The sequence below is a fragment of the Thunnus maccoyii genome, chromosome 10 (genome assembly GCF_910596095.1).
Source record: "Thunnus maccoyii chromosome 10, fThuMac1.1, whole genome shotgun sequence".
In the NCBI taxonomy this organism is placed as follows: Eukaryota; Metazoa; Chordata; class Actinopteri; order Scombriformes; family Scombridae; genus Thunnus; species Thunnus maccoyii.
This window is the reverse complement of record NC_056542.1, coordinates 11,352,660-11,496,838: the sequence shown is the minus strand read 5'-3', so window position 1 is coordinate 11,496,838 and position 144,179 is coordinate 11,352,660. Positions and strand designations below refer to the sequence as shown.

Sequence of the window (144,179 nt, the reverse complement as noted above, 5' to 3'; positions counted from 1 at the left end):
ATCACCTTACATGTCTAGAAAAAGGCTACACAAATATGTGTGTTTGTGTCATTACATTGTAATATGAAAATGAGCATTCTTAAATATGCTAACTCATGATCATCACCTTCTTTTATAAGAGAAAGCAATCATAATTTGTCTTTTACATTAACGATACTCCTCTTGAGTGACTGTGGCTGTGTAAGTTCAAGGACAAAAAGCATCTCTAACTGTTCACATTCTGTAAACAGGATCCCCTGAAAAGAGTCGTATATTTGACGCTGAAAAACTAAACCAGGTGGCCAGCCTCCCCTTAATTTAAATCAAAACTAATTTTAGCATAAGTTTTGAGAGTTGAAATGATTCTGTGTCACAACTTACACAACATGTTGGCATTACAGATTTATGTCAAGGGAATTAAATCTGGTTTTACCCAAATACATGTAGTTACACTCTGATGTAGACACAGTAATGTCAAAACACTGGAAACTGTTTGCACCATTAAAGGTTCCCCATCAATCCGTGTGTTCCAGCACCTGATTCAGCTGCATATTGCTGGAAGATACAGAGAATCCCTTTATATCTAGTTACAGGATCTAACTGTCTGTATAATTGTCACAAATAGTCAGCTTTCTATTAACTCATGCTAATTTAAAACACTGCCTTTGGAAGCACATTCACAGACAGACACATACAGACCATATCAATTTCTGCTCTGCTATCCAGCTCTGTAGGCAGTGGACTGTGCTGATTGGCAGCTTCTATATATTTATTTATTTACTTCTTTAACTTGCCATCATGAGGCCTCTGGGCTCTCACCCGTGTAGTGTTCAGGACTAGGTGGTAAACCAGCTCCAAGGGCACCTTGGCTCAGTGCCACACTTCTTAACTTCTTAAACTGCACAGGCAAGTGCATAAGCCCACACACACACGGCCCACACTTCTCTTATGGCTTGGGCAGTCACTCCTAATGAATATTATTTTAACAGAAAGTTTATGAAGCAACTATTTTTGTGCCTGAGGAAAAGAGAATATTGATATTTGCAACATATTGATGACATTTGTTCACCTTTGCTTCATTTTGGGCAGTGTAGAAGTGCAGCTGCATGAAATGAAACCCTGCTCTCACCCTCTTAATTTTGACTGTTGGTTCAGAGATCCCTAGCACTGTTTATTGGAAGAGGGAAATTTATATTCTATTTTTCTGAGTTGCCGGGATGTAAAGTATATAATTCTGTAAAGAATCTACAGCCTTCAAATCTAACGTCCAAAATCCAAACACATCACAGTACTCTTTGATTAAACCAAACAGCACACATTGCAGAATGACTTACATTCCCTGCTAAACTAAGAGAAAAAGAACATTGTGTTGATATTAAAGCATTATTATCCCATTACTTCATTGAGATCCAATCTATTGTGACTTACACTATAAGCCTGTACCCATTTCCTGAGTCAGTCAGTCGTTATTAGCCCAAAGATTAGTCCAGAGCACAGTCAGTAACAGGATATTAGTGTTAACATTACAGCATGCTCTATTTAACTTTTTTGGGGGAAAAGTGAGTGACATGAGTGACTTCAAGCCTAGCTATCAGGCTGTCAAAGGGCAGAGGGCAGAGCAGCTGCAGACACCTCCAGCTGTCTGGAAACTGAAAGCCAAAGGCTGACGACACAAATGCTCAACACAGCACAGAGGAAATCAGCACATTTCATCCGAAAGGCGGCAGCAGCTGAATGGCCTGTGATAAAAGCTGTTATTGAGTCATCAGTGATTTTCAAGAACTGGTGGCAATGGTGCAAACTGATTGCATGCATTCACTATTTACATCTCATTTCCTGCTTTTTATTTCCAACAAAAAAGTCATATTTCAGAGAAAGATTTTTTTTTCATTGTAAAGTTAGATTTATATAGGAAATGCACCAATCTAAGTCACTAAGTGGGGCCGCAGCAGAAATGAGTGTTCAATCTTGTGACTGAGATGCTGCAGACTTGACTGTGACTGATGTAGTAGAATGACAAGAGGAGATGAATTATACATTTACAGTACACTATGTAGATGTGAAGTATGAATAGTAGGGCTGAATCCAACAATTATTTTTGTTACTACTAATGTAATGTTAATCAATTCATAGTTTAGCATACAAAATGTCAAAAAAACAGTGATAAATGCCTATTAGGTTCAGGGAATCCAAGGTGACATCTTCAGAAGTCTTGTTTTGCCAGCACAACAGTCCAAAACCCAGAGATATTACATTTTAAATTATACAAAACACATAAAAGCAGAAAATCCTCATCTTTTTTTTGATAATACAACTAAAACAGTTAATCAATTATCATAATATTGATAATTAATTTTGTGTCAGTTTAACTATAGTAATAATAGATATATAGATTTTGTATACTGCAATATCTACAACTGATGAAACTAGAAATAATGAATCCATCTCACCCAGAAAAATAAATACAAAAGTCATGATGCAAATAACATCAGGAAAATAAGCATCTTGCTAATTTGGACCAGTCCTGGAGTATGAAAAATATATAAATAATACATAAATATCATCCTCAAAGAATACAGCATCAAAGTCTGTGTATCTTTCAGTCACAAGGAAAATTCTGATTGAAATAGTCCTTTGTAAGTTGGAAGAAAGAATTTGAAGGGAGGGAGTCATAAAAGCACATCCACTTCCATCACTTCCTTATCTAATGCCTTCTGTTCAACTTCACACAAAACTAACTGGGGAGCAATAAGGGGCATCCTCACATAAGTATGACACTTTATTTAATTAAAATGGTCAAATATTTTAACTGGGGCATTTATTGTGGATTGTGAGGAATGCTTTAATTAAATAAACTCTCACAATCTTGTCTCAGATGCATTTTACTTCAGAAATTCAACAGAATGTGAATAACTCAGCTGCAACTTAAATTAATTTAAATGATAACCAACCATAATAATCAACAATTTTCTGTTTTTTCTGTTTTAGGGGGGTAGAGTAATGGTGATGTTAATTATAACCTCAGGGAGGGAATGACTCCATGGCACAGTTGCTCAGCTGTATTCAGCTCATATCCCTTCGACATTAGATTCATGGTAGTATGTTCACCTAAAAAGAGGCTTTTTACATTTAAACACTCACTAGCCTAGTTTTGAATTACAGAGAACAGTTAAAGGGGAATGTATCATGCACATTTCCCAGTCTATATTTGTGTTTTGGGGCTTGACCTGTATATCTTTGCATGATTAACAGTTTAAAAAACTCTTTATTCATCCTATACTGGCCCTTTATGCAGTTCTTCATTTCAGCCTCTGTCTGAAACAGACTGTTCTCTGAAACAGCTCCAGAATCTTTCTCTCTTCAAAAATTGCTTGAAGACATACCTCTTCATAGAGTACTTACCAGAGATGGGAGTAAGTCACCAATGTGCAAGTAACAAGCAAGTCTCATGTCTCAAGCAAGTCCCAAGTTACTGAGGTGACTGTGAGAATCAAGCAAGTCAAGTCGAGTCCCTGCTAAAAGTCAAGCAAGACAAGTCAAGTAATCGCTCAGATCGATCAAGTCACAAGTCAAGTCATATGAAATTCTGATGATCTATCCCAGTTTCCACATTTAAATAAGTTAAAAGACAGTGGTCATGAAAAGTTGAGTTTTATTTTCAACATTAACAAAAACTGTTGCAGCCTTTTTACAACTTATAAATCTTACTGATATTTGACATTTTGTGGCAATCAATACCAAGCCTCCTAAACGCTCCTAACGTTACACCTGTAACCATTTAGACATGTGCACGCAGCTGTGTTAGCTAGTAATGTGCCTTTATAGTTTAACTGGTTATATGGCCCTGAATCAGTCCCTGATTGTCTTTTACATTAACGATACATCTTCTCAATAATCGATTCGAAGGCAAGTCTAACATAGCTTAAACTTAACCTTAGCTTTCTGGCTAATATTTGACCAGCCAATAAGTTAGCTAAAAAGACCCAGTCATGTACCTTTCATTGTGGGTTTTGTAGTGACGGATGAAGTTGGATGTTGTGGTGGTGGTTTTGAGCTGCAGACCTTACATACCACTGTTCTCTTCTTACTACAGTCATCGACAACATAATCCTTGAATCCAAATTTGATTATTTTTGGACTAGCCCACTCCATGATAGCTGCCTTGTGTGTTGGCCTCTGATGGTCTGCCACGTCCTAGTAGGTTGCCAGGTTTGCACACATTGCACTTGAAATCACCCAGTCATGTCAAACAAAATGTAACTTTTCAATATCCTGAAAAATGCAAATATTTAATAAGAAAGGTCAAGTCCTTTTGAGTCATCTGTCTCAAATCTAAGTCAAGTCTCAAGTGATGAATACCAAGTCAAAGTCAAGTTGAGTCTTTAATCAGCAAGTCTCAAGTCCTCACATTTACAACTCCAGTCTGACTCGAGTTAAGTCATGTGACTCGAGTCCCCTATCTCTGGTACTTACTCACCTAATATTCTCTTTCCTTCTCTCTCTATCTAATCTCTATCTCTAAAGAGAAAAAAATGTCATTTGCTCTGCACTCATGAGCTACTTTATGCACCTGCAACCTTGTGGCACTTGTGTCAGGTGGAACATCAGACTGAGTGTTGCAGTACTTATTTTTGAAGGCTTCTCTTTGACCTACTATAGCTTGGATTTGTACCTCATTTGTGCGTTGCTTTGTCTCCCGTATGAATAAAAGTAAATGTTAATATAAATATATCTCACTTGGCATAAAAAAAGCATTGGGATCTCCCAGGGGGAGCTGGAGAGTGTGACTGGGCAGAAGGGCATCTTGGCTACCTGCTTGCACTCCAATCCAACCCAAATAAGTGGAATAAGATGGATGGTGTACATCAGTTAACATATTTATAAAGCAATTTTTCAGTAATTCATACACATCTCCTTTGACAGTCGATGAAAATTGTGCTGAATGTGAATTCCAAATGGCTACAACAAGGTTATTATGTATAATAATGAAGGCTTCCTCTGATGCACGTATAAACACTGTCTATATATCAAGTCATGTCTGTGCTTGCAGCATCATTGAGTGTTACAAAGCATTTATGAATTGTTTATATACCACTGATGAATCCTGAAGGCAAAGGTAAACTGTTACCCATTGTACTCCTTCATGAGCAAGTCTAATTTGTTTCTAGCATCTGTGACAGAGCATCTGCTGCTTACCAAGAACACAATTAGCAATCCATCAATCAACTCTCTATCGTACCTAACTCAGATCATGCTCTGCCAAAAAGCATGGGCATTAACAAGCAACTGTTGGCTGTCATGCCCCAAGCTGTTCTTTGGCTTTACAGTGAGGAAAACATTGAAAAATTATATTGTCAGCTTTAATCCTAAAATTGACACAACTGAATTATTACTGTTATCTCTAATCTGTTATCCTAAAGTGAAATACTACTATTTGTGCATTTGTGACGTGATATGTTCCAAAGCTACAAAAGATGAATTTGAAAACACAGAAAAGGTGGCTGTGACAAGGTGGTTTGTTTTTTAAACATTTTCTCCTGGTTAATGACTCACAACCCTACTATTAAGCAGACAAAAAAAAAGGAAATGTCAAAATGTCAGAGCTGCAGGCTATGTCAATGATGTGGCCGCAGGGTGTAAATCAGTATCACAATTATGGAGTTTTTGTTCCCCTGTTATTGCATGAGGACAAAGTTGATCACAAACAATATTTCAACATCTCAAACCATGGGAATGAGCATTTATTGCCTTGCCTACTCAACCCCTTTCTGGAAGGGGCTGAAGTATCCCAAACTACCATGTATGGAAGGCATTAAAATGGCATGGACAGGTCGCCAGTCCATAACAGGGCTGACACAGATGAACAGTATTGCAGTTTATTCTCTAATAGATCTGAACTGCAAGTTTTGGACTATGGAAGGAAACTGGTTCAAGTAAATTAATATGAAAAAAACAGATATGCTAGAGATCCAGCTCAATATCTGAGTTCTGAGCCATCCATATGATTGATTAATACTGTTATCAGTACAATTTGGAAATAATTTAGAATACAGTGCTATATACTGTTGAGTACATACTGTATGTACCTGTATAATGACACCAATAGCATAATTGAGATCTAATAGAAATAAAATAAGACTGACATTTACTGAAGGCAAAAATAAACACTGGGTAAACTAATGGTACATGAAATCTCACCTTCCAGCCTGTCAGCAACCCTGCACTACCTCTGAAATTTACATGCTGCTGTAAACCTCTTGCTACCAAGATCTCTCTGGTGGTGACAGGGCAAGGTCACATCCCTCAGTCCATGACTTCTTTGGCCTGGAGTGTGACATTCCTCCAGTATCACCATCAGGCAATCCAATGCTCCCCTAATGAACCAATTACAATCCTCTGGAGACTACCAGGCTCCTTATTTGCACCTGCTAGCATGTACATACAATAAATAGCTGTAGCATATTCTTGCTTGAATGCATAACATCGCTCTGGGGAAAGAAAGATGGATTTGCTATGACTGGGTATTATTCCTCTCGTATATCCCCTTCAAATAAGAACGTCCCTCGCTGCAACTCTTCCTACTGGGACAATCTGCAGCATGACGAAGTGCAATTATGTGCCGCATAATAGCCCGTTCTAACCCTAACCCTGTCTAAGACACGAAGGGCAAAGTAAAACCCTGCGGGACACGCTGTGACTGTGGAGAATTGGGAAGGAGAGTATGTGTGACACATTGACTGAAAAAGCCAGTGACAATAGACTAATAATGGGAGGTTACGCCTCTGCCTGACATCACCAAGAAGAGGCATCTTATTCAGGATTTCTAGCTCCACTTGTGATGAGATGCATTGAGGCATTAGGATTTGCTATGGCTGTTTCCCAGTTACATTTATATACATAACTACTGTGCCACAGGTCTTTTATGTCAGGTTGACATAAAAGACGTTTTCTAAGATCTGTATCACATTAGAGTTGGAGGGAAAAAGGGGGAAGCAGGGGCACTTAGATCTGTATAAAAAGAAAACATGATTTTGTGGTTTCATTATGTTTTGTCCTTGTGTTATTGTGTGATTGCACTTTGTTCTTCTCACTCTTTATTATTGTGTGATTACTGCAGCAAACAATCACTTTGTTCTTTGCATGTTGCCACAAGCCTCCTCTCTCTAAAAATGTAAATATATTTCCCATAGGAGTTATAGTTTTTCAGATCAAAACCTTAATTGGTAGGGAGAACGCTGTCCAGCTCTCATTGACTCCAATACAAACTGCAGGTGGTGCCTCCTGTTTCTTAAACTTACGGATTATCTCTTCTTCCAAACACTGTGTTTTGCCTTTTCAAAGGCATTAACAATCATTATCAGAGATTGAAACATCTCCTGTTAGAAACTACAGTATTTTTCCACAGGAGAAACCCAGTATTTTACACTGACACACATTTCCAACATCAGGCTGAAAACAGGAAAGGCACATTTTACATTTCACATTTTACATTTTACATGCCGCTGAAATGATAAATTGATTGTAGGAAAATGAATTAGCAACTATTTTGATAAACAATTGATTGTTTTCAGTTACCTTTAGGCAATAATTTCAAACAGTTACAGCTTCTCAATTGTGAGATTTGCTGCGTCTTTGTCTTTTGTGATAGCAAATGATGGGGATTTACACTGTTGGTCTGACAAACAAATAATATGAGGACATTACCTTGGGCTTTAGAAATTGCGATTGCCTTTTTTCTGACATTTTATAGATCAAACAATTAATTGATTAATCAAAGAAAATAATAGGCAGATTAATCAATACTAAAAAAAACAATTGTTAGCTGCAGCTCTAATATCATGAGTAGTGCCATTAAAATGAGAGATAAAAACTAAAATGCAATGGCCTGATTATTTTAAGAGGTGACAATTATTGAAGAACCCCAGACACTTCTAAAAATTCTAGTAAACAGCAATACCTGTAAAGTATATATGGTTATGGAAAAAGCAACCATATAACTCCATTAGCAACACAATTATTTTCAGACTCTCAAAAAGTGCAACAACAAACACAAGGAGAAAAATAAAAAATAAAGAAATAAAACAAAAGTTTAAGGAATGGAAAGTACATAAAAATCCCCAAACATAATGTGATTGTTTAAAATAAACAATCACAGACAGTGCAACTTGTTAGTTGAGGTAGATGAGGCAATAGAACAATATAAAAAGGAATGCTCAGCAGAAACCTATGTTTTGAATACCCCTCACCCGTTAGCTTGTAGGAAACATACTGAGCATATGGATGGAGTGTGGAGTCCATATCAGTTGTGGATATACTTTTTGAAGTTTCTATGGAAATTGGATAACCACTGGCATCCACTGTAACAGAAAAATCCATTATGTAGGAGAAAGTTGCAAACATTTCTAAGCTACCTTTCAAGCTTACAAGGTCTTTGATACCAAACATATGTTTTCATTGGAGTATTCCTTTAAGTTTTTGTAATGTCTCTTTGTCAAAAAAAGAACTTAATTAATAACAGCCTGATAGAAGCAGATCCATAAATGTACAGTTATAGCACATGTGTGCATTCAAACTTGTCACTTGGTTCACTCTTTCAACATGTAATTTTCAGGAGGAACTGTTTTAGTAGTTTACCATCATCAAGACACATGAGTATTGTCCTGATAAAGGTGAACATGTGAATGAATTTCTTAGGATAGCCTAAATGCAACGCATACATTAATCCAAACAACAGTACAAATGCATCAGCCAACCTGGGGAGACCACTCACGACAATTTCATCTTCGATTACAACAGAGACGCTCTCAGGGCTGAAGTGTGTTGCACCAGTATTGTTGCCAGTGACCAGTGGGGAGAGCAACAGGAGTGTGAGCCATATCTGGCAAAATACAAAAAATACAATTATGAGGATAGTTCCAGAATTATGAGGATGGTTCCAGAATTATGAGGATTGTTCCAGAATTATGAGGATAGTTCCAGATTTATGAGGATAGTTCCAGAAGCAAGGTTGCTTTTAGAACTATGTTTGTATGCTTATCTGTTCTCCCCAAACACTTAGTCTGTCTTGCTACAACACTCGCATGCCAGCATATACGTTGGGAGTTACTGGTAGCTGTAGTCATTCTTCCTGTCCATACTGTCTGTGTAACCCGCAACATCCACAGCATCTGGCATTGCATTCTAGCTAGCGGCGGAGGAATACTTCACTGTAACACATGAAGGTTTGTTGCAAAGACAAAACACAAACAATAAACCTACACAGGACTGCCAGGACAAAGAAGAGACTGCTGAAGGCACAAATTAGCTTCAACTGAACTTAAAAATACATTTTTACATGTAACAGGGATTGTGGATTTGTCCCTAATTTTTTTACAGTTGGGTCATGTTAGGAAGGGATCACTTTATGGCTGTTATGGAGAGGAGGAATAATTTCCGCCCACTAACTTTGTCATCATGCATTTGACTATTGCATTGCATTGAATATTGTACTGAGAAAGATTTGAATAAGTCCAAACCTATCCTTGAATCTATGTGAATTTTTAAGTTGGTTTACCATACAGTATGTTATGTTAACAATGTACTGATTGATACTGACATTTCTGTGAGTATACTGAGAACTGACGTTGCAGGTCTTGAAGAACTCAGAGACTCCTCATGCTGATACACTGGAAGGCCATGAAGGGCCAGAGTGCATCTCATGTTGACATCATTTTGTTCCTAGATAAACAATCAAAAACACACAAATACATACACAAATAGTTGTACATCACACACATCAAGCATAAAACAGTGTAACAGTTCTACCAATGTAATTTCTAAAAATTAAAGTAACTATGATGGTTCTAACACCCATAGTTGCCACAGCCAGTGTTTAGGATCACCAACCATATTCTTGTATTCACAAAAACATGAAGTCTCCAAATGTCCTTTTTGGAAATCCACGTGGACCTTTTTATGAAAAAAAAAACAGTCATATTTGAGACAGATATTCACTGCTATTTAGTTTGCAGCCCCATACTGCTCTCTACTTTTGCCCTTAGCTATAGGCAATTTTGACTGAAAACAGCATTTTTACTTTACGCAGACAAATTTTTAAAATTTTAAGACATTATTTTAAGACATTATTTATACATATAGTCACTGTTATTCAGGAGCTACAACCATAGAATTTTGAGTATGTCATTTTAGGTGGTTTTGCTCCAAAATAGGGGTGGAATTGTAGAGGTTAAGTAAAAATTAACATCATTTAATCATCATTTGCAATTATCTGAATCCTGGAGATGATATTATTGTACCCACATACAGCTAGAAGTCACCATTCCTTTAACACCTGTTTACTAATGTTTATGTTTCAGATGTCTGTCCTTAAATCAACTCATGATTAAGAAAGAAATTGATCTATGAAGTCAGTTTGGGTCACACATCCCATTATTACTGATGGAAAAAAATCTAATCCTTTGGGTTTTGGGGTGTATAGAGGGATGTTGGTGCCTTCACATCCGCATTATGAGTTCAAATTCATGAGAACTTTAATTTTATTTGACAGCCAGAGACTTGGGGTGTCTCGATGATTGTTATTCCAGACGGCGGTGAGAAAATTTGAAGGTTTTATTAATTTTTCGTTAAAATGGAGAGGTTCACTGATGCGGTCTTTGCCCTCTCACTGACGAGACTGACTGACATCTTGCTGCTCCCTCCATTTGTCATTGTTTTAAAAGGTCTTAATTGTATTACATGCAAATGAAGAGATTTGATTTTTGCTCATTATCTATTCATAAGAGAAAATGAACAGAACATTAGTGGGTCACCAAATGAGGCAGGGAGGGGAGGGAAAAGGAGAGGAGGAGAGGGGTGAGAGACAGATAGTGATGATAAGTAGAGACAGCTTAACTTTACAGCACTGTAATGTTTCTTATTGTACTAAAAACAATCCGCATGTCTAAACTGCATTTGAACACCAAAACATGCATCTTCTTCAGGAGATGTATGCTATTATTTTTCTTTTTTCTGGCATATTCCAGTGATTTTATATAATTTTTAAAGAATATTACAATTTATAATGGCAGTCTATGGGAGAAATGATCTCAACAACTACAAGTGCTGAAGTACATGTGGAAATGCTTTCCATATTAAAACATGGTACCAATAGCGCCACCATGTGGTCAGTTATAATGTGTTTTACATTTTGGCTAATAGCTCATGAACTGTTGGGTGTAGCAAAACAATATTCGCACCGTATATTCCTTGGAATAAGCCCATTCGACTGATATAGGCCACGCCCATTTGCACCAATAATTTTTTCTGCTATTTTGGATTCTTTAGGCACATATTTCATCTAATCTTCACCAAACTTAGTACATACCATATTTAAATGACCCTGAACTAAACTTATGAGTTTGTTTTTGAGTATCACTTACCGTTTGTCTGTCATTGGTTACCAAAATTTTGAAGGCATGGCCGGCTGCATTTAACGGGCCATGCAACTGGAATCATTTGCTTTATGAATTTAATTTTTTCTCAGAGAATAATGGAGCTTGAAGCTGAAGGGGCACATCACATATTCATTTATGTGGATGAAGCTGGCTTCAACCTCTCTAAAGTGAGGAGACTCAGGAGGAACATCATTGGGCAGAGGGCCACTGTTACAGTGCCAGGTCAGAGGGGCGCCAATATCACCATGTGTGCTGCCATCTCCAATGATGGTGTCCTTTACCACATACCAATTACTGGCCCATACAATACAGAACTTGATGCACTGAATGAAAGACTGGTTCTACCCGAAGAGAGAGGGCTGTTGAGGCCTGGCATGACTCTGTATGTCATCATTTGGGACAATGATGCCTTCCACTGCTCTTGCCTTGTGAATGAATGGTTTGCAGCACAGCCCTGTATGATGATGCAATTCCTCCCTGCATGCTCTCCTTTTCTGAACCCAATTGAGGAATTCTTTTCTGCTTGGAGATTGAAAGTATATGATCACCGATATTACCAGATGTTCCTCCAGGCGGCAATGAATGCTGGTTGCCTGGCAATAGGTGCAGAGGACTGCCGGGGACGGATGCGCTATGCAAGGAAGGTTTTCCCTCAGTGAATTACAAGGGAAAACATCCAATGCAATGTTGATGAGAATGTGTGACCTAATCGTCAGGAACGAATGAACTAAATGTGAAGTTCTTCGTATTTTATCTCTTTATTTTGTTTTGGTTTTTTGGATATCTCCACCTATAAGTTTCCTTTGGTAGCTTTTGTTTATTTTGTTTTTATTTACAGTATTCAGCATTTCAGAGTTTTAAATGTATGGAAAAATCTGATGCAGTACAATACATAATTTTGTCTCTGAGTATTTCTGAGTTTGGAAATTGAAAATGTGAAATTCCTTATTGGTTCTTTGGTGAGGAAAGAATGCAGTAAAAAAGCTATACTGTAATGAATGTCTGAATATGTCTAGTCTAGGTGCTTACTGTAGGTCTTACATGTCAACGACGGTTAATGGGCACAGAGAGACCTGCACAAGAATAAAATGAATGAAGAAAGCTTTCTTAGAAAATGTCTCTCTTAAACAATATTTTTACAATATTTCAACGGGGCATCTCAAAAAAGTGTAAAAAGTTCAGGTGTAGAGTGCAGCTGGGTTTGTTATCTCTAGTAAAATCATCTTTGGAGACAAGAATAAAATTCATGCTTTGATATGCTTGGTTGGCTTTTTTTGCTCACAGTATATGTAAAGTATCAAGAAGAATATGTTAATTTGACCACAGATTGTGTTGTTTGAAGGAAATATTTTCCTTTTTGCATGTTTTTAATGTTTTGTGAGTATTTTGCAAACAAAATGTGTGATTTTGGCCAGCGACTTTCAGTTCTGGTCTGTATGTGAACTGTTTCGAAAATGTAACTTCTGAATGGATAAATGTGTTAAAGCAAATGAGAAAAAACTGTAAAAGTAACAATCCTTTTGGCAGTAGTAGTCCTGAAGAGTTTAGTGCATTATGACCTTAGCATTTATTGCTTGGCTACTATATGGGTTTGTAGTACGCTGTATTTTTAACATTCTTCAGAAACTAACTGGTATCCTTATTTTGTTTAACCTTGTTTGTAGTTCATTTTATTTCTTTAATTTAGTGGAGCTGAGTGCCAGTCTACTGGGGAGATCACTTCACCCTGGGGGAGGTCGTCTGCTGTGGTTAAAGACACTGGGGTGCACGTGTGGTTCACCTGTTTGCTGTGTGTGTGTGTTTAGGTTGCTGTGCACTTGTGGTGAGTATATGGTAGCACCCCTAGACACACCTTAGCATAGCCTACCACACAATTTGCCAGCCTCAGCATACTCGTAGTCTGGAACTACACTTTGAATATATTTTTAATGGTTAAAGATTTTAGTTATATTTTAAAATAGTTTTGTTTTAAAATAATAGTTTTATTACTTCATCTTAACTCTATTGTGTTTTTTTATATATTTATTTTATATATATTTATAAATATTTACTTTGAATCATGTCTGTCCCCTCAGTAAAGGAGTCTGTGTGCCTTGTTGAACTCGAGGTTATCGGTATTTAATAACTTTTCCCAGTTGTACATGTGTCCTGGGGTGCAATTCCCCAGGTGATGTAGTTGGTCTTCATTCACCCATCAATTATAGTTCTCCCCCCTCTCACTGCCACACATTGATAGTTTGTGATCTAGAAGATTGCAGGATAAGGTAATCTCTGAATGTTGTTTTTTTTTTCATAATCTTAACAAAACAAAGGATTTATGAGCATGTTACATCATGATTGTCAGGAAACAACAGAACAGAAATAGTTACTGGCCTTGTGAAATGTTTTTTGTTTTGTTTTTTTAACATAAATACTGCAGTCTTCCTGTGTTGTGGGTATGACTTTGGACAATTTATACTGTAGTATCTGTATTTACAATAGTTACAAAATACTGAAACTTCAGATTCCTCAATTAAAAAAATTAACAGGCTGAAATTGAACTCCAAAATTAAATAAAACTAAATAAGTCAGCAACAGTGGTGACTGTTGATAAAGATTCATTCGTACATGTTAATAACTCTGATGTAAATATCACAAACGTTGTAGATGCTACGTCATGTAATTTCACCATATGCATATTCCCTCAGGCTGCTCTTCATCACTCATTACTCAAGGTAGCCTCCTCAGTGCCCAACCTCCTCCTCAGTCTCACTCAATAAGGGATGCTGTTCAGTTTTTTATTCTGGTTCCATCTCCTCAGTCATTAGGTTGGTGTCTTTTTCTATGACCATATTCTTCACAGATATAACATCATCTGTGTGTTTTGGGAGGTAGGCTTACTATCAGGTCAGCTAGTTTGCAGGTAGTTAGTCATCGCAGTTTTCTGCCCTGTCTCCTTATGCATTCTGAGGAGAGCGAAAAAAAACAAAAGTCACTAAAAGGCAAAGCTAAAGTCTCCCCTTTAGTCTCTATAGTTGTCAGACTATTACACTCTCCTTTCTCCACAGAATGCTTTCTCTTCTCCGGCATGGCTTTTTCATACCAATGCCGATGTGCTTCTTGACTGCAAATTTGTCTTAACCTTTATGGGTTTCTAAGGTGTGGTGATTGCGCTGACTCTTCTAATTCATTCATTTCCGGAATCAGTCTTTCATTTTCTGACTTAACCTTTCATCCAAAATTCTTCTGTTTATTTCTTAAGTGTTCCAAACAAAAGGTGCTTGTTCCATTATTATTGCTCATACTGACTCCCCTTTCTGTCCTTATATTTCCATATTAACATTTTTAAAGCTCAGAAAATTTGGACCCATCATCTCTCTTTTTAACGCCTGTTAGTTATCCCATGACTAAATCCTGCTTTATTCATAACTTAAGGCAAGTGCTTCTTAAATGTGGTCTAAGCCCTCTGCAGTGCTCAGGCCACTCTCTCAGGATAGGCGCTGCTACTTCTGTGAATATGCAGGGAATTGCATCCTCTTCTCTGCAACAAATGGGCCGCTGGTCATCTTCAACATACTCCACACATATTCTACCTGACTCCCACATCATCTCTCTCTGCTCAAAAAATCCCTCAAGGCTCGTGGGGTAAGTCGTACATACAGCTGTTGGTAGTTGCTCATTTGCGATTTCATAACATTAATTAGTTCCTCATCCATGTTTGGCCTCCAACGGCCTTTAGCCTCTTTCACAGAATTTCTATCTCTCCCTCTTTTTCCATATCTTAATTCCTAACAATTGTTCATGTAGGTGAATCACTCCTATTGCTAATTATGTTCACTGTGTAATTGTCTGGTATGTTGTTTCATGATATTCTCCCCATGTCATCTCAGAATTTAATCATCCTCGGCATGGTAAGAATGCTTTCATCTGTTTTGTGGGATCCTGTCCTATCTCTTATCTTCATAAGGGCCTGTTCTCATACAGACACCTCACACTGACAGACTCTAATCACCAAAATATCTGTGTTGTTTATCACAATAAACATTGTTATTCACTTTCAATTGATCTCTCTTTATTGAAATGAATCTTTGGTGTAAGTTCAATAAGGAAAATCTCTATCATCACACTCTGCCTTTAAATATCCTTTAATTTGAATTTCCTTTTGTTCTATTTCTCTGTCAAAATTCCTTCATTCTCAATTCTGACATCACCACACCTGACCAATGATCTTTCTAGCCACGTTCTTCTAGACAATCAGACTCTTAGTGCTGCTTTTTAAATATCTTTGCAATTCTGCACTCTGTTTCAGACCTTCTATTGTGCAACCCACCTCCTTCCAGTCACCACCATGACATCCATGTTGTCCTGAGAGACCCCACTAGGTCTACGATCCATCAACCATCTGTTGGCTCCATTCCACCACCACCAGCGTCTAGACTCCGGGGGATCCTGTCCTATCTCATATTTTCATGCTATGTGATTGACAGATCGCAAAATCTCTGTGTTGCTTATCACAATAAACATTGTTATTCACCTTTCCTTAATGAAATGCCAGCCAGCCAATCCTGCCAATGCTTGCGTGACAATGCATGTTTGACTCATAACCTTTAACACCACCATCACACACCATCTCCCTTTTTCCCTCTCCCATCTCGGAGCAGCAGTTTCTTCCGTCAGTAGAGCCTGAGAGCAAAGTCTCACCAGCACGCTCCACTGGGCCCTGTGAAAGAATGCCAGGTTGGTGCATTTGAGTGTGGGCAGGTATGTGGACATCCAGGTACAGCCAGGTTAGTGTGAAAGGGAGCCCAAGGGACTATGTGTGCATTTGTGTGTGGGCAGGTAAGTTAACATCCAGGAACATCAACAACAACAACATTCATGTCCCCTGGTCAATGCTGTCAGTGGCCTGTGTTCCACAAAAATCATGTGATTTTCATGTCCCCCAGTCAATGCTGCTATTGGCCTGTGTTCCCTTGGTCAGTGCTAACATTGGCCTGTGTAAAAATATTTTCTAACACTGATGGTTCATGTTTTATCTCCTCTCAGCCGTTACAGTGTTCATGTATTAGTAATAATAACAAAAATCAGAGAATGAAACTGAGAACAAAAATAAACTCTGTAAACCACTGTGGAGACGTCGACGCTGCTACACTGTGAAACTCCAAAACTGTTCCAAACATCCTCCAAACTATCAATACCTTTCTCCAAAACCATCCCAACCTTCTCCAGACTATTCCAAAGCTCACTCCTTTCATTGGCTGTGCTGGTGAGTCAAATCTCTACATATCATGACACAAGTCCTGCAGCAGTATTTTCACCATGAACTTTAAAAAGGTGAAATATTTGTATGGAGTTTGGTGAGAGTTCTTAAAGGATTAGTGAGGCTGCAGCTGAATAAAAACAGAATCAGAAGAGGATTTTCTCTGTATATCGGTGAAAATGTACTTATAGTCTGCAGGCTGAGGGATGACTGGACGGACAGATAGAAGTTTGACAAACTGTGGGTGTAATCTGATTACTTATGATACCTTTTTGTGCTTTTGGAGCAATTTAAGTCCAAACTGAGGGCTTTTGCAGCAGTTTTCAGATTTCATCAGTGTGTGACATTATCAGGCACTGGAGAGAGCAGAGATATTTCTAGAACATAAAAAATATATTGACATTTCTCTCAAAATGTAAATATATTTTCCATAGGACTTACAGTTTTTGAGATCTAGCTTAGTTCAGGGTCATCTAATTATGATAGGTATCAAATGAATGAAATATGTGCCAAAAGAAGCAAAAGACGTGTTTACCAAAAAATCCAAGATGGCGAAAAACATTTACAGTCGCAAATTTTGCAGGGCTTTCAGTTGAATCGGCTTCATCCGAGGAACCTAAAGTACAAAAATGTTTCTTCTACTCCGAACGGTTCATGAGTTATTAGACAAAATGTAAAATCCTCAATAATCGACTATTGAATACATGCTTTAATATATTGAGCACTTATGAGCTTTTTTTTGGATTACCATTTGTCTGTAATTGGTTACCAAAATTTTGAAGGTGTGGCCTGATGCACTTAACTCCTCTATGCAGAACTGATTGCAACCAAATTTGGGATTGTTGCACATACAGTCACATTGCACAAGTGTGTAATATTTGATGCAATTCTAACCACATGGGGCACTAAAGTAATAATATAACATAGTTCTACAATTCTGTTGTCTTTTATTATAAAATGAAACGTGGTACACTAATTCTCCATGAGCTTGTGCACGACATATTGAAGTATGGCACCAATAGCTCCACCTTGTAGTTATTAATGAAACACCACCATGTCTCTTGAACTCATGATTGAATTACCACTTATTCTGGGTGGTATCTTCGGACATAAGTCACCGACACTTCTTGCTGGGACTCTTTCAGAAGCTGGGCCAGCAAGCAGCAGCAGCAGCTGCAGCAGCAATCACGCACATTTTCTTCAGGAAATGCAAATATTGTAGCTGCAATTGTTGTTGTTTTTTTGGTTCCCAAAGCCATATGCTTGGAAATTTCCCCTAGGAACCGTAGTCAGAGGACAGTATCAGACTTGATTCATTTCCAGCATGACAGCATGACAAACCTTCCCATCGCTATTGTCAGATCAAAATCAAACTAACAAAAACTCATAGTTAGCATGTTAACAATATATTTTTTATAATATACAATATATTTTTATAATCTTTTGAGCCTAGGAAAACATGTTTAACCTATAAATGCGATCCTTCAACTTATCTAAAAAAATTCAAATCAGATGCATGGTTTTCACTGTACAGCGACACCATGTTGCCTCCACTCCTTGCTTTCACTTTTTTTTTCGTCTTCTATTTTTATATCATTCTTTTTACACCACAAAATTATTTCCATCACTTCTACTTAAGTGACATTTACAAATGAGGGTAAAATCAGGAAGGCAGTGGATCTCAAATTGGAAAAGGCATTGAACTGAAGATAATGCCACAGGCTCCATAATATCAAACCAAATGATATGAAATGTCAAATGATGTGAAATTGTTGCAGAACTGAATTTTATGCTCCCACCCTCATCAATGCAGCATTTTTTTTTAGTAACCCCCTTTGGGCTTATGAGTTAAAACCTGATCAGATTATTGTTATGAAGAGTGACCCTGAACATCACATTCAGCCAAAAAAAAAACTTTTTTTTATAAAGAAATAAAAATAAAAGATCTGATTGAAAGAAATAAAAATACATGCTCTAATTAAAATTAATACAAATAAGAGGTCAGTTTATGCAATGCTTCGTTTAAGGAGTAATAGGACAATTTGGAATGCTGAGTTGAATGTGCCTTACTGCACATTTTCATGATTATTTATGTGCCTCCAGGCCAAAAACAAAGAAAATCTATCTATCTGGTGCAGTGGGGGAAAAGACATGATGGTTTTATTTCGCCTACTTACTGCATGCTGGTATGATTTACATGCAGCTCATACGCTAGATGTGGAGAAATCTCTTCACCACCGTTGCTGGATGCACTTTCTCCGGTGACATCAAATCTAAAACAATGTTTTCCCTATGAATGGCCAAATTCTCAATTATCATTACCCATGTTTCAGTAATGATTTTGTTTTTTCAGCACTCTTTCTCCGAACAGAGTCTCTCGGTTGCTGTTATTCATGGTCTGCTTTCAGACATTGGAAATGCAGTTAATTCAGTTTAATTTGTGAAACAGAGAACAGAATGAAGGGCCTGGGTCATTGTTTAATGCAAGCAGTCAATTACACTGGCTCTAATGAGATCAAACTGATGAAGGCCATCAAGAGTAACATAGCGCCTTATCGGTCACAGATTAATAGAGTCAGTTTGAACATTTAGGATATTTGAATGAAATGAAATGTTCAGTCTCCAATATTTCTTCCAAACAATCTTGAGGTCAATCTCTTGACCCTCAAAATCGTGTTCTGGATGAATGATCCATATTCGATAAAGCTTTGAAACACATGGTTGTAAACATTGTATGGACATTCGTTATATCTAATTAAAGGCCTTGACCTCACAGCCTTTGATATGTGACATGGGATGAGCAGAAAATCCCATCCTGCTCATGTATTCTTCACCTCCTCGCTGAACCCATGCCCCTTATTCCATTACATTTGATTTGGAAACCCATTCACGGTCCAGTGACTCCCATTTTCTCATGGGATTATCGACAGGGAGCCTCCATTTGTTCTAATCCATCTCTTTGTCATTCAAGAGCTGATGTCGATCCCATAATTATATCTTCCAGTCAGATATGGCTGAAAGATTTGTATGTAAAACAGTAAGAACCTGAATACACCACCTCTGAAAAATAGAGTACATTTTAATACCTACCATTTAGACTGGTGCTTTTTTTTTTGTTCTAAAGAGGGTTCTGTTCACTGACATGGAGTCAGAGATATGTGCAGTGCAATATTTCTATCTTTTCAGGGTCATTGTATTTCTTGGAGTCACTCCACGTCTTCCACGCCAGATGTGCAACACCCACAGCTCTGGAGCTTCGGTTTTGTGATAAGAAGAGAGGTGAAGGCAGCTCATGTTTATGGCATGGCAGTGATGTACTTATATGTGACCCCGAGGCAGATGAGCAGATGCTTCATTACCCTCTCTGTGCGTTGCCGGGATTATAACAACACATGGATATGGAAATAAAGGCTCACAGACGCCACAAGGGAGGAGAGATACACAGTGAACATGGATGTTCACGATTTATGGCAGTATTCAGGAAAAAACATGTGCAAGTGTGGATGATAGATGAATACATTAATGGACAGATTAATAGAGATGTAGACTACACTCACTGATATTAATGGGCTGGAGAAAATATTAATAACATCTCTCAGCATACAGTAACGCATTACAACTCAGTAGCACAACAAACTGCAACCTCGAAATTGCCCATTAAGTTGAATCAACCTCTCTATAACTGTTTCAACAAAAACTGCACATCATGAAAGTAGGATTTATTGCGGGCCTATTGTTAGTTATTGGACTGCATGAATTTTGTTAAGGTGTACTTAATAAACTGGCAACTATACCCAGAATTACATAATATCCTTGCTGCATTGTTTGGAAGGTTACAGAGAAAAAAAATTAATAACATAGTCCAGTGTCCCTGTACTAAAAGACGTCTTCATTACTAGTATTATTCATTTGTAGCACATTGCATCGACTGTATAGATTGGTCTGAGGCACATGGCAGAGATTGGCACTATATCAGTATGTATAAAATAACACAGTACAGGAAATAAAGCACAAACTTGTGGGGTTGAATGTATTTTATCTAAGATTGTTGCATTTTTAAGTGAATTAATGATGTGGTCTATTTGTAGACATTGTAGCTGGCACTGATTGAAGGCCGACCCTGTGAAGGAAAACACACACACTTAGTTTGGCTAATTTGGTTATTTCAGCATGGAATTATGTTTTCACTGTTGTGTAACCCCAAACGATTGAACTGAGTGTCGAACTGTTTGTGCAGTGCTTAAGACAATAGTGCAATGTGTGTATTCACATCACTTACCTCTGCTGTCACGTCTCCTCTCTAGGGTGTTCGGCCTAAAAGGCTCCCCATGGTGTCCGAACAACAATTTAAAGGTTGTTTAAGGGTGTTTAGTGTACTTTAATGTGGAGTTCCTATTGTTCTACATGATGTGTAACATAACTTAAGATAATGCAGACACTTAACAGTTTTATGTATTTCTGTGATTTGCAGTTTGTGATGTCAGGTGAGTTCAGGGCAGATTTGGTAGGGGTTGAGATCATTGTCAGTGGCAGACTATATATAAGGAAACATCTGGTTGCTCTGTGCTCAAACTTCACGCTTTTAAAGCCCATTCATGGTCCGACATGGTCATCCTAACAGTCCCATTGTCTAATGTATTCATTCCTTTCTTTTGCTATGCAAAGCAACTTCCAGGTTCAATCTGCAGGTTTATCTGGATGTGACACCCCTGTTTTCTTATAATGGGATGAGGGACATGACCTGGCTACTGCAATGATTGCCTCAGCTGACTGATAGTTTTCCCCTTACTTGAAGTAGTGATAATCAGTGGGTGGAGTCTTTGGTTTGAAAGAAAACCCTGCAGGCTGTTGGCTCTACATGGCAAAATGTTGATCACTCCTGGTCTAAATGAAGCACAAGAGAGTTTTATTGTTGTTAAAAGACCCTGTTTAAGGTTTGTTTTTCTTTGCCAACACAGGATGCCTTTGTAAAGCTGTTTCTAGCAGAACGCTTATGTCCAAGTTGTAAAGTAGTGTACATATTTAAAAAGTAAATCCTAGCTGTCACGGTCATGTTGATGATGATGTTACTTATCACATCATCATTAAGACAACTAACCATGCCACACATTACATCAATGACCCATCACCAACATATTTTGTTGGTGTCATTCATGCCATGTGAGTCCAAGTCCTGCTATCATGATAGATGCAATACTGATGAAATCAATTAAAAGAGGAAATCCTTTAGAGGACTGTAAATTTCTGCTATAGTAGAGCTGCAACAATGTAATCAATTAGTTGATCAACAGAAATTTACTATTTTCATAGTTGAATAATCGGTGTAGTATATTTTAAGCAAAAATGTTAAAAATTAGGTTTTTTGTCAAACATGGCAGTAAACTAAAATATTTGGGTTTTGGACTGTTTATCAGACAAAACAAGACATCTGAAGGTGTCACCTTTTTCTGACAGTCTATAGACCAAACGATTAATAGATTAATTGAGAAAATAATCAGCAGATTAATCAATAAAGAAAATAATCATAAATTGCAACTATATATACTATACTATACTATAGATTAAGAAACTAAATACCAACTGATAGAGTTGCCCACCACTGTGATCAATATATTTCCTTTTTCTTGGCTACTAATGAATTACAATGCAGATGAAGTCAACTGCTTTTATCTTTTTATCTCATAATTATGACTTTGCTCATAAAATCATTTTGGTTAGTATATTCACATAATTTTTCTCCTCATCTTCAAATTCATTCTTCTCAGTTTTTCTCTTCTGACAGTTTCCATTAAGCCCAATGGCACATGCAGAGAAGCCATGTGACCAATAGACCTTGCAGCTTTTTTATTTTTATTCAACTCAGAGATTTCATCTCACTAACTTATGTTCCTTACAGTCCCTAAGCATTTGCTCTCTGAACTCAGTCCAAAGAGATCTCTATCCCAACGGAATAGAGAGGGACTCCAGAGAAACCGGAGGGCAGACGATCAAAATCAGAAGCACTTTTTAAATCTGGAGACTGAGAATAAGGTCTTAAAGGGCATGTTTATTACACTGTGAAGAGGCTGTGATGAATGGGCAGTGTAAACATTTTCACAGGGGAACTCTATTAATGGTTGAGAATATGACACGGGGAAGTGCAGACAAATACAGGAGGTGTTGTGGAGGGAGATTTTTGTGTTGAAGGTGTTCTTTCTCCTGCTTTTGAAGGTGCAGTGTCAGCTTACTTCCTGTGATTTTTGCTTACAGAGCCAGAAAGACTGGGTCAACTGGTAGGTCACAGCAAGGCACAGACTCCCTCGGTTGCATAGCGACTGCTTTCAATGTCATTCTGGCGCTTTTGGAAACTCAGCCTTGTACATCCCTGAACTCACCAATGGGGTTAGTGAGAAAAGCTTATAATATAGGTGTTTTTTAGCATAAAAAATGAAGCTTGTTACATGTTTTAGTCAGTTGACAATGTATTTTAAAAAAAATGGTCAAAATTTAAATAAAGAAAATTGTATTAACTTAATAATACATACATTTTGAATAAATGTTTTTGCCTTCACCTAGCAGTAAAAAAATATTAAGTTAGTGCAACTTGTTTATCTAGTGAGCATCCTTTAAAAGCCGAGGAGAAGCCTCAATTTGCTCAGCCTTGTTTTGCTGTGAGATTGTGCCTACCACAAGAGAAAGGAGGGGGAGAAACGAGACTTTACATCCAATATCGAAAGTTACTTAGTAGGCATCTATTTTTAACTGTACCACACAGTGCTAATTGCAAAATTACAGCTTGAAAGGTTGATAGAATGGTACTTTTAGCCAGCAAAAATGTCTCAAATTAGTCTTGTTACTTTGTTTTGTTTTACAAACTGCAACAGTAAGAGGATAATGCTTCATTCTAATTTGAAGTTGATTAAGGTTTGGTCAGCAACAGTTGCAACCTGACTGTAACAAATTTAGGTTACTAAATATATAGGTTGAAGTTTGTTAATTGAGCCGCAGCTAAAAAGAATAGTCTGTGTCCAGGTGCAATTTGCATAAATGCAGGCTGGGAAGTGAACACCACGTTGTGAAAAACGCCATAGGAGAAGGCATAGTTAAGAAATAAGCTACTTGTTTTTGATTGCATGACTTAACATTAGCACATAAAATATAGTATGATATTTTATTCAGTTCAAGATATTTTACTCCAGGCTTCTGTTGTTAAGTAGACTAACATTGCCATCTGTGCACCATTTTTATCTGCTGATACTAAAGTTTGCACTATTCAATCTGCTTGTAACATTTTAGAGAGCTAATTGTTTTTCTTATTTGGCACTACAGCATTTGATACAATTTTTATTCCCATTCAATGATCTGTTTCCATAATGTTTGACAGGTGGCAACAATAGCTAACACCTTTTAGTTAAGATGGCAATCAGTAAGCAGTTAAGATTTATTTTTCTCCTACACAGGATGATTCAAAGAACACTAGGTAGGTTAATCAGACACTGAAGTTCATACACACTGTACTTTGTGTTAGTCTAGTTTTTAAATATGATGACAAAGCACTGAAATGTTGATTCTGGCCTCCTTATGCCAGGATGGTGGGGATATTATTGATGAAGTGATGAAGATCATCCCCACCGGAGGTGTCATAATATATGATGTAGCCAACACAAGGCTGGATTGAGGGAAAAGAGATCCTGGAAGACCTGAATGTACCCAGAGCCTATACCTTCAAATGGGGTTGATATACGCACTCAACCTCAGCTACCCAAAAGAACTGAAAAACACTTTTGAGGTAGAGAAGATATTCTTTAAGCTTGATAGAAATGTTGCACTGTTATATATGTAAAGTTTTTTGTGCTGTACTGTTGACATCAAGTTGCCAGTTTATTTATTTTGTCCATCTAGCTAAAACTAATGTGGTTTAATACAACAGTCCTGCAATTAATCCTACCCTCATCAAGGTTATGATGTTCAGTGGTTTTTGAGTTTTCTGGTGGCTGGAGTTTGTGTTAAACTGTGCTGTGTTGTCCTGAGAAGTTTCTAATATTTAGTCCCTCACTGATATAAACGATGTGGACTAAGAAGCACCTCCGTATAATGTGCTACAATTTTGCAACGAGCACATTTGCAACAAACTATACCATGTCAACATTTAAATACAGATGAATCAACGCCTCTCTAAAGCAGTTTCATGAAAAACTACATATGATTAACACACTCGATTTATTGCAAGACTGTTGTGATAACCTGCATTAGTTTTAGCTAGGTGGACCCAATAAACTGGCAAGCGAGTGTAAGTTGTTCAAATTAATGTCTGATGTTTGTGCTTTAGTTGTAGTTTTTTGTTGTTGTTGTTTTAAGTAAAACAGGGGTGTATTTACCATGTTCTCTGCAAAACTGAATCAGAAAACATACTGTATCTTCTATATTCATCTGGGAGAGTACATGTAGCCATTTGATGTGTTGGGTTTTTTTAAATCTTTTTTTTGTCTAATTATTGTTAGATGTGGGCATGTTTATTTTGTGCACAAATGATAGTACAAAACATTTTACATTTTATAATAAACAGTTTGATGATAAAAACTGCAATGGCTATGTGTTCTTTATTCTGACTAAATTGAAATGAATTACTAACACTCAAAAAAGGTAACAATTTGCATCAACATTTCTAAATTTTAAAATATTTTTAAATTAAGCAATTTAACCACTTAAAATCACCACAACTTTTGAATCATTATAAAGTTCGTTCAACTTAACTAAGCTTTTAGCAGTCAAAGCAAATCATGTTGGTTGCACTAAACTAATTGAGCTAGTGTGACTATAAAAAACTCTTAGGATTAACTTAATAATGGCTCATTTGGAATTACTTAAAAAGATGCATGTGAATTATTACCTTAATTTTTTTTCAGTCGAGGCGGACGAGTGACAAGTGTGTAAACAAGACTCTCCAGTGATGACCTGAGGGATAAAAAAGTAAATCATTTCATGTTGCCTGAGGGACTCTAAATTGAAACAACATAGTGATGGCTAAACCGTCGAGTCTGCCTGTACACAGAGTACTGCACACTTGATCTGAGAGGTTAGATGATTCAGTGTAATAACACGTGAAGGCAAATGTTTTTTTGCACATTTGAACAGCACGTTCCACATAGTGCCAATAAGAACATATCGGAGCTGTTTTGGATGACTACATGCCCTCAGTGGTCCACTTATTCAGAAAGCACGCTTCATTTGAAAGTAAAAAAAATCAGTGGACAGGCATGAAGATGAGATATGAGTGTATCTTTAGTTTAAGCATTGACTTTTTAGTATTATTTATACTGCCTGTAGGACTAAAGTGATGGCCTCAGAAACATGACAACAGGCTGATGCAGAAATTGCTGTTTCCAGACAGGTTTGCTTCTCCTATACAGGGGAAAGTGCAAATTCAATTACTTATTTGTGCATGTATCTAGCCTGCAGGCCAGGCTTCACAATCTAAATGGTAATCGCAAGCCTATTTATTTTTGCTGCGGATTCTAACAGTAGTGTTATATTAGTACCTTGCGTGGACGCTCCTCCACCAACATATTTTCATTACCTCATGGGATGCTTGACATAATGATTATGTTTAATCCCTGGTAAAGCAGCCATCGCTTTGTAAATGGCATGAATAAAGAGTCATTTAGAGGTAAATGGAGACAAAGTAACTGTAGTTTATGTTATTTTTCTAATCTTAATTTATTTCAAATGAGTCACTTTCTTATCATTAGTTATCTTTTGCCATGAAATCTGAAAACTTTCCTTACTCAGTCATATTTTATTACTCATTTACCATTTTTATCCTCACAAACTGGTTTGACTGAATAACAGCATTCATGGATGACTTTCAGATGGACAATAAGTTGGAGTGTTTGTTTGCCCCCAGCTTCACCCTGCCAGGCTGAATAAGCTGAGACATTGTTTTGATTTCAGCCTGAGCTCCACTACTGCCTGTATCAGATTGTCTATGAAGGGGGAAGAAAACTACTACACCCTGCCCTGCAATCTTCACTGGGCTGAAGTAAATTGCTTTCATTTTGGCTAGGCTCCCCTTTGTTATAATGTGACAAGGCTACTGATTAGACGAGAAGGAGATCAATAAACTGTCAAGCTTGTGGCTCAAAAGCAGTACAGGGAAATCAAGAGAGAGACTTTCTCCACCCTGTCACTGGCTGGAGTTCACACTGAGCCTCCAGTCTTGACGGTTAACACCCCCCATCTGAATTGACAATTGGGAGTTTAATCTCATGACTAACCAGTTAGCCCTGGGTAATGATGTGGCTACTTCTGTATCTTAAACAGTGTGTTTTATCATTTTATGTTTTAATAATGCCCAAATCGATCTAAATATTTGATTTCATTATAGGATCATCCTTATTGACATGTTGGCAATATACTGTAATTGTGGTGCAACCTAAATAATGTTCAAACTCACTTTCTGGTGCATTATAGTACTGTACACTGTTCAGATATCATTCTATACAACAGTAATCATTGATCAAAACATATCAAATATCAAAGATGAGGATCACAGATTTCTCATACACGACCAGATGTACTTTATGTATATTTTAGTTGCAGGTTCAAGCAGTCTTACTCTCCTTCAACTTGCAATACTACATACCACACATTTTAATCAAGAAATCACCTTGGACTTAAAAAGAAATATCAACAAATAATTCCTCCTTACTTTTTAAGACGTGTAAATCAGTGATTCCCATGCAGGGGTATGTGTACCCCAGGGGCTATTTCTGCAGTTTCCAGGGGATACATGGAAAGATGTGGGGTAGCTCATCTAATTTGTAAAAAATAAAATAAAATAGAGACTAATAAAGACACAAGGATTATAAATTGGTGTGAGGCTGATCTATAGTATACTTATTATCACAATAACCAACTTAAATAAGGTGACTGCACAGGAGACGCCTCTCACAAACCTGACACTGTGTCATCATGCGCTACAATTAGAAATGTGTGAAAAAGAGTTAACAAGTGAGCAGCGAAGTCGAAATAGACTGTTTTAAGTACTGGATAAATGGTTGAAATTGGCCTGCCTCTGCCAATCCAAGAGAGGTAGTAGTACAAATGCTTGATCAAACCCACTGAAAAAAAGAAGTGACCATGTCTATACATTTGTTTAAAATATAAAGTAGTATAATAATAAACAGTCTTAAATAACATCCAGTTTAAAATAATTTACAATGAGCACACTAAGGACATGATGGGTGTTGTTGATGAAAGGCTACTTGAGCTCATCTGATAAGGATGTAGTTATACATCAGACAACTACGGTTGGCCTTATTTTAAATTAAATGTAAAGCTTCCCACGTTTTGATGTAAAACGTACTGTGAATGTCAAATTAGCATACTAAGTGAGCTTTTTTAAGGAAGATCAAAGGATAAAAAACAATGGAGCGACATGTTTTTCCACCTGTGTGTGTCTCTCATTCATCTTAGTGTGTTGGCATTGGTCAGTATGTTGTCGGTTTTCAACACAGGAACACGTTTGCCTCTAGTCGTGAGCCACCTCGAGCCATCTGTGATGCAATGAAATATTTTTTTCTTTCTTTTTATGCTGAGGGGACAGAGGCTCATTGACAGTGATGCTGATAGGATGGGGCAGGTGTCCTTTTGATGTCCTCAGCACAGTTATTAACAAGTCATATTGTATGTGAAAACCAATCATAAAGGATAACAGGCAGTAATAGCTGTTGTCTCAGTGTAATTGTTTAGAACTCAGGATGCACAGAAAAAGGGGTGGTGAATGACATGCACAGCAGAGACAGATTTGCGCTCACTACCGTTTGAAGATTGTCCTTATCCATGAAGGGAAATGGAGCAGCAGGTAGCTATTTGCCATCCAATTAGGATTATTCATGGAGTTCAACAAGCATACACCTGAAAACATTTTTTCATAAATTTCCAATACGCTTCTTTAATGATAAAGATAGGGGGATGCTAATGAACGTCGCAGACTCAGACACATCCCTCCAGGAAGCAGCAACCAATCACATTTCAGATCTGTTTATCTATTAATGAGTGGATAAGCGTCTCAGCAGTGCCTGCAGTGTAAGCTGGAAATTCACCATGAAGTAATCTCTACGTTTAGTTCATTAAGCCTGTAGCTTGGTGAAGCCCTTTCACATATCCGACACCATCCAACATAGTGCTGCTAAATGTGCAACAGCTGTGGATTTGCGACGAGGGGAGTTAACTCTTACTGTTGTTAATGCACAACAGGGATAGACCCAGGGAATAATGCTACTTGGATGACAAAACATGCCAGGCTTACCTGTAGTGTCAATTTAAACTTAAATAAATGATTCCACGTCAGGTAAGCATGCCTGATGAAAGATATATGGGTTCCTGCGGTGCAGTGTTGTTGAACATGCAATGGTTTGGTTTTTCAAAGGTTTTCACAGAAAATTACACCACAAGACTGAAATGGCTTAACATAATGCCTACCTTCCGGATTATCCCCTTTGAGACTTAAAGAGTTGTTGATAGAAAGCCCAGGGGGCACAAGACACAGCCACTTCACTTTGATCCTGACAGAAAGATGGCTGCCTCCCAAAAATATCATCTCTTCTCAACTTGACCCACTTGTTTGCTCTTATCTTCAGCGTGTTGAGGGGGAGTGAAATGACACACTGTTGCCGGTGGAAATTGACTCTGAACCTTTTTCTCTATTTGACAGGGTATTTAGCAGATTCTAAGTGATACATGATATATGCCATTTTGTGGATGCTTTTATCCAAAGTGACTCACGGTGCTGCAAGTGCATGCATTATTAGCACGAGTGGATCTAGAGAATATGTGAGCTATAATATACTCAATGAGCTATACAGAACTGCAATCATGAGAGTTTAGACAGACAAAATCACTCATATTGAAGGCTGGTAGCAGATAAGAGTATGTCACCTTGTTTAAACTGCCTCTGTCTGCAGCAGAGCAGCATATGACATATGTATATGACTACAGGTCCTTGCTGTGTCACGACTGCAGCTAGATCACTGAGCCGGACAAATTCAGGTCCCCGGCAAGGTGACTTGTCATGTGTGCACGGGTCGTGTATAACCTCCATTACACTCTGTGTCTGAGACAGAGCACTCAGATCAGATAGTAGAAAGAGACCCTTACTTTTGTTTACAACCACCAACTTTGTCACTGTCACCATCCCAGCTGTTTAGTATCTCACAAGTGCTGCTGCTTCTTACCCTGGTGGGCTTAATGACCCACAACGCAAGCCTGTAGAATCCAAAGGACACCGTTATTAGTCTTCCTTAATAAAGTCAGATTGTTTAAGTAAGATGTCACAATGTGTTTCTAAATATGGTGTCTATTCTGTCATTTTCCAGCCCGATACAGATGCTCTTATCGTCAGCAGCAGAAACACTTGGTTATGATCTCATATAATTGATTTCGCAATGAGCATATGCCCTCAAAAGATGTTGGGGAAAAACACTGAGAGACATCATTAAAAATACTAAAAAATGTAAACGAGGAACTCTCCCCCCCACCCCGTTTTAGTAATCATCATTGTCAAACAAAGTGTTCTCTTTTTCAGCATTAACTGGATTGTCTGGATTCTTACAATAAGAAACGGTTACATTAATTAAAAAAAAGAAAAAATGTGTTTTGTTTTGTTTGTTTTTTTTTTTTCCCCCACGTACAGCAAGGAAGGAATCTGAGTGAACAAGGACTGTGCCAGTGAGATAAGGTGTAGAGTCTCTTTTGCCGTCTTATCAGTATCCTCTGCAGTCTTAGTACCGCCACAGCTCCAGTGGGAATTGACAATAACAACCAAAATGTTTTTTACCCTTGCTTTTTCTGCAGATGGATTTGCGGGATCTTAAAGTATGAAAGCCATTGCCAAGTCCTAGTATTAAACACTATCTTCCCTCATTTAGTCAGAGAGAACTCCAGGAAACTCAAATACGTTTACTCAACTTTACAGGTGTTATTGACATGGACACACTAGAAGGGCATTCTACATTTCCGTTATACTCCACATTGGTTTTTGTACTATTCCTAGCAATTCAAATGAAAGCAAATGTAGCAGCTGAGACTGAAGAATTTTGTCATAGTTGAGGGCAGGGTGAAGTTATTTCGACAGGAGTGGCTATCACTGATAAACATCTGTATAGTTAGACATTTTTGACATTTAACACAGTGACCATGGCTCATATGTGAGATATTTTACCATTACTCTGTTCATATTCTCATATCTGGCACAGCCACACACAGCAGTGAAAATGTGAAAACTGAAAGGTGCATTCAGATGATAATGTTTACATGGAAGTGCAGTGCTGATCCAGTAGGGGACTGGGCTTTAGTGTATGTGAGCTGGGAATATTATGTTTTTGTCTCACACTGACATGAATGTACAGCTAACATGTGCATACTATACAAAATCTGATAAAAGCTACAACATTTGAGAAAACAGTGACCCAAAAATACTTGAACATCTACAGTGCCAATCTTCAGTGGCAATGCCGTCATTTAGAAACACTCTGTTAAAGATGCAGTGTGTAGAATTTAGTGGCATCTAGCAGAACAGACTTGGCATAAATGGAATATAATATTCATAAGTATGTTTTAATTAGTGTATAATCACCTGAAAATAAGAATCATTGTGTTTTCGTTACCTTAGAATGAGCCCTTTATATCTACATATAGAGCGGGTCCCCTTCCATGGAGGCCGCCATGTTGCACCACCGTGTTTCTACAGTAGCCCAGAACGAACAAACCAAACACTGGCTCTAGAGAGGGCCTCTTGTGAGTTTCGCAGCCCCCGTAGGTTCTCTCATACGCTTAGAAGGGGAGGGTGAGGGGGATTCAGTGGGTTGTAATCTGTAACTTCACTGCTAGGTGCCAGTAAATCCGACACACTGGTCCTTTAAGTAAAAGTCCTGCGTTCAAAATCATGCATAATAAAATGTGTAGAAGTATTATCAGCAACATGTATTTATTAAGCAGCAGAATGGCTCTTGTCAGTATTACATTATTAAATATTATATTATTTGAGGTTCAGAAATTCAGTCTTTACAATAGAAACCAAACTTAACTAAATAGCCCCACTCTGTTCTGGAGCTTTTGATCATATAAATGCTTTAAATGTTCGAATTACAGTTTTTTTCCTGACCACCTAAAGGACGACTCACGACTCTTGTTCATTTTAGCTTAAAAGTTGAGATTCAAAGTTAATCTTTGGCCTTCGATTTATCTATTATTTGATTTGATTATTTGATCACTATAACTCATGTATTGATATATAAACAGCATATTAATGTTGTAGCTGGTGGAGAGTGGGCAAATTTAACACACACTGTTGGGTACTTGAGTAACAATGCATGATATTTGTTAACCATTGTCATAGGTTTATATATTTATACATATATATATATATATATATATATATATATTTAAAAAATCATCAGCTTGTATCTATAGTTGTTAGATAAATGTAGTGCAAATTATATTATTGAACTCTGAAATACTGTGAAGTAGAAGTCTCAAAATTGTACTCAAGAACAACACTTCAATAAATGTACAAAGTTACATTCCACCTCTACCTTTCTTAAAACAAGGTGTGTACTCCTACTTGAAAATTAGTTTTAACAACATGACAATGGCACGATTGTCAGTAAGTGAGTAGGTTGAGAGTTGGTATTTGTTACATTTTGCTCTGGAGGGTATACGAAGCATCAAAATTGTTCAGACAACTTTTGAAAAATATGGAGTATATCTGCCCCTGTCCAGTTTATTTATGAAATTCTGCTCCATATTTTATACTGGGCTATAAAGAAATGTATACATTTAATAGACATTCTCAGACATGCTCTATAATCTTAACAAGCACCAGAGATATTAAATGATTAATTCCACTAGGAGAGATAATATGGTGGCTCAGGCTTCCCCTCACTCTGCTTGCATGGCTCCTTTTTGTCCTTTGTGTGACATATAGAGCAGGACAGAGGGGCTGCAGAGGGGTAACTAATGTATCCAGGTGGGTCAAAGCTAGCTGGCTGTATAATAAGCAGAATGGGATCAAATTTTTGAAAGTGGAAACCGATCAGGAAGAGTATTCCACCCCCTGTGAAAGTAATGTGGTGACCTTGACCAGACCTGGAGCTTGGCTTTGAGTATTTTGCCAGAGGTTGCATCAAGGTTATTTAGCTTAAGCTTCTCAGTGTTTCTGTCAGTTAAGTGAAGTTGAGTGTTGCAACATTGAAAATCAAGACAAGCTTCAGTTATTATTACCAAAATATATGAAGCCAAACTATTGAAAGACACAGTTGATCAGGCTGAAAATTCCCACTGAGCCATTCCTTATCTGTTATTGACCTACTGACTGACCAAAGTGCCATTTTCTCTAAGCACAATTGGCTGTGAAAAACAAAAATAACCAAAAAAAGAGGGATAGCATGAGAGTGAAATGAGGCATTCAAATGCCCCTCAGAAAGCAGCAGTGGATCCAGACAGACAAGCCAGGCTGCTCACAAAGACAGAAGCGCAGCATCACTGTTCTGGGCGACATCTCACAAACAGCTGCACAGTGCCATCTAGAGGTGCCTCAGGCGACAGGAGACAGAGCAAAATTGGAGAGAAACAGCCTGAAGTTGAATATTGTGCAGGTGTCACCCGCATTTCTGCAGGTGTGCATTCTTTGTATCAGATGATGAGAGGTGATATCTGTCTCCAGCACATGCACATGCTCAGATCCTCTCCAGGTGAAAAGAAGGCAACATGTCACTGTGATTGCTGATTCTGTTCTCCCCACATAACTAATCCCTTACTGATCCTATTTGGGGAAAAAAAAAAAAAAGTGATGCAACCAAAACTGGAGCAAGACTGTCTTCAGCAGGGCAGGCCCAGCCTGTTAGCAAGCAAAGAGAGCAAAACCAAAATATACCAGCGAAATGTGTTGCGGTTGTGGAGCTGTCAAACATATCATATTTTAAAGTGGCTGCTGTTGAATAGCAATCCTCTGGTCCTTTTCTTTTTTAATCACCAGTGCTCAACTATCCCCCAGTAGCGTCGTGACATCTTTAACACTGCAGGTATACTGCCTCCAGATATACGCTGTCATCAATTTTCCTGCCCAGTGAGCACACATTGTTCATGTTCAGTACACCCTTGTCACAAAAGTCAAACCTCGCTGCTCTTGTGTTCTCTTGCAGTTAAAATTTACCAATTCACTTGACCAGATGTACATATTTCACAGAAACTTCTGTCAGTGCAGAGGGATTTGAGGATATGCTTAGGTTTCAACAGCAAACACATGTATCCTTGTAAAATACATTTACAACTGCTTGAAAATAATAATAATGTCCTAAAATAACTGTAATAGATAAGTAGATAAATGTAAAGTAAATGTGATATTTGCCTGAATTTTGAAATGCTAAAGGTTTGGTTCTGCTTGGACATTGGCATTTTAGAGAACGATTTGCTTCCTTTGCCATGAAATAAGTTTAGTCGCACATGGGCAGCACTGACAAAGAAATTCTATCAGGAGTGGAGGATGCTTTCAGAAATTAAGTAGGTTTACCTGGGCAACTTAACTGAATAAAACACAGAGCACCTTCAAATCTGAAATATGAAAAAAAGACCAGTTCTGGGTTTTACTTAGCAAAATTATCCAACATAATGTGACATCCTGCAACCAGCACTTATCTAGTTTGTGCTTGTGGATTCTGAAAATGATGAAACATGAGAGACTGGTAAATAGTGGAAGCATTTGATTTTCCTTTCATGCAATTATTTGTGACTGTACTATATTTGTGTAGTAGGTAAGTGGGTGGATGGTGGGTGGAAGGTTGGTGAGGTGCATATTCTAGAGGAAAAAATGGGGAAAAAAGTCTGGAGTGGGCCCCAGTCTGAATTAATTGCCAACACCTAAAGCAAATGTAACCTCAATTTCACCACCCGATGATTACAGAGGTCACTGGAGCTCTAGGAGCTCTTGTCCTCATTCTCATCAGGAAAAAAAAAAAAAATGTGTTCCTCGCGGGCCTATTGTGACTTTTACCAATGTCACAGTTAAAATATTCCAAATTTGGGATCCTTCTAGGACCTTTATAACTATTCTGAAATAATTATGTATGCATATGAAAATGTTTTGAGGGCTTAAACCTATTTCTGTTACCCTCCTTTCCTTATCTGTGAAACATCACTATAATTATTTGCAGAGCTGCAGCCAATATCCATAGAAGGTAATTGGCAAGATCCCAATGATAAACAAGAATTACTGTTCATGTATAAAAACTGACAGGTAGTTAAAGGTAATTGAGCTTTCTCACGATTTGATTTGTTATAGCGTGAAATGCACAGGTGTAGCTAATAACATTAACGATGACTGTGTAGCCATTATTAATGTTATCCATTACACCTGCATTATCAATCACACAGAATTGTCAGAATAAGAAAAGTCTATACTATGTATGCATCAATAAAAGAATATTGAGTCAGTAGACATATCAGTACCCTGTGTGTGAAAGGGTGGTGTTCTGTCTTGCAGTGCAGTGAAAATTAATAGGTCTCATTTAAATGCCATTTGGCAGGAAAGATTTTAAATGTTACCTCAGACTGATTGGGGTGATTAGATGTGGCGTGCACTTTCAGTTTTGATGTTAATACCGCTGTTACTCTTGCAGCGGTGTTATAGTCTACGTGTGTACATTTTTACATAATGATGATGTTTGACAGTTGATGAAACACAGTAAACAGGACATGATAGATCTGTCGGATGTTCATGTTTAGAGAGGACTGGACATCTTTCTAGTCGGATAACTTGGCATTAGATTGCTTTGTGGTGGAATTGCCTGGACAGATGACCTGGATAATTCATCTCTTCTAAGCAACGACTGAGGCCCTAAGGATAGACAGATGGAGTGTGTTGTATGCTGTAGAGCTGCAATGATTAGTTGATTAGTTGCTGAGTTAATCAAATAATTTTTTAGTCATTATTTGAGCAAAAATGCCAAACATTAGCTCATTTCAACTTCTCTAATGTGATGATTTAATGCTCTTCTTTGTCACACATGATAGTAAACTGATTATCTTTGGATTTTTGGACAAAAACAAAACATTTGAAGATGTAGCTGACTGGAAAAGTTTAATTGCCATTTTTCACACATTTTTGCCATTTTATAGACAAAATAATTGATTGATTAATCAAGAAAATAATCATTAGTTGCAGCCCTAGTATGCTGTACAGATTGTAAAGCCCTTTCATGCAGTTTTGTGATCTTTGATTGTGGGATATATAAATGAAACTGACTTGACCTCATTTGACTTGACTTGACAACGTTACTCAAATATTTCACATCAAATACATAACAGCAACTACAGGAATAGTTCAGACCTAAATGTAAAACCCAAACATTGCAGTTCTTGGCGATAGTGTTCCTTGTAATTCCTTGTGTATTTTATTCTTAATCCTGCAAACTGGTGAAACTGGTTTACATATCAGAATTGTAGGCTATGTTACAGACTCATCATGGTTTTTGTTGGGTTTTTTTTTACTAGTATCCATACATGAGAAATCCAAAGAGGCTGAGGTCAATTTCTCCAGTGACTTGTTAAAGTAATCCTGGGAAATGAAGGAAAGTTTAACTTAAAATTAAACAAAATGTGATAACTGACTTGTTTAGAGCTGAAGAAATGTTTTTCTGTGTACTACATATTGCTTCAGGCAATATGTAAGATACATAATTAACCATTAGACCTCGGTTTTCCAAAGGGGTTGGAGATATTTCAAACCATGAGGAAATCAGGAGGTCACACAGAGTTCAGTGTCACACCTTCTCAAGGGCATACTATGGACGCTCCGGGTTCTGCTGTGTATGCATCTCCACACATAAAGTGTTTTCATTGATATTGTAAGTCAATCATATGTTGGTGTTTCTTCTGAAACATTTAAGCTTGTTCGCAGCATGCTCAAGGCAGTTTCTAAAGGGAATAGCCTTGTTCTTTGTCTCCCATGTCACTATCTCAGCATGCAAGCAGCATATTGATCCATCTTGCAGATCCCTCATGCTACGACTACCCCTCAAATAGGCTCACAGATGTTCCTGGCAATCAGTGTGTAGCTGATGTCTAACAGGTAAAACAATTTCAACACTTTTTTGGCATTTTTATTTTTCTAACATGAAACAGGACAATTTAATTTGGTCGCATTGGGATGAATTTTGTTTTTTGGGGGTTTTTTGTGTAGAATTTTAGCAACACTAAAAGTTTAACGGCCAACTTTTTGCCCCTAGTGGCCGTGATATTCATTACACCCCGCAGTTAGTAACTAGAACACTTTATAAAAGTTTAAATTCTTATTCTGGGAAGCAGTAATATGTTCATCAAATGTCATTGCATTAGGCTATTACATTATTCAGTATCTTGTGTGCAAGTAGAAATTTTTGGTGGGTGGCAGCTTTAAATGAAAAGTCACAATATCACCAAAGTTGGAGGTGATAACTATCCATTCCACATTTCTGGTAATCTGGCTAGTAGGTGTTGCAATATAATATATAATAATATAATATATGCTCTGTAGCAAAGTGTTAGATGGACAAATAGACTGATACACATTGGCATCTTTAGGCCTCTAGGCAACCGGATCAAACATAGAGTATGTACATGTCTTCTGAATGTTCTGCTTATCTTATGGAAATACAGTGATATTTAAGATTCCTGCTCATATCGTCTGACTGTTTTTGGTACAGAGTGCATGCACTTTCAGCAGTCACCAGCACTCAGTGTTTATGGATTTGTTTTAGACATGTGGAAAAGTGAGATGGAGAAAACTTTCTCCTTGATATGCCAGATGTTTCCTCAGGAGCTTCTCATATTGCCCCAGGCAAGACAACAAAGAGACACAGAGAAGGAGTTCATTGAATCATAATGTTGTTTCCTCTTCCTCAGCATGCTAACATTTTTTTTTTCCAAGTGTTCTTGTTATTGTTGAACTACCTTCATTTCACCATATAAATTATTTGGTAGAGAACAGTTCTCTGACCATATGAAACTGTAAAGCTGTCAATGTAAGAGCTGTATTTCCCAGACAGGACGTAAATGATTGTGGCATTATCAACAGAATACCCCACATGAGAATGCACTCCCTTACACAAAGATGCTTACACCTTGCATGCATACAATTATACATATAGTACCAGTCAAACGTTTGGACATACTCTCTCATTTAACGGAATGGGAAAATGTGTCCAAACCTTTGACTAGTACTGTACATACATTACATGTTAATACTGAACTGTATACATACATTACTAAAACCTATCCAGTGTGATATATTGTGGTAACACTGCATTTATTCGCAACTTTTTTGTCATATATTTACAGACTGAGCAGTAGGTACAACATATGGCTACTGTGTGGTAAAATCTGTGATCACTATGCAACAGTAGCTCCACTGCCCAGTCTGTCAATAGGGTTGGATGCATGGATGGATGGATGGATGGATGGTTGGATGGTCTGCCTTTCCTCAGTGCGTGAGGTTTTGCCTTGATATGCCAGCAACAGCAGTCGACACAGAGTTGATTTATGAACTCAGAAATTGTCAAAGTCAGATTTAGGAACAACAAATGCGTGTATCGACCAGATCGGAACAGTGTGTTCCTCTTCACTCCTGAACCAGGCATTTCTGCCATTTGTATGTTACACCATTAGTATGATGTCCATACAGGTACATCATCACATTTATTGTCACAAGCATACTATAACATGATGTATGTCAGTGTGTATCAAAGCTTTAGTTCATATCAGATAACCTAAGTTTCTTGTGCTTAGAGGAACTTGTGGGTTGATACAGTGTAGGTGAGGAGACCTGCAGCACATCATCCCTTTTCACTCTGCAACTACCTGCTTATAAATATAGCTTCAATAGAGAACTTGTCTGGTGTTTTGGGTGAGGAGAATGAAGCAACTCCACCTGAAGACTCAGTGATCTGAGATGAATGGGGTGTCATTCAGGGAATAACCAGGGCAGAGAGGGTGGATCTGATGCCAGGTGCTGCAGCTGCTGGTGAAGGCCGTTCCTCTCAGGCTCAATCATTTTCTAAAGATTAAGCTATCTTTGCGCTCCTTTGCACAGCTCTACAGCGGAGCCTTTCATGAGCTCCTCCACTGTTGTAGAAAAATGTTTAACCTCTCTTGCAAAGAGGACTTCATATACTGCAGAAAATATCTTGTATCAATTTTAAGCCTTTGATTATGACAAAAACACTTGCTTCACTGAAACTATTTCTAAAGAATGACACTATATTTCCCCACAGCAACATTTTATGGACACAAAAACATAATGAAATGCTAAGATTTTTTGCTTGCAGTTCATGACACCAGACAGCATGATGTGAAAGAGTGAGTTCTTTGCCACATAATAAAACTTTTCAACAACAAATCACACCTGACTTCTCCAGGTTAAGATACGGCAGCATAAAGGTTAACATTGACCTCCACTCAGCACAGTGTTTTTTCGTGTATTGTTACTTCATTTGGCTGTTTGACCTTCACTGTGCAGAACGGTGTATGTGCAGAGTTTGACATGAGAAGGCTGTTTTCATATTTAACTACTAAAAGTTTCTCTGTAGTCACCTTAAGTCGCAATTTAAGATGTGTACCTACAAACATGATGTGATCTGAAATGTGAAGCTTTCAGTGCAAAATACATGCTGACTTCTCAGTGAAGTAAAAGACAACTTTTTTCCATGACTTAAACTTTTGAAATAATCAGTATTTTCATATTGGCAGTTTCTGTATTTTTGATGAGAGAGAAGGAGTAGATGTCATTTTAAGAGTTTTTCACTGTTAAATGAACTTTCTTTTATGGAAGAACAATATCAGACATAAATAATTATTCCAAGCAAATTATTTATGTACAGTATGTCTTAAAACATGTCTGGTGGAGATCTCTAACTTCAAAATGTTTTGGATAAATAACAGCAAATGCCATGTAAAAAAAAAAAAAAAAGACAGCCAGTATCATGCCAGCTAGTTTCACAAGAAAAGCTGTCCAAGTCTAACTAAGGTATTCCTAAGAGAATTATTTTTGACTCTGCACAGATGGACCTATCAATCTAGTGTCTGTTTACATGCCTGCCAGATGTTCACCACCGTGACCAAGAATCCACAACTTAGCTTTTTTTTTTTTAAACTTTCCTTGACTCAAGCCTTAAACATTATTGAATATTCAGCTGTCATTACACAGCTTTTTTTAATACTGTTTTGCCATTCTACCATTATAAATAGGAGACTGTGAGAGGAGAAAAATAACAAAGGGAGAAAGATGGTGATGACAAGCAAACGGAGAACACTGGGAAAAACACACACAAAAAACACGAGTTAAAAAAGTAAATAATGTCAATGTAGGCTATTATTGAAAGCATACATTAAATCAGTAAAAAAATTAAATATACACATATCTTCATATAATCAATTAACAAATATACATACAGACACCTTTATATTTCATACAAATAAACATAGTTTGTTTTTTTTTAAAAAGGGTCGGGAGTCATCATTACAAAATCACTTGTAGACTTACGTACTGTATACACATGTTTCAGTTCCCCCAAAAGAATCAAGCCATACGTCACATTGATCCAGAGTTGGGCTCAGGCTCAAGCTAATTACTATGGCAAGCTAATTACCAATGGACTATGGTGATTTTATATACATGCATGCATCTTTGCATGCACTGGATACTGTCTACTGTTGAGCACTGAGGTTTATTACAAATTTCAATGCTCTTACCCACCATTGCTCTTTGTATGCTCGGGTTGGATGGTCTGCCTTGTCCACCCGTAGACTTAAACATTAGCATATTCTTATTTATTAGGCCATTTGTGATCTGCTCCCATTTTACCCACAGATCTACGTCCTTCAGAAAAGTCAGGAAAGTTATAGTCTTCACTTCAGGACTTATTCCTACTATCTGTCCCTAAAGCTGAGAAAAAGGCTGTTTAAATATGCTGCTCCTTCAGCTTGGAATCAATTGCAAAACTACCTGAAACTTTGAGAGCTGGTCTCACTGGATGCATTTAAAGTAATTCTAAATGACTTGAAGGCACGCACATCTGGCTGTAGATGTTTTGACTGACTCATATTGCCCCTGTTTGATCCCTGATGTTGATGACTTCAATGAATAATGATGAATATTTTAATATTGTATGATTCTGTAATTTATTCTCTATTTTCATTGTAAATTGTTATATGTTTTTTTTATGTCTGCAACCCTGTTAATTGTGCTGCTGCCTGTCTTGGTCAGGACGCTCTTGTAAAAGAGATTTTTAATCTCAATGCGACTTATCCTGGTTAAATAAAGGTTAAATAAAAAGATATATAAATAAATAAATAATGTTGATAATTTAATGGATAATTAGTACCAAGACTCTGAGCATGTAGATTTATTTTTATCCAACATTTTATCCAATGTTTTCTGAAATTCCCCCAGAATTAGTTAGTTCCACCGCCACCATGAAGTTGACATTTTAGTTTTTTATTGAAGTATCTTGACACGTATCGGATGGATTGCCATGACATGTATGAAATGTGGTTTAGACATTCATGTCCCACTCAGGATGAATTGCAACTTTGGTACACTGACTTTTTATCTAGTTCCACAACCAGGTTAAGTTTAATTTTGTCACTTTACGACCAAATATCTACAAAATGAATGACACTCCCATGACCCTCACCTGCACTTTGTGTGCTAATTAGCAAATGTTAGCACACTAAGCTAAGACAGTGGACATGGACATTTTACCTGCTAAACGTCAGCATGTTAGCATGGCTGTAGACTCTTAGTCTTGTTATTTCAACTTTCACTCTCCTAAAAGTCACATAATTCAGGGCAGTCCGAAAAGATGTGTTCATCTGGTAGACCAGACCACAACAAAGCTTTTTATTAATTTCATTTTAATGGGAAAATGTTATACAGCATTACATCAATATTGCGGGTATAGTAACAGTCCTGTTGAAGATCAGGCCAGGTTCATTCTGTGCCGGGCAGGAAGTCAAAAGACAAGCCATGACAAGACAACACGGGGCAGCACAGGACAACAGGTCAAAACACACTGCATCACAAAACATCACTAAGACAGGACAAGTTGGGATGTCACAAAACAAGACTGAGACATAACAGACTATTGCATATTTCTACGTTGTTATTTACTTTGATTGCTGTTCACTTGGACACTTGCAACTACCTCAGCTTAACAAATGTGAGGCAGGCCACATTCCCACTGTTTAGTTAGATGGACAGTAATTTCACCCGTAGATGTGTTGGCGGTAGTTGCCTAGTTATGCTGTGCCACTGCAGGTAAAACCACAACAGTTTAAGAGAGGGAGCTGGCAATGCTGCTGTTTCAGTGCAAAGTGTATCAGTGTTTGTTTTTCTCTGGGGTTTCTGTTCTCCAATCTGTGTTTCTTTAGCTGCCATGTTGTGCATGCTGATGCGTTTTTCTGTCTCCTGTGCGAGGGCACATCTGGGTTCCTCGACTGTAGATCTCCAGAGAAACTCAAATAACTTCTGGGTCTGAACTTTGGTAACATAACTGAGCTTAGTTTAATATACATATTTCATTATTTGTTATTATCTCACACTAACATCACAATTTTTTTCCCCCTATTGGAGAGCGAAAAATTTGTTTTGATGATCTTCATCTTACTCCACTGAACAGTAGATACATAACATAAGATGACATAAAACAGAGAATTTATTTGATGCACTCTCTCTCTGCCTTGTTTTGGAGGTTTTTTGCATTATGGGGACCACTCTGTTCCCACTTGCTGTAATTTAATTACAGTGGACCTTGGCATGCCTAGTCAGTGCCCACGCAGAGTGGTGCAGAATGCCAGCCGGGAACATCCTGTCTTAGGCGTCAGGAACATCAGACGCGACAGATGGCTCATAAATCATGGAGGTGCGTGCACAGTGTCGATGGGAGGCCTTCCTCTGGAGAGCACACTGTGAGCAGGTGGGCAGAGGGAGCATCAGCTCAGCAACATGAGCCCTGGACACATTACCACTCTGCCTGGGCAACTGCCTGGTGTCACAGAGGAAAACATGGAGAACTGCTTCCACTGTGTCACACTGTTCATTTTCAGTCAGCTTGTATCTTAATGTTTAATTTGCAATTTCATATTGTCTAACATGCTTTTTATTTTAATTGTATCTGATTAGGATGGATCAGATTTGAGCTATGCGAGCATATAAAAGAAAAGTTCTTACAGTCTCACATACAATGTGCACCATATGGCAGAGCTCTCACCTAACAAACAGAGCCCAGTTGTTGTAGATCAAAACTGATGATTTTGTTTTTCTATAATTCTAACAGAGAGAAGAACCAGAGTAAAACAGGTTGGACATTATGCTTCCCACTTACAGAGAAGCTAATTATGTTCTTTCTTTTCTTTTTTTGGCACAGTCCCTCACACAAGGTATTATCTGTGTTTTTAACTATTAAAAACAAGTGAAAATACAATCAAAAGGTATTCAATTATACAAATATCTGGTATAAATCACACTTTTAAAAATTCTATTCAGAGTGTAAACAGTTAAACAGCAGTTTAACCATCTATTGCTTTTATATGCTTACTGAAAGGGATTCTAGCTTGTCATTCACATTTTTCACTTCACAGTCTTTTATTGGAAGCATTGTCTGAGTGTTTCTTTTTTAAATCACGTTTACTACAAACTGCAGTGTCTTCTTGTAGCACAAAACGTAATATTTTGTTTAATAAAGACATAAAATCCAGGTGGAAATCTACTTTCCAAATGTGCTCCTTTAAAAAAAAAAAAGCTTAAATCTGAGAGTGATTAATTGCTTATACTATAAAATGGAAGTTACATGGTTTTCTTTCCATGTAGATGAATTTTTGAATTTAATTGTTTCAAAACTCTGATTAAGAAGAAAAGGTCATTTTTTTCTGTGATTAAACTGTTTTCATTGTATTCTGCATCATTTCTCCACCCATACCTGGTAAAGTGCTTGACTCTATGCATCAGGCTTCCCTCACACCATATTTATTCATAATATATCATCTGTTGTGAGTTAATTAACCACAGCATTAATTGATCCTGATATGCTATTCATTCATAGGAAAAGTAATTTCCTTTTTGATTGCCAACAGCCTTGGCTCCTAATCAACGTTTTACTTTGCATTCACTCACTTGAAAGAGTTGCTGCTCCTGTGAGAGTAAGGCAGAGTGCAGCAGGTGACAATGTGCTACATTAATAAATAACAATCCCCTATTAAATCAGAGATTGCTTATTTCTCTTTGAGTCCACTTGAAAGTTTGGCAGACCATGGACACATCTCAAAGCCCCAACACATTGTGACACAGAACTATTCAACTCATTAGGTATTTCATACAACTGGCTCTTGTCTTTCTTTCTTTCTCTTATGATATTGATTAAGGAATCAATTATTTTAATCAACGTGGTCTCATTTATGCACTTTCATTGACTGAATTTCCTGAGACACAAGTAAAATATAGCTAATTACAACTGTAATTCGAGACATATGCATTGTAGGGAGGTCATATGGCACAATGAAATATACTCCAAGAATAATAATGCCTTTACATAAATTATAATGTGTATTTTTAATGGTTTGAAAACATGTGTTTCTATGCTGGCCATTCTCTTGTCACAAAGTCTGGCATCATTGAAGAGCAGATGTGCACAAATGTGAGTGAGAGGTGATGTTTTTGTACCAAAACAAATAAGGTTTAAAAGCCATTCATCACCAGCTGGCAGAACCAGCCCTGCAGATGTATTATAGTCATTTTATTCTATCAGACAGTAAATACCTTAGTTATTATGACTTTGAGCAAGGAGGACTTTATGAATATGTATGCAGCATGGCATGTTAATTATACCCGGGTCAAACAGAATTTGCATATTATTAGTGTTTTAGTGTTTTGAACTTGCTAGGAGTGCCAGATGATTGGGGTTTACTGAATCAGGACAGTTCTATCTCACACAGGCTCCGCCCTTTATTGGACTGGATAATACTCTTCTCCAATCACATGCACGCAATCACCCACTGAAATTTGCATGTACGTAGCCGGCCAATCAGGACACGCCAATTCCGTGCGTCTCACACAGTATAAAAGGCAGCGTCTTGCTGAAGTTCCTATCCATCTCACTTCAGCGACTGCAAAATCAGCTCACTGACCTTACTTACTACTCTGACGATGGAGTTGCTGCTCCAAGCTTGTCTTGCCCGTCATGCCCTGCTCACATCACCACCATTGACGGGCATCTCTTCTTTTTCAAGTGCCCTGGATGGGTCCATGCAGAGAGCGGCATGATGCAGTCACTGCCCTGCATGCACTGCCGGGCACTTTCTCCAACTCAACACCAGCAACGGTGGGTCCATTTTTGACTGTGTGACATCTCACTCCACTGCGACGAGAGCAAGAGAGATTGATCTCTGTGGCAAAGATGATTTCACCACTTCATCCGGCCCTCCGCCGCTGCTGCCAGATGCCCCAGCTGAGACTCTCTGAGTGGCTTCACCGATGGACAATGATGACAACCTCTTGTCTGTGTCTGCAACATCACTGACCTTTGACAATCTGCCACCGATTTCAGTTCGTCATGATATCCTGAAGGTTATGGCCATGGCAGCAGAGCATATAGGGCTCTCTCTGCCAACTTCTATCCTGCCCAAACTGGTCAACTGGCTTTGTGATGGCTTTTATGGCCCGGCTCATCCGACTCAAAGCTCCTTTGTTTTGCTTCCTCTCTCGGACATTTGGCAGTGTGTCGAAGTGCTATCCAAGAAGCGCCTAGCTAGTTGGCTTTGTGAGTACTTCTCTCAAGCTTACAGCCCCCACTGTGGTCTAAACGAATCCCACAAGTGGTGTAGCGGCATCTATGGCCTTATTCAGTGAGGTGAGTATCGAGGACATACATATAGCAGCGTCTTGATCTACGCCTTGTCCATTCATGAGGTTTTGTCTCTTGGATGTGATGGGCTCCTTTTCAAAGTCTGTGCTCACAGGAGCAACTCAGCACTTCTGAAAAGGATGGTGTGAGTGTGAGCTGTGATATACCTGATCCCCTCCCACCCCTTTGGGCAATTATACACCTGCATACTCCCATGATCCAAGGTGACTGTGCAGGGTGTCTGTTGTATGACCTGTGACCCCTGCGAGGTTAGGCCATGGTTTCATTCAGTTCATGTCCATGTTAACTGGACTAGGTTGGGTCCCCCACTGCTCCACTTATGGCCACGGCAACTAACCTATAGCCAGACATGTTGCAGCATGGCGAACATTCATTGGGCTCCGCCTACTGTGCCCATAGAGTCCAGTAGAGGGTGGAGCCTGTGTGAGAAGGAGCGAAGGTTACAATATTGTAACCCCAGTTCTATAAGCACTGGTAGAGCCCTCTACCTATGGGCCCTGCTGCTCCTATGCTATCTGCTGAAAAGGGTTTCAGGATGGGAGCTGTAGTGAGACGCTGCCTCTTATACTCTGTGAGACACATGGAATTAGTAGGCACGTCCTGTTTGGCTTGCTACATACATGCAAATTTCAGTGGGCAATTGCGTGCACGTGATTGGAGGAGAGTATTACCCATAGAGTCCAATAGAGGGCTCCACCTGTGCTTAAAGAACTAGTGTTACAAAATCATAACCCTTATTTTTACAGTGTCCAGTAAGTAAAGAATAAATTATTTTACAAATACTTGTGAAAAATTGGGGCACTAATTGTTTTGCTTGTGTGCCAAACTCCAGCCATTGCTCATGTTGGTATGAAACAGGATGAATATTCAAATAATATCAAAAAATTCTAGATAAATATATTAAATACCTTTTTTTCTGTTAATTTATAGGAGGGAATCAAGGAGTCAGCCATCAATAAAATCAGTCAAGCCAGATCTGCAGGATATTCCAGTTGATGCAGAAGGCCATGACGTTGGACCTTCAACACCTGAACACTTACAGGTACAATCTGTTTATGTGTATAGTAATGTTGTTCATGACGGCTTCTGCCTAAAAGTAATTCCTCACATTTTCTTTTTATTTTTATCTTAGAGCCACTATAATAGAATTTCTCTACATGGTGAGCTCATGAAGGTTACAGCTTTGACTAACAATGAGAGAATGGGACCTCAGCAAAGGTTATCATCTCCATGCATTACACCAGCTTGATCAGTGGTGTCACCAGGCAAGAAAGGCAACAGTGAATGAAAAATTAAAGATGATTTCAATTAGTGACAGGGAAAATCCTTTGATAACCGGATATATGGCTGGATAAACAGACTGACAGATGAATTGATGAATAATACACTAACGGACTTCATGAGTGAAATTGATTCCTTCTTAGATCAATACTTCTCATACTTACCTTGATGTGAAAGTGCAGGTATCGTCATTCAGAATCAGAGCACATCACTAGTACTCTCTAGGGAAACCCGCTCTTCAGTGTAAAAAGACTGGCTGAAATATTCAGCATTAACTCCACTTGAAGCCAATGTCACTGGCTCTCCCTTCTCCAGCTGGCTTGTAACACACACACACACACACACACACACTCCTGTGTTTGCATACTAATGTCTGTGTGCTAAACACCTTTCCATCATTCCTCTGATGAAATCTCTAGGCGGCCAGATCCACACTTGTTTGAATTGTTTATTTAGAGATTGTTATTCACTTGTTAATGAAACACCAATGCACGCAACATCTTGAAATGAAGTGCTGTCATGCTCAGTCTGTAACCCAGAATAGAAACATCAAATCTGTAAAGTCTCCAATGACATCTTATCATTTTGAAAGATGAATGTGTATTAAAATTCTGCCTGGCAAAGAAGAATGTGGAACGATCTTCAGCACTGATTTTGAGGGAATATTACATTTTTCTATGGATTTCAGTCGGTTAGTCCATTGGTCATTCTTTTGGTCTGTCCACCACTTTGGTCCAGACTGAAATATCTCCACAAGTATTGGATGGATCACCATGAAATATGGAACAGACCTTCATTCCCCCCTCAGGATGAATTGTAATTACTTTGATGATCCTCTGGCTTTTCCTCTAACACCATCATCAAGTCAAAATTTCACTCTGTCTAATGCTTTGGTTTATGACAAAATACCTACAAAACTAATGACATTCCCATTAGCCTCAGCTGTACTTTATGTTTGGTGCTCATTAGCAAATGTTGCTATATGCACAAGCTAAACTAAGATAGTGAATATGGTAAACATTGAACTTTCATGTTAACATTGTCATTGTCAACATTTTAGCATGTTGATGTGACTGTTCATAAGTGCAATCTTACTGAGTTGCTAGCATTTTACATCCTCAGCCTCACTGTGGTAGTTTGTGCCACCATTTCTATTCATTATACTCAGGGTAATTGCAAGAGAAATCAAAATAGAATTGCAAAGTGCAAGGAGCTATTTCAGGCGCCCTTGGTTCCAAAAATCCCAGTAATTTTTCCCTTAGATAAAATTACGTGACTCACAGTTGGAGCTTCTAAGACTTGGATCAGCATGAAACTCTCCTGGTTAAACAACCAATACAAAAGATTAACAGCTACATTAGAAAATATTTGGTAAGTCAAAGGTACAAGATTTCTCAATGAAATGAAGTTGAAATAATTACAACCGTTGGCCACAACATAAACCTATAGGATTGTTAAATCAACCGGAAAAGTGCCATGTCTCTTAAGTCTGTAGGGCTCAGGTTTAACCATATTACAGGTACCAGTGATTGGGATGTGGAAATACAGGTGAATAATCCCATAAATATGTTTTCATTATTATGCTAATGGATTTTTAAACTGGATACAGACACAGGCGTGGTACGTATGGCATTGTATTGTATGTCAACGCACATACACGCACAACACGTATGGACAAGGATATTCCTTGAATCTAAGTGATTCTAATTAGATAATCTAATTGATTGATGGTTGATATAATTGATGTTAACATACCAGTTTGGGTAATAATTTTAACTTTCACCTTTGTTTTTCCCTCCACAAACGCTATGATACTCTATCTTATATAATTGTCTTCTACATCTAGTTGCATCCCATGACCCCATATCTCAACAATTAAATTTGGAATGTGCACAAATGTGAAAATAACCATTTTTTTAAAAAAAAAAAAGAAAGAAAAGAAAAAAAGAAAGAAACTAAATAAATTAAAAAACATTTTTTTTTAAAACATGCCTCATGCAGGAAGTGATATACGTTAGTACCCATTGATTTCTGGGATTCACCAATGTTTTCTTATTTTTGCTCTTCTCTTAGGTAAGAGAAAATTTTACGAGTGGTTGAGAGCACTCTTACCAAGATAAGAGAAAATCATTTTTTTGTCCAACACAAGGAAACATAAGTTTTAAATTTGAGGAACATTAAAAAACACATGAATATCACATAATCAAATTTAGATTATTATATGTTTTGAGTAGAGTAATTATAATTGGATTCATGGGCCGATATTGAGTGTTCATTAAAATAACAACAAAAAAGCCTATTGACTAACACAGGTAGAAAAAAACTTATATGTATAAACTAATTTTAAGGCAAATATACAGTAGATTTCCAACATGAACATGCAAAATGTATCTTTAGCAACTGGTGTGTCTGTAAATGCATCTCTGATTGGGGCTTGAGTCCCTGATGTGCCTGGCAGTGGATCACTGTCTGTGTCGGGGGTTTCAGAAATTGATGCACCTGGAACGGCATCGCTGTCAAGTGGAGCGTCTGACTAGACACCTGTCAGTGCCACCTCTCCAATTATTTCTTGAATTCTACTTGCGATACCACCACCTCCTTATGTCCTCCTCCAGTTGTCATCATAGAGTGCTTGGCTTGGGCAATGCATTTTTTTGCCTCCATTTTCATGTCAAACCATTTTCTTTTAATTTCAGGTACTGTGTGTCCCTCTGCTGACACAGAATTCACAGCATCACATATGTTTTGCTATTGCTGAGTTTTTTATTTTCCTGTAACACCAGTACTGACACTCTTGAAAATCACATTTACTTTGTTTAAATTTATTAACTGTACGTCAGCTTCACTACTGCTGAAGTTCTTCTTCTTCTTCTTACAGCCTTCTTTTGGGCATGTGCCAGAGTATTAGGTAGGCAAAACATCTGCCCTTATATAGAGTTCACAGGGTGTTACCCTGTGCTAATAACAATCGGCATGCGCCTCCAATTTATGATCAACTGGGATTCATTATTCAGCACACCTGGGTAGGAGCAGATCTGGAGTTGACTTCTTATTTTTTCTCTTAAAAGAAAATTGTGAAAAAATATAAGAGAAATATAAGATATAAGAGAATGTTGCTGCATGAGGCCCATTGTTTCAATCATTTATTATAAAAGCAATGTTTTAGGTAGGGAGGCGAGGGAGGAAAGCAAAACCTGCAAAAAACCTCCTGAAATCACTCTTGTCATTGGACACTGAATATAATTCAATTCAGTTCAATTCAAGAACTTTATTGTCATTTTGCAAGCACAACAAAATGCAATTGCATCAATCTCAAATGGTGCATTTGTAGCTAAGACTTTACACATTTTTACAAAGAATAAATAAGACAGAAATGTAAAAATATCAGCAATAAAGAGTGCAGAATCTAAACAATATAAGTATAAAATATAAGCAATATAAAGTATAAAATGCAATAAATGATAAAATACAACAAAAATACAACTAACAAGGGACAGGGACAGGCAGGAATATGTTCTCGTTCAACACAGATCAGTCCATTTAAACGAACCAGTGCAATTTTTGCTACGCTGAATGAAGAGTTGTGCAGCTTTCAATACCATTGAATGATAGAGAGCAATTGGCATCTTTTTTTATTTGGGGGTAATTTGAAATGCTTTATTATACAGTGAGTGCCAAAGTGGCAACTGTGATTAGGCTCCACTTTAAGGTATCATACTTAAACTGTTCGCTCAGCAATCAAGGTTTGCTGTCTTTGTCTGCTTTCTTTTCTTTTTCATTTTCTTCTTTTTCTTTACCTCAGCTAGTCTCTTTTGTTTGTTTCTACAAATACAGGCTTGTGGTGAACAAGTTGCCATATTGAAGTGCTGATTTGAAATGCTTTTTTTCTGTCAGAGGGTTTTATGTTTTTAAGGCTGAAGCAATTTACCCAAACAAACACCTGATTACAAATGAGAGAGGCATGTGGGGGTTCTGTAGTAGAGTAACTTGTTTCTGTCATTTAGATTTTAATTAATACCATTATGTTTCTTACAGTTGTCTGATTGGAGGACTGCTGCCACAAACGTTTTACATGAATCATAGTTGGTACTGTATCCAAAGATGTGACTCTGTGTGTTGATGTCGTTTCTCACTCTCAGATCACATTTCTCTCTATGTTATGGTAATTTAAACCTATTCAATTAAACGCTTCAGTAAACAAGTATGATGTTGGCTTCAAATTTTAACATATGAAAGGAGACAAAAGGTTATGCATTGTAACCATAGTGCTATGAGCACAGGCTCCAATAAGCTGCATAGGCTTAATCACTCTAACAGCAGCATAATTAAAGGATATATTCACAGTTTTTCAAGCCTGTCGTAAAACAATAGCCAGGCGCCCGTATGAACACTGAAACAGGTTTTGCTCACCGTAATCATTCCTCTTGTTCATACTGGCCATTTAAAGATCCTTTCCTAATGCGCTTTCAGGGTAAGTACGGGACAAAATGAGTTAGTCATATCGAGTGGATTTGTTCCAAAGTCTTTTTATTAAAAATTCCATGTTTCCTCACACCGTCTTTCCCTGTTGAACTGCAGTGGAGGTGCAGTAACAAAAACAGAGAAATTTGCACTAAAAAGACTATTACTTTGGAAGTTATCCACTTGATTTGACTAACTCTGGTGGCTGAAACCTCATTTTAGCTTCAAATAAACTTTGGAATACATTTTTATACAAAACAAGGACTGTAGATTTTGTCCTCCATCACTGACATTGAAAGCACATTAGGGAGGAATCTTTAAACAGCCAGTATGAACAGGAGGAATTATTACAGAAAGAAAAACTCATTCAATGATCATTGTTTTAAGACAGACCTGAAAAAGTGTGAATCTATCCTTTAAGATTGCATTTCTCTGCTTGACCCTTCCCCTAGTACTGGCACTATGTTTGACTGTTGTAACCCAACATCCACGGAATTGGAAATTGTAAGCTATCAGAAAATGACCCGCCTCATAATTATGGCCAACCTTCCCGAGCAAGCCATATTTCACACATTTCAGTTGACATTGCACCTGCAGCCTCACCTGGAGGGGAGCTTCCACAGCCAGTAGGCGTTACGCCGAGGTGGGGGTGGAGCTGAACTCGGCAAGGCTGCATGCCAGAGGCAGTGGCAAAACTTGAATGAATAACTGATTTGTAGTATGAAGTCCATGAAACCCTGAAGCATGGAGCATTGCTGCCACTTCCTGTTGAACTAGACGGGTGAGTGGGAAGCTATGAAGCAGCCCCAGGCGGGCAGATTGACCCTTGAGAACCAATGCATGAGAGATGTAATCCTTGAGTTCTTACATTATCACTGTAATCAGTAAATTTACATTCAAACTGTTTTTACGCTAAGATGTTTGATGTGGTATTGTGTTTTTAAGAATCAGTCCATCAGAGCAACTTTTAGTGCAGGTCTTTCAACTGAATTGACATTTCCTGTCAGCATAGCTGAGGCAATGCTCCATGAAGCTGTGGTTGTCTCTTGGAGTAGATTTCCGCTGTATTTGCAGTAATGTCTCCTTTCACGGCAAGGATGCTGGCCAATTAAAAACTCAGAATCTGTTATTCAGCAAAACCAAATGACTGTTGACTGCTGTGCAGAAGCCTACAGTATGGAGGACTGAACTTCCTCTAAAAAGTTTAGGGGTTGGCTTCCAGATGGTCGATAGATCTGTTTAATGCACCATAGGGGAGGATGAGACTACTGCTACACTAGTCGCATATGACACTGCTAAGCATGCACGCTGCTATTTAAGGAAAAATAGACTACATCATACTCTTTACAATTCACTGTTAAACCTTGATCAATGTTTTACAAATGTTTGATGAAACAGTGCCACAATTTCTATTATGAACGGGAATCTTTGACCTTAAAGTATCCGTGTTGAAGAATAAAATTATGACTTTATCATTTAGAATTAAAAGGAAACTAATGATCAGTTTACAAAGAATTTTTACATGACATGTTAAGAGTTATGAAAGTGTATCACATCTCTAATTTCTTTGGGAAATCCTGTTTTCAAGTTCATTTCACTTTCATGGTGTCTAAGTGGTAAAAACACTGTGCGGTGCCAGGTCTGGAGGCAGAAGGGCAGGTGGGTGCTGATAGAGATGGGTGCGCAGACACTATGAACAGAGGGAAGGAGCCAAGACCTGCCAAGCATACACAGACACCAGCAAGCCCCCAAATGACACAACATATGGAGTACAGCTGAAAAATCCCTCCACCTTTCTCTACCCACCATCATCTCATCCTCTTTTCCTGCCGTACAGCAGCTCTGTGAAAAACTGGCACCAAAGCTGTGATAGCAAGTGGTGGATTTGAATATCTATTTTTGTAACAATGGCAACCATGTTAGGCATTCTCAGAAGACATGCTAAATCATATCCCAATTCATACTGATATTTACTGTGTTGAAAACATATAATTCTGTATGATAAATGAATCAGTGAAGCTTGTTAGGCAATAACATTGTTCCCTGCAGTAGCAAAGACTGCGAGGTGAAACCTGAATACTGCCTCCTTGTGAAGACAAAGAGTATGTGAGAATTCAGAAAAGCAGAATGTGAGTGCTATGAGGTTTATTTGTGATGCGTGTTTCTCTTGATACGATCAATATAGTCGATGTGTTGCCCTCCACAAACAGCTGTCTGCCTCTCATTAATGAGACGGAGGCCAATTACCTCCAAGACCACCTTCCACCCCTGCATTAAAGGCAAACCCCTTCTCTGCAGGCCAAAAAGGAGACAATGGAGGGAGTGCTTGACCTTGACTTTCCACAGCTTCGCTTTTGTGAAGGCAGATTTCCATGAGAGAAGAAAAAAAAAAAAAAACTTTCCCGCCTTTCTGTGTGGGTGAAAGAAATATTTGTCTAGTTTTCAGTGAGATAGAGATGATGGAGGTATCAAGCCATGGCAGTAATCTTCAGGATCAGCCATCACAGCCTATCACCTCTCTGTCTATTTCAGTTTTCTGTCTTCCTTTCAAGGTCTATTCTTCCTTCTTAGCCTGCTTCCCTCATTGTGCTAAAAGCAAAGCAAAGCCAAAGCCTCCAGAACTTAAGTACCTACCACACCAGCATTGCCATGACTGTAGGACATGTCCAGATGTGCAGTACATCAGACTGGCATTATCCACAGGCCCTTCACCCACAGACATTTAGCTGATTCACAGGGTGTCACAGCCAGCAAATACAGTACTTGCTCCTGGCTTCCCAGTCATGGGTCATTCAAAGCTGGTCCAGCTCCAAGTAAGTTCATCGTCCAGAGACGAGATTCATCCTTATATCTTGCCTGAACTCTAATCAGAACTTCACAGATGGTAAGTTAGATAACTATGATAGTGCCTTAGATTGATGGCAGTGGATAAATTCAGTGCCAAGTCATGACGTCACTATGACTACTTATTCATCACTGATGTCTTGTGCAGGAGAAATGCCTGTCACCATCTGTCATCACCCACAAACACCCAGATCAAATGATTTAAAGTGGGTACATTGAGCATATGAATACAATGGGATTCAGGATACGTAGACTACTGTAGGGTTCCCCGGTGGGAGGCCTGTGGACTGTGTAAGTTTAAAAGTTGACCAACAAACGTTCAATGTCGGCCACTATGAAAAAAAAAGGGAGTTTTAAAATCCAGTTAAACTATGGAAGCATAACAAGCCATGGACATTACTAAGATGTATAAAGTTTGACAGTTGTGAAGTGGTACCAAGATGGTTTTTCCCAATTCTATATTCCCATTTCAAAAATGTCTAATGATATCCACATTGTTACTTAACAATGACACACAGGACTCTCCTGGGTAATGTAACGAACATATACAACTATATAGTTTTAAACATTTAAGCTTTCTTTTGGAGTAATCATGTTTTGTTCTTCAGTTTTGCAGTGGAAGGTGTCACAGAGTATAGAGTAGCAGTAATGGACCCAAATGCAGAGACTGACAAGCAGGGTTGACGAAAACCTTCTTATTCTTGGGACAGTCAAGGACAGAATATGACAACACGGAACAAACAGAACAAATGATCCAACAAAGACTGAACAGAAAACCAGGACTTAAAAGTAACTGAACTAACGAGGAGATGAGGTGCAGGTGGGGAGATGGGTGGAGAACTCAGGAGAGGGGAGTGAGCAGACAGGGGGCCGATTGGCTGGGGAAAGACAGGGAGCAGGGCAGGGCTGATGAGGCTAACACAGGGCAGGTGTGGGGAAAACAGAGCAGGGCAGGGCTAACGAGTCCAAATGCAGGGCAGGTCTGGAGAGAAAAACAGGCCATGGAGGAGTGCAGGAACACAGAGCAAACTGAAAACCAAAACCCAGAGAACACAAACTCTCAATACAACCCACACCAACCCGACCAAGAACAATCATGAACACAAGCCCAAGTACACAACACCCCAAGCTAAACGACAAAAGCAGTCCTCCAAACCCACCACTCAAATCATAACAAGCAAAACCATATGACCAGAAGGACAAAGGACCCTATTTTAACGATCTAAAGCGCACGGTCTGAAGCACATGGCGCAAGTGCATTTAGGGTGTGTCCAAATCCACTTTAGCTATTTCAACGGCAGAGAAATGGTCACTGCGCCAGGCACATGGTTCAAAGGGGTTGTCCATCGTCTCCTAATTAATCATGGGTGTGTTTTGGGCATAACATACAATAAACCAATCAGTGTGTCATCTCCCATTCCCTATAAAAGCCAGGTGCACTTGCACCCACCTATGTAGGCGCATATTAACAGGAGCATATAACAGTGAAACACTGCGCTATTGACTTCTGACTAGGTTCTTGTTGGTCAATAGCGCAATTGCTCTCTGCTGCCTCAAGATAGCAAAGTGTCAACAATGTTCCTGACCACACCTTATTTTAAGACCAACACACCCATGGGCGTTCTGATGGGTGCAAGTGCATTTGCTAATCAAACAATGTGGGCACTGGACGGGAAAATGACAACTGCGTCGGTCTTAAACTAACAGACAGTTGCGTCGTGCTTGGCATCGCTTTGCGCTGGGTGTAAGATAGGACCCAAAGAGTCCAAAAAACACAAAGTCCAGATAGGATGTGACAGAAGGCTCCAAATAGTCCAACACCTGTGAGCCTCAGCTGCCATTGCTATGGAGAAGAAGGCAGTCAGAGGCACATATCAGAGCTGTGGCAAATTAAAAACACTTCATTGTTGCGGTTGTAAACAAAACATGGGACTATCGTTGTAGAATTAATAGAAAATGGACCCAGAACACAAAAGTATATTGATTTTAAACTGCAGATTGTATCATTACTTTCCACAAAAATGTAATCTTTAGTTTCTGTCCACCATTAGCAGTGCATGAAACAGAACGTTTGGATGTTTATCACCGAAAAGCAATTTGCGAGTCTTTTGTACCTTTGACTTTTTTTAAATCAAAGAATCAGAGATTTTCTAACACAGTTGCTAATAGTTTTTACTAATGATTCAACCCGAAGAGTGTATTGTTTATCTATGCTGTAGAAGTGCTCCCACTGTTAGTCACCTCACTTTGTCTAAAGAGAATGAATGGAGCTTCGACCACAGGCAAAGTTCTGTGTATCAAAACATATCTGTATCTGATATGTTCAAATATATTGAAAAGACAAATGTCCAAAAGATCCAAAATACTGCAATATAGAATAAGACAACTAAATTGGAGCAAAACTGAGATTGAATCCCAAAATAGGACAGACAGTAAAACCAATTTGAGACAAGGGAACAGAAATAACTATTATTATTATCATTATTATTGTAAAAATAATGAGAGAGCCACTGTATTTATGAAACATATAGACAGTAAACCTTAAATGCATACATACAGTATGCGTAGTAGGAAACATGCAGTATATGAAAGCCATGGTAAAACACACAAATACATTGAACTGAAGAAAGTATACAATGTAAAGACTGTAAAACTATAAACTGACTTTCATAATTAATTCATCACACTTAAACCATATAGAGCTGCATGGGGATTTGGCTCATGTTGATTTGCTGCCACAGTTCAACTTGTCAGACTTTGCTGCTGAGCATCATGGGAATTAGGGGGACAACTTTTGCTTGGATAGCAAAACACTGAGAAAAGACACCATTCATTATTACTCTCTTCCTTCTTTCTTTTGACGAGCCTACTTGGGTTTCCCGGCCCCTGTAGAAGTAGACATAGCTAATTAATCCCTAACGCTGAGCAGAGCATGGGGAGATGGTTTAGGACAGCACCATGCAAAGTGGCATCCACAACATCCAAATGAGGCCTGACAGGTGACTGTGTCCCCAATGCAACCTCATTGCATGCTGGAACCAACCGTGAGGGGCATTTGTTCAGGATATCACAAGCAATATTTGCTGACTGCTCTTTTTCCTAATTGGTATGGAATTTAAAAGAACCATTCTGGCGCTGTCATTTTTAATTATATTTAAGGCCTTACACCATCTTCTTGTCACTTTTTTCTTGTTTCGGAAAGCCTGGAGAGAGGGACAGATTGCAACCAATAGTCTATGTTCAGTTAGTTAAAAGATGAGAAAAGCAGGCTCCAAAAAATCCAAAATTAATTGTTGTCTCAAATCGCAGGCTCAGCACGTCTGGTGCAGGGAAGCCGCTATAATGAATGTTGTATGAACAGGAGATGAAATGGAGGGCTTGCTAATTTAGTAATGTGGAAACAAATGGTTTGCTTCCTCTTATGCACGATCACTCTCTGTCATTTTTCGTATTCAATATTTCACTCACTGTGTTTTTTTTTTTTTTGACCATCTCTCTCACAGAAACTGTTGCTCTTTGTGTGTGTGTGTGTGTGTCTCTCTCTCTTTCTCTGTTCCTCCTCTCCTTTCCCTCGCTCCCTCTGCTGATTGCTATTCGTGCTTTGGAGGCAGCCTGAGCCCTAGAGCTCAAAGAGTTCAGTATCTGTTGTCCACAGTGGTGAGAGGAAGAATGAGAAAACAGCAATTGAAAGTAGAAATGTGAAGGAAAAGAAGCCTGAAATTCAGTAAAACACTTACTACCTGCCAGTTTATTCATCTATTTGTTGGTGATTCCCATGAAAATAAAGGTTGCTAGAATCTTGTGCACATATTCATCAGAAACATGAGGTTGCTAGAGGTTTCTATAAACCTATAACCATGAACAACATTTTACTATAATTAAATTAATTAAATTAAATATAATTTTCTCAAAACAATACTGTAAGTCACCATGTCACTCCAGGCTCACAGAGCACCGTATAGCATCAAGAAAACTCTTATCCAGGCTCTTCATCCTACACAGTTTAAACCACATAATATAGTTTGACCAATATACATTTAGCATCTAATGATTATGAATATAAATATACATGTACAGTCTGTGGATGTAGATTTATTTTCTTGACTATGTTCTCTTGTATCAGAGATGACAAACATTGCAGCAGAATTAATGTACATACTTTCCATTTAGCGGTTTTTTGTCTACAAGAAAATTCAGTGTAGTATTAAGCACTTTAAAATAGCAACTACAGTGTAACAACTCTCCTGTGGTCTACAACAGCTGCATTGGAGATGGAGTCCTGAAGATACACTAACATGCAAAACAAATGCACAAAAACATATTAAAGATTGCGAGGATGCATACACTTTCACTCTTTATCTCTGTCTTGACTTGCATATACAAACACGTGTGCAAACACACACATACGCCCACACACAACCACTGGAAAAGACACTCTGGCAAATACTGTTTACTGATATGCGGATTGGGTTTAAGAGCGGAACGCTGAGCATTTCAATCTAAACAGTAAACACTCTTAATTGGATTGTGTGCTTATGTGCTTTGATGTGAATCCTCTAAGGACTGTATATTATTAGGCCTAATTGATTCTGATACATATTTACACGAGTTTGGAAAATTAGTCCAAAACAAATGTGAGTGGTTTCATCAGGAATCTAATAGCAGGCATATTACTTGCCACCTTTCGGCTGAAACAGCCATTAACGGAACATTGTGTCACTCCAGTGTCAGAGTTCATTGGTCATTCGGCAGACCGGTGAGGCTGCTCTGTCTGTGTCAACATCTTGTGGAAATGACACCGCAGACCTCCTGCTCTTCACAAATGAGGCCCAGTGGGGGCAACGGGAGCCAAGCAAGGGGGGGCTCATCCTCACCCTGAGGATGAGAGGTGGAGCACTGATCCTCCGTTGCTGACCTCTTATACCATCACCTACCTCCAGAGGGTGTATGTCAAACGATTCAACCTCTTCCACATGGGATATAGGTCTACTTTTTTTTCCTATAAATGTCAGCCAGCACAGGGCAAAATACAATTGCTTTGTGGATAGACAAGCCAACACCACGAGATTTAATGTGTATGTCTGTTTGTTTATCAGGCCTGTGTGCCCTATAGAAACCCACAAGTCAAAGTTCAAGACAAGTCTAGTCCATCCTTATCAAAAGACAGATGGTCTTTGAAGTGCATGAGCAGAGGATTAGGTCTGTAGGTTGATTGAGGGTTGATGCCACTTTTTGGCATCGCTCTCCCCCGGTGACACTGCAGTGGGAAAATAACACAAGCACCTTGGCCGAGCGGGCATTCACATCTTTGGTTTCACATCACCTGCAATTTGAATTCCATTACTTGCCGTGCCACACTTCAAATAAAGCTCGGGCCTATTAATTACCAAAGTATGGGTTCAGGGTAAAGGTGAACGTGCAATTACAGAATTAAATCAAGCCCCCGTTTAGCTTGTCAGTCCTGACAGAAATAATTTGGGTGAATTATTAAATGCTTCCACTGCTCTCAGCTGCTTCATTGTCGGCTCAGACATACCCAGCTGCAGGAATCCAAGCTCTGCTCCTTTCTCTCTAAAATAAAACTATTAATTGTGCCTCTTTTCCTTCTCCTTCAGATTCAATTAGTCATAAAATTGTACATGTTTACGACAAACAAAAGAAACATTACCCACTGTTACTGCTGTATGTATGCATCCAAATGTTTTCTGTGTTCTTTGAACCATTTAATAAAAGAGGTCAAGCTTAATGAGATCATTTTAAATTTGTGGTGGTTATGGTAATCATGCGGAAATCGTATATCATTATCATGGTTTTAGGTCTAGTGAATTAGAAGTTTTAATTAGCTACCTGTTCAGGTAATTTAAAGTTTTGAGGTGATGTTATGAATTATGCTAAGGTTGCAAAATAGAGCCTATTTACACACCGTAATGTTATTTTACCCCAACCTATTCAGACATGTCTTTTGATGTGGTTTAATTTAGTGTGTTATATAAATAAGGAATGACAAAATTGTAGTGATATCCCAGTGAACCATAAATATTTGCATGACTCTTATCCCTACTGCTCATACTGCCATGTTTTAAATGTGTGTTTCACTTCACTAAAATGAAAAATAACAAAAACGTCTTGTTTTGTTTGAATTCTGCTGCTAGCAAGCATTTTAACTAATTGCCTGTAATGAAGCAATTTGCCAGTGGCTGACTGGATTCAGTGGTTGGGTTCTGGGCTCTATGACAACCAGCTGTCTGTAATTAGTAAATCAAGCCAGGGTGACGTTTTGGGCAGTCAGAGTGGCTGCAAAAGAAGTCAAGAGGGGCAAGTGTTTCAGTAATTGCATTGCCATGAAGTTTATGCTGACATAACTGCAGGATGTTTGTACCTGTGGTGGTTTTTCTTAGGTATTTTAAACCTGAATGTTTCCTGTGGTTAAAAAACAATCATAGCTGCTCAGTGCTGTGCTGTTTGGCTTACAGTGTTTGTTGTTTTTTGCAGCACTGTTGGGCTTCACTCTGTGGCAGCTGGAGGTGTGTATTGTGCTAAAACAGCGAGAGGTATGTAGTGCACTTTGATTGATGTTACTGCTTTCTTATAATTACCAATTAGCAGGTATATCTGACATTTCACAACAGCGAAATAACAAGCAGAATAAATACAGTTAATTCTTCGATATGTTTTTCTGCTGTAGCCCGTGCAGCTGCCATGGGTTTGGATTATCCTGGAGTCCACGGAGCCCCGGATCTGTTAGGACCAGCTCACCTTGGGATGCACCGCAGGACAATATGGCCTCTCCCTTATTATAACAATGCACCTAACATGGCCCACTACAAACAAAATCAGCCAGCAGTGAGCTCCTTATATGACAGGACACATAAACATGCTGACCCCAGGAATGCTGAATCAACCACATTTCTACTGAGACATGGCACTTACATTCCTTTTCAAAGTGAATACACCACTAACCAACGGCTCAGCTTTCCCAGAGGACAGTCTGTTAGCAACCACAAGTCCAATTTTGAGGAGGTCAAGCATGTTGCCCCTCCAACACGTGCTGAAGCCCCAGGCCAGTCTGACCCTGTGAATAGGGATCCTCAAGGTCGCAACAAGCCGCTCTCATTTGTCTACAATGAGCATGACCTTGTTGTTGATGAGTCTGTCCCAAATAGACATGGCATGTCTCTGAGCGCACTCACCCTGCCTCAAAGCAGGGGTCATGGCGCTTACCAGAGGGGTCCTGGACTGACTGGATATGGCCTGGGAAGAAAAATCCCTTTCTTTGGTTCATCTCGTTTCTCCAACAAAGGCCATGTCAGTGCTGTGACTAGCCAAGGCCCTGCTGTTGGTAGACTGGAAAGGACTCGGTTCCCTGGCCATCTTGCTCAGGCCCTGCACAGACGCCTCAATGTCAAACAATTTGTTCAAGGTAACCCTGGTCTTAGACGTCTGATAAAACCAAAATCAGGCCCAAAACAGAAGAAGTCGGTGAACTAAAGGGTTTTGACACATAGTTTGGCTGTCTTGTCCAATCATGTCCTTATGAAGAGTTCTCCAAGTTAACAAGCAAGCATTTTGTGAATCTGCCCATTTTGTGGTTTTCCTCTGATCTCAATGTCCAGTTTCTGTGTAGAAGCTCCTGCATTACATTATCACCTGTAGCAGAGAGCAAAACAACTCACAGCATACGTTTCTCCTTGAACATAAAATTTACAAATGGTTATAATTCTCAGTGCCTTGCTTGTTTTTTTTTGTTGTTTTTTTTTTTCCTCATCATAAATGTCTGTGAGATCTGAATGTTACCAGAGTGCCATCTGTTGGTTCTAATAGGTATATATCTTTTTGGCTCACATTGTACACAGGTGCTGCTTAACAGAAGGTCAGCCTTTGACAAATCCCATAATCTGTTTACAATCTGTTGTTTTCAAGTACTACTAGTGGTTATGCTAATTTCTCCAAATAGCCTTTCAGTGACGGCATGTTTTACTGGCAGCCAGGTATTTCTAATAGAGAAAATGAGGTGTTAAAATGCAGCTTTACATTTTGAATTTGGGTAACTATATCAGCAAATTTTGAACATTTATCTTTGCTCTACTTGTTCCTGAGCAGAACAGGGACTTGAAGCATGGGTAGATGTTGTGAGGCAAGATTAATTGAAGAAATGCTTCACATGTCAACCCCTGGCTTTGATTCCTCACTGAAAGATGTTTGAGTGTGTGAAATGCTAGGCGGTTAAGGTTATCCACTGATCGACCCATAAATCAATCAATCAGGAGCCAGAGAATGAGTCGCTTATGAGCACTCATCCAGGAACGTGAATAAGGAAATGAGTGACAGAACAAAGTAAGCAATCAACTGTTTATGGGAGGCGGCACGGAAGGCAGTCAAGAGGGGCCATATATCATACAGAATGTCAGGTTGGGCAGAAGAAGACAATGTTCAGCAGCAGCAGGGAGCTAGTTTAAATCCTATCTGGGCACCACACATTTGGAAATATGATTCGAAATGCAAAATCTAAAAGTTGAGTATATCTTGCATAAAATAATTTGATATCAGAGTATTACATGTAAGACAAAGTGCATGTAAAAACACACCGTCACTGATTGCTACATACATCTACATCTACATATATCCTGCCGTCGTTCACCTCTTTACCCTCGATCAATGACTTAATGACCCAATATACAGTTTGAGAAAGGAGGGGGATGGTGAGAGAAGCAGGAAGAGAAGAAGCAACTTTGTGTTAACATGTGGGCTGTAAAACCCAAGATGATGATCTTTAATACACCAAGAGCATATCGCTTGCAGCTTGCTGATGGCGCAACATGTGAGACAGGAGGTTTATTAGCATAAAGTGACTGACAAATAAATCTGACATCTCTTCATATCAGGGCCCGTCCCTTGCAGTGCAGTTACGTATATTCAACTTTTAAACAGAGTCAGATAAGATGGCTGACAACAAATTCCACATGGGGAGAGCAGTATAACCTAGTGAACCGATAGGATTCATTTACAGCACATGACAATGTGTCCATCCCAGCATTGATTCACTCGGATGAAAAACATCAAGAACTATTTTCTTTTTATCTAAACATGGTGGTCAAACAACAATTACTATACATGTCAAATAATAATGCAGTCCAGCACAAGTCCACACAATAAATAGTAATTCTGTAAAGCTTATAAGGTGCAGCTTGTTAAGGCAGTGTATGAGGCATTTTTATTTAACTGTATGGTCATTTTTGAAGCAGCAGAGGTAATGATCTACCTCTGTGCATTGTTCTGTTGCTTATTATGTTCTCCCATATTATTTCCCATAACAAACTGTCCACATGTTGGACATGGTCTCAACTAAAATCTGACAGTTTCAACAAAAATTGAACAGGTAATTTGTTATTTGCATATTTTACACATTCTCATGATATCATTTACACCTTCTGTAATTATATAACCATGCATCATGTTGTCTTTTTGTATAAACAAACATTTACCCACTCATTATATATGTTGGCCTCCAGTCAGTGCTGATGTCAGTCTATAGTTCACTGAAAAATTCCCCTGCTAAAAGAGTCTGCTTCACAGCCAATACATCCTGCACCACTATGCATTGTGCATGAGGTTTTTCAGCTGCAAACCCTTAGACTAGCCCAGCTTGGCTGCAAGTCTACACTCTTCATCTTGTCTGCAGAGAGCAATTGTGCTTGCCTGAGAAATGTGCAAACACTGAGGCACTGCATAGTCCTTCTCAACCTTGAACAATGGGTAAGTTTGTGTTGTTTGAAAGGGGCATATAAAACAATGAACATGTCCAAAATACTGTAGCTCTAGTAGATAAAGCAGCAGCTATACTGGGCACATTTAGCAATCAGCAGCCACAGAAAAGTAACACTAATGAACACACAAACACAGTGCAACAACTACAACAGTCACAGCCCTCTGGTTCTGGTTGGCATCGATTGTTTCAGTTTATCTTTAAATAAGTTTCAAGCTTTCTGGTTTCACATGCTGGCACTCCCTGTGTGCTGGCATCCCCAACAGAATCCAACAAAATGGTCCACCAGACCAGTTTATATTTTATTTCAGTTGGATCATTGTCCACAGACCAACACAATAAAAATTCATAGCGCCTACGAAGAAAGTGGTGGCGCTCAACTAAGTGCTTAGTGATGCTTGCACTGCTTGGTTTTAGACTACATAATTTTTTTTTCCAAAAAAAAATCACCTAAATGTCTTTATAAAGTCTGAAGTATGGATATGAGCATCTTAGACAACCCATGCATACTTTATCAGTGCATGGTTATACAGTTACAGGACTGAATATCTCTCTGTGGTAGTGTGCTCTGACATTTGTTGGACAGTTTTGTTTATTTGGCCTCTCAAGAAGGAGGGCATTAAATCACACCGAACTACAAGCATGTCAAGGATGATACAATAAAGTCTTTGTGGTCCTTGATATAAAAATATTAATATGCAGAAGTCCAGATGGCTGCCAACAAATTAACACAATAAATACTGATGTCATTATCAATAAAATCACTCCAAATTAAGCATCTAAAACATAAATTATAACAAATTGCATACAAATTCTATCCAGAATTGTAAGCTCACATTTCCAAGTTTCCCATAAGCTGTGATTTGATCTTATTTTCTTATTTCTTTATTATGCAAAAGCAACATTTTACAAGTCCTGGTACTTTGGAAACCTTAAAGAAAAAGCACCCATGTTGGTATTAAGCCTCAGCAAGCACAAGTTGGCAACACTAGCTCTAGTCTGGTGGGCATGAGTTCCCCCAACACTACAAAGGTGGTCTTTGACATATACTCAGGGTCTCTGTTGGTAAAAATATTATGAACTACACTGAGCTGTAGTTATACAGCTCGATCCTTCAAGGGTAGCCATCCGAGCTGTTGGACTTGCTGTTTGCCAACATGCACCCTTGGGTTCAAGCCCAATACGACCTTGGCTAACTTGTTCTGAGAGGTGGAAATGGTGGTGTTGTCGCTCTGAAAATCTATTGCAGACTATGCTCTGGCAAATATCAGTGCTTGTTTTCACCATCTGTTGATGTCAGAATCTGTCAGTGTGTATCAGAAGTAAACCAGGCTGCCACGGCCACCACGCAGCATGTGGTACTTGGCATGATTTACTGTAGATACAACTTATGACCTAAATGTCATCATACTGTGGTGAGGCCCACTTCCTACTGATTTCTGACATGGAAAAAAACAACACTCTCAAATAACTCTCATACAACTTGCTGTAACAACATGGAACAGCCTTCCCCCTGCTGTCATTGGAGATATTGCATCAAGTAGTGTTCATGCCTTCAAGAAGAGACTAACAAACACCTCCTCAGCACGAGACTGCAATCCTAAAGCTCAGGGACTTTCATATGTATACAAATCAGCCTCATATATATTCCTGAGTAGCTGCAGATCAGTGATAAGCTCTCTGAATGGTATTCATGAAGCTTGTATCTGTAAAAGCATTTTTTAAAAAAAGCTCGTTTTTTTTCATTGGTTCCCAACCTGCAGGTCAGAAATAAATCTCAAGGGTCAACAGATAAGAAAGAAAAAAAAAAATTCTGTTACACAAAGTTAAGTGTATTTTTCTGACTTTTCCCTCAATTTTGCCTTCTTGTGAAATACTGGATACTTTCACTTCTTCAGGCAACAAAATGAAAATCGCTGAAATTATACAGTCCAAGCAGAATAAAATGGTGCCACGCTTGCCATAATCTGTGATGAGGGGTCACAAGTAAACAATACTTGATAAATTTTCTACTTTTAAGGTTCATAGGCCAAAAAAATTGACAACCACTATCCTCACAAATCCTAACAATATTTCATACAGAATATGCTTATTCCACTTGTTCTGCCACACAAACAAAAATCCCACCTTGAGTTTATTAAAGCTCTGCCATGTTCTGGGTGTGTTTCATTACTCATATTGTAACACACACGTCTTCTTCTTCCTTTAAACAAGCCCAGTAAAATAGTGTGGTAAATATGTGTCTGTGTTTGTCTGTCTATGTGCGTGTTGTAATGTGTGTGTGGGTTTTTTTTTTACTTCTCGTGTTCCTTTCCTCTCCTCTTGTTGTCCCACACCAGGCTCTCTGTGAACCCACTATAGCCTGCCAGCACAACTGACCTGTGGTAAGCATGGATGGTGGTAAGGGGGAAATCAATAGTCAATTCCATTTTGCAGCCAGCGTGTGACAGGTACTAGATAGGAGTGGATTGGGTGCAAGAGCGTGAGTCGAAGCTTGACTGACCCTCTTCCCCATCTCCCTCTCTCTCTCCTTCTCTGCCAGGGTCTTGCTCTCTCTCTCGACCAACCCACATGGTGGAAACAGCAGCGAAGCGCAAGAGGCCACATTCCTTGGTGTACAACTCTGGATTATGGAGACACATTAAGCATCATCCAGTGTGAGTGTTGAATATGACAAATGATTAAGCTCATGACTGAATCAGGATGTATCTTATTTAATTGATGCTGACTCATTACAATAGAGCTGCATTACAGGATTGATTGGATCCCTCTGGAGTGGCACCTGTACATTTTTTCATACATTTGTGTGATTTGAATACATATAACAGGACACTTTGCTCTGCACATTTGCAAGCTGCATCCATACACATGTTATGATTGTAACAGTGATAATGGGAACAGAAGGTTAATCACATGCACCATCCTTATTGCCACTTTTCAGGACATATGGTTCCTCCATCTGGGAGTTTTGATAATATGGGCAGCAAGTACAGCACATATCTGAATTTTAACTGCAGGCTATGTGTCAGATTCAAAGGTAGGTACTGTATACATTTTTATATATATTTTGACAAAAAATCTTGACTCATGGTCCATTTATTAGCTTTTTCAGGAGCTTGAAACCATATCTCACAGTTTTCTTAATGGAAAGAGAGTTTACTCAGTTGTCACGATTATTTCATGGTTTAAAGTTCTGGAAAAAGCAAATCAATGGACCTTTTTTTGTCAAACTACTGTTTCAAAAATGCACTTTCAATTATTTAATTAAATTCACTGTGTTGTGAAATATATTTTCTTCCCCACAAATCTGATAAATTGATTGTTGTCTGATAAAATAAATTAAAATACATATATTTTAAATGCAACTATACTTACTGAGAAAAATGTATTCAGAACATTTCATGCACATATTTTTATTTTATTTTAAAAGAGTTTACCTTTTTCATACTTGATTGATAAACATATGACTCAGCCTTAACAGACTGATGTACAATTAAAATTTTTCTTTGTTGTATTCCATTAAAATGTGTTAATGTGATGGCTCAGTTTTCCTAGCAGGGGTCCTTCATTTTATGATACTCAAAAGTATACTATTCAAAGGCGAACACCTCCAGTTCTGGCAGGTCTGGTCAGTAATTACAGCTGTGAGGCGGGTATTGAGTGTTTAATAGCACATAAATATCTCTGGCTGATAATTCTCAGGTCATAGGACTGATTTGAGAACACTTTCATGCATTGTTAGAGAAACAATTATTTCCTTTATAGATGCAATGTGTAATTTACTTCACCATTAAACCCTGGGTACAGTATATTGATTTTGACTTTTAGGGTTGAGTGGAGTAGTAGGATGGCATCGTTTCAGCAGAAAGCAGTTAAAAAGCAGGACTTAACTATTTTTAGATCTGAATGTCATGCATCCATGATTAACAGAAGCCATGATTACAGCAGTTGTGATTGCAGTTAACTACTGTAATTCTCTGCATAATAGTAGATAGATATGAGAGGATATTTCCAGCAGTGACTAATTTGGGGTTAGTCACATCTCTAATGTGAATAAGAATCTAAAGAGGAGACAGCATTCTATTAAGTACAGTACAAGAACCATAATCAAACCTAGCAAAGCTTCATCGGTTCAACTTAGCTTCAGGGGCCCTCAGCTAATTTTACTGCTCACTGAAATGTAGTATGTAATACCCAGTGGATGGAGAACACTTCGTTCATTACTGCTGATTAGGAAAAAAAGATCAAGCAAAATATGTCAACGCACGATAACCAGTTAATGTATTTTTAATTAGTAGCTGCTTTTCTTCTCTCCCGTTGACGCCTATTGAGAAACCTACCATTGCATGTCTTTAATACTTCCTCCAACAGCCTCTTGATTAACAGTTAGCTTCCATTATGTTTTTGAGGACGATAGAGTGACCGAGCAGGGATACAGCTGTTAGATTAAAAGTTGAGTGGGTGACCTAACTGGCTCGCCTTGCACACCATTTGAAATGAGGCCTCAGACAGAGAATCATTTTACAATTTAATAAGCTAATAAATGTGACATGGCAAGTAGTTTCAAGTGCCCTTGGGGGGTCAAGGCACAGTTTACAATCCCATTTAAGAGCTTGTTCTATTACCATGCTGACAAAGGCTCGGACAGGCACGGAGAAGGAGATGAGTGCATTTTAAGACAGCCTCTATGATACAGCAGATCTGCTACTTCAAGGGGCACACTCAATGCAGAGAGGTCGGTCAGTCTGAACCAGACTTATTGCATTCTTCAAGAAGGCTCCCTGGAGTCATGTTGCAGGGCATTTGACAGCCTCCATATTAACACTTAATGGGAAAAGACCATCAAATAAAGTTGAAATACCTACCTACTCTCATACAACCAAAGGCCAGACACCTCACATGTTCAGAGATTGACGTTTAATTATTGAACTGTTCCCATTTCTCATAACATATCAGAATGGCTATATATTCTACACAATAAATAAACATCCACTATCACCTGTAAAGAATTAAAAAATTTGTTCCCGATTTTAGTTGAACTGTCCAACTCATTTCTTACAAGAAAGCCCCCACTATTCCTTCCCAGAACTGGGCCCCATCAGTCATGTGTTTCTTCCTGGAAAATAGTGAAGTTTCACAAATTCAAAACAAGGATGTTGCTGTTGCTGTTGCTGCTGCTGCTGCTGCTGTTGGTTAACACGCATATGTCCTCCAATCTGAGCTGCACTAAGCCACACTGTTTCATCTAGATCTATCCGGGCTGATGAGAGCCTCTCGTCTTTCTGGGTCTGCTGCAGCTGCTGTGGTGAGTGGCAAGCCTCTCTGATGGCTCTCCTTTATCTTCACATCAAGCAACTTGCTGTTCCTTTCATTTTGATAGTTGTGCCACATTGAAAAGGGAAACTTCACAAAACTCGTTTCTGAATGACATAGGTTCACGCTAGATAGTTGCGTCCTGATTATCTTAAAGACTTATCAACTTAATATTATTTAAAACTCTTGCTTATCATCCTTAAAATCAGGCCATTCAGTATTGCGCTTTTGCCACATATTCTTTGTAGTTTCCTTTTCTAAAAATGCCAGTGCAAATTTTTGAAAACATGAAATACTACTGTTATAGAGGATCCTCAAATATTTCGATTTTATTTTTCAGAATTCCAAGATGATAAACTCCTTTTAAAGTGAAAGTACTTAAAGTGTATTGCTCAAGAAGTGTCAAATGAAAAGTTATTAAAGCTTTTTAGGCATATTGATAGGAGATAGGAAACACTCAGTAATGTTCTTAGCTTTGTTTTTTTGCAAATAATAACTCGGACAGTGTTTTGTCGGTTGTTTTGTCATTTTGACTGTTTTCCTAATGTTGCGGGTGTCACTATTGAAGTAGCATTAGCATGTTAAGTTATGGAAAACATGTTTCTGTTCTTGTCATCCATTGAAAAAGAGGATGTGAAACAGATTGTTTTCCTCCTTTTTAGATTTTGAGAGTTTTACAACTGCTGACACAAAGATCAGTTTGCCCGAGATTGAGGGAACTGCTCTAAGATTTTTAAATGTTTAAATATGAAAACTAAATTTCATTTAACTGTCTCCAAATTCTTTATTTAAATTACACGGCGTAGTGTGGGAAATAAGACCAAAAGGGGGAAATAGTGGTAAGTTTGTCATTGCACTCTATGTCAAAGATATTGCTAAATCATGAAAGTGGGCATTTTGTAACCCCCAACAGCAACGGGAAAGGAAACATATGGTGGTTATAGCAAAATGTGTCTCTACTCGTAGTGACATGACTCACTGATAAACAAAAATTAATCCAGAAAACAAATTTGTATCAATACATTAGGAAGATAATTGGCCAATACAGTGAAAATAACCACTCCTGTCTTCATTTTAAGCATATCAAACTGTGTTTGTTGACAAAACACACTCTAAATTTAATAGCATTTTTTCTTTCTTTCTTTACCTCACTCTCTACTGCCCTTTGTCAGAACCGAGGGCAATTGCCTGTTAGAGGTAAGCAGGAATTCTAAAAAGGAGAGCAGCCTTTATGCACACGGCTGATAAGAAATTCCATTTTTCTCACATCTCTTTAGCACAGACTTCACCAAAAGGCAGGTTATTGTGGACTGAAGACAGCGATCTGCCTGTAAGTTACACATTTTTAAAGTAATACCTCGCGTCATCTTATGACGTTGCTTGCGGTTTGATTGCCTTGATGTACCGTTGCCACCCAAAGGTAGCAGTGTTCTAGACCAGAAGTACATGGAAGGCAGGGTAGTTGGAAATCTAATAACAAATCATCACTATTTACATTGAATTAAACACTCAAGAGTCTATTGGCGATACAGTTGTAGAAATAGCCTGCGTGTTTTAGCCTGAATAATTAATAGATTCAAGATTCTTCAGGTGCTCACCAGAATCAGGCAGGGAAACCTAGACCAAGTTTTACAAGACCAGACCACAGGACGTTTCTCAACGTTGTGGGTTCAGTTACTGGCTCTTTGGACATGTGTGTGTATATATGTGCATGTGAGCGTGTGTGTACATGTATGTTGTGTGAAATGCATTTCTGGTGTAGAAATCAATAAGGGTCAGTTATACTGTCAGATAGCACTTGAGAGATTTCCTCCCTGTTTAGTTCTTAGTTGCATTTAATAATTACCTTTGAGAATCACATTTGAGAAGTAACAACAAGCAAAAGTTGGTTGTTTTTGCCATATATGTGAGTGAAATCAGTCTAAAAAAAATCCAGCTCTTACATGTGAAATACGTGAAATATATTTCAAAAGTGATGTCATAAGCCGAAAAACCACATGTGCGTTTGTATGTTTCATCACATTGAAATGCTTTCACACGTGATAAATGACATGTACTAATGTGAAAATATCAATCATGAAATGTGTCACACATGATGTGAAGTCTTTTAACACAATATGTCAAGTTTTCACGTTATCTGGTGTTAAACATATGATAATACATGCCAAATAATTTTCTGTCAGTTTCATTAATTAATTGACAAATCTTTTTAGCGCTATTCCAGACTAATAATAGTTTTGTCTTTCCTCCTATACAGCACAGAGAGACAGGCCTTCACATCATGTTGTTGGTGATGCTTTGTGAACTGGGAACCAGAATTCAATGAATTTTTAAACGTTCATGTTTGTGGAATGGTGAGTATTTCAAAAACTCCCTCCCACCGGTGCTAATAAATGTGATGTGATCCCAACTGATTCTTGAATTTAAGAAGCAGGTTGTTGACTTAATATCACAAGTGCAATATGCTAGAGAATTGCTCCCATCTGCTTATTTTACAAGCTCCCATCTTCTGCTCATTAGACATGACCAATCAGCTGTGGAGCGCATGCCCAACAAGGCTGGTTACCTTCTAACAACTGGCAATTACAATTTTTCTCTCTGCTTGGAGGAGTTTTATCCCTCTAATTGAATGGTGTAAGAAGAGTACAGAGAGTTACTGGTGATATCTATTTAGGTTATTCTCACCACAGAGAATTTTAATTTCATTTTGTAACAACTAGGAGGGATTTATATACCACATCCTCTGTGTAATAATGTTACATAAATGTGGACCTAAGCTGTCATGAATGTTAATTTTTATTAATCATGAGTGTGTCACGTGTCAGTGTTCGGGTTTGTTCTGCATGCGCTCTTACACCGGTAGCACTGCAGATTATTCATTGCTATAGTTTTGTGAATGCATTCTCTAGCTGTCTGTTTATATTGAAATATCATGCATTATGGAGATCACATCAGCCTGCCATACCAAACACTTGAAACAACACGTTGATGATGTCTTTTCAAACGCCAGACATTATCACTCTCAGTTCCTCCTTCGCACAACGCAGTGTGCCACTTGGAAAGAAGGGCAATTCAAATGTTGTCTTGATAGGGCAAGGAAGTTTGTAATTTGAGAATAATGTATTTCATTTTTGCTGCCTAACAGGTTTTATCATCATGATATCCACATGGGTGTCAGTGATTGTCATGCTGGTGGCATTTGTGAATGGAGCCAGAAACAGTGAGTGTTGCTCTCAGAGTGAAATAGCAAATCTAAATGGAAATACCTAACCAGCAGTCACAAAGACAATTGTTATTACACCTTCTGCCCTCTTTCTTGGATACTGTCAAAATTGAATATAAAGCTTCTGTCTGTTTTATAATAGTTATCATTTACAAAACACCAGACATTTCCAATAATTATCCTCTTCAACATGCCAGATTTGTGACAACCCTGTGATTTAAATTAATTTTCTCGTTGTTAGAGGATGACATACAGCCATGTGCGAAGGTCCAGACGTCCAGCTCAACGGTGCCTTTGGGGTCACCTGTCACAGCCACCTGTGTCATTAGAGATGACTGCCCTCTGGTCATTGGACAAGCTGTTCATATTGAGTGGCGCCTTGGCGATCATTTTCTTCCCAGCAGCCCTGTGGCTGCTGAGAGCGGCAGGATTTCCGAGGTTGTTATACCAAGCTTCAATCACACCAAGGCAATCCTCACTTGCTGTGTCCAGGCCTCACCCATTCAAATAGTAGGAGGAGTGGAGATCAGAGCTGGATGTGAGAGAGATTTCAACTTCTATTACACGTTTGCTCATTAATAATCAAATTATCTTGCCTATATCGCTTTCCATGTGTTACCAGTGAAAAATGTTTGATCATTTAACTTTTCAAGCAGTAAGAGAAACATTACATGTATTACATGTGCACTCAACATAAAAATGAGAAAATGAAATATTAAATTAAACATTTTAATTAACTTAAATGCTCAATTTTTCATCACCTTATCTAAAAGATCTGACACATTTTGGTGGATCTATGGAGAGACACATATTAAATGCTAAACCAAAGATTAATCATTCTTTGGCTTCAGAAAAACTACAAATTTAAAATTGAAAACTGAAGTTCTGCAGATATGATGCACAGATATGATTGCCTAGTTTAGTGAAACTTGAACTGACCACCAATAGACCAATAGATCATTTCAGGAAAAGCACAGGTGGATCTGATTACATTAACGATGGTTCAGTTCCATTAAGTGTCCAATGAAGCCATACTGGTGAACTAGAGTATAGAAGTATGAATTTGGAAAAACTAAATGGGATTCAGCCATCATTAATGTTATTAATTGTATCTCTGCTTTTCCAGCTTTGAAAAGGACTTGTCATAGTAGGAAAAGCACAGGTGTTACTAATAACAACAGTGGCTCTGTTCTATTCAAGTGTCAAGTAAGCCGTGACAGTTTGACAGTGAGCCAGCATGCACAATACCAGGAGCCTGAAAATAAAGAAGCTCAGCTGTCAGTGAATCAAATTCAAAGGGATAAATTTGGGAGTAAAAAAGTGAACAAATACCTCTACCATCTCTAACTTTTTAGTCTGTATTTATGCATAGATCCACCACCAGCACCCCAAAACCTCAGCTGTCAGACAAACCTCACTACCCCAAATACCTTGACCTGTAACTGGGACCCCAGGCAGCAGGACACCCACCTCCTCACGAAGTACATCCTCTTCACAGAGATATGGTAATATTCTGCCTGAACATAACATCTTTCGGAAATACACTGTCACAGTTGTGCAAAAGAAAATGTCATTTTGGTATCAGGAATATCTAAAGTGTCATTTTTCACAGAATATTTCTGTGGGGTTGCACCACTGCATTTCCCACATTATGATTTCCTCATTTTAGGGATTCAAAGGAGAACCACACTTACAATCTGCCACCAGGAGTCAACCACTTCACAATCCCTCGCTCTGACTTTGTCCTGTTCTCAGACATGGAAATATATGTGAAAGCTGTGAATGAACTTGGAGAGGCAACCTCAGCACACATCACATTGGAACCTGTCAGTGCAGGTGATGATTATAGAAAACATGTTTTTATTGAATGTTTTTTCATGCGTGTTGCAGGTGAGCTGTAACCTCCATCAAAGTTTTATTTACCAACTGTTTTCCAGTATTTAGTAATTGATTATAATGGTTGATATAGCACTCTAATTATTTCAGTAATAGCTGCGCCAAAACCCCAAGAATCTGGAGATACCTCAGAAGGATATTTATTAAATTCTAGGAAGAATCTGGATAATGTCATGTTATTTGAGGGTTTGTTGATATGCAGTGTACCTAGGCCAATAATGAGAGTGATATGAAGTATGCAGAAACATCCCACACCCTCTATGTGTGTGGCATTCAGCATACAGCTACCAGTCATATCCTGGAGCGATGTGAACTTCATCCTCTGGCAGAGTTAAAGTGCTCCTAAAGCAGCTCTGAGTTTGTGTAATGTGCCCAACGTGGATTTCATCATACATAGGTCTTATTTGAATTACCTGGATTCCTGGAGTAAATCTTTTATTTGATCTTTTAACATGTCCCTTCGGATCTTCATGGTCACGTATGCTTTGGCTTTCATACAATTTGTACTTTTTTTCTATACATATTAGGAAAACTAAAATAATTGGTTATATGTAACTGTTTTATTTCAGCAAAGTTTGACCAACCAAAGATTCTGAAGGTTGAAGCAGTTCCTAAAAGGTATGGCTGCCTAAAGCTAAGGTGGTGTTTATCCCAGCACCAGGCCTGGATGCATAGCTACTACCTGATCCTGGAAGTCCGACTTAAGACCGCTGATAGCAGCCAATGGAATGAACCAGTGAGTACAAATCATTCCAGTGTCCATATAAACTGAAAGGTTATTGTTATTAAGATTAACTTTTGATACAGTGGCTATAAGCGGCCATACAACCTGTCTGAAGGTGAGATGTGTGTGTGCAGGGAGTCATATTTTTATAATGTGTGTGTTCTGGGATATGTTTTAGATCCTTGTGGACCGTGTCAAGCCAATGAGACCTGTGGACCAGTGTCGTCTCCTCCATGGGACTCAGTATCTTGCCCAGATCAGAGTCAGATACCAGCAAAGTCCGTGGAGTGAATGGAGCAGCAGCCAGTCTGGGGTCACCTTGGAGAGTGGTAGGGCTTAGATCAATTAAGAGTGACACAATCAGTCACTCTAACATTTTCCAATCTATCGCCTTTTCTTCCATTTCCTAGCCTTTTCAATATATGCTAATGTCATGTTCTACATCTCCCATTGCTTTGCTCTATAGCACAGACTGAATTGATGTATTGAGTTTTGCTGCACACCCTGGCAGCGAATCCATAGACCTGTCTTGTATAGAAAACTTTTACTTTGAGAGTGAGAAGAGAAGAGCAGGCTTTTGACAAGCTGTAAAGTTGACAGCTGTCTTTTTCTTTTCAGCTCCCACTGGACGCCTAAACTCGTGGATGAAGGTATCTGGGAATCACGCGCACCAACAACTCAACATACACTTGTTTTGGAAGGTACACACATAACACACGTTGCTTGGCACCCATCACAAACTGATATATTTACTGTTATAGCTGTGGTTGAGTGTGTGAGGTCTGCCTTTAAAATATCTACTCTGTTTTTTGTTTTTTTTTCTGTTTTAGCCATCAAAACAATTCCGCGCCAATGGCCAAAATGTGTCATATATTGTCTCACTGCAAAAAGCGCCAGTTGAAAGGGGTCGGGTGTGCTCTACTACAGGGAATTACTGTGCTTTCCAGCTCCCTGGGAGAGCAAAGAAAGTGTATCTGAGTGCTGTAAATGCAGCAGGGAAATCCCCCTCGACTGAAGTTCGTATTTACCAACCTGAAGGTAACACAGACATCTTTAAACACGCTTAAACTGGCTTAGAAAATGGCTCTAGTATGATACATTTTTCACACAATGTGCATTATGTGTTTTGTGTCTGTAGATCGTGCTGTGATATCAGACGTTAGAGCCATTCCTCAAGATGACAGATCCCTACTGGTCCAGTGGAGAAGACTGGTTTCTTCAAGTCTCACCGATTATGTGGTGGAATGGAGACCTTTGTTAAAAACAGACCTTTCCCTCATCCAGTTTGAAATTGCTGACAGGAACCAGTCGAGCCTTGCCATAACAGGTATGTTTTATAGTATTTATACTGTAGGTTTTAAGGACCATGTCCTTCTTATTTTACTCACATTTGATTTGACTTTCCTAATCTGGTGCTCATCCTACACCTCAAGAATTCACTCTTATGCATGGTCTTCTTTTTCTTGTGCACAACCTGCCTGTACACACTGTTAGAAGCTTATGGGCACTGATCCACTCTAACCTCTTCACTCTCATCAATAGGCAGCTTTGAGCCATACAAGCCCTATGGGATCTCTGTGTATCCTAGGTTTAAGGATGGGATAGGCCTTCCTCAGACTGTTAATGCCTACTCTAGACAAAAGGGTAAGTCACCAAAGACACAAGAAGGATCACACAAAGAGCAGGCAGAGGTGTGGGAGTCAGGCTGCGTCAACTTTGAAGAAGTGAGAAAAGAGTTTGCCACATGAGTTAAAAAAAACATATATTGTGCAATTTATCAGGAGGAGATGGTGTGTGATAGGACGATGCCCTCTTGTGGATAGAAGATAAATGATTTTTCAAATCATAGGCTAATATCCAATGTTAAATTTTGTTAGCTCAGTAAACCCACTGTAGCTGTAATAATCACCCATGATGATATTTCTTTTTGAAGCGCCATCTGTGGTCCCAAAAATAAGAATTAAGAAGACATGGCAGTCTCATATTGAGCTTACCTGGGATGAAATACCTTTAGATCAAAGGAACGGAATTATCCAGAACTACAAAGTCGTCTACCGGGATAAGAAGGGACCCATTAACAGTAGGTGCAAGACCATTAATTTTTCTGGTCTAAAACATTTTTATGCACTTGATACTATCTGATGTGTGACTGTTATTTCAGTGGTGAATGCGGACCTGGAGGAGAGGAGGGTGATCCTCAGAGACCTCAACACATTGTCTCTATACGAAGCTTTCCTGATGGTTAGCACACTCAGTGGGAGCCGGAATGGGTCAACAATTCATTTTGAAATTGAGCCCTTTGGTTGGTATCATTTTATTCCGGTGGCTCTCTTGAAACATCACTGAGAGATTAAGACATTTTGTGTTCTCACATCTGATATTTCATTCAGCTTATGTATTTTCTCTTCTCAGATGCGGTTGCTGTTGTGATGATTGTGACTGCATCTGGTGTTGGACTGTCATTGATGATTATTTTTGTTGTCATGACTTGTTTCTCCAACCACAAAAGGTAAAACCATAGATACACTGTGTTAAGCTGCAGAGCTTTGATGTAATTTATTCTCAGTACATTTTGATCGTGTTTTGCAGGCTGAAGGTACGTTTCTGGCCAGCTGTTCCAGATCCAGCAAATAGCAGCATCAAAAGATGGACTTCAGACTCAACACGGGTATGGAAAATTAACCAGTGCAAGATGTAATAGTTTAATTTAATAAAAACCTGTTTAGGTTATGCTGCACTTCTCAATATTTTATATGAATAATGGATCAAATATGAAATGTGTCGCTCATAATGACAAACCCACAGAAAAATATGACCTAACTCTGAGTTCCCCTCTATGAACAGTTTAAGCATCTTTCAGCTCATTGTTTTGGCAACTTTACTGTTTTGGAACAGTCTCACCACTCTCATCAGGGTTGTTTCCAGCTCCAGCAGGCAGCTGTTTTTAGTGAAGAAGCTCTAATAAATCCGCTATACACTACATGCCCAGCACCAAACACACACAAAGTTAGCAACTAGCTGGTGAACATAGTGGAGCATTGTTCCCTCAGGAGTTTGTGATTACAATAGGAAGAATATTGGACTTCCATACACCAGGTAGTCAGTTTACTGTAGGCAAACACTGAACTTTATGATATAATATATCCATCTTGTGTTTACAGTCTGTTGCCAACAAGTGGCCAAAAAATCAATTACTACTGAAAATTCCATGAAAAAAGTGATGTAGTATAGGCCCTATACATTATTACTCAAAGGAATAGTTTGATATTTTGGTAAATAGATGAAGTTAGATGACAAGCTTAACATCACTTTCATGTCAGTATGCTAAATACAGTATGAAGCTATCTAGCTTCGTAGCTTAGCTTAGCTTAGCATAAATCTTAGCATGGCATTAAGACTGGAAACATGGGAAAACAGTATACCCAGGTCAGGAAACAAAATTAGCAGACCAGCACCTCTAAAGCTCACTAATTAACACTTTATATCACATTTGTTTAATCTATACAAAAACTGAAGTGTATAATATACTGTAACAACACATTGTGGTTTAACTGGGGGTCATGAGTAGGTAGAGTCATTTTCTCATTTCCCAAAGATGTCAAACTATTCCTTTAAGGACACTGACGACTAATGTATTTTCCTTTTGCAGGATACCAGCCTTTCCTTGGACGCTGATGAGCCAAATCCAATATACCTGTCCCACCTCAGCTTCCTGGACCTACCTATGAAACTAAATAAACAGGATGATGACCTGTGGTTAAACAGTGCAGAGGACACCAGTGATCTCGGAGACTCCATTTGTGGTTCACCCTTCATCCCTGGCTACTCTGGTTCAAACAGCGACTCTGTTCCCTATGCTACTGTGATCTTCTCTGGTGCTTGCACAAGCAGGCCACCCAAAGAGCCTCATCATGTCTACCTGCGATCTGAGTCCACACAGCCCCTTTTGGAGACAGAAGAATCCTTTAGTCCAAAGTGCTACCAGAATATGGCAGCTGATGGGATGACAAGGGAGCAGTGTTTTTTTGGTCCATGTGATAATGATGGGCCTGAAGAAGGAACAGATCAAGTTATTCTTTGGGATGACTTTCCTTTTCTTCAAGCATTAGCCATGAATGATACTCAAAATGACTAAAAGTAATTCGCTGATTATTAGAGCTACAACGATTAATTGATTAGTTGATTGACAGAAAATTAATCAGCAACTATTATGATCATTGAATAATCACTTAGGCCCTTTTTAAAGTAAAAATTCGCAAAATTTGATGGACGCAGGTTCTCAAATTTGAGTATTTGCTGCTTTTCCTTGTCTTATATTACAGAATATCTTTGAGAATATCTTTTTGAGGGGTTTTGAGCTGTTTTTCGACAAAGTACTGTAAGACCTTTGATGACGTCACTGTTGACTGTAAGAAACTGTGTTAGACATTTTTCACTGTTTTGATGGTTTATAGACCAAAATGATGATGAATCAATTAATCAAAAAAATAAGATTAATCGATAATGAAAATAATTGTTAGTGGCAGCCCTTCTGATTGTAAGAGTAGCCACTGTGCAAGATTTTGATGCAGATTTCAGTTTGTATAATGAGCCTCTTGTGGTGATCCAGCTAAGCACACAGCTATATATTCCTGCTAGATTCAATGCTGCAATGACTTTAATATTTGATGATTATGATGCTTTGTCTATACCGCACTGTGCAGATATATCCTCTCTTTGTAAGAAAATATTCTTACTGAAGAACATTTTTTAAGGTTGAAATGTTACTTTTGTGGGTTATATGTGAACTTGTTTTCTAAAATACTTATAATGACAAGGGAACAACAGCTTCTTATAATAAAAAATAAAGACAAAATCCTGGATACTGTTTTCCTGCTGACTGACCATTCACCGCTATACCTCAATAGTTGGTCAATATTTCATTGTCAAGATTTTTTTTTTTAAAAAAAGTTCTCTGTAGCTAAAGGATGTTATTCAAAATGGACACAGAGTAACCTACATTTTTCAGTGAAAACACAACCTAATTAAAGGGCAGAAATCAAAATTACACTGTTTTTGGGCCTGGACAAGAAATACATGCATGTATTTTGACCATCACTGGAGTGCAATAGTGGGATTTTTGTTACCGATACGAAGTCCCATTCTTTCTCTGTGTTGAGACCAACTTCAGCTGACAATTCTTCATCTCCACTCCATGCTGCGGTATCAGATTATAGAATGTTTTTTTTTATAAAACATTCTCACAATGTTACATGATAACAAACAAAGACTGTTCTCAAAGCAACATTCTAAAAATGTTTTCAGGATGTTATTCAGGCCTGAGATGACAGAACGTACTTTATAAAACGTTCCTTTAATGTGATATGTTAACAAAAGTAGAGCATTTTGTCTGCAACATTCTGAAGATGTTTTGGTGATGTTGTTGAGGTAGCAGATTAAAAAATTTTCTTTTATAAAACATTCCCACAATGTTACATGATAACAAACAATGCTTTCAATACAACATTCTAAAAACAACGTAAGACAACGTAAGACAACGTAAGACAACATAAGACAACGTAAGACAACGTGAGAAAACCTAAGAGAACGTTATCCTAGAGCATTCTGGAACCAAAATAAAACTTTCCGCTGAAAATGTTTTGAAGAACGTTTGGGCATAATGTTCTAACAATGTTATAACTAAATATTTTAAGAAGGTTGTCAAACATTTTTAGAATATTTTTAGGCAACATTATCCTAGAACATTCTGGGAACCAAAATAAAACTTCTTGCTGAAAACATTTTAGGGAACATATGGGCATAATGTTCCAACAATGTTATAACTAAAGAAGAAGGATGTCACCAAACATTTTTAGGATGTTTGTAGAGAACGTTATCTTAAAATGTTCCAGGAACCAAAAGAAAAATTTGCACTGAAAAAAGTATTAGAACATTACATGTTACATGTACATTACATGTTAGAACGTTTTTAGAACAAGAATTTCTAGCTGGGAAGTAACTGCAAAATCCGGAAATGACTACTGATTTACAAGTAAACTGATACAGTTTGCAGTAACTGTTCAAATGCCCTCAGAAAATTAAAGTATTGCTTATTACACAGTGATACATTTAACCACCTTCAGTAAACTGCTGAAACACTGAACAACTCAGTATAACAGCAATTTACAAATTGTTGGTTTAAAGATGCCAAAGTTTCTACTTTCAACCTGATATGAGATACATGAGTTTATAATATGGAATAGAGCTTCTCGCATGTCCTTTTTTTTTTGGTCCAGCTCAGGGCTTCACCAATTGACATTGCCTTTCTTTTGATGCCTACTGCAATGTTTTTACAAAAAAGCTATCTTTAATTTTAAACCCAGATCTACAGCTCAAAGGCCTCCATCTTTTTTACCTTTCTACAGTAAGTGCCTCTTTGTGACTTCTAGTGGTTCCCCATATAAAACTGATTGCCACTTTATTTAGTGTCTTTATTGTTTGTTCTTTAGGAGGGAAAAGGTAGCTAAAAATAACAAATTGGATAAAACAACAGTCTTTATTATTAAAATTCTAGTTTTATAACTATTTGATTTCCTGGCGCTGTGTAGCTTGCCTCTCTCTCTTGATTCCAGCATTAAACACCAAGGTTTATATTTGTCTCCCATACATTTTTTCACACAGTTGTCTTTAGCCTCAAATAGCCTATAAGTGGCAGGTTTTGAAGAATAATGGCAGTATACACACAATATATAAAAAATATCCCTCTGTAGAAGAGTGTCAGACGGATATATTGGATAGTTGCTTGTAATTACCGTCAAATACTGTTTATATACAATAAATCTCATACATTAATTGGAAAAGTCTGTAGATATATTAGATAGTTGCAAATAATGTTTATATAAAGTAATGATTATGAAATTATGTTTTTGCCATTTTCACATACAATTAAAGCCTAAAGCTCTAAAGATAGCTTTAGATAGATAGTAATTTGAATATAATTTTACATAATTTTTGTGTTTTATATCCAGAAATCTGTGCTTTGATTGGGCGGCTTTAAGGCTAAACTGGATAATAATAAGGTATTTCTTCAATGTTTTTCAATTTTTTGTGCAGATTTATACACTTGTATAACGTTCTAGCAATATTTTGTTGTTGTTGTTGTTGTTGTATTTATTACAGATCCCGAAATTTGTCCTATCGACGTATTTGTTCTGGCATCGATAGCAAAGCCTGGGAAAATGTTCCTGTTTTCAATCAGCTAGTTTGGTCTAACCAAAATGGCGAGCCTCATGTAGGGGTCGAGTGTGATTACCTGTCACATTTTCATCACTTTCGCGGAGTTTATTATCGACTTAATTAGCTATCCTGTGAGCCATGTTCGCAAGCATAGCTCTGCGGGCGGCTCTCAAGTCGTCAGCTGGCGTTCTGCGGGAGAGTGGCGCTCTGTGCTCCGCTGTGACAGTGAAGACATGCAGCTCGGCTTTGCTATCAGGACCGAGAGTCAGCTGCGGTAAGTGTGGGAGAAAGGGACAAACTGGAAGATAAGCCGACGTGTGTAGCAAATATCTGACTAACGCATTTCAGTGTAAGTTACTGGCTGTTTGACTGTGCCAAGTCAACGGTCAGCACGTAGCTGGAGCATCGTAGTTAAGGCTAACTAGCTAGCTAACACCGACAGCAGTGCTGACCGCTGACAGGGAGTTGCAACAGTGGCGAAAAGGCGATTCAACCAACCTGTTCCACCAGCTGTGTGTAAGTTCAAACTTAGCCTAGTTATAACGTAAATTATTACTAAGTTGTGATTTATGCGATGCTAAAATAATAGTGGTTACATCACGGAGTTAAGTAACAACATAACTCTAAGTTACAACTAGTTACACATGCCCCTAGGGTAAAACAGCAGTTTTTTCTGCCGTACAGCATCTTTTTTCAGTAATTGCACGCCATTTTAATTGCATACCATTTTGCAACTCAGTAATCCAGTTGAAACCTAATTTATTGATGTGATGTTTCAGTATCGATCTATATCACTACGATGTGTTACTATGTCAAGTGGCTAATACTAGCCAAAAAGCTAATGCGCATGGTAACCATGACGATGGAACCAACACTTATCTTTGATCGTTGGTTGGCCACTTGCCTTAGTCATGACTTACGTCCAAACCTATACAGTCTATGGTCCAAACTAGTTAGGTTATGTCCCCAGTGATCGTGGTGCAACCAATTTCAGTGGCTGATTTAGTTACAAACTAATAGTTACTAAGCTTCTACAGTGTCGACTTTAGACCCTAACTTAGGAGAGATAACTGGTGCAACCCTGTGCAGATTACATTGGTATCACTTTTGTCATTAAAATTTTAAAAAGTAAACGCTTACGAATGTCTTAAAGCAGGGTGAAGCACCAGTATCTCTCAGGAAATGACATCACGATAATGATATAGAAAACCAATATCCGCTCATCATCTGATATGTGCTTAGTTGTGTTTTTATCTGGGTTGTGGGACTGCCGTGCTCTACAAGATAATACTTGTTTCGTTCTGTTTTGAATCACTCGTGCATCAGTTGTATCATCATCCTCTAAGATTATTTTCACAGCTTCTCTTCAAAAAGAGCTTGCAATGGAGACAGTGTCACTCTCATGTTAAGTGGCATGCCACAAATTCAAAGTATGTCAATATGATGAGAGGTAGAGCTGCAACTATTAGTCTATTAGTTGCTATTAAATGAATCACCATTTATTTTGATTATCCATAAATGATTTTTGAGGGGAAAAAGTCCTAATTCTCTGATTCCAGTCTCTCAAATGTGAATATTTCCTTATTTCTTTAGTCCTCTATAACAGTAAACTGAATATCTTTGGGTTGTGGGCTTTTGGTTGGGACAAAAGAAGACATTTGAGGATGTCAGCTTAGGCTCTGGGAAAGGATGATCGACATTTTTCACCATTTTCTGACATTTTATAGACCAAACAACTAGTTTGCATCTGTACTCTAGGGCCTGTACTACAAAGCACTTTCACATACCCAGGATATCTTTTCGTTATTTGGCTGCACTGAGCCTAACATTGGACGCCTGGATAACCAGTACTACGAAGCTGGTTATAAACTAGATCAGTCAACTCTGGGTTTTCCTATCCAGCTGTGTGTATGTTGATGTGAAAGAGGCGGGGTTGTTTATTACGAGTGACTTCATCAGAACCATGAATGAAGTGCGTCATATGATATGAGATGAAACAGTGATACCAAATACCTGCAGAAAACTTCTGTTAGTGAAGTGAAATGTAAACGAGTCTGTAATCATACAACAGAATAAGAAGATGTAGAAACACTAGAAATAATTTCCACACATTAAAAGTTGGCAAAGGCTTAAAATATATGGCTTAAGTAGGCATAGAGAGAGTATGTTTTGCTATTTAGTTGGATGATGGAGAAACCATTCTGAATATGAAAAAAATTAACTTAAAGTAATGCCAGAATGTTTCTGCTACTGAAGCAAAGAGAGGAAAAGTAGTTAATGACTGATGAGGTCTATTTGACTGAAATGTTGCATTTATTATCATGGGAGCCAATTAGGCTAACATTGTGTGGATTATTTTTCTAATAAAAGACAACATTTCATGTTTATTTCCAGTTATCATCACACAGTTGTCTCATATTATTCTGAGCTGCAGTGACGGAATCAAGTCACTGACACTGTCAGCTATCACTCCGGGGATAAAATAAACTTTGCACAATTAAAATGCAGCTAAAGTCATCATTATGTGTTAAGTGTTGTAAATGTTCACTCCGTTTGTTAGAAGCTCTGTTTTAAAATCAGAGTGGACCTATAAAAATGTATATCGCTCTTTTTTACTTGTCACTTTATTGTAACTCTGGACTTTTGTCCATGTCAGGATCCTGTAGGAGTGATGACCTTTTTTTTTCAGTTTTACAGTGCTCTGGAGCAGGTTAGCTGTTCAGCATAAGTTACCATGGTGATGTACCCCAGTAAGAAGTGAACAACTGTCGTAGGACTGAAAACCCAGAGTTAAACCTGAGGTTACCTCGCTAACCCCAAGTCCTGCTTCGTATTATAGGCCTCTGGTCTTGTAAATTGCAAAGTTATTAGCATTTTGTTCTTGGTTATTATACAGCCACAGAAAGCACTCGGTGGACTTAGTTACAAAATGCCCACTTCTCTACCTTTAGGCCACCACAGCCCCCCCCTAATACTTTATATAGGCTAGTTTATAACATCACTGAGGGACCATGCTTGGCCTTAGTTATAAGAGATATCTGGGTGTCTTAATATACAAACCACTTTTGTGACGCTCACAACATGCATTTTTGTTGAAACTATGTCACATGAAAAATTTCCATCTGTAATTCACAGACAGCTTTGGTGGGAAAACACTGTTTATTCACTGAGTCATTTCTTGTGTGTCTGGCTAATGTAAGTGTGTGTTGCAATTGGATCTCATTGCAATTTTTGTTGTTTCACCTGTTCTCCAGTCACCAACTTAATGCTTTTAAAGTAGTCTTTTTCTTTCTAATCTATTATTATATTTTATTATTTCTTCATTTTATTTAGATTTTACAATTTAATTTAATTTCTCTTTGTGCGCATTAGTCTCCCAATACACATTTACCATCCTGCGTGTTTGTCAATCACTTGTAAATCACTTTGAATTGCATGTGACTTGTATGAAAGGTGCTATGGGCCTATTTTGAGCTCAAATCAGCAATGGTTCCCTTGTCTAAGTTTCCATAATTTTTGTCCACTGCTCATTCACGCATATCCATCCATCCATTTATACATGTTTTTTCTCTTATTAGTTACAGGAAGCTTTGCTGTTCAACCGCTGGTGAGACATTATGCTCGGGCTGCAAAGAAAAAGAAGACAGGTGTGTTGTTAGGCTGCATTGTCATTTAAAAATCACATTTTGACACCAGGCTGTGACATTTCTTGAAATACACGCTTTCAACTTTTCAAACAATTTCTTTCCTCCAGGTCCTGAGAGCCAGCTCAGTGATCTTCCTCCAACAATGCTGAAGATGGATTATACAGCTGTACCTCTCGCTCAAACGTAAACACGCATATATACTGTAGCTTCGATGAAATGAGTAACAATGAATTTTACATGTATTTTATACATCTGTTACATTAATCACTCCTTTAACACTAGTATATCGTCTGTTAATAGGACTGATGATCTTGTCAAAAGGCTTCTTTCATTGGAGTTAGCGTGCCATGTAAGTTCTGTCTGTCTTGCTTTACACTGCTTTCTTTTTCACTTCTGATGGCAATTATTACTTTTCTTTTCTGTACTGAAATGTGATTGTTTCAATAGCAGAAGTCATAAACAGGCAGTTAAATACATTATGTGCATGTCCTCAGAGTGAAAAGCTACAGCTGAAAAAGGAACAGCTGATTGCAAAAGTTCAGAGGGATGAGAATGACCGCAGCTCTGTGGAAGTCAAGGGTGAGTTGCTGTTTTTCAGTCTTGCTGTGTTTTTCACTAAAATACAAAAACAGGATCTAGCCTATTTTACTCTACAGTATGTTCATACAATTCCCTTTTGATGTCTTTTCCCACAGTGGCTATTTTGACGACAAGAATCCGAAACTATCAGGAGCACTTGCAAAAACATCACAAGGTGAGAGAAGGAGTGGAATCAGCATAATTTTTTGCGCTTGTAAGCCAAATTAGGACAGATCACACGAAGGTCTCCTTGTATGACGTAACATGATAGGGCAGTTGACATCACTAGAACTTTCATGTATGAATACAGCTCTCCACATTTCCTCTGGTGTGAGGCATGCATGTGCTACAGGATATCCTGTGTACACCCCCGCATCAAACAAGGACATGCATAGCAATGTCATGGTAGGAAATTTCCATGTTACATCATACCTTTAACACTTTCGGTGAGATCGACATAGTAAGAGAGCTGAGGCTGTCTCCCAGTACATTAAAGCAGCACATTCTGATATAAACTGTTGCAAATGAAGTACTTCCTTATAGTGAAATGAGTGTGTAAACTGAGCCATATTTGGTGACCTACTTCCCATTTTCTTTGTATTTTATCTAACAACCGCATTCTTTAATGTTTTATTTGATTCTAGGACAAAGCTAATAAGAGACGGATGCTCATGGCAATCGACCGAAGGAAAAAGCTTTTGAAACACTTAAGGCTGGTTCGCTATGATGCCTTCGAGAAGGTGTGCGAACAGCTGGGCATCACGTACACCTTCCCTCCAGAGTACTACAGAAGGGCCACCCGGCGCTGGCTGGCCAAGAAGGCCTTTTGCATTAAGGTAGCATACAAACAGCCCCATTATTCAGTGGAAAGTTTTTTTATTCTTGTGCATGATGGTATATAATGTTTTTTCACTGGCAGTGTAAAACAAAGACATTTTTCGTACAACATTGAGATTATTTGGAGTTAAAAAAAACAGTATATATATGGTCTGACAGCATTACTCAGACCTGCTGCAAGTCGATGTGGCACTCATCTAACTAACACGTTGAAGGTGTTATTTTGTGCTTCCTCTGACACTTGGTCATGTATGTCTGTTCTCAGGTTTTCAAAGAGGTGCAGAAACAGAAAGCAGAGCAGAGGTTGAAGATGAAGCAGAGTGTTGTCACCACAGAGGCCGAAACAGCCAAGACAAAAGCTGTTGAGAGTCAGTAAAAGATAATAAACTGAAACACTTGATGCTAAATGCTTTCCCAGAGCAATGTCTTTATTTCTATTATTCGGATGTGGTAATGTGATGTAAATTGATCCCTTTTTCATGCATTACCATCATAAAATATTATTTCCCTTTGCTTTCAGGCTGATGTCAGAATGATAAGAAAATGTCAGAATTCAAAGGAAATAAAATGTCTCAGAAAGTTGTATTGTAATAAACTGAAAAATATATTTGTGCTGTCAAATAAATGTGTGACTTAAGAACTATATGCACAAAAGTGAAGTTAATTTCATTTAGCATAGGAGTAGATAATGAGCAATACTTGTGAATATGCTTATAAGGGCTCAATGAAGTGCACAAAAAACAATTTTCCTTAAATTTCCACCGTAGGCTGCAACTGAATAGATAATTTAACACTGAATGATGTGACAAGAAAGTGCTGCGCTGCTCTTTATGGGTTGAACCTGTACAATAAGTTACACTTCTGGCTTTGATGTAAAACTGGCTGAAAGGCTGTAAAACTGACATTGCATTTAGTCCAAATAACAGAAGGATCTTCCTGTAATTTCATGAAACACCAAATCACCACAACCATGAAATTAACCACATGCATAAACATCAAATGTGCTAGATTGGAAAACAGTGTATTACAGAGATATGACCATCACTACTTTTGTACTGCACCATACTTTTGTATGCTCCATCATTCTGTACATTTCCATAAATCAATTCATGTTATTTCACATCTATGTTTTAAATACTGACAAATGCAGCTCTATGTACATATGACAAGAACATCCAAATGAACCTTTTAATGTAGCCTATTTTAGTTTTCTGCTGGTTCAAACCTCAAGAAACAAACTGCACTTGTGACAAAGTATGAAAGTTGATTAAAACCTCAAGCTGCAACATGATGCATTTGAGGGTGTTATTTGAGGGCGTGGTGTAAGATTGTGACAAATGCATAAGTTCTCTGAACTGTGCTGATTAAATGTGAGAGGAAAAACCTTTTAAATAGAGGCCATGTGCTTCTGTGATCTGTAGCTGTTTGACACTATATCCACTATTGGCCTCAAAGCAAAGTAGCAGTGAATCACCACAGAGATCTTGTCATCCTCGGAAACAACAGTTTATTGGCAAACCAGCATTTCACAGCTCATACTCGTCAGAGCTTCCTGTGTGGTGTGCAGAGTTTGTCGGTTTGATCAGGAGGAGCGCAGACTGACACGACTCTTCTCGTAAGTGACATCTCTTTTTTTTCCTCTTGCACAAAATGAACTTAAGAATTAATTGTTAATAACTTTTATACACTGCGACAGTACTATGATCTAGCACTGTCTTAAGGCTACAGAAAAAAAATCTTGCAGGGGTAATTCCAAAGTGACATGACATTCTTAAAATACTTAGACATTTTCAAGTCTTTCAAGCAAGAGTATTTTTGAGCAACATTAATGGACGAACTGAGTTAACATACACTGTGTTGAGAAGGATTTTCTGAAAATATTTGTATATTTCTTATTTAATAACCATGAGAAACTATTATAAATTAACCAGCGAGTACATCTTGAAAGCTGTCAAAGCCCTCAAACCAGCGTCTTGTTCAGTGTTAAAGAACAAGTCCATGAAATGTTTCTTGCTATGATTACTTTGCATGAATGCTGATTGAGTTTAAGAGTATGAATAACGTATGGATTCTGTTCCTATCTTACATTGGAGAGCACTAAAATATCTTTCTTTATATTTCTGAATGATTCCATAAAAAGTTAAAATTTGACCTTAGCCACTGTGCAAATGAGTAGAATCGTATACAAGCAACCACCCAGCAAAATATGAAAACAGGCATATGGAAAGATCAATTTAAGTCATTTATCCTAGAGCTTTTTCACCTGCAAAAAACTGCTCTCTCGTTCTATCACCGCACTAACAGTTGAATGTGTTCCTAACTAGGCAGCTAAAGCTAAACAAGCAGAACCAGTGATCGAAATGTCAAACCCAGTGGTGACCCATCAACCAGGTGCAGGTGGCTATGGGACAAATGTCCAAACAGGGCAGTGGAGCACTGGCCTGTGCTCCTGCTGCAGCGACTTCTTAGTCTGTGAGTACAATTCAAGATGTTTATTCTGACTGTTTTTTTTTTTTTTTGTCCAATGAAGACACACTCAAGCACCACTGAACTTTTTTTCTCCTTCAAACAATCATAATGAAATACTCTTCTTTTGTGCAGGTGCTGTTGGTTGCCTCTGTCCAATGGCATTGAGCTGCTATACAGCAAATAAGTACGGAGAAAACTGCTGCTTGGGTTGTGTGCCAGGAGGCATAACAGCAATGAGGACTCACATGAGACTGACCTATGGTATTCAGGTATGTTATATTTCTCTCACATCTCGGGAGGTCAGATAGAGGAAGTCTGACTTGTTTTCAGTATCTTTTGAAATACAGAGATTTCATAAACACAGGGAAGCTTGGGTTTTCCTTGTAATTGAGAAGCCTGAGCTGTAGCACATTTCTTCAGAGAAGGTTAGCATGTTCTGTGTTGTGATTTTGTCGCAATAATTTCACCACAGGGGACAGTATGCAACGACGCCTTGATGACATTTTTCTGCGGACTTTGTGAGGTGTGCAGAATGGCACGAGAAATCCGCATCAGGAATGGAGAAGTTTCATCATAACAGCCCTAAAGGATTCTGACCCACTATGTGTCTTTTTCATATAGTGATTACCCCTTCCATTCTTCCTTTTTTCTTGATCAAATAATTTGTTTATTGCTTTTAGGAAACTTAGCTAACAACAAAGACAGAGAAACTTATGCAATTCAGAATGTATTAAATGTAATCTTTTCTGTAGCCTTGTATTGTATGTATACCTGTGTGAATAAAATTAATTTTAAATGAATTGATTTGTTCACTCAAAATCACTCACAAAAACATCTATTTCATTTAAGCATGGACCATTTCGTACAATATTATCAATAAAAAATACGTTTTTTTTTTCATTTACTTTTTAATGTTGGTTTTATAACAATTTAGTAATGAACAACATGGAGCTCTGACAGAAAATGTAGATTATTTTTGCAGCTATATTGCAGTGCTAACCTCTAAACCAGTGGCTCTCAACCTTCTTGACTTGTCGCCTCTAAAAAATAATGTGTACTTGAGACCCTTTATCACAGGTTATGGTCTTAGTGTGGACATAAATTGTGAGCAGTTCAATCAATGACTGATTTTCCTTCTTGGATTGCTTAGTGTTAAGTATTAGAGGCTTGAAGAGACGAACGTATTGAGTATTTCACAAGAACACAAGCAAAATCATTAAAATACACATTATTTTGTGTAATAAAAGTATCTGATGACCCCTAGGTTGGGAGCCACTGCTCTAAACTAATAATTTTGCAAGTGTCTTTTGTGACATGATGAAATGCAATGAACAAATTAATTGAGTTTGTATTTTTACTTTTTATCTGTTGTAATATTCAAGTCATTTATTATTCAATTGCATTTGCACTTTGGTGGGTGCACAAAGTCAGTTTTATATGATTCACACTGTGGTCATATTGAAAGTTTCACATCCATCTGACCCCTTCCCTTCCTGGAGACTCTCATAGCCCCGCCCCTGTGAAAATGAGGTGTTGTGCTTTTACTCGTGCTCGTACCACTGAGGTTCTATGGAGAGTAATAAGGCTCAAAATGAACTCTAGCAGCAATTTTTATCTGTTATATAATACTTTAGAAGTGAAAGGCAAGTTTCATGCCTGTCTATTTATATGTTGAAATGAGGTAACAATCCTGAGGTTTTCCTTTTTTTTGCAATGTTTTGATAGTGGTTCAAATATCATCCAACTATACAGCCAAATATTTTTTATTTTATCATTAAATTATTCTCTAAAATGTTCATGGGTGGTTTGTGAGAGGATGTTTTCCTTTTGAATATTGTGGACCACTATGAATACTGACTTGTTCTTTATGGTTTGGAGCAATTATGCTTATTCACATAACTGTGATTTTATAGATTAAATATGTGATCATTTCCAAGAGGCACAATGCCTCATTGCACTGGTCATATTTCTTTCTTTTTTCTTTTTTTTTTCACTTTACTGTAGTATGTTGTAGTTTTAGAAATGCAATTGCATGATTTGGCCACAAGAGAGCTCTTTTGTCCACTTGAGTTCAGTTGTTTATGTGAAACTATATCTGATGGATCTCTATTCTGACAAGTACACTTTCACTCCACTTTACTGAGAAGGCCGGGGAAGAAACTGTAGATTGAAAATCTCCCCAGAAGTTTTTAGGTTTCATTTTTGTCTTCAAACCACTTTCAACAACATCCAACAACAACGAGGACTGTCAGATACTGACCCCCTGTGTTCAATGAGAAAGGAGGTTCACACCTCTATCAAATTGACAATGTGAACAGGTGACCTGTTTCCCCACAACAGGATCAAATCAACTTAAGACTTTGTTTAAACTTTAAATATTTGCATCTATGAAAAAAACGTTTACCCAACAAAATGTAATTGTTTACCTGGAAATCCAAGTTTTTCTCCTTTGTAAGTACTCAGGATTTAATTTACATTTAGAGGATGCACAAATATAGCCTCCGAAATTAAAGCCAGATTCACGCTGGAAGAAAATTAAAACATCTTCTTGCAAAGCACCCAAGAAAAATTTTAGAAAACGATTTAATTATGAAAAAAACAATAGTTTGTTGGCCCAACAAACACATCAAAACACTGCCACAAACACAGGTTTTATCCTCATTGTTAACGTATAACTAGTCATGCATGAAATTGACTTTCACTTCTCAAATATAACATTTAACAGATTAAAAATAGGTTTTGTTTTGTTTCGTTTTGATTCTTTTCCTGTGCCTTTATGGTTTATGGTCTCTCTGTCCTTTGTGGTTTTGTTCTACTGTTTGTTTGTGTGATGGTTTTCCTGTATTCGTGTATTCTTCATGTTTGTGGTGTATTTCAATATTTGGCCAGTAAAGTTGGGGGGGAAGCATAGAGCTCGGGGGCGAGCTTTTTTCTCAACGCGCGCTCCCTCCGCCGTTTCACGGGGCGGGGCTATACGACACAAGACCCACTGACGCACGGGGCTCTGATTGGCTGTTCACTTCGTGGCCTGGCAACCAGAAGAGGCTTTGGCAACTAGACAGACCCCTTTCATCAAGCATTCGAGCTAGTTTAAAGGCTAGCCACAATCGCTAGCTGCCTATATTTTCCAGAGAGATTTAAACCATCCAGATACCACCATGTCTTCAAAGACTCTGCCTCTGCTTTTCATCAATCTCGGTGGAGAAATGCTGTACATCCTGGACCAGCGGCTTCGAGCTCAGAATATCCCTCCTGTCAAATCTGAGAAAGGTAACAGCTAAAGCTAACAACACAAATGTCACCCTGCAGTGAAACGTAGTTAAACGTTACACTGTAGTAAAAACACATCCAGTTCAGTCGGTTACTGGTTGTTGGACTGATAGTTTCGTTAATTCAGAGAAGCTAATATAAAGAAAAATCAGCTGGTTCACTTTTGTTATTCCACATATTTTGCTAAAATAATAATTCACGTAGATTAGTTAATAATTGTCTACAAAATACCATAATATGTGGCCTGACTTCCACAAATTTAGACTGGATGCTACAAATCCACATAGTCTATATCCGATAATGTATGTATCATTTTAGCATAAGAAATGATATTATGTAAGGTTTTGAGATGCCATTAAAGGATAGGTTCACAGTTTTTCAAGTATGTCTTAAAACAACAGTCAGGTTCCCATATGAACACTGAGAGAGGTTTCCTCTCTGTAATCATTCCTCCTGTTCACGGTGACTGTTCAAAGATCCTCTTCAAAAGCAGTTTCAATGTAAGTGATGGAAAATCCACAGTGTGTCCACACAGTCATTTTGTGCAAAAATGCATTCAAAAGTTTATCTGGAGCTTATATGAGGATTCAGAAGTCTGAGTTAGTCATATCAAATGGATATCTGCCACATTTACAGTCTTTTTAGCATTAAATTCCCTCCTTGTGTTTCCTCGGACAATGTTTCCCTGTTGAGCTGCGGTGAAGTATAATAACAAAAAGAGGAACTTTGTCACTACTTTATTTGGACAACTGAAGCCTCATATCAGTTTCAAATAAACTTTTAAATACATTTTTGCCCAGAAGGAGGCTTGTGGATTTTGGCCCCCATCACTTACATTGTAAGTGCATTATGACAGGATCATGGCCAGTATGAACAGGAGGAATGATTATGGCAAGAAAAACATGTTTCAGTGTTTAGTTGAGCACCTGACTATTGTTTTAAGACAGACTTGAAAAAATGTGAATGCATCCTTTAACACAAGCTGGTTGTTAGAACATCATTTCATTTGTCTGTCTCATTTTAATTCATAAAGTCTCCATTATCGCTGGCTGGACAGAGGATGACAGAAAGAGAGGTATTATTGCAGAAGCTACAGTATAATCAATGGTGCATAGTAGCTCTTTGCTCTGCTTTATCTAGACCAAACCAATGCGCTGGATAAACTAGAGGACTTGATAAACAAACAACAGAGTCCAGATAAGATCTCATATGCACAGATCAGCTCTCAAATGCTGTACTGAGGTTGGCTCTGCACACAGGTGCATCATGCACTGTAAGTGGCCGGGTCTCTCGAGTGCTTAGCTCCTGGCCACAGACTTCATTAGTTATAAAAGCCTAATTTGTACAGTCGCTTAAACAATGTAGGGAGACATTTTTTAAAACGTGATCACTGAATATAACCAAATTTGAGCCTCAAATAAAAGAGCATTCCCACGTGCCAAGCAGGCCTGTAGCCAGAACATAGAATTTGCTCTTACCTTATGGAGCAAGAACCTCATCTGGGGTGACCACAGTGTCTCTCTGTTTCTGCTCTGAGAACTTGCATTTCTCACGGCTCCTTTTGTTGCCTGAACTTTGGCTCGCTTATGGGTAAGCGTCACTAAAGCTCCTGCAACTCAAAATGTTAAGATACAGTAGTTGATTTGTATTGCCTCTGCGCCATGAAATGATTGTAAAATGTTTGGGAAAAGGTGATGTCAGCCCAAAGGTTTGACTGTCTGTGATCATTTCTGTCAATTTCTGTTGAAATTGACAGAAATCAAGATGAGAGAAAATGAAAAAAATTCTGATAGGGGCTCATATCCCCAAATTTTTCTACCTGGCTACGGGTCTGCTACCAAGTAGGATACATGGCTGATGGTTCTCCATGCTGCTGCTTTGTTAGGGCCTTTGGGATAGGCTTCAGGTTTTGCCCAGCAGATAGAAAGCTCATCTGCTTGCTATTCAGCTGACAGTAAGTACGCATGCATATCCTCATTTAACTTCTCTGTTGTACTGTTTGCCTGACTAGTTATGAATGACATCATCACCACCATGTTCAACAAAAAGTTCCTGGAGGAGCTTTTCAAGCTACAGGAGCTTTACTCCAAGAAGGCCCTGCGGACTGTGTTCGACAGGCTGGCCCATGCCTCCATAATGAGACTCAATCAAGCTAGCATGGACAAGGTAGAGTGATCATGCATGCAGATGTAGTTGACAGCTATATGCTGTTCTGTAACATGTACATGATGAGATGTCATTTGCTGTTTTGTTCTTTTTATGCCTCAGCGCCATTGACCGCCGTGGCCAGAGGCATTATGTTTTCGAGTTGTCCGTCCATCCGTCCCATTCTCGTGAATGCAATATCTCAGGAAAGCCTGGAGGGAATTTCATTACATCTCCCAAAACACATTTTTGGCCATAACTCAAGAATTCATATGCTAATTATGATAAAGTTTAACCCAAATGTCTAATAGGATAAAATGATGAAGTGGTGACATTTTATATCAAAAGGTCAAAGGTCATTTTCCATGTGACATCATAATGTTCTGCAATAACACTTTTCTGGCCGTTATTCAACGCCATAACTCAGGCATAGAAGGGGAGATTGTGACCATATTTTACATTTGGTCGGATACTGAATTGGCGACACTAATCTTAGGTGCCCACCTTGAAACTGTGGTGATGTTTTAGCATTTGTAGCTTCTTTGCATATTGTTATCCCAAGGTACTTGTATGAGTCCACCCTCTTCACTTCCTCTTCCTGGATGACAGCCAGGACAGGGGGCCTCCTGTTCCTCTGCTAGTCCACCACAAGCTCATTGGTTTTGCTGATATAGAGCTTCAGGTGATTATCATTGCACCATGTGACAAAGCTCTCTATCAGTACTCTGTACTGTAAAAATAGTCTCTAAGTGATGACGGTGTGTTTCTCACTGGAAATTATTCACTGGAATCAAACATGTCAATATAGTGATAACTTCCACTTCGCCAAAAAATACACTTAATACCTTTTTATTAGTTTCCCTGAAAGTCTTCACTACAAATATAATATGATGGATGTAAACTGCAACTTGACAGAGGCATACAACCATGAGGCAATATTTCTAGTTTTGAATTTTCACTTCTATACCCATACTTTATCCACGTATTTATCACATTTTTCATCAACAGCAGAGTTATGTCAGTTTGTCTTAGAGCATTTTCTGGACATACACTAGATTAGTATTTTAAGGTCAAGCATGCTTTGGATCTACATTAGATAAATCTACACATCAATCAATACTTAATATTCATATAACAAGTGTGTAACAAGCATATCATGTTATTTTGTTGCATTCAAGCATTCACTACAACAGTAATATCTAGTTTAATGTTTTTTTTTATGTGGCTCTCTCTGCTGTTTTTATTATACAACAAAAGCATGAATTTATTTTGATGGATGAGGCGATGAAGTCATGCATGCATGTGTGTCCCTTTTCACAGCTCTACGACTTGATGACCATGGCTTTCAAGTACCAGGTGCTTCTCTGCCCTCGGCCCAAGGATATCCTCCTGGTCTCCTTCAACCACATGGACGCAATCAAGGACTTTGTGAAAAACTCTCCCTGCATTCTGAGCCAGATTGATGACACGTACCGAAAGCTCATAGAGGTGAGTTAACTGCATTCACATTTGTTATGAATAGTAGTGAAAAGCAACATTACATGTGGCTTGTTGTTGTTTCCTGCAGCTTGTTGCAACATCATGCAACATAGCATCTTTTTTTTGAGTTTTTTTGGCTGAATGTGAACTAGGTCAACTGCAAAAAGATGCAGAATGCAAAAAGGATCTCAAACGTATCTAACTATATTAAGAAGAGAGGGAAACAACTTAAGATGTAAAAATAGTGATGTTTTTATTAGAGTTTACTCATGTATAGTCAGCTGTGGAGTATGATCTGGCTTCACGTTCACTTCGCTGGTGATACATTGTGAATCATTGCTTTTCCTCAGGCAAGATTGAAGAATGAAGTGCAACTTGAATAGCCAATAATAGGACACGCATGTCAATGTTGAGTGTCACAATCATATGACCGAAAATAGTATAGGGGTCAATATGTCAGACCGGTGAAAATAAGCAAAAGAAAACCATCCAGCCTAACTACATACTGACTACAAAGCCAACAGAGTTCAGTAGAAACATTTTATTTGACAGTTACTTATTTAAAACACAAGGAGAAACTGTGAAGTCAAGTGTTCATGTGAATATACAGCACAGCCGATTTCACTCAAGTGATCAATGATGCATGTCATACAGTATGTGGTTATACGTGGGAACATTCAAAACCAATTAGATTATTACATATATTGAGCTATGACTGCATAGGTTGGGTTAAGTGTCAAAAGCAGTTATTTTATCATTTGCTTGTTATTATATGATTATACTGGGCTAAAAGGGATAATGCTGTAAAGTAAATAAAATGTATACATCAATAAATAATAATAATAATCTGTTTTTATATTAAAATTCAGTTTCAGTGTTTATTATTTACCCATTTATTATTCAATGCTGGTTTAATCTAATTTGTAATGTATATTTTTTAGATGTACACACCTTTATCTAATGGTGAATTCCAGCTGATTAGACAAACTCTTCTTATCTTCTTCCAAGACATGCATATAAGGGTAAGTCCATTCATTTGGAGAACTTTATGCACTCTTACAGATTTGGATTGATGGAAAGTATTTGAAAAACCTTAATTAGAGAATATTCCCCTTTTTTTCTTCTATGCCAGGTGTCTATTTTCCTCAAGGACAAAGTGCAGAACTCCAACGGCCGCTTTGTACTTCCCACCAGTGGTCCAGTGCCCCATGGAACACAAATCCCTGGCTTGATAAGGTACCACAGCATACAGCTGTTATCCTTCAGACCCAAATAATCTTCACACTGAAGAATGATGGACTTAACTGAGACTAAGATTAAACAAATGGTTTGGATAGTAAAATGTACCTTTGGTCCCTCTAATGATCTTTAATGTTTGCTTTTTTCCCTTTCATATACTGTAGTCTATTTGCTGATCTTAAACCGAAACCGTAATCTCAAGTTAAGTCAGCCTGCCTGCAGCTAATTGCATTATAGAGGTTTTGTAGAACAAGCATTTGGATTCTAAGTTTAGATGAGTTGTACTTATAGCTTGGATTAAATTACTTAAAGGCTCTTTGTGCACAGTGCAACATTTACTACAACAAGGGAACAAGAGCTCACATGCAAAACATCTGAGCTTCAACGGTGTTTAAATATTAAATGAAACCCACAGAACCTACAGAACAGCCCTACAACAAAGAACTTCTTTTATCATGAGCAACAGAAATTCAAAAGAAATTACTGTGTATAAATAAGGTATTCAGAGCTTACATGTCCATAATATTGTGTGTTTTTGTATCTGATAATTCCAGGATGTTTAGCTGTACCGGTGAGGAGGTGAGCAGGCTGCAGTTCAATAATGGAGGAAACTATACTGCTGCTCTACGGGAAGGATCTTTTGAGAGTTTTGGAGACAGGGTCACCAAACTAGGCACAAACATGTAAGACTTTCAAAATATGTACATGACCATGACTCAGTGATATTTATGCTATGACATCAAGTTAAAAGATTCTCTGTCAAGATGCCCCGTGGTTTAGGGGTTAAAATGCTGACCATGAACTACAGTGTCCCCAGTTTGGGTCCATTACTGTATCTCCGTCTCCCTCGTTTCCTGCCATCTCTCTACTATGGGTGTAATAAAGGCATAAACTATCCAAAATATAATGAAATTCTATCCCACTCACAGACGCGCTTCGCAGCTCATCCATTCCTAGACATTTGAACCTCTGTGGTGATATGTCAAATAATTTCATGTGATAGTTTACATTGTAACCCAACATCTACTGACACATTGCAGAAAAACAGTATAAATAAAGTATTTCTGCTACTTGTGCAGGTCATCTTTGGGACTGTGTTGCACAGACATACTGTAAGCGTTCATTCTCTTTGTCTTTTTTATCTTGACTTTCAGGTACAGTGTGAGCCGCCCAGTGGAAACCCATATGTCAGGAACCTCTAAAAACTCTGCTCAACACACTAAGGTGAAACAGGTTTGCTGTTAGCACTGTAAACATTAATGACTTTTTTATTTTTTACTACACAATATTTCTTGAACTTCATGCATACAAATAAAAGTAACTCCAGTAAACAAGGTGTTGTCTCAACAGGTCAATGCTGCTCCCAACCCTCTAGCCAAAGAGGAGTTGAATCTGTTGGCCAGGTTAATGGGAGGGTTAGAAGTTCAGAAATCAGGAAACGCAGACAGTGGCTTCCGGATCAACCTCTTTGCTACTGATGAGGAGGAAGAGTGAGTACCTTTTACCTTGTGTGAAGAAAATAAAATTTCTTACTTATTTTTATTAAAAACTAACATTCTCCTCTTCTTCTTTCTCTCAGAGAGGCATTAATATCAAGACCAGATGAGCTTTCATATGGAGTCATAAAGATCCAAGCAACAAAGGTAAAGCTTATTTATCTGTCCACACAAACTCTCTCTTTGAGTGATACCCAGTTAATAAGAAAGAGCTGGAGGCCATCATTTGTGTAATGAAAATCTAAATATTGCTTGCTTGCTATTGCTTTAATGACAAAAAATAACTGATCGTACGTCTGTCATCCAACCTCTCACTACCAGTAGCCCGTCTTTTACGCTTGATTAGCGACCCCAATGATTTGACCCAAATGTTGTTTATCTCATTATACCGTCAATTATCATAGATGCGAGGCTTTGCCATTCTAACAGGATTTGCTGTAATGAGGTATAAGTCTGATCACTCTGGCACTGGATAACACTGTCTTTCAGGACCAACAAGCTAATGCTGAGCTAGCCAAAATCATGGGGGAGTTCACAGAGTCTGGAGATCAATCTCCCAGCGCCAGCAGCAAAGGAGACGACCTACTGGCCATGATGGACGGCCTGTGACATGGTCACCCTGACAGAAATGCCCAGGGGGTGGGACACAATGCATCGTCAACAGTCCGTTCTACTGTAGACTAGTCTGCTGCCTGCACCTGCAAATAAACTGCGGTAACCTCACATGCAGCCAGAAAGCCTTGTCTTTGGGTGCTTTTTAAATGCAGATGGATGCAGGTGTTTTTCAGTTGATGAAATGCCTGAAAATTTGCATAGTTAACAACAAAGGATGTGTGGGGAGCCAAGCTTTGAGATGTAATACACTGTAATAGTTTGCTGTAAACTGAGAAGAGGTAAGGTGCAATGAGATATACAGTAGGCTTATATCAGTGTGTTGAATAATTTGTATGTGATAATGGCAAAACATCTGTATAATGTCAAGATGTTGCAATTTTACACATTTGACTCAGTCTGTGCTGCTGTTTCACAGGTCATTTGTCTTAGATTTTAATAATACATCACAGTTTTAGATGATTTTCAGGTTTATAGTCCACAGTTCCATGTTTGTTTATTAAACATTGTGAGGAGGGAGTTTGTTAACTTTGTCTGTATTCTAATGAACAAATGATTAAATGATACTGTGGGGGAATCAGCGGAAACCCAAGTGCTCTTTCTAATGTGATTCGGATTCCTTCAAATCTTTATTTTCATAAGAAATGTGTTCATCTTGCATCACACTGTACTACCTTAATACTGTATGAGTAATGACTTGTAACACAAAGAGGATGTTATGGACATTTTCCACTACTCTGTTATGTCTCTGAATGTTGAGCTATGGCCCAGAAATGTGCTCATTGACGAGTACCTGATTATTTTAGAGAGTAATGCAATATGAGTAATTGTTATATGTAAATATGTTTATGAAATACTTTATTTATTCAAATGTATAATTTTCTGTGTATAGGGAAGTGCATATTGCTGCAGTTGTAAAATTGTTGAATGTGCAATGTTGAATTTTTAATAGTTGAATAAAATAAAAAAAATAAAAACTTATGTTTTTATAAATATTATTGTGGGAACTGTATTGTCTGAGTAGTGATGCAATGTAGTGTAAATAATGGCATGCACTGTGTAACAGCTTGTTGTAGTTGAAAAGATGTGACAGTAGGGGGAGCTGTCAGACCTTTGCTAAACACTGTATTGTACTATATGAGGTCTGTCCAAACTGACTTACCCAAACATTGCTACAGTGCTGTTTGTTATTCACTTCAGGCTTAATGTCTTCTCTTTTTCACCGTCCTGGGGAGTGTTGGGTTTATTATTTCTTGAAATATTTGCATATTCAACCACCAAACTAGAAACATTAAAAGTGATATGCTTCAATTTAATCCATAATTCGAGTCCCCTCCCCCAGAATAGACCCACGATGAGAACTGCTATAGCAACAGTTATCTGTACCCAAGATATTTGTGTGCAGTCTGCCTGCAGACGAGTCAAAGTGAGACTGTGATAGTCTGCACTCCCCCAGTCAACCACACTCACACACACACATGAATATGGTGCATACCATGCAGGCAAAACATGCTGAGACATTTCTCTGAATTGATCCGGGGGAGGAGGATTCTGGTGAGGTCTTCCCAATAATCTTGGCAAAGGAGAGACAAGAAACACTACATGCCCTGAGGATACAACCTACCTGAAAAACAAACAGAAACCAGAGCTTACCTCAGTCACCCTACAAGACTGCAGCGAGCTCACTAAAAGACAATTTCACCATAAAGGTTTGCAAATTGCTCATATATTTCATTGCCAGGATAATCCTTCACAAAAAACATAAAGGTCTCTAACATAACAAATAACTATATTTATAGAGTAGTGCTCTTTCCCTTATGAAGTTAAAAGTGCTATAAAGGGAAGTCTTGCACTGCTGCTTCTATCAGGACTAGAGGCAATATTACAAAATATGAACATACATAGGGCTGGGCATTGTGGACATAATCAAATATCACAACATTTAGACCAAATACCTCAATATCGATATTGCGACAGCATTGTAGGGATGACTATTGGTGCTTTCACAAATATTCACACAATGAGATTTTTGATAAATAATCATCAGCAATGTAGATATAATGATTAAGTGGGTAAAGGCAAATAATATAACAACTAAAGCAGTCTGGTAAGTTCAGGAAATTACACAATTTTACTGTCATTCAGCCTTTAAAACTAGGAAAAGCAACACTTGTGCCATATCAGAATATTATGATATCCAAAATCTAAGATGATATCTAGTCTCACATCACAATATTGATATAATATTGATATATTGCACCACCCTGAATGTACAAACAATAAGGTCTTTAAAGTCCAGTCAAACTAAGTTTCCATAAACAGGCCGAAAGAGCCTCTAAAACATGTTTCGCTCACAGACCCCGCGTCTTGAGTCATGATTCAGTTTCCTCTTTAAAAACTGTGGGCAGGACACAGGCTGACGAGTGTTTAATGTGGCTTTGAGCATATGCGCTGCTGAGTCAAAGCAGGAAGACTAGTGCAACTTAAATAAGCCTCTGCCATTTAGATTGCCCTCTCTACGTCTGTCACACCTGCCCACTAGTTTGAAACTGGTAGCTGTGGGTGGAATTTAAGATTAATAAGGAAGTCTAAATTGGGAACTTAGGTGGGCTTTTAAATGTCAATGTCATTCAAAACTGAACTGCTGAGTAACTGAGGAAGAAATTGACTTTTCAATGAGCTGAATTGAGGGTAGTGTGTTAGTAATGAAACCTTGGTTACTCAACACAGGCAGAACTGGACCAGAAACTTGATGGGAGGTTTCTCAAATTTTGAAAATATTATGATAATATCAGATGCAGTGCTGACTGACTGACAGTTTTGCTGAGGCATACCTGGATGAACTGTAATATGTGCCTCAAGAACAATTGACACAGTTATGTGAAGAAATTTAACTAAACGTCAAGGATCTCTATGTGCACAGTAACTTTCTGGTGCATTACTATATAAACAGGTTTTGTGGTTTTCCTGGGGAGAAAGAGGCATTGTTTATTATGTCATTTTATGTTTATGTGTTTGTATGTATACCATATGTTGACAATATATATACTATAAACATTACAAATATTTGTAATATACTGACAATATTTCACCACTGCAACTGTATTTTTAGTGGCTTAAAAGTCCATATGGGCCGGGTATTGGTATGTGCATAACACAATAAATAACAAAGTAACTATGATAGATATTTGCTTGTGCTGTTCCTTCTTGTAGTACAACAAACTTAATTTTAACTTCTTAAACTTTTCTGGAACAGACAACAATGATGCAATGCTGTTTCATTTAGCAACTTTTATTATGCAAAAAATGTCATCATCAGTGCGCAACCGTTTACTAGGAAAAAAACACATAGATGCTGTCATTGGTCGAGCGTAGCTGTCAATCAAGTAAGCGTGTGCGTCATTTCCGTTGTCAGGTGGTGCTGTCGCTGTGGAAAGATGCGATCAGAGAAGAGCGGAGGCTTTTCCTTAATTGCTCATTTCGGTAACAGAGGCTAAACAATCCGAAACCAACCCTCTGTGGTCTCTCCTGTTGAAGCCAAGTTTGTCCACCACAACGTTTTGCCTACGAAATGTCGATGTTGTAACGAGACAACGCAGACTTTACCCGGCGGTTTTGGCTCGAGGTAAGCGAGGTGGTTACTACGTTGCTATCTAGCTTTCTGGCACGGCTAGCCAGCTGTAATGTTACCTACTTTGTTTAAATGGCCTCCCGGCTGCTCTGTAGCCGTCAGCTCGGCGTTAGATAACGTCGCTCGCCAGCAATGACATTAAAACCTCTCCGGAACAAACGGATACGTGCTAAAGTAGTCGTAACCTAGCTCACGGCTGCTCGGTGTAGTTTGCACCGAAAGCTCAACTCCTTGTTGTGTTGTGTGCCCCTTTGTGTGGCCGGTGTGCTGCTGCTGTGGCAGCGTCTTTAGCCGAGGAATTCACTCAGCTTTTTTTCTGGTACTAAGTTTGTATGTGCTCTCCAGCTTGGTTTAATATTACCTTACGTAAATATACATCGTCAAAAAACATAAAGTGTTTAGTTAAATATCCGACACAGTCAGACGTTATCTAGCACCTTGTAATGCGGCTTAGCGTGTGTTTAAAACGACTCAGCGCAGTCAAATACTAGTTGTTGTGGGAAAAACACATTAGCACCTGTCTACCCAAGTTATTAGCTGTCCGTGGAGTCATTTTGCACAAGTTGCAAGGCATAACGTCAGCGTTAACTCTGCTGCTCGTCTCGTTTACACTGCTCGCTGCCAGAACTGAACGGTGTCCAGACCTTGTGGTCGCAAAATGGCACCAAACAACGTGTGACACTGTGTGCATTTGTAATTATTTTTTCGTCAAGCGATTTACAGTGTGACCTTGTGCCCACAGCCTTGTTGTGTTGGTCAAGGACGTCGTGATTGTAATATTGTAAGTTAGTCAACAACTGCAGTTAAAGGAAGGATAGATAGCGCTAGATGTGTGTGTGTGTATGCGCGTGTGTGTGTGAGATGACATGATTGATTGATTGACATGTCGTCCAAGCAGCAGGACGGAAGCCTGCATGACCTTCGAGCTGCTTTAACTCTTTGTCCTGTCTTGATCTATTTGTGGATCCATTGATTTGGATCACACCATCTCGCTGGCTTTATGGTTGCTCCAGATTTTGTCATTCACTCATATGTTTACTACCTGCTCAAGTGTCCTTTTGCTTTCTTTGTCTGTCTGGATACTACTTTGATTTTGCAATCAAGCTGTTCTTGCAGAGCCAGACAAGTAGCATGGAGTCTGGTGGGTGGATTTTTAAGACACCTACGTGGTTGTTTTGTTCTGATACTATTTAAGGAGCCCACATTTCTCGTGGGCACCGGCAGCGTGTCTCTCCTCCTTTTGTGTGATATGATTCAGAGGCTGTATCTGTTCTTGTCCTCCCTCTGGTACAGTCAGAGGCAGAGGCAGTCTTGCTTGCCAGATCACTGGCTGTGCAGAGAGGCACAGCAGTGTCAGAAAAGGATAGCTGTGTGCTGTCATTGCGCTGATGTCATTTAGGTCAGTGTGCATTAGTTGGTTGCATTGACCTTTGCTTTTTAGATGTGTAGGGGGTTGGCTCCGCAGCAGTACAGCTGGTTTTTTAGTAGGTAGATGAATAGCCTTGGGTCCATTTGCTGTGTGTTGTGTTGCAGATTCTGTCCATGAGTCAGTTTAGTTTTACAAGTCCAAGCTGCATGGATTAGTATGTTGGCTATGCGGCTGTAGAGAGAAGTAAATGCATACAAGGTAAAATCACAGATAACTGTTAAAAATGTAGGAAATTGCCACAAATGTAATGCCTGTTAGTTTTGGTTCTCTCTGCTTACTTTTAGTTAATCAAGCAGCTGTTCTTGTGCACCCGATCTACAATTTAAAATATATTTATCAGGCAGCACTGGAAGCAGTGTGTACATTGTCAATTCTGCTAACTGTGTTGGCTGCTGAATGAAAAAAGTTCAGACCATTTCCTACCCAGGAGCCTCATGAATTGCAGTAGTTGATTATCCATTGCTTTTCTTAGCTTGGTCTAGAGTAAGATGCTCGCTTACTATTGGCAGCGTGACTTGGTGTCACTCTGGCTTGTGCCATAAATGCTGTCAGAAAACCTCAGCTCATCAGACTCAGTGGGTGATGACTAGTGGAGATGGAGACAGATGGGCGAGAGACATGATGATGACACTGTCTGCTGTCTGGGATCACAAAAAGCCTCATAGAAGTGAGAATTCATACCAGCCCATACTGACTGCCAACTGTCCTGCCTCCATGCTGCCCAAAAACGCCAACTGGCGAGTGGTGCATGATTAGTTTTAAAACAAGAAGATTAATAATTCATTAACAAACTAATTTTCTTTAGTTTGTTCTACTTGCAAGACTGGCTACATATTCCGAAGTTTTTTGGGGTTAGTCAGTTCTCCGCTCTGTCTTGTCTGCAATTTAAGAGGAGCTGTGGATTTTATCAGTCTGAATCACCTCTCTTGTGTAGCTTAAACATTCATTCAGCTGTTATCAGTCTGACATTTCTACTTCATGTGTCAGTCTGTGTTGCCTTTCTTTTGGACATAACCTCGTTGAGCTTTTTTTTTTTTTTCTTTTATTTTATGACGTACATGTCAGAGGCTCTTCTTGGTGTCGTCACCTGGACATTTAAGCATTTCTGTCCAATGGAAACTCAGGACGACAGCAGGGTGAATCACTCCTCTCGGTTCAAGGCACCACTTCCCTGTTACGGGAAACAGATGGGGTTTCATCACATAGGAACTCAGTATCAGTAAACAAAGCATACCTCTTGCTCTCGAATTCTGGGAGGTAGATCTGCTGTGGCAGTTAAAATAGTATGTGTAATGATGATGTGTCACACTGTCACTGGTTCTTCTGGCATGTGAATCAAGTTCCTTATCATAGTGTAAGGGCTTGGCTTTTTTTGTGTGTGTGTGTATGTTTCAGCCTTGTTCGTACATGCATGTCTTGTCAGAGGAAGGTCTGCGCAGATAAGCTGGCTGTACAGATTTTGAGATAAAACACGCAGATTAAGAGCGGAAGGATTTTCTAAACCCATATCCACTGCAACAGGAAAAGCTAAAGATGGATGTGTTGTTCAGTGCTGAGACACAAATTAAAAAAGGCTTGTGTTTAAAGAACCTTATGCTAGTGTAATGCATTTACATGAATGCATTTAAATTGCAGATTGTGGTACATTTGCATTGCCTGTTGGGGAGATTGAATCTTAGGTGTCACCCTTGACACCAGCAGCCATCATTCTGAATGGAGCCGTAATGGCCTCACATTCACACTGAGGTGTTGGTAAATGTGTGGGAGGGATATTTAAAATAGGCTGGGAGGAGCTGCCCTGAAGTTTACCTCCTTTCACTTCTGTTCACCCTCATACCACTAATCAGTGCACTCTCCACCAGCCTGCAGGACTACTACTAAAGCTCTGGGTATAGTCTCTATTGTTAAATAGACTATTTATAAAACCATTGTTTGGTTACAGATTACTGGTGATAATCGTTGTCATCGTTGAAAGTTTGTGTCCTTGCAGTCACATGTATGCTCTTACGCTTTAACTTGACTATCTTATCCTGTGTACTAATCTGATTTATTCCCCCGTAGAGCTCCAGTATGTCCAAGCGGCGCTCGTCGGAGAGGGGGGCTGGAGAGACATCAGGCAGGGCCAGCAAGCTGCAATGTCCTGGGATATCTGGCAGTAACGCCAAGAGAGCTGGGCCCTTCATCCTTGGTAAGGAATCTACTAGTGTTTGCTCAAGCCCCAAAAGTATGAAAATAGTAGCCTGTCAGAAACGCCTGTTTGGCTAAGATTGCATCTACAGTGTAATTTTTTTGTGTAGTGTGTTTATGTGTTGCTTGTATCCATGCAGGAAATCAGGAAGGGTATGTGTCTGTGTGTGTGTGTGATTGTAAGAGTCGCGGGGTGTCTCTGTGTGTACGTACGCCTGAGACAAGAATGTGAAGAATTTTGCTGATCCCCATGACATCGGCCAGAAAGGTCTGAGACTGTGTTGGAGCAAGGTTATTTCTTCCCTCTGGAAGATGTGTTTCTCTCGCATGCTCTCAAACTTGTATGTTTTCTCTACTACAAAACTCAACTGCAGAGTGCCAAAGAAAACATTACACTTTGGGTGTTAATGGGTACATGCACATGCAGTCTTTAATGAGTTGCAGTGAGAGCACACACTCCGGCATGTAGCCTGCCTTTTGGTCATGCAGCTGTTCCCTTTCTTATACTTGCAGGGCCTCGCCTGGGCAACTCACCAGTGCCCAGCATAGTGCAGTGTCTGGCCAGAAAGGACGGCACCGATGACTTCTATCAGCTTAAAGTAAGTGTGTGTGGTCGGCTCTTTGTCTGTGTTTTTCTTTATGACAAACACAATAAGTTAAGCACATGATTCAACAGAAAATGGAGCATATAATTCAAAACAAAGCTATGATGTTCCAGTAGACATCTGAACCTTTGACCTTCCTTTGTTGGTGTTCATTTTATGGCCCCCTGTTTCAGTCTGGCACAAACAACAAAACCACAGCAAGGGCAATCTGTTTATTGGGGCTATCCAATGTCTGTTACACAACGGAGCGCTATAGGAGAGGAATGGAAGGGAGGAAGGTAGCGCCCCACCTGGAATGCCAACTTTTAACCCTCATGACCATGTAGTGAGTCAGTGCATGACCCTCCCCTCATACCCGTGACTACAGCGCCTCGGTGTCTGCTGCACAGCTTGTTTACTTTGCATTGGGATATGAGCCACTGTTTTAAAGCTGTACTCCTGATTGCCAGCTCCACTCCACAGACTGTAACTTCTTGTTTACATGCTTAACAGATGTAACTCACTGTCATGTCTTCAGTCATTAAAACGTTTAGTGTCAGGATTGAAGATAATCTTCAACAAATATGGTTAAAGCTGTCTCCACTGTCTGATCCTGTGCAGGCTGACCTCTAATGTTTGCTCTGTTCTCTTGTGCGGTAAATGGTAGATCCTGACGCTGGAGGAGCGAGTGGACTCTGCTGGGGAGACTCAGGAGGAGAGGCAGGGGAAGATGCTGCTGCACACAGAGTACTCCCTCCTTTCTCTGCTGCACAACCAGGATGGGGTGGTCCACCATCACGGCCTCTTCCAGGTAAACTGAGCTCTGCATTACATTTGCCAGTTAAGTTACATTCCTGTTGACATGTGCATATATCTGTCAAATAATTCATCTCATGGACAAAGAAGGAAAATAGTTCCTCTTTTTTTTTTAAATTTTTTATTTTTTTATGATTACTCAGAACAATGTAGGCGAGCATTCTGTATGATTAAGCAAGATATAAAACACCGACATCATCATGGAGAAGTTTCTGTCACTTTCTGTTCAGTTCAGAATATGGCATCATCATAAATTACAAGTAACAACATGCTCTTATCAGCTCTTTAATCACAGAGGTACACTTGTCATTAGTCCAGCCAGCTGCTTGTATTTTCCTTATCAGGGTTGTTTCAATAGAGAAGTGAGCATACCATTAAAAGCCATATTTATCCGCAGTCATTCTCTATTCACAGCCCCATCCATTCACAATGAGACCCCCTCCCTCACCTGTCTTCCCGTCTGCCTCCTCCTCTAACTTTGTTATTGTTCCATCTGCCTTCTCTCTCTCTCTTTGTTTTCCCTCTTTGTCTCTCTTTCACATCCTGCCTGTTCCACTCTGCCGGTGTTCTCAGAATAGCAGCATTGAGCCATGCGCTCTGATTCGTTTAGGTCTGCAATATTGATTGGATTATTATGGTGCATCTTCACTGGGAGAACCAGTTAATAATGAAAGCTTTCAGGGGTGGACTGCATCTAAAAAAAAAAAAAAAAATGACAACCTGATACAGAAATCAATAAGAAGTGGTGTCTCTCCTTAGACTGGAGTTGGAGGAAGAAGAATGACCTTTGTTATTCGTCCTTCACCACCCAGTGTGGAGGAGTAGATGTGTCTCATTCACATTGGCTACATGCAGGCTGTTGATTGATGGCCTCTACCCTGCTTGAATCTATTTCCTTCTAAGCTGAATGAATCAGCTTGATCATCCGGTATAGTACAAGAATCAGTTTGATGCATTCAACTTATATTGATTTGACGCAGTCAGAAAGTGCTTCTGAAATACATTACATCAACAGCTGTGTCCACTCACAAAGGAAGCGCCTTCCCGAAGATCTCCGCTCACACTTCTCTTTGTTGTCGTTCCCCAGGATCGAGCTTACGAAATAGTGGAGGACATGGAGGCCAACAAGGTGCGCAAGATGAAGAAGCGGATCTGCCTCGTGCTGGACTGTCTGTGCGCTCATGACTTCAGCGACAAGACGGCAGATCTAATAAACCTTCAGCATTATGTCATAAAGGAGAAGCGACTGAGCGAGCGCGAGGCCATAGTCATCTTCTACGATGTGGTGCGTGTGGTGGAGGCCTTACATAAGGTGAGTCTAAGGCAGGATTAAGGTGGACTACTCCAAGATAAGCTGCATTTGTCTAAATAAAAAATAATCACATGATCCTACAAAACACAAACATACAGTTCTCTATTTTCATCAATGAAGAAAGCTTTCATACTACACTGTTTTTGTAAGTTACAAGAGAAATTGCTTTGTTTTTGTTTGCTGGTGGCACATCCTTTCTGATTACTCATTTCCCATGCTCGTGTGCCACTCCCAGAAACAAAATGATTGTTTTGATACCAATGATCCACTGAGCACAAGAACTTTTTTTTTCTTCTCTCTCTTTCCTGCCTGCAGAAAAACATTGTGCACAGAGACCTCAAGTTGGGAAACATGGTGCTGAACAAACGGTAAGATGAAACTCATTCACTCATTCAGCCTTTGATGGCCAAAATGGGTTGGGCGATGTTCTCCATAGTTGGATCGCCCTATAGTCACCCTGTCAGATTGCCAATACTTGAAGTTGGGGGCGGGTGGGGGGGGGTGGGCGTATTCGTGCCACTATCAGATAACAAATACAGTCTATTATGTTGTTTTTATTGCTATTACTACTCCTACTACTACTACTATTAGGAGTAGAATTAGTAGTACATTTATTCGTTTTTATTCAATAATTTATTATCTGTTTAGCATTTTTTTTGAATCCCTTTTTAAAAGTCTGTGTGTCTGTGATTGATGCGACAATATCACAGCATCATGTTCCGTTTAACAGTATTATCTTCTCTTTTATATCACAATCCAAATCATATCCATAATGTTAACTACTCTTATGGAGCGCAGAGCAAAGTTTTGGTGAACACTGGGCAGACATATGGAGAACAGAGAAGCGGTGTGGAAAAGAGACCGCAAACTAGCTTGTAATTAAGGATTTAAAATTAATCACTCGTGCTGATTAACAGGGGTCATTACAGCAGGCGGACATGCCACTCCACAAGAAACATCTCTATATGCACATTAGAGCGCAGATTCTAGAGATCTTTTATAACATCTTAGTTCTGATAGTAAGTTAGTTGAAATCGCCTTAATAATTGGCTTAGGAAAAATGAACTGTCAATATACAATCCGATTGCCAATCATATAAGCCACTGGGCACAAGTCTAATGGCCAATAACCTCTCTCATTAGACCGGGTCAGTCATTTTAGCCTGCCAGTAAGTCATTCTATCTCAGCTCACGTGTGAGAGAGGCCTTTGCCGGCCCCAGCAGCCTGTATCCAGTGTGCAGCTGGCTTTGAACCCAAGCAGGGGTCACATTCTCAGACTAAGAGTGAGATCAGTTGAAGGAACCTAAAGCCTTTCTCTTTCTCTCTTTTGCTTGACTCTGGGTCTATGTGTTGAGTAAAGGCTGATGATTCATTCCCCATGGCTGGATTTTTTTTTTTTTTTTTTTTTTTTTTTTTTTTTTTTTTGAAGCGGAGGGTGGACTGGACTCTGGTGCAAAACAGAGAAAAGAATATGCCACTGCTTTGTTCTCGGTGGGAGAGACGAGTGTTTGGGGTGGCGGGGGTGCAACAGGACCCTGGTGAGTGCACCTCAGGTCACAGCTGCAGTTCAGATAGGCCCTGCAGAATGGAAAACTACTCATCTGTAAAGCCCTCTTCAAACATCATATGTATGAGTGTGTGTGAGAGAGATAGTTTGTGTATTTGGGGTTGAAAGCCACTCTTACAGTGTGAATACTGCTATTTTAGCTGCTACTCACTTTTCCGATACGAATTTTAGACCTGCAACTAATGATTATTTTCATAATTGATTCATCTCTTGCTTATTTTCTTGATAATCGATAATTCGTTTGGTCCATAAAATGTCAGAAAATGGTGAAAAATGTCAATCACTGTTTCCCAAAGCCAAAGATGACGTCCTCAAATGTTTTGTTTTGTCCACAACCCAAAGATATTCAGTTTACTGTCATAGAAGACTGAAGAAACCAGAAATTATTCACATTTAAGAAGCTGGAAACAGAGAATTTGGACTTTTTCTTCTTAAAAAAAGGGCTCAAAACCATTAATCGATTATCAAAATAGTTTGTGATTAATGTAATAGTTAGCAACTAATCGATTATTCGTCGTGGCTCTAATGAATATGTCCAAGTTGTGAGGAATTCAGACAGCTTTTGCATTAGTCTATGGTGGGTTGTCTGAACAGCAGAGCTCTGCGTCCACATTCTTCGGGATGCTGATTAACATCCTACAAAGCCAGTCTTCTCATTTAGAGAAACATGACTAACACCGACACACACGCACTCGGGTGTTCCTACGCACGCTTGCGCACACCTTCGCATCCAAACATCTAGCGTGCTCGTATCATGCACAAGTGAGCCTAATCACAGAGTTGTCTCACAGTCTACTCCTCGTACACGGGCTGCATTTGTGAGTACGTGTATTGAGATGTCACGTTCCCGGCTTATCTTTTTATCACTCACACACTCTACGTCTCGGGCATCACGCCCCATTGCCCCCACCAGCAGCACCAGCAGCAGTAGCAGCAGCAGTAGTGGCGGTGATGAAACAGGAGAGTGTTTTGGTCAGGGGAGGAGGGTGGCGGGGAGCGGAGCAGATGAGCGGAACACTCCGTCCCAGCTGGAGACAAAGGAGAGGCCTGCCAAAGGCCCCATAGCTCAGAGCTGACTCACACCACAATGCACGTCACACACACACACAAATACACACATACATGTGCGCACACAGTCATCATTTATTTACCCTCTACTCTGCTTTTTCTCTATGTTCTTTTACACCCCAATCCCTTTCCTGCCTTTATTGTCTTTATGATTTGTCCCCTTTTGTCATATCCTCTTTTCTTTTCACTTTTTCCTCTCTCCTTCATGCATCATACTCAGCTTGCACGCATGTTTCCTCACCACTCGCTCCACCCTGAATGTGTATGAATGTACAGTCAGAATGGGAAGGATAATAAAGAGATGGACTGATCCCAAAATCCCCTCCTCCTCCTCCTCCTCCTCCACCTCCTCTTCCTCCTCCTCCTCCTCCTGATTCTTGTCGTCACTCTGGGAAAGGCACCGATGCCATCAACAAGCTCAGCAGTTTATGCAAGAATTATGCGATTTCCTCTTGCATAGCCAGCTGTTATGAAAGCAGGATGTCATAAATCAATCTGCAGGGTTGTTGACTATGTATGTTGGGGCTCTATTGACTTCCTACATTTTAGATGTATTTCTAAGGGGCCACGGCCATTCATAAACAAATACTCACTGCAGCAAGTTCTTTTGTCCTCCTGTCAGTTTACATCAGCAATATTGTATTGGGTGACAGATAGACTGATACTGACTGAACTAGAAGTGAGTAGATTGTTATTTGTGCTGTGTGGAATAAAAATGGGGGTGAAAGAGAATTTACACTGGAATTATTCTTGTAAATTTTGATATTACCTTTTTGAAACGTACAAAGCTGTTAAATAAAAAGTTGCTATGATGCAATAATGTGCACCTTGGAAATAAAAGATAAAAACGTTTGCTACAGTAAAGCGTGGGTTTCAGTGAAACCCACCGAATCATTGCTTCCCAACAGTTCTGAGAAATGAAATTTGCTGGTCTCAGAAAAAAAGTTGCCCCGCGTTTATCCTCCCTTCTCGTCAGCTGGTGTATTTTCAGCAAAATGTTGCTGGGAGGTAGGAGAAGTCGGGGGGGGGGGGGCTGTTTAGGTTTCTGGTTTCCTGACTACCCGGGGTCACATGACCAGGAAGCAGCGATGGTGTGGTCTCCTCAGTCCTCAGGGACCCTTGCCTCACGAGGCAAACATGCAATTTCATTTACCCAATCTCCGGTGCAAGAATAGAAGCCCGAGTCGTGATGCACACAGACAAAAGAACAGACTCCATAAAGGAAGCTTTTATGTCGAGGGTCCTTGAAGCATTGCACTCTGTTCCTCTGGCCCATCCTTCTGCAGATCACAAGAACCCTATATGGTTAAAGAGACTTGGATCACAAAAGCTGATGAAGGGTTGAATCACATAAGTAGCTGGAAATTATGTGGACCGAAGGTTCTGAGGAAAGATTGAGATCGTAGCATTTGGTTGAGTGTTTGACAGGAATTGGCTCCAGACGCTGTAATGGGAGCAGTGAGTTGGGTGATGGAGCAGGGTGTGAAAGTGAGAGAGAATAGGGGAAGCTGTTGACCTAAGGCTTTTTAGAAAGCGGATGTGGGTGAGGAGCATGATCCAGAGAGGACCCAGGCTCTAGACCGCGGCTTTTTTGTGTGCGCTCATGTGCTCTTGAGTGTATTTCTGTGTGTGTTCTCTGGTGTGTACTTGTTTAGCATGGGAGTGATTGTGTGGGTGCACTTGAAGTTGAGCATTTGTGTACATATTTTAAATCTTCGTGAGCTTTATATATTCGTTTGCCAGCCCATCACCATTCAGGCTTAGTCATCAAGACAATTATCCCAAGCCACAAGTTGACTCATATGTTTGTCAAAGTGTGGCTTTTTTATTTTCTCTTTCTCCTCCAAGGGAACACAGAGATTTAGAACAGTCCACAGTCCTTCAGCTTTAATACTGTTAGGTTTCACTCTGCCAAAAGCAAACTCAATTTACCTTGATGAGTCAGACAAAATATAGTGCCGCATTGTTTCCACAGAAACCAAATTAATCAAACATCGCTGCTAACAGCAGTAGGTCTTCACAGACTTTGAAGCGCCAGAGTGTCTGGAGTGGTTTTGTTCTTAAAATGTCTAAAGCCATCGGCTAAAACAATGATGTCGATGATAAACTTAGTTCATGTAGAGCATTGTAGTTTACAGAAAGCTTTACAGGAAAACACATTCAAGAAAAAAGTCACATTAAAGAATTATGTACAGTAAATCCCTAATGCAGGCTGCCCAAAGAGTTTTGAGGCCATCTATAGTTGAAACTAAAGGACAGTTAAAGAGACTCTGCTCATGGTTAAAGAACAATTCAAATTTGCTCTGTATTTGTGCAAATGTAATAGTACTTGCATGTACTAAATATGTAGGACATCTTTCTGATTACAACTGCTTTTGCACAATTTAGATGTTGTCAATAGTTGCTAAGGTCTGAAGATCAATAGCAGATTTTTTTTCTATAAGATGAACCGGCATGTTTAAAAATAGAGAATAGAAATAGAGAATAAACCATCTTCTAGTGTGAGTGAGACAGATAATCTACAAGGATTTACTAAATCAAATCAAATACATTTTTGAAGAACTTGTGGGACAACATCATTTACAGTGCACAGGGAGACCTCCAGACAGTTTTAAAAGTCTTATATTTTCTTATTCTTAAAGAATTCTCCACATCTCTTACTACAAGTATAGTACAAGGAAATGGGAGACTTTTCTTCTAATAAGGGTTTGCATACTTTTGTTTTGCATCTGTCAATCATGAGATACTCATGTATTTTTAAGGCCCAGCGAACCGTAAGATTGTTAAAACAACAAGGCATACTAGCAAGTTCTCCCCGTCTCTGTCAGCCTGTGTTTACTTCATGCTTCGAGCTGTGAGTGTGCAGTGTTTCACATTCTAAACTTAACATTTGTTATGATGAGTAAGACCGCCTTGCCACTAAGTATTCACCATAGTTTGTTAAAGGGGAGAATCCAGAAAGTGTTCATCACCAGCGAGAGTCTTCGGAAATTTTAGAGTATTATTCTAGTAGTCGTGCTTTGATTCAAAATCAGAAGTATGGAAGGTATTCATGAGGTTTGTGTGTGCTTGTTTGTGTGTGCTTGTAGAACACACCGAATCACCATCACCAACTTCTGCTTGGGAAAACACCTGGTGAGCGAGGACGACCTGCTGAAAGACCAGAGAGGAAGTCCGGCCTACATCAGCCCTGATGTATTAAGTGGTGAGTGAAAAACAGACATTTTTGCATGCATGTTCTTTTAAAGCACAATATCTACATCACACAAGGTGATTTTTCAGACACCCTGCAAAGTGCTGAAAAGGTCCTTTCTGACATTTGGTCGTGGGGTTTGCATCAGCCATTATTTGTCTGTCACTCCTTTCTGTAGTGACTTACTATGTGTGCACTGGTGTGAAAACCTTCCTCATTGCCTTAGATTTGATACTGTCCAGTGTTAAATATGAAGTAGGATTCACTGTTGTAGTCACTGCAAGAGATACACACTTGTCTGATGTATTTCCCTTAATGACAGTTTTTAAAGGCCAGTAGCTCTCTTTTAAAAGAGTGACCCTCGTTGATGTGGGTCCAGATGGGATCCTGGGATTCTTTTAAAGAGCATTGCGTAACGTGAAGCAGTCAGTCTTGTGTTTGATTTTCCGGTTATTAGGCAACAAGAAAGAGGTTGTGTTGCAATCTCGGACTGACAAAAGCTAGAAATAGCTTTTTTTTCTGCCTTTGTTTGTGTAATCACTGTGATGTTGCATTTACTTTGTCTGTGAAAAGCGGAAATCCATTTTTATTGTTCAGCTCATTTGTCAAATGTGCAGACCTGAGTGCTACACACCAATCATGCTGATGCTGCATACTCTTCATGATAGACCCCAAATCTGTCAGTTTAAACATTAATTTCCAGAGTTTCAGCCTGGGCAGTGTACAAGATTTTAAACAGAAAGTGTTCACCTTTAGCCACTCAAACTGTAGATAAAACACGGGCATGTATATCAGCATAACGTGACAGGCACACAATTAAACAGAGCCTCAGTGACTCACACAGTGATGACTCACTAGAGGGAAACTACTCCCATCTACCCCCTTCCCCTCCCATCCCCTGCCTGCCTGCCTGCCTGTGTGTGTGAGTGTGTGTGTGTGTGTCACAAGCTTTAACATAATTGCCTGCTGCTGTTGCTGCCGCCTGCCTGGCTGTAATAATACTGCCTATGGTCATGCACAGCCATGATGTTCCCCCCTCACCAGCTCTAGTTTATTCATCACCAATCCACAGCTAATTTAATGGCTTAGGGGTTAATTATAACAGCAGTTTTGCCTTTTTAAAAGACAGTGGTGTGCTGGAAACTTCTTGGAAATTTAATGGATGTGGAGTCAACGCTTGTGTTTGTCTTTGCTCATCTTGTTAATCATTAGACCTGGTGACTTGTCAAGAATTGAACCCGTTGATCACGTCTGAGTCACAGAGGGCAAAAACTTTCATGGCACTTAATAAAATGTTGATTTCAGCCTTTATGGCTTTTCTGTTCAATGGAGGATAGTTAAGTACTTTTTTATAATTTGAAAGTTACATCTGTTGATATCAAACGCTTATCCTATCCCCTCTCTGTCTTGTTCCCAGGTCGGCCGTACCGCGGTAAACCTAGCGACATGTGGGCTCTTGGTGTGGTCCTGTTCACCATGCTATATGGCCAGTTCCCCTTTTATGACAGCATACCTCAAGAGCTCTTCCGTAAGATCAAGGCTGCTGAATACTCTATCCCAGAGTGAGTACTTTCCCTGTCTGTGTGTCTGTGTTTGGAGATTTATCCAGAGCATTGCAACTGAACTCTACTAACAACATAATATATTAAACACACTTACTGTACTTTGTACTGTTTGTCCTCCATTCGGTGGTGTAGAATTACACATGAATTAATAAAATAAAATGAGTTTTTACAGAAGATTGTTAGAATATTTTTGAGCATGTGACCAAAACAGACTGCATGGCATACAGACCTTCAAATGAAGTAAAAATGTGTCTGAAAAATGTTTTAATGTAAAACATTTACTGAGAATTTACCACATTTTTATCATCAGTTTCAATCTGAAGTAGTAATGGCAATATAATCCTTCAGTACTGGCCTTGTAGACTTGGACTTATGGTCACATTTTGCCAATAAAACTGTCCCTTGCTGTTCCCCCTCCACCTCCTCACAGGGATGGTCGTGTGTCAGAGAACACGGTGTGCCTGATCCGTAAGCTGCTGGTGCTGGATCCTCAGCAGAGGCTGACTGCAGGAGAGGTGCTGGAGTCCCTTAGTGCCATCATTGCCTCATGGTAATTGCTCCCCCTGCTGGATGTCAGAATCATTACATTTGAATGGGTTGATTCTCAAGTCTATTTATTGTATTGTAAACTATTTATTGAGTTTATTGTTTGTGTAAAATGTCTACTACTAGTTGCCATGAGTGTTTCATAGACAGTTTCATGGTCTGCACATATTTGAATCCTGTACAATTATTGCACACTGGCAATTTCAAATTGTCAGGCTCACCATTGTTAATAATCATCCTTGTTGTAAACCACAGGCAATCTGTTTCGTCATTGAGTGGCCCTCTGCAGGTGGTACCGGACATTGATGATCAGGTCAATCACTCAGAACATCTGCAAGAGGCAAGATCTTGTTTGGTTTGCTTGGTCTTACATCATGTTAACAGTATTTTTCAGATTTTATTTAGATTAGCACAAACGTTGCAGCACATTGAACAGAATATATTTTCTTCTTCCAGGCCAAGGTGATAGAAGAGTCTTCACAGTACGAGTTTGAGAACTACATGCGCCAGCAGCTGCTGCTGGCTGAAGAGAAGAACACTATCCATGAGGCCAAGAGCTTTCTCACCAAGCGTCAGTTTGGCAGCATCCCACCTGTAAGGCGTCTGGGCCACGATGCCCAGCCTGTCAGTCCCTTAGATGCTGCCATCCTGGCACAACGTTTCCTCCGGAAGTAGTCCTCAACCACCCATCTCAGAGTCTCTGGCCTCCCCAGGGAGTAAAGACACCTGCGGAGTCCAGAGAAGACTGAGGATAAGCCCTAAAACTGAACTCGCATACATGGGGCCCAGCCCAAATCAGGGTACAGACGGCCCCATATGTAGGTGGGCTTTGGGCAAGCTAGGTGGAGCAGGCATGAGGAGGGTACCAGAACAAACTGCCAACCCAGAACTTGACTCCCCATGTCTGAGATCCTCCAGTGAAATATGGAAAGGCCTGGAGGAAGATCTGAACCAAAGGTTCCTTGCCCTCAGGTCACCCACAGTCAGATCTCACTGTGCAACCAACCTGATGGCACAGTCGCACATGGGGCTAATACAAGGCTCTGCCTGGAGTGTTGAAGAGAATATTAACCCCATATTCCTCATCCTCCTTTGAGATCTCTCTACTTTAACACTTTCCCATCAACTCTGGATCTCCTGAGCAATACAGGACCAGAATCATGTAGCAACCCCTTTCTCTTCCTAGTGGTTAATGGTATTGCCTCAAGTCAGATCATCTGATCACAGATGTCACTTCTCTATACCTCCATTCCACCCTCCTCCTCTCACTCCTTCCTCTTCCTCTCTGCCGTTTTCCTGTATCGAAAATGATCCAGACTGGTCCTGTTTGTAACTCTGACTTCAAATCAATCTACCTCTCTGTCTCTCTTCTCTGTTGGTAAACCATGCTCACTGTTCTGAGACAAGGGATTGTAACAATGGAGTCTTGATGCCACCAGTGACATAAAGCATTAATGTTTTCTGTCAGAGTGATAATGCTTGAAACCATCTCAGTGGTTTCGAAAAATCTGAATAAGCTTTTTATCATATTTACCTTAATAAGTAGCATTTTATCCCTACCTTTGGCATTGAAGATACTGAATATCAAAGTATGTGTACAAGCATCCTTTGATATTTGCAGAATGCATTGTCTCTTGCTTTTTGCTCATCCCTGTGGAAATCTATTTTTAGCATCTAGGCAGCTAGTGTGAGGTACCTGGAAGTCACAATGCCAAGAACTGAATGGGAAAAACTGTTGGATCCTCCATGCCAAGGCATATTGATGGTAACGCTTCCTCAGTGCCATTATAGTGAAGATCAGGCACTGTCATGTTTCTATTGCCAAAAATCATGTCTTAAAATGATTCTTAGCCAAGGAACTGGTACCCACAGCCTCATTCAGAATCAAATGGCTTCCAGGTATTCCAACTTCCCTGTTTCTCTTTATCAAGACAGATCATGGGACAAGTGTTGTTGTTTTTTTTCTCAGTATGAATGTGAACTGTCATTGTACACTTTGATACATCTGCAGTATCATGTGTGTGTACGTGTGTACGTGTGTGCGTGTGTGTGTGTATGTTTCTGGCAAGGGTCTGCAGAGCTGTCGAGCTGTTAACCTCTGACAGTCGCAGACCCTTTAAGCTATCCTCCAATCTTTTGTGTTCTGTTATCTGGCCTGCCGCCTCCGTGGCAGACACTGTGAAAACCAGAGCAGGCTTTGCAAAGACAGGGCTTGACTGAATGTTTTACTGAGTCATGGATGCCTAGTTAAGATTGAAAAGTATCACATATCTATTGCCATTCTCAAGCCCTCTCTCTAGCTACATGCTTGTAAATGCTTGTATTATCCCACTATAGGCTCTCTGCGAGACTAGCTGGTGGCTGGTAATCGATACTGTAACATTTCATAGAGAAATGAAAATACAGATTCATAGGTTTTAAGTTTAGTTGCTGGGTCATCTTGGCTTTTGATGTGTTTTTCTCTTTTTTCAAAGTGTTTCTTCAAACCATGGCAAAGCTACTAACCAGTGACTGTTAGGCATCTGTACACTGCAACTTGCCTTTGCGTATTGGTACCTGCTTTAGGCTATCTAGACTTCTTCCTATTTATATTCATACTGTTGCATGATCATAGGCTCTGGAATATTTTCAAATGTCTTTCTTTCTTTTCTCCTTGTAATTCATGTTGATTTATTTATTCACTTGTGTAGACTTTTCCCCCAAACCACTGGGGCTTGTATCACAGACGGTGATCAGTTAGTCAGAGGATATTTCCATTTCAAGGAAATGTTCTAGGCGTAACTTAAGCTGGTGAAACAAGCCTCAAATCTCTTTGCTCTCACAGCTTTAAGAAGTGTTGTTAACTCCAACAGTGGTTCTACTTTAGCCATCTCATTTTGATTCTTTCAGCCTCATTCATGAAAGAGTAGCATCTGGGTTTTTTTTTTTGTTTTGTTTTGTTTTTTTTCCTTTTTTGATTCCGAAATCATTTTCTTGCCATTTTGCCACAAAGTCTGTGGTCAACTTAAGCTACACTAATAACGAGACTGACTTTTGCATAGTTCTATTTTTTACAAAATACAAAATGATACTCGCACATGATCTTGATTTATGGGAGGGTTTTTTGTAGTGTTTTTTTTTTTTTTCCTGTCAGTAACCCCAAATCCCCTACACAAGGTTGCACTCTCTGGTCAGTATGTAAATATGTACCATCATGACTGCGCCAGTCTTATTGTATGTAGTTCCACCCAGCGAGATACCAACTCTGTTTCAACACATGCCGATTGACGTGCATTATAGGCCACGTTGGCCATCAACCACCACATCCGGAGGCTAAAATAATATGTAAAGAGAGCTGTTGGCTTTCTCCCACCTCAATGTGAATTCCATGGGTATACAGCAGTATTGTAGTTGTCTAGGTGGTTCATCAGAAAAAGAGGGTGTTTCATCAACACCATAGCCATCGCTGAATGCTGACATTAAGTGATCGTCTGTGGAAAGTGTCTTACGCCATCTTCCATGAGGCCCAGTATAGCCCAACTACAGAATAGTAACTAGAGGTTCAATATACCCTTGATGTAGATGTTATTATCTGTACCCCCCTTAATCAAAAAGTGTTTCACTTTCTAGCTAGTGGATTGTACCACATTCAATGTTTGTTTTACAGAGTTGTATTGGTAGACTGCAATGTGGATTGAAAAGCATGGAAATAGTGTGAGGTTAAGCTCTGTGTAAAACATGTGACTGTTGCATGATTTTGAACTTGCAAGGTGCGCTGGAGTAACAGACTCTTTGGGTCCTACAGGAAACTCTAAAGCAACAATGGATATACCTGTCAATTGGATAGTAGTAAAATTGTATGAATAATTTTCACAAAGTTCAGTTTTTATGATGATTTTTCTCCCTGCTTCTAAAGTCATAAGTCTTCAGTATATAACCAATATATTGTTGACTGTTTCAACTGGAAACTTGGTGTAGGATATGAAATGTGTAGTTAAAAACCCAATGGGATAATTTGTTGTAAGCTGCTTGGTCAGAAATGGGCATCTAGATACAGAAAACTGCGTAATTGTACAGATGAAAAACACGTTTGTATAAAAAACATATTTTTCTACTTCATCAGATCTCTACATGCATGTCAGCAATAAACTTTGATATGGAAACATTCAAATTTGTGATGCCTTTTGTATTGTAACACTTTCTTTTCCCACCAGTAGGTGGAGCAGTTTGTAAAAAAATCACACTAAAGCCAGCAGTAGGAGTATGTTCAATGTTGGCTTTTTGTGATGAATGTTTTTCTTTGTTGGCTTCCACATATTTCTCAAACAGATGTGGACAGTACAATCTACAGAAAATGTACTTCTGTGCCAATCATCTGTATGTACCTTTACATGATGAGGTCTCAGCATGATGGTCTCTGCATGAAGAAGGAACAGAATATAGAATGATCAACTGTGCGTCTATACACTCTATCTTGCGGTGAGTGGGGTTTTGGACCAGACTGAGGTGGACTTGCTCAAACAGGAAGCCTCCTGCTGATTCTGACAGCATCGCAGGACCCTGTGGGCCGCTCTGCTGATTCCCCCCCTCACCTCAGGCCTTCGAATGCAAACACATCCTCTTGAGCACGCCATTAATTCCATTAGAAATTGTTTCATGGCTGCCAAAAAACACACATGGAAAGCTCATCATAAGCAGGCCTGACAGACACATTGGATTATTTTAGTGATAATGGTATGTGAAAATGTTGCATGAAGAGTCACTGCATACTGTAACATTGTAGAATCAGTTTTGTAGTAAACCGCACTGATACACACCTACATGTGTTCACATTTTACCAGAAAGATAAAGCACAGAAGTGTCTTCCACTGAAAGCTGGGAGTTAAATCTTCAGACAAATCAACGGATCAAACTTGTGACCTGCAGGTTGCAGATCAGTTTCAGTGAAAAACTAGTGACTAAAAGCAAAACTCTTGTGCTGACTCATTCAATAGAAGAAGAAGTCAGTACAGAGTAACCTTTCCCACCCTTCTGAGAGCTTGTCACATTTGGGGCTCTCCGCTGGATTATTACATCCTCCCTCCCCCTCCATGTCAAGCTGGGCTTTTGGAAAAGTCCAGAGATCTCAAGGGTCAAAGTGCTACAGATGCTTTGTCCCTATAAACTACAACCAGCTGGCCTTGAGGAGGTCTATCCCAGATTCGTGTGTGTCTCAAACAAACGATTATTCATTAAAGACTACGTCAGACATATGCGATGTTCTTGCTTAATTACCTTAGAGAGCATTACGTATTCTCTTTCAATGTAAGAGAGAAGGATTTATCCAGCTGGACATGGATGATAAAGGATAAACAGGACTGCACATTTACAGATGTGTGTATGCAGCAGTGTTGTCACAGCTTTGTGTGTGTGTATTTTACTAGTAGCAGTGTATTAAACGGTTAAAAATGTATTAGGAATAATTGATCTAAAGTGCACAGCTGCATCTGCGTTGTAGTTAATACTTTGTGTTTATGTCTGCCGGAGCGTGTGAATGTGTGCCTCCAGCTGTGTCCAACATGCTGGTGCTTTATGGCCTCTCATGACAGACACTTGAGCAAAACACACACAGCACATAAAGGCCAAGAAGTTTACGCAAAAAAACAAAACATGTGACTAGTTACAACATTGAGCAACACATATAAAGTTCTCACGACTTCCTAAAGTGAGGCCACATGAGATCAGATGATCGACGCCTCAAAGGGGTTAAACATCAGATTTTATGCAGTTGAGTGCTTAGTGTCTGGTGGAAGTTCCCACCTCTGAGCATGTGCCTCTGCTGGCTAATAACATTGTCTGGCCTGGTCCACTCTCTGTATACTCAACCCAATTAATGAAAATAAGGAAAGGCAAAACAATACTCTCAGGCTGTCAAGGGCTGCAATAAAGATTACATACCATGTTATGAAGTGCTGTATTTGAAAAACAACATAGTGATGATTTTGCTTTTTTTTAGTGCCTTAATAGTATTGGACAGTAAAATTTGTCCATAGGATGGCATTACAGGAAACTCTGTGGCTCATTATATACAAAAGAATTTTTCCCCTAGAGAGCATGAATGTGCCCGGCAAGTTTCACTGTTTGATTATGAGATCTTATATGTAGTTGACGTTTTCTCCCTGAGAATAGTGCAATAGGAAAAATAGTTGTCTAGTAGTGTAAAGGGTTCATCCTCTGAGGAGAGTGAATGTGCAGTGAACTTGATCTAGGCACGTTAAAATTTTGGCCCAATTAGGAGTCTGTGTGGCGCATAGGAAATTGCCACTAATTTAAATGTTATTTTTTTATATGTATAAAACTTTAGTTTGAATGTTAACAGACCTGTTAATTGTTTTATACCTGAAATGATAAGAATTGTAAATAATTGTAGATAATAGACTGATATAGCACTTTCAATGCTCTGTTATAGAATTGATCATTTTAATAGCCTATTTTATGTATATATATATATTGTGATTCTGTTAGCCTATTGATTTTTAAATGGAAATGGCTAGTTTATACATGATTACTATATTTTTAAATATTGAATTTTTATATTATATTGTCATCGTTTTGCATTGTTGTTATACTGTTCCAACTAATTTAAGTTGGCATTTAACGTTAAGAGTAAAGCCACTGAGGATCAGCCGACTCACAAAATGTCAATTTGTTCTTTCAGAATAAATTATTTTTCTAAAATATGTCACCCCTCAAGTGACCTTCCACTCTATGGGCATAACATCTGCAGGAAGATTTTTATCCTGTGGGACAATGTATATTTACTTAACTGACATCACTTGCTTCCATTGAAGGCCAAAAAACTGTTCCTGTGTGAATTCATCTTGAGAAAAAATAATATCCAGTATACTGTATCCTATTTGAAGACTCTCTGTACAAAATTTGTTTCCAGTTAATGCCTCTAAGACTCATAAAAAAAGAGAAGATGGGATTAGCAGCCTAATGATTTGCACCTACGGGGATTTTGAACAAAGTTCATTTTTGTTGGCAAGCTGTCATGGCCACAAAACCGGCCTCAAAACAGAATGTGCGTACAGTCTCCATATGAGCAGTAGAGCAGCAAAGAAGGAAACATCTGCTAAAGGTCTTTCTCTACTTATTTTGCACAACTATCTCTTAAGTGTTGTTCTTCATTTTTGATTGCTGTTAAAATGATAAAACAGAAGATCTGAACATGACAAACACAATTACGATACCATCAAGTACACAGTGAACAGAGTTACAGTGGCCACAAAAACATGTGAATCGTCTGAAGTGTCCAGATTTTATCATTGCTTTCATTTACTTTGCAGTTCATTAGATTGTTGTCAAATGCTACCATGTTCTCTTAAATTAATATGACTTTGAAATAATGTTCCATATTACACCACTCAAGATCTCTTAACATGATACCTACATGTAAGGCAATAAAACAAACGAGGTAACAAAACCACTAGTCCTCATATTCCTCCCACATTAAAGAGAACAGCCTATATTCAGTAACAGACAGTGACTTTAGATGTGGCTGTAAAACTGGTGCCAGCAGAAGCAAGGACTTTGTTGTGGCATGTACACATGGCCCTACGGCAATGTGAGCAGAAAACTGCACAGGGCATTGACCAAATTGTTTTCCTGTGATAAACCAACTATTTCCTTCAACACATAGCTTTAAATGAATTTTTTTTTAAAAAGACAAAAAAAATTGTTATACGTTGGAGTGAATAGCATCTCATAGACCTCAACTTTGACCTAATTTGACCTTAATTAAAATAATAGTTCAACATTTTGGGAAATAAACTTATTCACTTTCATTCCATGTGTTAGATGAGTGATGAATGTCTGTGTGTTCAGTACAGAGCAGGAACCACAGGGAAACAGCTCAATAAACTGCTAACGTTAGCCTAACAGCTAACATAACCAACCAAAGCCATCATTTTTAGACTTCTGTTTGTGTACGAATTAAAAAAACAAGATACAACATGTTAATTAGTGATCTTAATAGTGTTGGTGGGTGTATTTTTTAACTTTGGACAGAACCAACTAGCTGTTAATCCCTATATGCTAAGCTAACTCTCAACTTGCTCCTGCTCCATACTTAATTTTTGCAGAGATGAGTGGTATCAATATTCCTTTCCAACTCTCAAAAAAGAAAGTGAATTCTTTCTCTTATTGTTTTTTTTTCTATTCCTTTAAATTATTGTATTTAAAGTTTGTCAGCCCAAGTAACAGTCATTTTGTTTTTTATTTAACATCAGCAGTCTGACAAACAATGTGAATTAATCCTACCAGAGGGTATTATTACTAAAGCTTTGTGCAGACCTAGGGTATAACCCCTCTCACTCATAATCATCTGAAACCCATCAGCCTGTGGCAGAAGATTGTTTACAGCTGCTCTCTGACTCCCTGTGACCTTGTCCTGCTCTGCGAGGGAACGAAACACCTCTGTTTCTCGTCTCTTTTCAAGATGACATCTTAGGACATTTATACAGTCTGTAATCGGTCTTTAGAGTGTTTGCATTTGACGTGGTGCAGAATGGTTGTGATGGTCCGTCCAAAATCCTTGCATATTTTGCCTACACATGGCTTGATTTCACATTGAGAAGTAGCATTTCTCATGCATAAATCTCAAGAGGAGGACACTGAGATGAGCCAGGCCAGCTGATGGTGGATTATCATGGAGTGAGAAAGACCGTTTGTGTTCAATGTTTTTTTTAAATACAATTTATGAACTATTCTTCTTCCAGTACATATTCAGCACACTTTGTGAATTCCCTCTTCTCCTTCTCCTCAACCCAATCCATCAGGAGCAAAGTGGGAAATCCAAAATGGCGCAAGAATAAGTGTGTCATTTTCAAACTGCCCGCTAACTCTGAACATCTGGTCCTACGGGGAGGAGGGCGACCCTGTCAATGGGAGCCCTTGTCTCCCCTGTCAACACCACGAGAACAGCCCGCCACAAGGTGAACAAGGAGGCATGTGTGTGCTGAACGTGGGTGTATGGACTGACACTGCTCATACATCCACTCACAAATACTGTGTATTTGTTGAAGGAGCTACTGTAGTTTGAATGGATATTTTTCTTCAGATTACAACAGACCAACTTTGTTCATTTACTAAAATGACTTTGATGTTCTGTATTTAATAAAGACTGAATTTAAGCTTAGCTGTAAAATTTTGTTATCCTTGTGTCACTTTTACCTATACCTGCAATGATTAGACAAATAGACGATTAATCGAATAACTGATTGACAGAAAATTAATTAAATTGGCAACTATTAATCAAATAATCATATAGCAATTTTTAAAGCAAAAATACAAAAAATTACAACTTCCAGTTTCCCAAATGGGAGGATTTAATGCTGGGGGGAATTATAACTGCATTTTTCACTATTTTCTGACACTTTATAGATAACACAACTAATAATCATTAGTTGCAGCCCTACTTTTGTCCACTTATATATATATTTCCATATTATAGCTACCATATTGAATTTTGAATATTGGCAGCCTTGTGGAGTTTCCCATGTTCCTATTTAGAGCTTGGGAACTACAGTTGTGAACTGCATTTCCCATGTGCACTTGCACAACATAGCACAGGTGTGCTTTAGCTGTCATTAAAAGCACTGGGATTCCCTTTGGTCAAACATTTGCCTTGAAAGTAGAGCTGCAACAATTAGCTGATTAAATAATTACTTGCCAGCTATTGAATTGATTGTTAACTATTTTGGTAATCAATTAACAGTTTGGAGTCATTTTTAAAGAAAAAAAATGTCCAAATGATCTTTTTTTCTGGTTTATTTAGTCTTCTATATAGTAAACTGAATATATTTGGGTTGTGGACAGCTGCTTGTGACAAAAGAACATATTTTAGGATGTTTTTTTCACCATTTTCTCACCTTTTACGGACCAGCAACTGATCGATTAATCGAGAAAATAATTGATAATGAAAATAATCGTTATTTGCAGCCCTACTTGAAAGCTTGGCTCGAGTGCACCAATCTTCTCAAAGGAATATGGAAAAAATATAGCCAAAACTGATGGCCAGAGATTTATTTGAATTTTTAGAGCTTTGTTACACCAAAATATGTGCAGAATGATAAATTGAAAGTGTGTGCCTCAGACAAAGATTTGTTCCTCTCAGTGACTGCAAGGAATAAGGGTTTTAAAGAAAATATTTTTCTTCAACAGTTCCCTGCTGTTATGATCATTTAAAAATCTTAGATACATCACACCCTGTGCAGCAAGATTTCCAGGGTGATTAGTGTGAATCTGTGTCAGTATTAGGGAAAATGTGACATTCTTCTTTTGGTGATCTATGCTGAAGAGATCATGTATTTACATCAGAAAAAACATGTGTCATGGACTTTAAACAAGAATCAGTAAATGTAGATTCAAGTGAGAATAAAGGAATGCGCACAATCCCAAATACACTCGCGCTCCAATCCCACACTGTCCATTTGTGGGCAGTGGGAGTGTGGGCTTGGGAAAAAGAACTGCTGTCCCTCAGTGGTGATTATGACTCTCGCAGCTGTCCCCACTCAGCACAGTCAGCAGAGAGAAAACTTCTCTGTTAATACTGTGGAAAAGCTCAAGAAAACAGCTGTCTGTCAGCACCCCTCTGTCCCTAATGACATTCAAGCTCGCACTACATTCTCTCTCACACTTAAAGATATAAACAGTAAAGACACATTATTAAATCACTGTACTTTCCGCAAGTGCAGAAGATTTTGGGGTGATGTTTCCATTCGGTTTGGGCCAACAGGACTATATTTGGAAATAAAGGTTCTATTCAGCTGGAATCATTTTCATATTACAAATCAAGATGCGTTTTCTTCTAATCTTTATTTTTATAAATCATTTTTTGGAAAAAGTATTCAGATCCTTTACTGACTGTATATGGTATTACCAATACAGCAATGTAAAAATACTCCATTGCAAGTAAAAGTCCTGCATGAAAAATCCTACTTAAGTAAAGGTACATAAGTATTAGCAGCAAGATGTATTTAAAGACTCATATTTTATTATATATGACACCATTAGATTATTAATACTGAAGCATCAGTGTGTAAGCAGCACTGTTGTAGCTGCTGGAGGTGGAGCAAGTTTGAACTACTTTATATACAATCAGCTAGTTTAGCCCAGTGGTTCCCAATCTAGGGGTTGGCCCCCTCCAAAGGGTCACCAGATAAATTTGAGGGGTTGTGAGATGATTAGTGGGAGAGGAAAGAAGAAAAAACAAAGTTCTGATGCACAAATCTGTTTTCAGTTTTTGGACTTTTTCTCTAATCTTTGATATTCTGTAAAATATTGGATCATTTGAACATTTATGACTGAATGAAACCATGTGAGAAGTTTAGAGGGAAAAATCACTATTTGGTGGAGCTGTTAACAATTCATAGACATCTGAAATGTAACCCTGACTACACACTGCTTTTTGTAAGATGTCTAAAGCCAGAAAGGTTTGAAACCACTGGTTTCATCTTTAACATTGTGTTGTACTTTAAAAGTTTGTTATATTATCCATTGGGTCAAATCTTCATCTGAAAAGTAACTAAAGCTGTCAAATAAATGTAGAAGAGTAGAAGTATAAAGTACTATAAAATGGAAATACTCAAGTAAAGTACAAGTACCTCAAAACTGTACTTTAGTACATTACTTGAGTAAATGTACTTAGTTACTTTCCACCACTGCTTGATTGTCTTTTTTTCTCTACTTGCCCTTATGTGTTTGTTCATGCATCATCCACATTGTAGGCTGTGAAATGTAATGTCTTGTAAGGACCCTCTTGATAACACATCCCTGGGGGCCTTTTCTGCAAACAATAAAATCTGTCCAAAAAACAGCTGACTGCATTTTTTTTTGTGGTTTATTAACATATGTGGCACTTGCAGCTGTTCACCAGAACACAGAGGAGTCTTCATTCTTAAAAAAGTAGGTCTGCTTTTGCCTTAGGGTTTGTAATTTAACTTTTATCCACTGCTATTAGGATCTTTCTAAGATGCAGAACAGCTCTTTTCACTTCAACAGAACAGATTCAGCACTTTAAAAAAATACCTGGGGCCTTGTCGTGTTCCTGCAATTTACACTAACACTAGACAAAGATTGTGTGAAAGCACATGAAACAATGAGTTTTGGCGTCAGTCGTGTGGGCGTTCAACAGCTGAATCATTTACAGAAATCAAATGATTTCACCTAACATATGAGAACAAGGAGGAAAATAAAGCCCACCAGCAAGGAAACCACAAGGCTTCGGTATGCCGGTAAATACACCAGATTTACCAAAAACTTGAATAAATTCTGACTTTCACATCCTCCTCCTCCTCCTCTTCTTCTCAAGTGCCTCCCACTCCTTTTTCTTGTATTTGGAGAAGGCAAACAGCTCTTGGATTTCCTCTCGCTGCCCCTTCAAAAGCAAGCTTTGGTGTGGGCGGTGGAGACACGTCTCTTTCCCTTTGTGTGTGCTGTAAATACTTTCTGCAATCAAAGAGTCAAACTTCAGAGCTAAGTTGTATCTGTGGAAGCCCATAAACACAGGATGAAGCAGATGAGTTGAGTGAGAGAGAGCGCACGTCTTTTACAGTCTGTCTAGTGTTTGTAGTAAGGTGGAATGTAATATTTAATTTTGAATAATTAACAGATACACAAATTTTTATTACATTTTACCGTATTGCTTTAAGTCCCACTACACGCAAAAAATGTGGTTTTCTTCTTTTTCCGTCATTTAGATATTTGAGCTTCACTGTGCAGAATGATGTATGTGCAGAGTTTGACACTGGACGGCTGTTTTCACTTCCATCTGCTGAAAGTGGAAAGTTTCTTTGTGCTCTTTGAAAATCTGATTTTAAGGGGTCGGCCTACGAGCAGGATTTGTGACATCACAATTAGTTTGGGAGCTCATCCTGGTCCAATATGAAACTATATAATTGTGACCCATTTTTAAAATGTCACAAAAAAATCTTCAGTAGCGATGAAAGGACTTGGGACTGATGCCACACACAGGGAAAGGAAGTTAAAAAGTACTGAGAGACAAGCTAACAGAATATTGGTGTAAATGTTTCCTTAAATGTGACCTTTTAATGCATATGTCCTGTACTCCTCACACCCATGTTTTTGAAACATTATGAGAATCAATTAGCAGTGCAGACCTTTCCAGAGCAATGCACACTTTTAACTATACAAGCAAACAATCACTTACAAAAAGACGATTAATTGCCAATGTGTAGCAAGTTTCAGGAATCTGGTGTTTGGTTTTCATATTGTACAGAAATGAATGGATACCAGAAATACATCCAAGAGTCTGAAACTGTAAAGCATGCATTTGAAAACAGCCAGCAGTAATTTAAAGTATACATGAATTGTAGTTAAGTTGGTAAAACTTGCATAAACACTGGTATGGTCCTTCAATTCAAACCTTGCTTAAGTGTCAACCTTCAATTATAGGCCTGTTTGTGATATCAATGACATCCGCACCACACAGATAATTTGACTTTGTTGCATGATAAAAAGAAAACAAGTGAAATGTAAAAACAAGAATCAAAAACCCACCTACAATTGTGAAAGAGATCATATTTTTTTTCTACATACTGTTTCAGTTTCTGTCTGAACCATCACTCTTCCCACAGAAAGCCAAACAGAACCAGAGGTAGTCATTATAGGCTTCCCAGGGTAATGCTTGACTGCATTCTCAGGTCTATTCTCGCTCAGTGAAGATGAAGTGGGTGCACAGTGGTTCTTAGTTGACGCTGGGGACAAACATTCATATAAGGTGTAATTCTTGTGGTTGTGTCTTCAACCCCAATGAGGCATGGGTGGAGTGCCACTTACTAAAACCAAACCAGGATTTTCCAAGTGGTTCCAGGCACCCATGGAGAAGGAATAAGTCTGGACCAAAGTATCTACATGCTGGCCCAGATGTGAATTTCTCAGGGGTTTGGTTTGGGAGCCGTCCCATCCTGGTGGCTGGTTTGCTTTGCAGTTCCATATTTTTGTGCGGGGCTGTAGCAGTTGTAGCAGCAGAATATAGAAAACAGGACAGAAGTATATAGAGGTCTGTTGTCAATCTGGATTATGTCCATGTTTGGAAGCATCTGTGTCCGCTACCTGGTTATACTGCTTCTTACTCAGCAGGGTTTTTGGTCATGTGGTTGCTGACAGTCATTTGGGAGGTTTGGTTAGTTAGGGATCAGTCTGGACTGCATCATGTCAGGTCATTGACTTTTTACACAGTTAGCTGTGTGTTTATGTTCTGTTTGTGTTCTGTAGCTGCTTTATCTGAAAATGTAATAATATAATGTTTCCTGTCATTTCTCTTTATAGTCTGCCATGCTGTTAACACAGTTATATACAGTGGTGCTGTAGGCCTCTTTAGCATTAGCATACAGCAGGTCCAGGGTCCTGTCTCTTCTGGTAGTGCATTGTTCTCTGAGGACTTCAATTATGTGACATTGGACAAGACTCTCCCCACTTTCACTCATTTTGTGTACTGCAGTACCAGAAGAGGCAGGACCCTTGACCTGCTGTATGCTAGTGTTAAAGTGGCCTACAGCGTCATCACACTCCCCCCACTTGGAAGATCAGACCGCAACCTGGTCAACCTTCAGCCCAGGTACAGATCACTGGTCATGCATAAAGCCACCCCTAACAAGACTGTGAGGAGGTGGTCTAAGGAGACGTACACTACTCTGCAAGACTGCTTTCAGTGCACTGATTGAGATGTTTTTGTCATGCCTAATGGTGGACATAGATGGACTGACAGTCTGTTTGACCAAGTACATCAATTTCTGTGTGGACACCTCTGTTAAGGTCAAAACTGCCTGTGCTCTTTTCCCAACAACAAGCCCTGGGTTACCAAGTACATCAAAGCAGATGAGGGCATTCAGGTCAGGAGACAGGGAGGCAGGAAAGAGGGTCCAGAAACAGCTGTCAATGAATATCAGAGAGGGAAAGGAGGCCTATACTGTAGGAGGAAGCTGGAGCAGAGGCTGTGGCAGAATGACACCAGGGAGATCTGGAGAGGCATGAGGACCATCACTGGTTACAAGCCCAGCAGTCAGACAGTAGATGGGAACATCGACAGAGCCAATGAGCTGAACCATTTCTTAATAGATTTGACATGCATTCTCACATCGACCACGTTGATCAACAGCCACCCAGTAACAATGACACCTCCGATCTGCTGACCATCTCTGCTGAGCAGGTGAGGAGGGTGCTGAGTAGACCCCACCCAGCAAAGGCTGCTTGTCCTGAAGGTATCAGCCTAAGGGTGCTCAAGGCCTGTGCCTCCCAGCTCTGTGTCATACTCCAGCATCTCTGTAACCTCAGCTTAAGTATGGAGAAGGTCCCTGAGTTGTGTAAGACATCCTGCCTGGTTCCTGTACCAAAGAAGGCCCGTCCCAGTGCCATCAGCGACTAGAGGCTGGTAGTGTTGACCTCACACATCATGAAGGCTTTTGAAAGACTGGCCCTGGATTCCCTCCGGCTACTGGTCAAGCCTTCATTGGACCCTCTCCAGTTACCAACCAGACGTCAGAGTGGACGATGGCATCATATACCTGCTCCTCCGTGCCTACACCCACCTGGACAAGCCAAGGGGCATGGCCAGAATCATGTTCTTTGGTTTCTCTAACACCTTTAACAAAATTCAGCCTGCCATGCTGGGGAAGACGTGGTGATAGTCCATGGTGTCCTGGACCATGGACTATCTTACTGGACGTCCTCAGTAAGTGCACCTTCAGTACTGTATGTCAGACACAGTGGTGAGCAGTACTGGAGCTCCACAGGGGACTGTCCTGTCCCCTTTTCTCTTTATGCCGTACACCTTGGACTTCAGGTATGCCACCTACAGAAGTTCTCCGATGACTCTACAGTTGTTGGATGTCTCAGAGTACCAGAGGGTGGTGGACAGTTCTGTGGACTGGTGTGAGCTGAACCACCTAGAGCTCAACATTAGCAAAACAAAGGAGCTGGTAGTGGACTTCAGGAGATCCAGGATTCCTGCAACTCCTCTTTCCATTATGGGAGAGATGGTGGAGATGGTAGAGTAATACAAATACCTGGGTGTCCATTTGGACAGCAAACTGGACTGGACTATGAACTCTGCGGTTCTCTATACAAAGGGCCAGAGTTGGCTCTTTTTCCTGTGGAGGTTCTGGTCATTTAACATCTGCGGCACCATGCTGCAGATGTTTTATGAGTCTGTGGTGGCCAGTACCTTTTTCTATGCTGTGGTCTGCTGGGGCAGAAGCCTGAGGGTGGCCAACACCAACAGACTCAACACACTGATTCAGAAGGTTGGCTCAGTCCTGCAGGTGGAGCTGGACCCTCTGCATCATGGAGATGAAGATGTTGTCAAAACTCCTCTCCATCATGGACGTCTCCCACCCTCTACAGCACGTTCAGCCAGAGCCTCAGAATGACTAAGTGCTCCACTGAACCCCACATGAGGTCCTCCCTTCCTGTGGCCATCCAGATATACAGTTCCTCCTCTTTCTGTTGTAAATTGGACAATTTTTACAACTTCTACAATATACTGCCACTACTCCTAACTTACATTTAAATTACTGTAAATTACTTACTTCTGCACATCTCCATCAGCACACTGTTATTAAACTACGTTAATTTACTGTTCACCCACATTACACTCCTCATTCAGTTTACCTTTACACATTACGGTTAATTTACTGATAAATTACCGTTAATCTACTTTGAATGTTTCAATTTTTGCACTTTTGTCCATACTACGATTCTACATCACACATTACTTTTTGCACATTTGCATTTGTACATTTTTATATTCTCTTACTGTGTATTTATTATTTTTACTATTTATTTTTATAGTAGTTCTTACCTTTTTACTTATTTATTTCTTCTTTCCTGACTGCGTGTTGAGCAATTCTAACAAAGCAATTTCCCTGCGGGGATCAAGTTTTTCTGATTCTGATGTTCACAGCTCCTCTACATGCATCAAGCTGTGTTACATGTATTATTCATAAGAAGCACATACTGTATATGATGTTTGAAAATCATTTAACATTTTGACAAAAATAGATGACAGCATGAATGACTGCACACACAGGATGTGTATTTTGGCTCTGCTTAGATCTAGAAAATTAAGACCTACTCTCTTCTTGCTTTTAAAAAAAGGGCTCTGCCATTCTGCACACCCTTTTAAAAGGCAGCAGCGGCTGAAATTCCTGACAGGCTATCATTTCCCCCGAGATAATGAATGTATTTGAAAAATGTGGCGCAAAGCTATATCATTTTATTTTTTCTGGAAGTGACGCAGGGTGTTCTGTGTGAAGTACACTGAAATAACATGGATAAAGGAGCAGTTTCAGAAGCCTGAATATTACACAGATAACATCTCTTCCTGTGATAATTGAATTCAGAGAGCCATTTCTACTCTGGGAACACTCTACAGCACCCTGTTCCATGTGTTTGATTGGATGCAATCACTTTAAAGTTGTAATTATTCATTTGTGATTATTGTCCAATGCAATCACTTAGTAAGAGCATTGAACAAATCAGTGTTTGGATGTGCCAAAATCTTCTCCAGCAATTTAAAACAAAACAGAAATAATTACCTTTGGGTCACCTTCGATCGCTAATGTTAAAGACCACAAAACAAGTAACATTTCTTGGTATTATCATGGACTCTACTACTTCAATGGTGTCTTTGCAGGTCTCCCTTAAAAGTTGATCAAACAAGACCAAGAAAGTAGATCATATCACTCCAGTTCTCAGATCTTTGCACTGGCTTCCTGTGCGTCAAAGAACTGATGTTGAAATACTACTGTTGGTTTATAAAGCATTGAATGGTTAAAGGCCAAAATGCAATTCTGATCTGCTGCTACATTATGAACTGTCCAGACCTCTCTGCTTATTGTCTCGAGGGTCAAAACTAAACATGGAGAAGCAGCATTCAGTTTTTATACATCACATATCTGTTACAAACTCAGAAAACCTGAGGTCTGCTCCAACTCTCAGTTCTTTTAAATCAAGGCTTAAAATTTTTCTGTTTGTCTCTGCCTTTTAAATCAAAATTTGATTTATGTATTTATTCATTCATTCATTCATATTGCTATTTTACTTTACTCCTTTAAAATGTATTTTAAAATGTGTCTTTTTTATAAAGCCTTGATTTTCTTTTATAGCTTATCTTTTTATGTCTTATGCAAAGCACTTTGAATTGTCTTCTTGTTGAAAGAAGAAGAAATAAACTAGCCTTGAGTGATAAAGACTTACATAGTTGAGGATAAATCTATAATAATCCCATGAACAAAAAAAAAACAACTGTATTTAGGTTTAGCAATCAAATACATTGAGGAGGCAGCAATGAAACAGAAACTGAAACGTCTGAAGTCTCTCCACAGTCATGATGAAAGTTGGACCTCAATTTTGACCGCAACGGTAACTTCTCTTCCATCTGTGGAAACACTTTGTACCAAAGCCCAGATTACATTTTTGCTGCAGTATTCTTGTTGTAAATGATCCCCTGTACTGTAAAATAGGCTTTAAGAGGGCCTGACTGTTATTTATTACGCCCCACCGATCACACTCTCCACCATAGCAGCAGGTTAAGAGACTTTTATTCCAAAAACCTGGTCCATCAGGAACAGCAGCAGGGATTCAGACAACAGACAGGACCTGGAGAGATTAATGTCCAGGGAGGGTGAAGAAGGTTCAGTTTACAAAGTCAAGAGAAAAGTTATAAAACAGAGAGCAAGTGTGTGAGGGACATCTTAAAACTTTGTCAAACTTTTTGAAGATCACATGAATAGATAGTAGCTGAATGTGTGTTTTTTGGTCAATTCTTTTCTGCATTAAGGCAAGTATTTAGATGCATAGTGCATACTAAAATTGTATCCTATCTGCTCTATTCCCTTGTTTATATTCTAAGAGCAAATGGTGTGCAGGCAGCTCTATGGATTTTTTTTTCTACTTTGACAAGGTGTCAGCTGTGTTTATGCTCGAAAATGTATTAAAACTTGCGTAACTGCTACACATTTGCATGCATAATCTCTTTCAATCTCACAAACTGCCCGGTTGCTTTCAGTGAATACTTTGTGAGCCTGTAATAGTTTATTTTCTCCTCTCTTATGTCCTGGGGTGAACTCAGCAGTCGTGCTGTCCAGATTGTATGTCCGGCCTCACTGAGCCTTCAGGCTAAACATTACCCCCAACACTGTACTGTCCAACCAAACAGAGCTGTAGCTTCTATTTCTGGATGCTGAAAATGACGCGGTGATGAGTCAACTTGGCCTAAGAATACTGAAAATATGCATTGGTGTTGACCTAGAACACAACTTTGACTTGAAGTTTGTGTAAGTAACATTTTTGAGTCGGTAAGGATGAAGTTTTAAAACTGAAATTTAAACATTTTCTACTATATATGTCTTTATACCCAATCAGCGTTCTGGGCAGAAACCTAATCAGAGTGTATGTTTGCCTTGGAATCCATACAGAGGAATGTTCATTGTATAGCCATTTTTCTTGGACGTTGAAGGTACATTTCCACTCCATCCATTTAATTTCCCGTTAATACTGACTACATCCTCATGTTACAACTAATGCTGCAGCTCCTCAGATTGGATCCAGGAGAAATCTGGTCTTAAAGTGAGCGGAGTAGACTGCGTGCTGTGGGAGAGGTGAACTGTCTTAGGGGGGTTGGATCATGCTGTCTTGCCCTGCTTGCTTAGTTGAACGCCACAGCTGCAGCCCTGGAATTTCATTCTCTCAGAGGAGATGTTTAATACATTTCAGCCAATGAAGCAAAATACAAGATTTTGCTTGGTGTGAGTGCTGTGCTGGATGCTGCTTGGTACCATGGCAATCCAGCATTTTTCACCAGTATTGTAAAAGTTATCAGTCCAAATAACGATATCAGTGATTAAATATTCACATCTATCTGACTACAAACATCCGGAAACCACAAGAGTGCTTAAAACAATCAGTAAATTGCATAGCTTTTACATGAGGGCAAAGCATTTTGGCTGTTTCCCAGATTGCAGGCCAATGATTTTTATCAGTGATGGTCATCATATAAAGCTGAAGCCACACTGGGGGCTTGAGCGGGAAACTGATTTATGAAGGCTTGCCCATTTTTTTCTTCCAAGCATGCAGCCTCAATGTAAACACCCTGACACTGCACAAGCTGATTATAAGCGAGGCAGATGGTTTCCACTCCAAGGGAGTCATGTTTTTGCATTCCCCTGTCATGGGAAACCTGAAAAATGCAATGCAGCACACATGCACGCACGTATGCACATGCAGTGCAATCATAAGGACACATAAACTTGCACACACACTTTCATACAGGCACTTTCATATACTCCCTGAACTCTCAGGTGTTGATATATATCCTGTGCTTGATGGGAGCCTCAAAAAATAATGTGAAAAGCATTCTACATGGATTGTCAGAGTGGAGTTTTTTGGCTGGATGTGCAGTGCCGTGTCTGTACTGAGAGAGATGTGAATCACCAGAGCTTTACCTTGAGCAAACTGTAGATGTTATAAATCACTGAGGTTCAAATTTGAACCTTGAAGATGAGTCCCCACATTGAGTAGCCCCATAAATATATCATCTTACTCTGAGCCGCACTGAACTACAGACTACTGCTATCATGCTAAGAACAAAACACATCAAATGGTTCATGAACTCAGGGGCTCTCCATTTGGAATGACAGTAATATATTCTCGGGTGTGCCTGAGGGAACTGATAACTTACAGTATGAGGGTGTTTTGATATGGGTTGACTGTGCACGAAAAGATGAGATTTGTCCTGTGCATGCCAGCTCTTGTTCCACCTCCTCACAGGGAGGGGTAAATCATTAAGTACTTCAGCTACGAAGTCAAAGGGTGTGAGTGCATCCTCTGAAGATCAAGACGAGATGCTGACAGATGATGATGTTTGAAATGGGAATTGCTGCAACATGCAGCCAATGGCTTGAGACCAAACAAATTTCCTGCTGTTCTTTTATATTTGTTCAAAGAAAGGAGGGTCACACTTATCTGGAGTCTAAAGAAGCTCTTTGTGAACAGAGCATTGAAAGACATCTGCTTCCCAAAACCCTCAGATCTCGAAAACAGAACGTGTGACAAACTTGTTCTGGCACAATTACGAGCTTTTCATTCACTTTTTGACACCATTTTGCTCCACTGACTGTGCAATGGTGTCAAAGTGCTTGTTTTCCAATGAAAGCAGCTCAGCTTATTGTCACAAGTGTCAATGTGTGTTGACTATAACTGCAGGGGTTTGTTCCGGTGAAGAGGTAAATGACCAGCAGGCCACAGCAGTGACTGCAGTCCAGATGGATGCCCCTAACCCGAAACTGTTGATTTAGTCAACCATGAGTCAACAGTTCCCAGCAGAGGGGGATGGCAGGATGGAGGGACAGAGGAGAGGAAGTGCAATGGTGTTGAACGATTACATGGGGCTTAAGCTTCTTGGGTGGGGGGCAAACAGGAAGCGGATGCCTGAATGATTCAGCTGCAAAAAAGTGAGCGGTGTGTAACAACTGATGTGGGTAGAGAATGCTGTAATTATGATGTTGTTTATGGGTGTTTAAGTGTGTGTGTTTGGTCAAGGCCACATGCACGAGTGCATGTGGACACATGTGCCTTCATCCAATTTACACTTAAACAAATAGTAAAACGTTTGGGGAAATAATATGCCAAGAGTTAGATGAGAAGATCGATACCACTCTGTCCATTGAATATGATGCTACAGCCAGGACACTGTTAGCTTAGCTTAGCATGAAGACTTCCAGTCTTTAAGCTAAGCTAACCATCTCCTGGCTGTAGCTTCATATTTAATGGACAAAAAAGAGAGTGGTATGGTTTTGCTCATCTAACTATCTGCAAGAAAGTGAATAACCTCCCATATTCCCAAAAAGTCAAACAATTCCTTGATGGGAACACTCACACAAAAAATGAATCTTCTGAGTATCAAATACTTGCCACCTGTAGGGTTGAGCTATTGCTATGATAGGTTTGTAGCTTACTCATTTGTTGAGGATGGAAGCTTTAGTTTAGTAGGATTCAGAGCAGTAACGAGAGACTCCAATGACGACTGAGGTTCACAACAAAAAACTATTTGTCAAACTAAGCCTGCCGCGTAGTCCACTTCTCGTTGCTAGATATGCTCTTCTCTGGAAGAGCTTTGGAGCAATTAGGGGTCATTAGTTTGTTATGGGAGTAGTGGAGAAACTGTTTGAAACATACTGAGGATACAGATCAAAAACAGAGAAGTTAATTATTCTGAATGAGTGGTTTGAGAAGTTTCTATGGAAGTTTTGACTCATTTTCTGCTATGACTGAGTCATTACTGGAATCCATTGTAACTGATTTGAAGCTAGATATTTGTCAGAACCAAATTTACACCTACATGCAGTGAGTATTTGATACTAAAAAGTAGAGTATTCCTTTTTACATGCACAAAAATTGTGTGCCACATCTCTCTCTCTTCTGTCTTCTGGCCTGTTGGATCCTGTCCTCAGAATGTGCTGTCAAATAAACCTGCACTCTGACTTTCAGCGGTGTTGACTTCCAACCTGGCTCAGCTCTGCAGTCCCCATCAGCAGCTGTGTGTGTAACCGTGTTATTATCTCGATTACACTCCTCCAGCACACTCCTCCAGGCTCCACCTTAATGAGAGGGAGGGGGAAAAAAAGACAGCAACTGACAGTTCTGGCCTGCATCATTTGACACACACACAAACACTTGTAGGTATAAATAAATAACTTGCATATATGTAAACGGTGTACTGTTAGACATGCATAAACTGAGATGCATAAAGCCACCTGCACATGTATTGAAAAACACACACTCACATTTGTCTTACAAGCATTTGTTTCTACCCGTCTTCATCTGCATCATTCTGCAAAGCATATGTCTACTGTACAGCTCAGTGTGTCTGTGTGGTATCTTCATATTCATCTTCATAGCAGCCCAGTCAATGTTAAACCCTTAACTGTGGGAAAAGCATGAATAGAAGCAGATTGTTTGTTGACATATTATTGATGCCTGTTTCTAAATCATTATGTTCAAGCTTTTGAGAGTGCTTTGCTCCTGGGGCTGCACAATTGCCTGTGGTTTACAGCAAAAAGGAGGCCTTCCCCACATTTCTGCTTGACATTTCACTTCAACTTGTTCTCAGCAGTCATAAATACCAGCGAGGGCTTGTATTTTTAGTTCATGTCTGTGGGATAGTTCAAGCTCATTTCTAAAAAGTCTATCACCCTCTGTGTGTGTATACAGAGCATACAAAGCTAGGAGTGGATGACTATGAGGTTGGGCATCCTTTGGGAAACTTGTGGGATGAATATCATTGAGGTGCAAGCTACCAGGCAAGGTGTGGATTTATTTGACACCTGATTGGCAGGATGAGTCCCATGGGGGTGACCAGAGGGAGAGACTAGCAGGGTAATATTGTCTGTTTTCATGGTCAGACATTTTGGAATCTCACTACCATCATTTTCCTTCTGTGATATCCTGCTTCGGGAAAAACTGATTGACCTCCTTGTGTCCATCGCTATCAACAAAGAGAAGAAAACATGTCCCTTTCTTTCTGCAAAAAAACAAGAATCAGTCATTAGAAATTTGTTTGTGCCATTAGCTCTGCATCATCATGAGACCTTCACAGCTAACAGACTTTTGCCAGAATAAATTGATGACACGCTTGCATGCTTTTAGGCCAGAGCCACGAGGAGGGTCATTGCACTTAAACAAGTGACTCTTTAACTGCGAAGCCAAACAAGTTCTTTTTTCTTCTTAGAACTTCTAATGAGCCCCTGACTATACAAAATGCTTTGATGATAATGTCTGATGATAAATTAGGACACTGATTCCAGTGTGAAAGTTTGATGAGAGCACGAGATGTTCTAACCAGCAAACAGATAAAGAGCACAAAGTAGGCAATAAAAATAAAGTAGTTTTGTATACTTAACTGGAAATACTTTGACATTATAGGCTGTGTACAAAGAGCGACGTGTGACAACACCCATTGGTTTGTATTGGAGCCGGTTTGAAGACCAGAGTTGCCGCTCGGTCTGCGCCATCTTTTCGTCATTATTCTTTGACTCCAAATTATTGACTTAGTATTTCTAAAGAGAGGTTGACGCTTTTTGAATCAGAGTCAACTGGAGCCAGGGATATTTTGGAGCCAGCATCTAGCGGCCATTGGTGGTATCGCATTTTAAGGTACTTTCGCATTGTCTTCAGCCTCAAGCCGTGGTAGTTGCTGCTTGTTTGATGTAATTAAAAGTTACAGACCTTTCTATTTCCTAATTACATTTTGTCTGTGATTAAGATGATTCACATCCTTTCCATGATGTTGATGCTGTTTTATCTCTTTACTAATAGTTTCATTTTACGGGTATTTATATCTTATGTTTTTGTAATCAGCGTTGGTTGATAAGGATGGGAGCATTAATATTCCCATGACTTCATGGATGAATAAACTGAACTTTGACATTGACAATGACTCTACAGTATATAATACCATGGGACAGTTTGGTCATGTTGCAAACATTTACTCCATTTGGGTCTAATTGGGAATTGAGCAAGAAACTGGTTCTGTTTTCTCCACATAATACAACCCCACTACATATTGTTATCATTTCAGTAATATCAAAATTTCAGGTGGGAAATGCTGTCAATAAACCAGAATTTCAGTTGGTTTGGAGATTGGTTTATAGAGATGTGTGTTGCAAAATGTACAACTACAGTCGATTAAAAAAGATTCTGAAGACAAAAGCATTAAATGGATAGGAGAACCTTGTTATTGGTGCAATGTGCAGTTGCAACTTTTAGATTAGCAGCTATATTCGTACAAATGTTTAGTAGATGTGTTAACACCTCATTTATAATACATTGATGAAACATGTGTATCACAATCCAACACAAAAGTTTTACATTCAGAAATAATTTATGACACATTAAGTATTATTTCTTGCTTAAATACCTCAGGAATACATCAACAAATCATTTTCACATTATTCACTAAAACGTTAGAGGGTCCAAAACTGTTTTTACTAGAAATAGTTAAGTGTTTGTAACATGCTGCAATTGCAGTCTTGTCATTTGGCCCACATTGTTTATGCGTAAACCAAATTAGCACCTCTGAAAAGCCCCGAGGCACCTACACTGCAGTCTGCTTTCACTCACAACATGTGTGGTGCTCAACAGTGTTCTGGTGTCTGGGCATAGGAGGGGACAGGAGGGTGAGGCTTTGTAGGTTAAGATGCAGCAGTTTGTATAGAACTTTATTTAATATCCACAGTAAACTCTGATATCTCTGGTGGTTTCCCATGTGAGACAGTTGGGGTCATTTACCTCCTAACGTCTAAATGTGATGAACAATGTTGAGATGATGTTAATGTTACTGCCTATTTGACCCGATGTTACATAAACTTGATTACGACACAACGTGCAAAAGGCCAGCAAAGGAATCTGAGCTCCAGTTTTCATTTTGTTGCTGTTTTCTCTGTATGACCAGTTGACATGCTGTTACATTTGTCATTGTGTATTTTTCTAAAGAGTCCATTTGTCAAAGTGTTTAGAAAATGTCTATTTTGTGTTGCTGGAGGCAACACTGGACTGGAGGCCAGGTCATGGGTGGTGGCGGTGAGGTTATGCATGGTTGGCTGGGGCCGAAGAAGCAGAATATTCTAAATATAGTGGCCAAATAAATTACACTGTCATTTTTGACAGTCAACAGCTGCTCTCTCTTTTCTTCTGTATCTCTGTATATCTCTCTCTCTATGTGTGTGTGTGTGTGTGTCTGGCTCCAGCTCGCAGGGACTGATGCCTTTATCAAACCATAATTACTACTCTTGCTGTTTTTAGTGTCAGCCTCAAATTTGATACTGTGTAAGCGTTGGTGGCCATTGTTATGCTCCATAATATTCTCTGCTGTTCTGCAAAAACAGCTGTGATCTTCAAAACATGCTGGCTGAGATTCTAACTCCTCGGCAGCTCAACCTTTCATTTCAATGAGATCCAGTAGAGCTTCTGTAAGTATTAAGCGTCAAATGAAATGTCAAAAAAGGAGAGTTTTGCAAACCACCACTAATAATCATTATTATCCGTCATTTTGTGTGACCATGAGACACGCAGAGACACAACTCAGCCTTTCATCTCCTTTTTGACATAATGGTCTTTTGTTAAAATGTGTGCAAAAGAAAATGTTGGCTTTTATGTCTGACTGAAACAGTATA

General features: G+C 39.0%; 6 protein-coding genes across 9 annotated transcripts; all 6 read left to right on the top strand.

Moving 5' to 3' along the window:
• Positions 1 to 60,470: 60,470 nt before the first annotated feature.
• LOC121905832 lies at positions 60,471 to 61,881 on the top strand. The gene is made up of 3 exons (XM_042424366.1): positions 60,471 to 60,562; positions 60,657 to 60,715; positions 60,850 to 61,881. Exons 1-3 carry the CDS (start codon positions 60,534 to 60,536, stop codon positions 61,650 to 61,652), a joined length of 891 nt encoding a protein of 296 aa, XP_042280300.1. The 5' UTR covers positions 60,471 to 60,533; the 3' UTR covers positions 61,653 to 61,881.
• Positions 61,882 to 69,130: 7,249 nt separating this feature from the next.
• Positions 69,131 to 79,929, top strand: csf3r (colony stimulating factor 3 receptor (granulocyte)). 3 transcript variants are annotated; one of them, XM_042424329.1, is made up of 18 exons: positions 69,131 to 69,232; positions 70,523 to 70,570; positions 71,498 to 71,594; positions 72,386 to 72,460; positions 72,705 to 73,001; positions 73,836 to 73,968; positions 74,133 to 74,299; positions 74,929 to 75,095; positions 75,262 to 75,412; positions 75,702 to 75,784; positions 75,914 to 76,121; positions 76,222 to 76,410; positions 76,626 to 76,727; positions 77,017 to 77,163; positions 77,245 to 77,385; positions 77,496 to 77,592; positions 77,673 to 77,751; positions 78,733 to 79,929. In XM_042424329.1, the coding sequence occupies exons 4-18, from the start codon at positions 72,397 to 72,399 to the stop codon at positions 79,216 to 79,218; spliced, it is 2,511 nt and encodes an 836-aa protein (XP_042280263.1). In that variant the 5' UTR covers positions 69,131 to 69,232; positions 70,523 to 70,570; positions 71,498 to 71,594; positions 72,386 to 72,396; the 3' UTR covers positions 79,219 to 79,929. The 3 variants fall into 3 exon arrangements, with proteins under 3 accessions (XP_042280263.1, XP_042280262.1, XP_042280264.1); XM_042424328.1 differs by having other exon boundaries at positions 70,518 to 70,570; XM_042424330.1 differs by lacking the exon at positions 70,523 to 70,570.
• Positions 79,930 to 82,307: 2,378 nt separating this feature from the next.
• mrps15 (mitochondrial ribosomal protein S15) lies at positions 82,308 to 87,968 on the top strand. 2 transcript variants are annotated; one of them, XM_042425256.1, is made up of 9 exons: positions 82,308 to 82,572; positions 85,877 to 85,945; positions 86,053 to 86,128; positions 86,246 to 86,294; positions 86,440 to 86,524; positions 86,641 to 86,699; positions 87,169 to 87,360; positions 87,627 to 87,729; positions 87,882 to 87,968. In XM_042425256.1, exons 1-9 carry the CDS (start codon positions 82,437 to 82,439, stop codon positions 87,884 to 87,886), a joined length of 774 nt encoding a protein of 257 aa, XP_042281190.1. In that variant the 5' UTR covers positions 82,308 to 82,436; the 3' UTR covers positions 87,887 to 87,968. The 2 variants fall into 2 exon arrangements, with proteins under 2 accessions (XP_042281190.1, XP_042281189.1); XM_042425255.1 differs by having other exon boundaries at positions 82,309 to 82,572; positions 87,627 to 87,968.
• A 793-nt stretch (positions 87,969 to 88,761) lies between these two features.
• Positions 88,762 to 90,630, top strand: LOC121906397 (cornifelin homolog). Its single transcript, XM_042425258.1, has 4 exons — positions 88,762 to 88,976; positions 89,686 to 89,833; positions 89,963 to 90,099; positions 90,303 to 90,630. Exons 2-4 carry the CDS (start codon positions 89,722 to 89,724, stop codon positions 90,405 to 90,407), a joined length of 354 nt encoding a protein of 117 aa, XP_042281192.1. The 5' UTR covers positions 88,762 to 88,976; positions 89,686 to 89,721; the 3' UTR covers positions 90,408 to 90,630.
• A 2,216-nt stretch (positions 90,631 to 92,846) lies between these two features.
• On the top strand, positions 92,847 to 100,423 carry oscp1b (organic solute carrier partner 1b). The gene is made up of 10 exons (XM_042422634.1): positions 92,847 to 93,100; positions 95,112 to 95,266; positions 96,566 to 96,733; positions 97,666 to 97,746; positions 97,857 to 97,960; positions 98,518 to 98,646; positions 99,118 to 99,187; positions 99,314 to 99,453; positions 99,543 to 99,606; positions 99,949 to 100,423. Exons 1-10 carry the CDS (start codon positions 92,989 to 92,991, stop codon positions 100,066 to 100,068), a joined length of 1,143 nt encoding a protein of 380 aa, XP_042278568.1. The 5' UTR covers positions 92,847 to 92,988; the 3' UTR covers positions 100,069 to 100,423.
• Positions 100,424 to 103,466: 3,043 nt separating this feature from the next.
• stk40 (serine/threonine kinase 40) lies at positions 103,467 to 122,119 on the top strand. Its single transcript, XM_042424635.1, has 11 exons — positions 103,467 to 103,696; positions 107,193 to 107,319; positions 107,832 to 107,917; positions 108,570 to 108,713; positions 109,806 to 110,030; positions 110,346 to 110,398; positions 115,755 to 115,870; positions 117,276 to 117,420; positions 117,854 to 117,973; positions 118,225 to 118,309; positions 118,426 to 122,119. The coding sequence occupies exons 2-11, from the start codon at positions 107,202 to 107,204 to the stop codon at positions 118,642 to 118,644; spliced, it is 1,311 nt and encodes a 436-aa protein (XP_042280569.1). The 5' UTR covers positions 103,467 to 103,696; positions 107,193 to 107,201; the 3' UTR covers positions 118,645 to 122,119.
• The last annotated feature ends 22,060 nt before the right edge of the window (positions 122,120 to 144,179 follow it).

What these genes read in the sequence shown, in the direction of transcription:
- mrps15 (XM_042425255.1), top strand. Translation starts at nt 82,437, where the DNA reads ATGTTCGCAAGCATAGCTCTGCGGGCGGCTCTCAAGTCGTCAGCTGGC. An exon ending in AGGACCGAGAGTCAGCTGCG is followed by an intron (nt 82,573 to 85,876) that starts GTAAGTGTGGGA and finishes TTCTCTTATTAG; the next exon opens with TTACAGGAAGCTTTGCTGTT. An exon ending in AGAAGGCCTTTTGCATTAAG is followed by an intron (nt 87,361 to 87,626) that starts GTAGCATACAAA and finishes GTCTGTTCTCAG; the next exon opens with GTTTTCAAAGAGGTGCAGAA.
- LOC121906397 (XM_042425258.1), top strand. Translation starts at nt 89,722, where the DNA reads ATGTCAAACCCAGTGGTGACCCATCAACCAGGTGCAGGTGGCTATGGG. An exon ending in CTGCAGCGACTTCTTAGTCT is followed by an intron (nt 89,834 to 89,962) that starts GTGAGTACAATT and finishes TCTTTTGTGCAG; the next exon opens with GTGCTGTTGGTTGCCTCTGT. An exon ending in GACTGACCTATGGTATTCAG is followed by an intron (nt 90,100 to 90,302) that starts GTATGTTATATT and finishes ATTTCACCACAG; the next exon opens with GGGACAGTATGCAACGACGC.
- oscp1b (XM_042422634.1), top strand. Translation starts at nt 92,989, where the DNA reads ATGTCTTCAAAGACTCTGCCTCTGCTTTTCATCAATCTCGGTGGAGAA. An exon ending in CGTACCGAAAGCTCATAGAG is followed by an intron (nt 96,734 to 97,665) that starts GTGAGTTAACTG and finishes TATATTTTTTAG; the next exon opens with ATGTACACACCTTTATCTAA. An exon ending in ACTCTGCTCAACACACTAAG is followed by an intron (nt 99,188 to 99,313) that starts GTGAAACAGGTT and finishes TTGTCTCAACAG; the next exon opens with GTCAATGCTGCTCCCAACCC.
- csf3r (XM_042424330.1), top strand. Translation starts at nt 72,397, where the DNA reads ATGATATCCACATGGGTGTCAGTGATTGTCATGCTGGTGGCATTTGTG. An exon ending in TGGGGTCACCTTGGAGAGTG is followed by an intron (nt 75,413 to 75,701) that starts GTAGGGCTTAGA and finishes TTTTCTTTTCAG; the next exon opens with CTCCCACTGGACGCCTAAAC. An exon ending in GTCGAGCCTTGCCATAACAG is followed by an intron (nt 76,411 to 76,625) that starts GTATGTTTTATA and finishes TCTCATCAATAG; the next exon opens with GCAGCTTTGAGCCATACAAG.
- LOC121905832 (XM_042424366.1), top strand. Translation starts at nt 60,534, where the DNA reads ATGTTTGTACCTGTGGTGGTTTTTCTTAG. An exon ending in CCTGTGGTGGTTTTTCTTAG is followed by an intron (nt 60,563 to 60,656) that starts GTATTTTAAACC and finishes TGTTTTTTGCAG; the next exon opens with CACTGTTGGGCTTCACTCTG. An exon ending in TTGTGCTAAAACAGCGAGAG is followed by an intron (nt 60,716 to 60,849) that starts GTATGTAGTGCA and finishes TTTCTGCTGTAG; the next exon opens with CCCGTGCAGCTGCCATGGGT.
- stk40 (XM_042424635.1), top strand. Translation starts at nt 107,202, where the DNA reads ATGTCCAAGCGGCGCTCGTCGGAGAGGGGGGCTGGAGAGACATCAGGC. An exon ending in AACATGGTGCTGAACAAACG is followed by an intron (nt 110,399 to 115,754) that starts GTAAGATGAAAC and finishes GTGTGCTTGTAG; the next exon opens with AACACACCGAATCACCATCA. An exon ending in GCTGAATACTCTATCCCAGA is followed by an intron (nt 117,421 to 117,853) that starts GTGAGTACTTTC and finishes ACCTCCTCACAG; the next exon opens with GGATGGTCGTGTGTCAGAGA.